We start from the raw sequence: 141,412 nt of genomic DNA on the forward strand, positions 1-141,412 counted from the left end.
CTCAGCTCAGCTTAACACCCCCTGTTCTAGTGGGGTGCTGTCCCCCCGTCCATCTGCCTGGCAGACAGCAGCTCGAGGGTATACTGTAGAGACTGAAATCCTAGCCACCCTTACCTCTCTTGTCCCTGCTCTGCTCTCAAATTCATACTTGCAAACCAATAAACATTCTGCCACCCCCACTCATGCTCCTTGTTGTCACCAAATACACATAATTTCACGTGGGTGGTGTTTGCAAGGACAATGTTGTACCCAGTACTGAGAAAAATGGCCAACATTGCAGGGAACACTTTCTGTGTTAACCCACTGCGTCCTGACACCAGCCCTTTGTGTTACAGATGAGGGAACTGAGCCACTGAGATGAAGTGCTTGCCCAAGACGACACAGCCGGAAGCGGCAGGGTCCATCTAGACCCTAGGCAATCCTACACGTGGGCTCTTAACCACTGTGCCATACTGTCTTTCTACAGAGTCAAGCAGAACCATTGCTTTCCTACAGCAGGATCTCCCGGAATGTTCTAACGCCTTTAGAGATGAAAACACACAGGAGCCAAGTAGTCAATGGAGGACTCAGGTCAGGCAGGGAACAGTAGCAGGATAAGAGGCGAACCCAGCTGTGGGTGGTTTTAGTGTCCACACCCCCGCCCCTAGCCTGCACTGCCTCTGTCCTGGGGCTGTATCTCCTGAGGGAGCCTAGGTACTCTTAAGATCCTTCAGAACGCACAGTGGGGGCTTTCTTCAGGGAAAAATCGGCATCACCATCATCGCGACCTGAAAGATTTAGCCTGGGTGCCGGAGGCTGCCATCTGGGGCCACTTTTCAAATCTCAAAGCGAGCATCCCTGGAAGTACGAGTGACTCATCGCCAGCTTGGCAGCAATAAGCCGAAGGGGCAGGAGGGCCGAGGCCGAGGCAGGGTGTTTCAGGCTCTCGAACTGCCCGGTTCAGGTAAGCTGCTACTCTCTGGCATGTGCTTTCAGATGGAGCCGAAACACCTGATTTCAGATGAGTCAGTGGCAGTGTTCCTAGAGAACCGCGTGGGGGCGTCCTGGCTCAGTGGCCTATGCACATTCCTGGCTCACACACGCGTGTGGCATGTATATACCTGGCATGATCAGGCACACACACGGCTGCGCTCTTCATGGGAAGTCCCTGGAAGCAAGGGGAGCCATCCGGGGAGCAGCAAGTACATGCCGTTGTGGTTGCCAGTGTCAGGTGCGCTGAGGTGGCCACTCCCACCCTGCTGGGGTGAGGCCGAGCCTGCCCTCCCCCTGCTGAGTCCCAGCTGGGCCAGTTTTTTTCCAGAGATCTGACCACGCAGTTCCGACCAGGCCCACCCCACACATCTCCCAGGTCTTGGGTCAGCAGGGTGGGCTGGAAGGAACGCCCACTTCTGAGCTCCTGAGCGGGGTTCTGTGTGTGGGAGATGCACCCCAGGCCAGCGCTCTCGTCCAGCAGCGATGCCAGGGATGCTTTTTAGGTCAAAAGGGAAAGCATTGTTGCTGCCCTGTGGCCAGGCAAACAAGCTGCTGGCTTTGAAGTCACGACAGGGATCTGATCAGGCTGGCGCTGGGAGTCTGAAGGAGAGACCCGCGAGCCTGCCCCGAGCCTGGCTGTGTTTGTTAACTCCGCCCTCCTGCCCAGGCCGCTGTTTGAAGTCTCAGCGAAGCAGGAGGAGGGAGGCTTGCTCCCAGGGACATCTTTCCACTCCTGCTGAGCCTGCAGACCAGGCCCGTCCTGAGGGCAGGGGACAGGTCTGCAATGGCAGGAGCACCCTGGTCTCCTCCTGCCAGCACATGGCTTGCAGGGGGGTGGCCAAGGCCATGGCAGAGTGGGCTTATTGCAGCTGGCCTCAGGTGAGACTGACATCAAGGGGAGACGCAAAGGGAGGGAGAGGTGTCCAGGGCAGCATGGGGCCAGCGCGACCACAGGTCCCCACTCGCAGCCTCCTTCCCTCCTCTCCCTCTCTGCCCCACCCCAATTACCTCTCTGGCTCGGGCACCACATCCCGACTTCTGTCTTCTATCAACACACAAGCATGGGTGGGCAATCGCCCTAGGACAACACTGCTGTGTTCCTGACTGCAAAGCTTTAGGTAATGGCTAGAGATGCTGCCCACCGGCACCCAACCCACAGTGAGAAAAACTGGGGGTCGGGGAGAAGCATCTGGAGAGCAGGGGCCTGGGGAGCACAGCCTCTCACTGGGCTGGCTCTCGGGGCTTGGCCCAGGATTTTACCACGTTCCCAAGTGTGCTCGTGGCCTTGCAGGCCTGGGCTGTGGCAACGGGGCAAGAAGAACAGCACTCTTATTAACCAGTTCAGTGTCCCATGAAAATCAATCCATCAGTCTTTCCCTCTCCCTCTCCCTCTCCCTCTCCCTCTCCCTCTCCCTCCTCTCCCTCTCCCCCTGCCACATCCTAACATGGACATTGCTATGAGATTCTTAGCTCCACACTTAACACCACTCTCCAGTCTGGCCCTGTCTGCCTGCTCCCCTAACCCAACCTGCCGCACCTAAGAGCTTGTTCATGATAAGACCTTGAAATCCAGAGTTATAAACCCTGCCCAGGAAGGCCGCCCTATCTCTGCTAATGCTTGTGGTGCCGAGAGGAGGCTCACCTGATTGTGACCCATCCCCTCTTACTCCCTGGAGTTCCCTGCTCCTCCTTAGCAAACACAGGACAATGGGCAAATGGGAGTTACCTGTCTCAACAGGTGTTAGCCAGGCCTCACTTTCCTACAGGGTGATAGGGAGGTCACCCTCCTGCCAGCTGCCCTGGGCATTCCTGTGATTGTGAAAGCCCACCTTTGCTGTGGCCCCCTCCGCGCCCCAGGACTGAGTCCACCTCTAGAGCTTTAGAAGCCCTCATGTTAGCTGCTGAGTCCAGCGGCCAGTAAGCAGGCAGCACCTGCACTCTCTGCAGGACCCTAGCGCTGTCTCTTGACTTGGGCCATCTTCGGCTGCTTTCCCGGCATGAGCTGGGAGCTGGGTGGGAAGTGGAGCAGCTGAGACTCGAACTGGCACCCATGTGGGATGCCGGTGTCGCAGGCAGCAGCTTAACTCACTGCACCACAACGCATTTTCTGTGCAGCCTTCTCTACATAAAGCCAAGGGGCCCTAGGCAGGGGATAAAGTACTTCTTACTCATCACTGAATCCCTGTGCCCAGCAGAGTGCACACGGTATTTGTTCAACGACGAGGTGAATGCTGACATCGCCAGCCAATGTTTACTGAGGACGTCTTCGGTGCAGCGACTCTGCTGAGCCATAGGGGTACACGGGTTCACAAGACACCAGCCCAGGGAAACCCAACGAAGCTTCACCTGCCTGAAGGACGGGAGCCAGAGCTGGGGACCCAAAGTTTTGACAACCAGAGGCTGCGAGAAGGACAAATTGGTCCTTTGGGGCCCAGGGTCAGCCCTGATGGAGTGAGGGGCTGCAGCAATGCTATGTCTCACTGAGAGGTCCTTTACTTTCTTAAGGGGCCTGGGGCTTTAACTAGAAACTTTCCTTGAAGCTTGATATTTGATCTGGAAAATGCATGTAAATTTTGTCTTTTATACCATAGTCTATCAACTTCCCTTTATATAAAAATGCACGTACCAACATGGTACAGTGAGTTAAGCCACCACCTGTGACACTGGCATCCCATATGAGTGCCTGGTTGAGTCCTAGCTGTTCTGCTCCAACCCCACTGTCCGCTAATACACCGGGAAAGCATTGGAAAGTGATGCAAATCCTTGGGCCCCTGACATACACATGGGAGACATGGGTTGAGTTCTGGACTCCTGGTTTTAGCCTGGGCCAGCCCTGGCCATCAAAGCCATCTGGGAAGTGAACCAGTAGATGGAAGATCTCTTTGCCTCTCCCACTCTGTGTCACTCTGCCATTCAAATAAATAAACAAATACACCTTTAAAAAAATGCAGTTAAAATGACTTATCTATAAAACTGATGCTCCAGGAAGGGTTATTTTTCCCATGGTTTCTTGTACCCCCTGGCTCACTGCTCTATGCCTCAATTTGAGAAATGTGCCTTGTAGGACATCAGGCCCAGACATAGGTTCCAAGTTCAGGTGCTGTGCCTTTGACCCTGATGCATTCCCCTAGATTTGTCCTATGCTGCTCTGGCCACACGCCCTTCGCATCTTGAACCCACAGGGCCATTCTCTCCCTGGGGCTTGTCCTGGTCCTTCTAGCAGAGTTTGGAGATTGGGGGCTGAAACCCTAGTCTCCAAATGTCTGGGGCCGTGGCTCTAACCCTCTTTCTCAGGCTCCTTCACAAAGAGCGAGCAGGGCAGGGGCAGCAGGAAGCGCTGGCTGCTGACAAGGAACAACCACAGTGGATACTTAGTGAGCTCATTCTCTAGGGTCTCCTGGGTTAGGCGCTGCCTTCGAAGTGGTCTTGCTCTAGCACCAACCACGCCCACTTTGTCCCCCCCCCCCCCCCCCCCCGAGACGACTGGGATGCTAGGATCCCAGGAGGCCTGCTTGTCTGGTGATGCAGAAGTTAAGAGGTCCAGCTTCACAGTAGGCTTGTTATGGGGTCACTGTAAAACTATTTTTCCAATTTTAAAAGAAATGCAACTCTTTCATTTGTTCATTCATGCACTCACTCACACACCTGCTTATTCACTAGGGAAGTCTTTCTAGAAAACCTAGTGTGCAGCAGGCATTGTAGGAGGGATAGGAAATCTCGTGGTAAGCAAGAATGGCCTGGTCTGGGTCCCCTTAGAACCTGCAGGTGGGAGACAGAATTCAACAAAAGGTCTCTGGGGAAGTCAATGAAATAGTCAGGTGAGACAAGTCGAGGGCCTTGGGCTTCTGAATATTCCTGTCGCTGCCCAGTAGCCCAGGGACACAAACAAGAGGCCCCAGACTAGGTCAGGGATATTAATGGATTGCCTATGATTCCCCATAAAAAGAATAACATGAAGTTCTCCTCCAAGCCCCTCCACCTGCCCATCTGTCCCAGAGGCAATGCAGCAGACCCCATGTGTACAAACACAATTGGGAATGAGAAAATTCACATTTCATTGCATCCTCACACTCCAGCAGTGAAGTTCAATGCCACGGTTCTCCCCACATCACAGACATGGACCTGAGACCTTAGGTGAAGTGACCTGATGGGGTTCACCTCCCCACGACAGGACTGAGGTGGGGTTTTCGAAGGAGCAATGGAAGAGCGGGGCCCAGGGCTTGCCTTTTACTTCTCCTCAACAGTGCTGGGCTGGAGGCTGCCACTAACTCACCTCATAGACCCCCATGACTCTGGAGATTGCACACCCTGCCCTGTATCTGTCCTCCCCATGGCCTGTGCAGATGGATGGCTACAGACTCAACTCCGTAACTCAGCTGTGGCATCGCAGAGCTGGTGGGACAACGGGAACATGGCTTTGGAACATATGCAAGCAAACTATATCCCTTTTGTCTCCTTCCCAGAGAAGGACCAACGACCCCTAAGCCAGGGACGGGACTGCTCTTCAGAAGCCACGCCTGCTCCTTTCCCATCCTTCCCTCGGCAACATCCTCCTCTGAGCCTTTCCTGCCCTAAAGGAAAATGCACCCAAATTTGGAATACGTTGGGTTGTACGGCAAATCGCACGTAGCGTCACCTCCTTTCACACCGAAGGCCTCCAGGAGAGTCGCTGCAAAGCTTCTGAGGTCTGCTAATTGCATTGCGAGCGAGGAATGTGTTTATTCTTCTAAGGCACAAAGATCCCCGCCCCCCAAAGTGACGCTGCCACATTGTGTAACCTGGAACATGGGTTGCTGCTGATGTAAACAAATGGCCAGGAGCAGAACCTGCCAGGAGCCTGGGTCTCCTTGTCTCAGAGGTGTTTCTTATGAATGGTTGTGCCCAGTGAAGCAATTTCCTGCCTTGCAAACTTCTGCCCACCAAACCACATCTCCGATCTCTCATTGCCTGGCTCTGGGGTCATAAAACAATGCTTCCTAAACCAATCAGGGCCCGGCCAGCAGGACCTGAGTAATAGGAAAATTACTCTCCACCTGCAGACGTAATGACACTTTGCAAGCTAGTGGCTTTGCAATTCTGAACGTAAACATCACATGCCTTACCCCAGGCCCATACGCTCTGCTCATCTCAGGTGCAGGGCCCACAGATTTGATTCTGGGGTCCTGGGTCACTCCACTGAGGCACTGGCTTGCTCGTGACCCATCACCTTGACCTTAGGACCCTGCAGCTTGGCTCAGATCATGACTGACAGAGCCAGGACGAGAGAGGTTCAGGCCCAGCCCCCACACATGTAGAGCTGGGCTGGGGGATCAATAAGGAGAGAAGATTTGGGCTGAAACAGCTTTGGGAGTTCACTGATTTGGACACTCGCTCTGCAGTGTGTGGCTCTTTAGTCCGAAGTGCTTCTTCCACTCACCTGTCCCACCCCCACCCTGTCTTCCCGGTGAATTGTCACTCATTCTTTTTTTTTTTTTTTTTTTTTTGACAGAGTGAACAGTGAGAGAGAGAGAGAGACAGAGAGAAAGGTCTTCCTTTTGCCATTGGTTCACCCTCCAATGGCTGCTGCGGCTGGCGCATCGCGCTGATCCGAAGCCAGGAGCCAGGTGCTTCTCCTGGTCTCCCATGGGGTGCAGGGCCCAAGCACTTGGGCCATCCTCCACTGCACTCCTGGGCCACAGCAGAGAGCTGGCCTGGAAGAGGGGCAACCGGGATAGAATCCGGCGCCCCAACCGGGACTAGAACCCGGTGTGCCGGCGCCGCAGGCAGAGGATTAGCCTATTGAGCCACAGTGCTGGCCACTCATTCTTCATGACCCGGTTCACATATCTACCAAGGAACCTTCTCTGGTTTCCAAGGAGAATCTCCTCCCTTCTCCCACCTCCACTCCTTCTAACACCTGTCGCTGCATTGAAATCATCTGCTACCTTGTCTGAGCCCCTTCAAGATGTCTCACAATCCCCAGGCCCCACCACAGGGCTTGGCTCGAAGGCAGTGTGCGAAAGAGGTTTGCCGATGGGATGAACGAGCATCTATCGTCTCCCCATCACACTTAGAGTCTTTGCACACTGAAAGCGTACAAAGTCTGTATCGTGACAGTGAAATGAAGAGCCGGGTGACAGGGAAGGCGAGCTGTTGCCCCTCGGAGGTCTGCAATCCGCTCATCTCTGACAGTGGGAAAAGCTGCAGATGGGGCATAGAGATTGGACACCCTGGGGAGCGGAAGTGCCTTTTCTTTTTCCCTCTTGGAGTGCCAGCTTAAAAGCTAAGTGGATTTGGGAAGTGCCCTCTTTTCCCTTTTGTTTCTCTCGATTCTTCTAACTTTCACCTTTAAGAAAGTACTAAACCAGACACAGTTCTAATTCACCACAGCACTACACCAGCCATAAAGCACCACCCAGAACAGACATTTTTCTTTCTTTCCTTTCTTGAAAAGTAACATCAATGACCTGCTCCTTCCTTTGAATCTTGGGAGGCTCAGAACGGTGGGGAGGGTGGTGATGGCAGGTTATATGAGGGGACTTCAATAAGTTTGGAAAAAAAAAAACCTGGATTTAAAAGATACATTTATTTTTGTGCAATTTTTAAAAAAATTGCACAGATTTTTTTGTAAGGCACATTTTCTATGAACCTTTGGAAGATCACTCATATCTGGGTCCTACCTCAAACATAACATGTAAACTTCATGACATACATACACAGGTTCATTCATTCAGAATACTGAGGGCCTACTTTGCGCCGGGTAACAGATGCTGGGACAAACCCGCGAAGTTCAATGCCATGGTTCTTCACCGCCCTCGAAGAACTTGCATTCCAGCGCAGAGAAGACATTCTGTTCTGTGGGTTTGGGACCCAGCACGCTGTCACATACAGTCCACGCAGGACTGGATGCTAATAACTAGCACTAATTAAGCACTCTTTTATGTATTAGGCAACAGGCTGGATGCACCCTGTACCTCACTTAATCTGCAGACAACCCCATTTTCAGAGAGGTTAAGTAGGCTTGCAAAAGCCACACAGTAAAGGGCAGAGCAAGGATATGAACCCAGATTTGAAGGGCTCCCTCGCCAGAGCTCTTAACCATGCAACTTTACATGGCAGCAGTAAATATTTATTGGATGAACAAATGGGTAGATGAATGGTTAACCCTGACAACAGTGGCAGCCTGTTGCTTTGTCTCCATAACACAAACATGAGCAACATGCCCAAGTTTTTCATTTACTTGCTGATTCAAGCTGCCTCAAAGTGCTGCTCCTGGAAAGTAGGTTTTACCAAGTTTAAGAAGCAAGCATCTTTCTCGTTACCACCCACGCTCCCAGGAAGATGAGATCATGAAAATCATGGTAGATTACAATGGAAAAAAGTTGTATGAAAGAAATGATCACCTCCAGTTTGCTTTTCTGGGTTTGTAGTGATGTCTGTGTAACAGACTGACACCTGGTCATAACCCCTGGAACCTGGAACCATTCCCCTAGAAGGAAAGAGGGTCTTTGCAAGTGTGACCAAGGAACATTCATGTGGTAGATTCGAGATACCATCACACGTGTCCATGGAGGAGGAAAGGGGAGAGAGACTTGATGCAGAAGAGAAGGCGGCCACGTAGGCAGAGACTGAAGGGATGTGGCCACAAGCCAAGGACTGCTGGAGGCTGGAAGCAGCAAGCAAGGATTCTCCAGCGACCACCCCGATTCTGGACGTGGGCCTCCAGAATTGGGGGAAAACAAATTTTTGTTCTTTTCAGCCACTAAACTTTTGGTAATCTGTTACAGTGGCCGAGGAGAAGAACAGAGTCTCTTAGAGGAGGAATTCCGCAGCAGGGGGAATAAGTCTTTGGTGACCAGTAGAGGTGACTCAGAAATACGTGCCCAGGTATCTCTTTGGTCAGGATGGCCTGCCTAGGTAAGCGAGGGTAAAGAGAGCCCCACACAGAAATGAATCCACCTCTCCCTTTTTCTGCTTTTCCTTTGCAGTACATATCAGCACTTGGCATATTCATTTATTGAATGCATGTGTAGTACGCCAGTTAGTGGTGGTTAAGCTCCCTCCCAGTTGACTATAAATTCCAGGTGGAAGTGACTTACATTGTTTACTTATTTTTTTGAAAGGCAGAGTTACAGAGAGAGGGAGAGACAAGAAAGAGAGAGATCTTTCATCCGCTGGTTCACTCCCCAAATGCCCACGATGGCCAGGGCTGGGCTAAGCTGAAGCCAGAAGCAAGAGCTTCTTCCAGGTCTCCCAGGTGGGTGCAGGGGTCCAAGCACTTGGGCCATGTTCTGCTGCTTTCCCAGGCATTAGCAGGGAGTGGAGCAGCTGAGGCTTGGTACTGCACGCAGCAGCTTTACCCGTTATGTCGGCGGCAGAAATGAGCTTTTTATAAAGCACGCTCTTCTCCCCATGCCTGGGAGATGAGGTGGCACCTAGTAAGCACTCAATAAACATTGGTGAGTGAATGGATGGCAGGTTACTGGAGAACCTGACACCACCTGTGGCTACAGTGACATCAGACATCCAGCGTGATGGACAGCACGAAGCACAGCATGAGACACTTCCACAGCGGCCACCTTGAAGAACACTCAAGATAGGGTCTGTGCTCAGGTGCCACTGCCTTCCTGTCCTATGACACTGATTGCTGCGTCCTGCTTTGTGTAGGTCCCAAACGCTGGGATTGTGTTTGTGCCCCCCTCTCTGACACTCCTCGCCCCAACCATCACAGAATCCTGGTATCCTCCGATCCTCCACCTGTGAAACCCACATGGGGGTCCGCTCCTCATGGCCTTCTGGGCTCCTGCTTGGATTTGGCAACTGCCTCCTCATGGTCTCTTCGCTGTCACTCTTGGAAAACCCCTCGTGCTGCCCCCGCTCGGCATTCAGAGGGATCCTGTGACACCATGAGTCTGATCTGGCCCCTCCCCTGCTCAAAATCCTCTGCAGGCTTGTAGCTTATGCGGAGTGGATGCCAAAGTCCTTCCAGCAGCTTCCAAAGTCCCTGCACCCGGGACTCGACACCCTGTGTCACCACACCCGGTCTCTGTGCACCTCTCTGACACACCACGGTGCTCGGCTGCCCTGCTTTCCTGCTCCTGCCTCAGATCTTTGCATGGGCCCTGCCCTCCGCCTCTAATGCTCTTCTCCCAGACATCCACGGGCTCTCGGATGTCCCTTTCTCACTGACCACTCTCTTCTTCCTTGGCCGTCCTATTTTAAATGGCTACTCCTGTCTCTGGCATTCCTTTGGTCTGCTATATTTTCCATCATCTGTAGTGTGTGTACACACACACACACACATTCACATCTTTACTCAACATCTGCTTCCCTGACTGATGGGAAGGATTTGCATCTGTCATTGATGCATCCCCAGTCGTCAGAACAATGGGCTAGGGACTGGCGATGTGGTACACTGAGCTAAGCCACCACCTGCAACACTGGCATCCCAAATTGGCATTTGAGTCCCAGCTGCTTTGCTTCTGATCCAGCTCCCTCCTAATGCTCCAGAAAGGCCGTGGAAGACGGTCTAAGTACTTGGGCCCCTGTCACGGACATGGGGGATCAGGCTGGCGATCCAGGTTCCTGACTTCAGCTTGGGAACAGCAGGGGCTGTTGAAGCCATCTGAGGAGCAGATGAAAGATCTCTTTCTCTCTCTCTGTCTCTTCTCACTACGTCATTCTGCTTCTCAAATAAATAAAATAAAGCTTAAAAAAAAAAAAAAAGATCCTGGCATGCAGCTGCTTGTTAGCAAGTATCTCTCGAAGAAATGAAGAAGGGACAAGATTGTTTGGACTACATTTTCCAAAAGCAAGAAAAGGTCTTCCTTCCTTCCTTCCTTTCCTTTTTTTTAAAAAAGATTTATTTGAAAGTCAAAGTTAAGGAGAGCGACAGAGACAGAGACAGAGACAGAGAGAGGTCTTCCATCCACTGGGTTACTCCCCAGATGGCCACAACAGCCAGGGCTGGGCCTAGCTGAAGCCAGGAGCCAGGAGCTTCTTCCAGGTCTCCCACTTGGGTGCAGGGGCCCAAGGACTTGGATCATCTTCTACTGCTTTCCCAGGCCATAGCAGAGAGCTGGATTCGAGGTGGAGCATCTGGGACTCGAACCGGCGCACAACAGCCCCCAGGAAAGGTCCCACAGTGGCTCAGGAAACCAGGAATGATGATGTTTTATTTTTGGTCTTGTAGCTTTATCTGTTTCTCTCTCATAATTAGTTTGGAACAATTTAATACATCAGTTTACTAAGGATGTTAAGACAATTGGGTGCAGGAAAGAAATCCTCCTTTTGGGAATATAAGTCTCTCTCTGGTGCAAAGATAAAATAGGTGGAAAAGGAACATTCTGCATTTGTGCCGTGTGACCCGTGGGCATAAACACACGCACGCAGACCGCGTAGAAGCTGCTTTGATGGCTCCTGCTTTGATGTCGTCCCCCTCATGTTTGCTTTGCTCATTCTCCCTTAGAAAGTGTTTCCTCCACATGCATACACCCAAGACAAAGAAATGTGCATCCAGGCGTGTGCAGCGTCCCACACGCCCCCGAGATTCATTTATAAAATAAGCGTGTTATAAATCTCAGCAGACAATCCAGTATTTGCCTAGCCAGAGTGACCTCTGTACCCAGGAGGAGGGGAGGGAAAGGGCGAGAAAAAGGGGGAGGAGTGGGAGGGAGGGGGAGACCCCAGCGGCATCTGGTGCAGCTGATTGCAATTTTTCATAAATATTCGGCCTGTGTGATGTGGTTGGGCCGTGTTTGAAACTGGAAAACATACTCCTAGGCACACTCCGCGATGATAATTGCTTATTTCCCAGAGCATTTGTTTAAATTAGTATGTCTTGATTAATGAAATGAATGTGTCCTGGTTTCCTTTGGGTAGAAGTGAGCCCCTGCCTTCCCCTGTCCTGCACCCTTCCCGCCTCCTCCCCAGATCCCCAGTCCCAGCCTCCCGCCCAGGTGAGATCATCACAGTTTATCTTCTGCCGCTAAGGCTCTGCCCAGCTAGGACCTCCCCTTCGGACTCAGCCTCAGTTTACCCTTCACCGGCCACAGAAAGGAACAGAAACACTTGACTGCTTCCTGGCAGATTCCATCCCCAACCATCCAGGTGGTGGCAAGGTTGTCCGGACACACCAACCAAGCCCAGAAGACTCTGGGATGATTCCGCAGCACACAGGCCTCCCCGTGTGCCAGGCACCTTTCTAGAGGCTTCCCCATCACCAAGTCTTTCACTCCCCAGACCACCTTATAAAACAGGAACTACTGCTATCACCCCACTATATACAGAGGATCAGGGAGCTTTGTGTGTGTGTGTGGGGGGGAGCTGCTGATTCTAATCAAGGCATTCAGTTCCAAAAAGAATATCAAAGACCTGCCCCCAGCTGTGGCCAGCTCAGATTCCCTGGGGATCTGCATTGTGCTCTTATCCACCTGAATTCCAGAGCTAGCAGGGCAGGATCTGGGCTTTGAGGGGAACCTCCCAACTGTTTGGCATGGACAAAAGCAACAAGGGTTCAAGGCAGTTTGCTTTTTTTTTTTTTTTTTTTGACAGGCAGAGTGGATAGTGAGAGAGAGAGAGAGACAGAAAGAAAGGTCTTCCTTTTTGCCGTTGGTTCACCCTCCAATGGCCGCTGCGGCCGGCACATCGTGCCGATCTGAAGCCAGGAGCCAGGTGCTTCTCCAGGTCTCCCATGCAGGTGTAGGGCCCAAGGACCTGGGCATCCTCCACTGCCTTCCCGGGCCATAGCAGAGAGCTGACCTGGAAGAGGGGCAACCGGGATAGAATCCGGCGCCCCAACCGGGACTAGAACCCGGTATGCCGGCGCCACGAGGTGGAGGATTAGCCTGTTAAGCCATGGCGCCAGCCTGCTTTCTTTCTTACCCTTGGCTGTTAGGAGATCTGCCTTCCCTGGTGCTTCCCCCTGGAAAAACACAACAATCTGCCTGCCAAGAGGGGGCTCCCGCTGCAAAGAGAGACCCCGGACAATGTGCGTCTCTAAACTGTTGGGAGGAAGGTATGGGGTTTTCAGCTGCCATGGACAATTCCCACCTGGGCACACCCCAAGGGGTCTCCTTGCCCCTTTTAGAGCTGTGGATAGAGGTCCCTGAGTTAGGAAGAATGGGGTTAACTTTCCAAAGTCACCTTTCTGCATGTCTGGCTTCGAATAGGGTTTGGCTGGAAAAAGTACCCAGGGGCTGCCCCTGTCCCACCTGTTCTCCCTTCCCGGCCCTCCTACTCTGGCTCCAGTGACGATGACGGATCCACAGGACCTCCTGGGTTCTTGGGGTTACTGTAACCGTGCAAGATCTAAAATCTAAAATCCACCAGACATAGATGATCGGCGCTCTGCACACAGTCTGAGTGCTGATGGGCGGCTCTCACGGAGGCTGGCACTTGAGGCTCGTGTTCCTCTCCTGGACTGCATGGGAGCCGTCCAATAGGACAGCCTGACTGGCGAAAGGTCGCCCCATCCCCTGTCCTGCCAAAGTCAACCCTGAGCTACCTCTTGATCGCCTCAGATCCAGCTGTACCATCAGGAGAACCAGTAAGAGCACCCACAGCCATATCCACCTATCCCTGCCCCGCGCAGATGAGGTCTCTGGGAAACCAGCCTGGCTGAGGAGCCAATCTCTCCTTCGCTGGGATTTGGAAAGACCTGTCCCTCAGGGCATGGTTAGCACACTTTCCCTGGGAAAAGCTCCTTGTGGAAGTGGAAGGCCAAGCTATGAAAAGAGGGGATGGCAATGGAGGCAGGTATGTCTGCCTTCCTCCTGGAGTCCCTGCTGCATCATCTGCAGCAGAGTCCCTGCTGGTGGCGCCTCCGGCCTTGACTTTCGCCTTTTGGACTATTTGTGTTCATTAGCATCCGAGCAAGAGGTGGCACCCACAACAACCCATTCTCCCAGTGCCTGCCGGCCTTACAGAAGGAGGGAAGGGGAGGGGAGAGGAGGCGAGAGTCTGGAATCACTGCTTAAAATGAGGTTAAATACGCCAGCCCCAGCATTCTGTTCTGTTTTTCATCTCTTTCCAGGACACAAGTTGCCAGGAATTGGCTCAAAGACATTTCCAGGAAGACAGCGGTACTGACCCCTGCTCTGACCAGGTGCCCTCAGGGGCACCTGGGGGATCAACTCTCCCTTTGAACGGCAGCAAATACCAGACACATGACGGCGAGCAAAGGCCACCTGCCTCTCCACTCCTTGACCCCAACGGCATAGGTAGAACAGCCCATGCAGACCAGGGCCCTCGGGTTCTTGGTGGCACCATGGCAGAGGAAGCGTCAGAGACAGAAACAGAAGACTCCAAGTAGTGATAAAATAAATCGCTTTAATGGGCTGCTTTCTGAGACGCTAATTTTTCCTTTGCTCTCAGCCCGCCAATTTCCCCTCCCTGAGGTTTGTTGGGGGTGCACTGGCTGAACCCCCAGCCCCACAGGAAGCGAGGACAGCACTCTGACCCTACGCTCAGCCCCTCCAGGGACCTGGGCGTGCAAGTCCTCCCATTAGCAGACTGGAGTCAGCCGGCAGTCAGTCCAGAGACGCTGCGCTTCTGTGTGTGCAGGGCTGAGGGAGGGGAGAGGGGCTTTGCTTTCTGCTTCAGGTGTTTCTCTTGGGGAGGGGGCAATCACTTTGGAAATTTCAACTCTGACCTTTACACAGAAAACACGTAGACGCTTTAGTATTATATACAGGGTAGACGGGAGCGATGCAGAGGGAAATTGCACTTAATTACAGTAGTTTACAGTTTATACCCATTGGACAAATTTACTTCTTTAAAAGAAATCTCGAGATCATCTGGGACGGAGCAGGGGAGGGAGTCTATGGATATTTACAGTGTGTCTGGCTCAGTTCAACAGCGGGCGTCCCCCTCTCCTTGCCTCAGTAACAGATTCAAGTTTTCCCATCGGTTTGTTCGATGAAGGATCCCAGGGTGGACGTGACCGCTTTCTCTCTTCCTCTTCCACGGCTCTTGTCTCCCGCCTCCAGGTCACACAGGAGGACTGGACATCCTGGGAGAGGCATCAGGACAATACTGCACAGGAAGGAAGCTGCGCTTCAGCCGGCGCCTCCTGAACGCGCGCAGGACGTCGGGTAGGCGCAGGGACCTCTCGCACGTGCTGGGCAGGTCACTGGGCTTCTCCATGACAGCTGTCCGGAGGGTGACGGTGTGGAAAACAGGGTCCTTGTTGCTGGGCACAAAGTGAGTGATGTGTGGGCATCACCAGGCTTGCAGGGGACACTGCAGAGAGAGAGGGGAGAGAGCTCAGCTGTGCGCATTCGGCAGGGTCATGGGTCATGAGCCTGGCTTCTCCAAGGGAGCTGCCCCCAACTCAGGCAGCGGGGAAGGGGGCTTGGCGCTGGTCCCCGTTCTGCAATGCTGGCCCTGCAACATCTACTTCCATTAGGGAAGTCTTGGCGCTGGCTTTCCTGGACACTTTGGAAGACGGAAGGGAATAGCTGAAGATCTGGAGGGTCTATCACCGGCTGAGCTTAATCCTGAAGCTGGGCTCCACTTTCTCGGACGGTGATTTTTTTTTTTTTTTTTAAAGGCAGAGTGGACAGTGAGAGAGAGAGAGAGAAAGGTCTTCCTTTTTGCCGTTGGTTCACACTCCAATGGCCACTGCGGCCGGCGCATCTCGCTGATCAGAAGCCAGGAGCCAGGTGCTTCTCCTGGTCTCCCATGCGGGTGCAAGGCCCAAGCACTTGGGCCATCCTCCACTGCACTCCCAGGCCACAGCAGAGAGCTGGCCTGGAAGAGGGGCAACCGGGACAGAATCCGGTGCCCCAACCAGGACTAGAACCTGGTGTGCCGGCGCCGCAAGGCGGAGGATTAGCCTGTTAAGCCACGGCGCGGCCATCGGACGGTGATTTTTACAGGGTGCTCGTGTGGTTGCAAAGGCAGCTGGGTAGGAGCACTTGCCTCCTGTGGAAGTGGGGTTTCCGAGTTCCTCAGACCACCACTTCCCAAACTTACATGGAGCCACGACTGTTCCCAGAGAACCGGTTAAAATGCAGCCTTTTGATACGGATTCAACGGCCTGGGAAAGGCACAGGAAGCTGCAGTTCTAATAACCTTGGTCAGCACTGTGCCAAGGCTGCTGAGCTTGGAGCAGCAAGTCCAGGAGCCCGTGAGAAAACTGCCACTCTCTCCAGCTCCCCAGTAGGGAAGCCACTCGGGGAACTGTAAGGTGCATTCCAAGGTTTCTGACCATTGGGGGACCAGGGGAAGGGTCCTGGGGCTGTCCTGCCCAGTGGGCCAGGGGCTGGAGGCCCCGAATGGCTGGGAAGCACGCTGCGAAGAACCACAGCCTCCTCAGGGACCCTCCAGTTCCAGAGCCTGCCCCTTGCTCCTCTGAACGTCGTGAACACGGTAGCTCTCCTCCTGACTTGCCTCGGTCTCTTCCTTCCCTTTCACTTGGGTCGGCCCTGAAGATTCTTTTTTTTTTTTTTTTTTTTTTTTTGACAGGCAGAGTGGACAGTGAGAGAGAGAGACAGAGAGCAAGGTCTTCCTTTGCCGTTGGTTCACCCGCCAATGGCCACTGCAGCTGGTGCACCGCACTGATCCGAAGGCAGGAGCCAGGTGCTTCTCCTGGTCTCCCATGGGGTGCAGGGCCCAAGGACTTGAGCCATCCTCCACTGCACTCCTGGGCCACAGCAGAGAGCTGGCCTGGAAGAGGAGCAACAGGGACAGAATTTGGTGCCCCGACTGGGAATAGAACCTGGGGTGCCAGCACCGCAGGCGGAGGATTAGCCTATTGAGCCGTGGCACCGGCTGAAGATTCTGTTAAGGCTCGGGGGCTTCTCTCAGATTGTTCCCCCACCCAACACATACACGCTCCTACCACTATCATCTCATGAACCAGTGCTGCCAACCACAGCCCGACAGGAAGGGATGAGCGTGCCCATTTTACAGATTAGGTAAACGAGGCTCAGAGAGTTGAACTGTCCCAGAGTTCAGAATCGAGAGGCTGTGAGCCAGAGTCGGACATTTCCCAGTAGCCCCCTGGCTGTGTTCCTGAGGTACTCCGTGGTCAGTGTGCCCCCTACTCAGCGTGGTGCTCTGGGTCAAGCCACTCCCTCAGGCCTCAGTTTCTCCACCTGTAAAACGGAGGCTGCCGTGGATCAGACGAGGCGACAGACAGAAGTCTTCAGACTGGCGGTCGGCACCAGCAGGCCATGCTACTCTCGGGGGGCGGGCCCGAGCCGCGCGCTCACGTGAGGAGCGAGGTTGCTGACCCTTCTACATTCTTGAGGCTGTGGTCAGGGCCCGCTGATGCCCGCCCTTTGCCTCTTCTTCCTCCCTCCGCCCACCCCCATTCTCAAGTCTCTCTGCCTGCCACTCTCGGCCTTTCCCAATTTTCAGATTTCAGGTGGAGGAGAGAGAAAATGGCTTGTGACCTTGCAGGTTTCAATAGAAGAGCAAACAAGAAGAGCAGATAAGGCGACGCCAGCGGGATTCTATGGCCTGTCGTTAGGGATGGGCTTCCCAGCTATCACATGTTTGCTCACATAATAAAATGGTGGCAGGGCCCGAGATGTTGTCAAAGGGACTAGAGTTATTTGCCCCCTTCAGAGTCTAAACACAAACATCTGATAAGGGGTGCACTGGGGGCCCTCGGAGCTAGGGGCCCAGCACCCCCAGCCCCGCTCAGCCTGGCCCCGAGGATCCCTGAGCGCCTTGGTCTGAGACAGCTGCCAGAGGAGGACTCCGCCCCATCGTCTGGGACAGGAGGCCCTACTGTGTGCCAGGGGCTGTGCTGAGGGCTTTGCACACATCCGTGCTTTTAATTCTTCCACGGCTTCCATTTATTCATTTCACATCGCTGGGGCCCGGGGGGCTGCAGCTGCAAACGAGACCTCCACAACCTCACAGAGGCCACTTCCTAGTCAGGGATTTGAGCAGAGCGCAAATAAGCCGGCGTGCGTGTGTGCACAGAGAGGAGCAGGCCACAGGGCGGCGAGCAGCACTAGCGGTTGGGGCAACCTGAGGGAAGAGGGCAGCACCAGGGGAGGGCCATCGGGGCCGGCCTCGAAGGCGGCAGCAGCGTTGGAGCAAGCAGGCAAAGCCAGCAGGAGGGAGTGTCCAGGCCAGAGGCTGCAGGTGCAGGTGCCCTGGGGCCGCTGCGGTGCAGCCAGCCAGGCACGAGAGTGGCGACACTGGCAGCGTGCTGATCACACACCGGTCTCCACTTCACGGAAAACTACCGGGAAGTCTCGTGCACAGAAAGATTGCTTTGGCCGCCGCGGAGCAAGGGCAGGAGCAGGAAAAAAGTTCAGGGCCGCGGAAGGAGAAGAGCGAGACAAGGCGGGCCCTGGGCTTGGCTGAGGACAGTCCGCCGGAAATGGTGGGGAATGGTCAGATGCAAGGCTGTACGTCGAAGCCCTCCCCTCCCCCAGCCAAACCTGCTAATGCCCTGCCAGTGTGGGGTGCAGCAAAAGACCCAGAGCGACGGAGGGGCACTGTCGCTTCCTAAGAAGGGAGCAACTGGGGCAAACCGGAGCTCCTATCTCAGCTACGTGCGATTTGGAAGGCTTATGAGATCTACAAGGGACTTCAACGCTTCCTGGAAGATGGGATTAAAAGAGGACACCCATCTTCCATGAAAATGTTGAAATAACCTCGTGCTCGGCACACATACGGCCCTGCCACAGACGCACCGGGTTCATGAGTGGGCACTCAGTGGGCAGGACTGGCATGGGGACAGGATTATAGGAGCCATCAGGGTGTGCACTTGAACCAGAGCCAGGGGACTGAAGGAGACCCCCCCTCCCCCAAGAGTGAATACAGGTGAGAGGAGGCTGAAGAATGAGCCCTAGGGCTGCGCAGCTCGCACGGGCTGGGAAGTTGAGCTGCCGGCTCAGGGGGACAGGCAGCTGCCAGTCGTGCCGCAGGAGAACTGAGAGTGGCAGTGTCCCATAACCCAAGGGTCAAAAGCGGGAAGTGACTGGCTGTGTCACAGACGGAGGCTGAACAGGGAGCATTGGATGCAGGGAGGCGGGGGAGTGAGACCCTGTGCGGTGCGAGGACAGAGGCCGTCGGCAGGAGGACGTGGCCGATGCCAGTGCAGGTAACTGTCTCCTGATACCATGAACCCAGGGAAGACTGCGGTAGCTCTGCTAGTGAAATGTGATGACTGTGCCTCCCACATCACAGACGAGCCAAGTGGGGCTGAAAGAGGCACTGAGTGACTTAGCAAAGCCTGGGCTGTTAAGTCTCTCCTGGACCACCTGCTTCTGCTTTCCGAGTGGGGCAACGCGGGGACAGAAATGCTCCTTGTCATTTGAAAACCTCCTCCCCAGGCTCTCCACACACTCAGGGGAAGCTGAGTGGAGCCGGTTCCGCTACCTGGGTATTCCCCAAGCAAAGTGGTGACAAGTCCTCTGGCAATGAGTCCTTCCAACGAGCAGGTGCAAAACCGTCCTCCTCCTCTTTGGGCAGGTAAAGATGCTCAGACACTTTGCTGAGGCCGTACAGATAGAAACTGGGGGACTCTTGCGCTCATATCTGCCTGACCCCCAGGTCAGTGCTCCTAATCCTCACCTCACCACCCCTGGGGGAGGAAGGCTGGGGGCGGGAGCTGCCAGGGGTTTATGGTGAGGCTGCTCAACTGTGACAGGTCAGCACCCTGGCCTGGCGAATCCTCTAGGGGTCTTCTCTTGACCTCTCTATAAACTAGGAAGTGAAGCAGTGGGCAGAGAAAGTTGTGGCAATAGCAGTCAGCTCAAAGCCTGCCCACACTTGTTCTTACGGAAGTCAGGGCTCGCTGTGGTCTTGTCTCCAGCGGGAAGGGTGTGGCCATGCAAGAGTTCAGGCACAAACCCACTCTGATGGTAACTCGCTCGCACCCCAGCGCTGAGGACGAGAGGCGGGCACAAGCCCTGCAAAGGCCACACGGCAGTGGCTGCAGGAGGATTCTTGGCAGCAGGCAAGTCCCAGCCTGGGGTTCCTGAGCCGCCATCCCCAAGGCCCCAAAGGCATGTCTGTGTTGACAACACAGGCACAAGTTCAAATCCTGGCTTTGGCCTCCTGCCTGTATAACCTTGGGTCATTGTTATGGGTGCTTAAAAATAGATCCTGGAAGGTGAGTGGTGGTTAACGGATTTGGAGTAAGAAGGAAGACTATAGTCTGGAAGTGCAGCCCTGGAATATATCCTCTCTGTCAACTTGACCACACCTATTCCCCACCCCCCCCATCTCAGATTCTGTTTACCGCTCTGTAAATCAGGCCTAAAAATATCTACCTTGCAGGACAAATGAGAGAGTTGGCCAGGAAAGGTAAGATAGAGAAGCAGTTGGAGTGCTGCCTGGAAAGTGGGAGTCCGTCTGAAAATACTGGTTCTGAATTCATCTATCTGTCTGTCCATCCAGTATTTCTTGAACAGCTACTATAGCCCAGGCATTTAGCTAAACACAAAAGGGCTCACGTGCTTTGAGAGGCCCCTCACTGCTTGCTTGGATCCTGGGAGGTAGGTGACAGGGTACCTGTGTGTCAACAGGAAAATGGAAACAGGAGTCTGGAGTCCCGGCCCAGGAGGTGGGATGTGCTTGAGAGGCGTCCTAGCCCTCAGGAATGTTATCCTCACAACCTCCTCTGCCCACAGGTGGATCTAGCAATGAGCAAAGTAGCGGAGGAGTTGGTGGAAGGAGAGACGACCGTCTCCCACGCAATCCCACGCAGAAGGGACAGGGATGGGGAGCAGCAAATACCCCATTAGGCACTTCAGACATTTTGTGGAGGTGGGATTGCCCCCATTCATAGGTGCAGACACTGAGTTTCGCCATGGAGAAGGAACTGCCCAAGGTCACGTAGCAGGGAGTGACGGAGCTGGGACGGGCCCAGGGCTGTGGGCTTTTCCTGTCACCTTTGCCCACGATGGGGGCTCTCTGACCCCAGCACGGGGCGTGCTAATTCCTGCCTTGGTACAGCCATCAGTGTTCTGAGGAGCCCTGCCCAGCAGTGTTCCACTCTGTATAATACAGCTGTCCCCGCACGCATTTGACCAAAGACTCCTTCTCTCCCCACACCCCAGATGCCCATGGATACCCAGCAGTGGTCTTGAGATCTCTTTTGGAAAATTATACTTTAAAACAAACAAAAGGCAGAACTGCTGGCAGATCTCTTTGGGGTCTCATATCTAAGCCTTAGGAGCAGAGTCTGCACAAACAGTGGGCTACCTTCTGCCGTCAAGAGCGCCCCCCCCCCCTTCACGTCATTCTGCCTTCACTAGTCCTTCTTCAGATCGCAGGAACGAAGTGTCCCGATTGGAATACAGCACCTGGGCCCAATTTCTACTCCTGTCCTTGACCATGGGAGCCAATGAGAGCAGCAGGAGTCAGCAGGGGAATTTCAAAGCTGAGTCCTGGACGGCAGGTGTTGTGCAGGCGGAAGGAGCTCAGGATGTGGAGTCCAAGGCCAAAGTCTGGAGGTCCAGGTCTAGAATTTATCACCCGTGTGACCTTGGGCAGGTCACTCACTATCTCTGAGTCTCAGTTTATTTCTTTGTACTTTGAAGGTGGCAATAAAATGATGTGATCGTGTCCCTGAGAAGCATAAGCTGCCAAGTGCCCCATGAGTGTTTTGGGTTTTAATCCCTCCTAAGCAAGCATAATCCTCCTCATGGCAGAAATGCATCTACTGCCGGATCCCTGCCATGTCCGAGCACTTGGAATGGTTCTAGAAGGCTGCTCGTCAGCTTCAGGATCGGCTGTCGCTCTGTGCCATGGAGGGGAGAAGCCAGCTGGGGGCTGCTGGGCAGCGCCTCTGAGAGCATCTTGAAGCATTTTGATTAAGAGACCATTTCCTGAATCCAGAGGACGTGTTTCAACAAGCAAGCATCAAAGTCAACTTGGGAAAGACAGGAATAATTAATCACGGTGCTGTCTGGGGCTGACCGAGCGGCAGATGGATTGATAAACCTTTCAAAGGGGGCTGTATTCCCAAGCAGGGCCGCTGCGCCTGGCTGCCCCCCGGATTGAGATTTGTGAGCACAGATAAATGTTTTCCCTGCTCACTACAAAGAGTGGGAAATCGCACGGGAGGCGGAGGGGAGGGCGGTGGGGGGTTGTCCTTTCATCTTCCATTGGGTGATTGGGTGAGAGAACAGGGGCCAGGCAGGTCCCACACACCTCGCCCTCTGCCCCCGACTCTGGAGCCTGGCCCGCCAGGCTGTGTGCATGTTCCAGTGCCCAAGTTGTGCCAGGTGCTTAATCCACCTGGCCCGGCTGAATCCTTAGGAGGACACCTTACAAAGCTCATTTTGCAGATGAAGAAACAAAGGTTCAGAGAGGCCAAGGTCACCGAGAGAATGGCAGGACGGAGCCTAGAACCAGCTGCTCCACCATGCGCTACGGCTGGGAGGAGATGGGAGGAAGGGCAGAGCAAGCCCATGAACGAAACGACCCAGAAACACATGGTGGTGGATGGAATGTGATTGGCAGGGCTCAGATGGGAAAAAGACCATCACCGAGACCAAATCCTGCTGAGAGCCTCTGATATGAAGTTCAAGGCTGTTGCCTACTTATCTAGGAATCGATAAAGGCCAAACAGTTCCCACATTGCACAGACCCCAGCTGCTAAAAGGTCTTATTGTGTTGCTCTGGAACCGTGTTCAGACATCTCGTCCTGTTTTCTAACTTCCTGTTTTCTAACTCGGTGTCCCCCTTGCAGCCCGCCTGCCCAGGAGACAGCGATGAGCCTGGCTGCTGGCCATCTGTTTCTATGGCTTTGTCACCTGGACAAGGAGGTGGGAATCAGTCATCTGGCAAAATGATGACTAAGCCGCTAGATTCCCCACTTTCAGCGCACCAGGAAGTGGACTCCAAGCTTCCTGATAAAACACCAAGCGAATGCGGACCCTGGAAAGACCTGGCTGCTTCTTGGAGAGCCCCCATGGAAGCTCCCTCGGAGTGGACAGAGTTCTGGGTCCAGCAGGGGTCCTGGCTGCGGAGGGTCAGCCCTGGGGCTGACTCTCTACTCTTTCACTACCTTGTGGATCTGCAGGGATCCTTCCTGCAAAGCGTGGAACTCAGCAGGGGGTCTGCCCCTCCCCCCCTTCCCTAGTCATCAGTTGATCACAGGGCACTCACTACGCATTCTCAGTGCCTATTGGCCGCACGTCATCCAGGCTCCAGCGACTATCAGACTTCACTGCTCATGTAGCACGCCCGCTAGTCTTTCTGCAAGTAACTCACAGAGCCTTGGGAGGGGGCCCCCAGAGAGACACACTTGCTGCCTCTGTGCCACGTCCACAGCCTTGAGTCATCACCCCCAGCCCCGGCCCCGTCCTGCCCGCATTACCTGTTTGCTGGAAGACATGTTGGTGAGCGTACTGATGCTGCTGGTGTCTGAGACCACCATGGCCGACGGAAACCGGGAGGTGTGGGAATACTGGGGGGGTTCCTGCTTGTGTGTGTACACTGCAGAGACAGAGTGGGGACAAAGTCAAGGTGCACATCTAGGCACACCCCCACACACACACACCTAGTCCCCTCCCCCCGACCCTCCACATAGCTCCTCTTTCCCTGGGTAGATGGAAGTGGGTGACGGTCACCTGTGCAGGGGTGTGCAATGTGGCTAAATCCCTGCTCCTTAATCAAGTGACTCAACCTCAGTCTCCTCATCTATAAAATGGGGATGCTATTTGTTGCCAGCTTACAGGATGCTATGCTTAAAGTACTTTGTACCAGGTTAAAAAATAGCCTTGCCTAGTGTAAATGCTCCCCCTTGGGGTGTCAAGGCTTCAGCAAGTGCCCAGTGGGTGTGTGGTGCCTTTGAGATTTGAAGCCTAAAGGAGTTCTATGTAGCTGGCCAAGACAAGAATGCCAGGTCTCAGGGCAGCAGCTGTAGACTGAGCAACAATTTCAATCAGACACGGGATAATTGGTTGCATCATTCTGAGCTGATGCAGTTTGCGTAAAATGGTACCAAAGCTTTATGACATCACAGCAGCTTTATGACATCACAGAGACGGAAGACAATGGCCCAAAGAAGACTGGATTGAGCCTGAAATTCTGGGAGCACAGAACTTGAGTTTCAGTGGTTTTTAGTGCTTCTCCACGAGTCTGGAGCTTCTGCATGCCTGGGAGCTGCCCCTGAGCCTTGTGCAAATTCCAGTCACATGACCAAGTGACAAATGCACGTGGGTGCTTGGCGTGACGCAGGGCCCAAGGGATCCCAGGACACGGAGCCCACCGAAGAGTCCTCCAGTATCGACCAACTGGGGTGAAGGTCACGGGCCTGCCTCTGCTTGCCCTTCCCATGCAGGGAGGCTGGGCATTGCCTGGTCCACGGCCTCAGCTGTCCCACATAGGCCTGGCCACCGAGGGAGACTGCCCTGGGGCAGCAGGCAAGTGGGAGTCACATTGCCAGGCTATGGCAGATCTCAGAAGCTGCAAAAACGTGACCGGAATGCGAGCTGGGGCTCAGGAAGCAGCTCCCCCACCTGCACGGGGACTGAGCCCCAGGGACGAAGACAGACAGAACCTACTGTGCTCCCTCAGTGTGCTACCTGCTGGAGTCAGGAGTCCAGTCTGGCCCCAGGCTAACTCCACACCGCACACTTCCCTGTTGGTCCCGAAGTAGAGGAGAGCACAGGACATCCGCCTGCTCCAAGGCTCCTCCCCAAGCTCCTAGGCTGGGGTGGGGGCCACAGCTGGAAGACTGGGGGCCTGGGGCTCAGGATGGAAGGCAACAACCAGGTAGACATTGGGGAGGTGCAGAAATGGGGAGCAGCCTCTGTGTCGGGAGCAGACACTCACGATGACACACAGGTGGCGTTTTGCACCTAGGTCCAGGGCTCCTGATTAGAGATGTGTGCGGTGGATAAACTGGAGGGCAGAGTTACTCTAGAAAGTCTTCTATTTTAGGCAGGCAAACAGGATGCAATTAAAGGGCAACCTTGATTATCTGGAAGTAGCTTTTTGCAGATTGAATTTTGGACTCGAAAGGCTAAGCTGAGGCTTGTTGGGAAAGGGTGCTGTGGCCGATTGGTGATGTCTCTTCCCTGGGTGCTGGAATGGCAAACTGGCACGTGCTCCACCTGCCATCTGTCTCCCAGCCCTTTACAGGTGGGCCCGTGCTGCCACGCCAAACCTTGCCCTCGGCACCTGAGGCTAGGCAAGAGGACTAGAACGGGCACAACAACATGGAAGAATTACGGCTGAGAAACTGGCTGGCTTGGTTGTTGGCAGGGAGCAAGCCAGCCCCTTTCTAAGGAAATGCACAACCAGGGAGGGAAGTGGCGGTGGTGGTGGTGGTGGGGGCTCCATCCCCTGGCCCACCCGTGTCCTTACTGTGCGAGTTCTGTAGCTGGGTCACAGCAGCCATGAAAGGTTGCTGGGCCATGTGGCTGCCGGGGCTCTGCTGCATGAGGGGCTGCTGGTGGGGGCTGTGCAGCTGCTGGGAGAACTGCACGGGCTGCAAGGCTGCCAGGCTGCCGGCCACACTGTTGATGACGGGGACGCTCTGGGCTTGGGACGAGTTGAGGCCTGTGGGAGCAAGAAGGAGAGGTCAGCAAGGCTGCGTGGGAGCCTGTGGAGCGGGGAGCGGCTGGCGACACTGACCACCACACACTGGGCTGAGTGCCTGAGCACACCATCACTTGGGAAGGGACTGCAGGGGCAGAGACGTGGAGGATGGGAGAGATCAATCAGCTTGCTACGAAGTCACGGGGAGCTGTGGGACGGACCTGACCACAGCCTGAGAGGCTCCCAGAGGCATCCTGTGGCTGCCAAGACTCAGCCCGGGGAAAGCTGACTCAACTTGCCCACTGCCCCCATGCCACACTGGGCAAAGCTGAAGCTGGGCACCCTAGGGCACAGCGCACTGGCCAGATCTATGTTTCCAGTAGAGGCAGGAAGGTGCAGGCGCCTACAAATTGATTGAGAGCAAAACCACCCCCACAATCCTGGGAGTCTGGAGACCCTCATTGGGAGGCTGTGCCAAGACCCTGGGAAAGGTTTTGAGTCTCTCAGGAGCTGGGAACTCAATCTGGGCCTCCAATGTGGGCGGCAGGGACCGTCCCCCAAGTGTGCACATTGGCAGGAAGCTGGAATCAGGAGCAGAGCTGGGACTGGAACCCAGGCAGTCCCATTCGGGACATGGGAATCCTGAGTGGCATCCTCACTGCAAGACCCTGCCCCTGAAATGGGCCTATCGCATCTGGTAGCACCAAGAGGCCCAGGTCTTGGACGGGGGAGCAGTAGATTACAGGTTTGCCCTTGGCAGTGCAGTCTTGCCATCTCTCTGTTCTGTGACTGGCACTGTGGCTATCCCCCTGAGCCTCCGGACACTGCACACCGCCCCCATGAGGACTGGGTCCCCTGGTACCCAAGCCTTATCTTCTCCCTGGGCAGGACCCTGGGGAAGGCAGCTGAGGCTGGGTTGGAGTGAGGACTACAGGACCAGGAGATGAGAAACCCGGACCGCTGTCTAGGAGCTGCCAATGTTCCTTTGTTCTTGCTTTCGGGAAAGGGGCGAGGGGTGGAGAATGGGATGAAGAAAGAAATCCAGGAGAAGGCCTCTGGGCAGATGCAGAGAGACACCTAGAGAGCCTTCGTGAAAGGGAGCCGGTTGCACCAGCAGCTCCCAGGGAAGTCCACTCGCTTCCCCCAGCCAGCATCTCCTGGCACCCTGCTATCCTGTCTCACTTCCACACCTCTCACTTAGCATCTCCCTGTCCTAGGAAGCTAGAACTTGCTGTTTTTTTTTTTTTTTCTTTCTTTTTCCCAAGAAGCCATGGCTGCTGCTCAGTTTAGAAAATGTCTGTCAAGAAGAGCAAATTAGGGGCCGGCGCTGTGGCACAGCAGGTTAACACCCTTGCCTGAAGCACTGGCATCCCATACGGGTGCTGGTTCGAGACCCGGCTGCTCCACTTCCAGTCCAGTTCTCTGCTATGGCCTGGGAAAGCAGTTGAAGATTTGGGCCTTTGCACCCATGTGGGAGACCCAGAAGAAACTCCTGGCTCCTGGCTTTGGATCCGCACAGCTCTGGCCGTTGCTGCCATCTGGGGAGTGAACCAGCGGATGAAAGACCTCTCTCTCTGCTTCTACTTCCCTCTCTCCGTCACTCTGACTTTCAAATAAATAAATAAATCTTTTAAAAAAAAAAGAAGAGTAAATTATCCTGTGCAGAGCACGTGGCATTTGAAGACCGAGTTTTTGGGATTTTGGTTTATTTGTTTAGATTCATTTTATTTGAAAAGCAGAGTGACAGAGAGAGAGGGGAGAGACAGAGAATTTTCAATCTGCTGGTTCAATCCCCAAATGGCCACTCTAGGGTAGGGCTGGGCCAGGCCAAAGCTAAGAGCCAGGAACTCTATCCGGGTCTCCCACGTGGGTGGCAGGAGACCAAGTACTTAGGCCATCAGCTGCTGCCTTCCCAGGCACATTAATAGGGAGCCAGATTGGAAGCAGAGTGGCCCGGACTCAAATCGGTACTCTGATGTAGGATGCCAGCAACGCAGGCTGCAGTTCAAATCCGCTACACCACAGTGCTGGCCCGGAATCATCTGGGAGAGCTCTGAAAGAGACACACATCCTTGTGTGACTTGATGAGTCAGCACCTTCACTCTGTTCCAGGATCCAGGCTGACGTCATCCTGGCTCCCCAGGGGTGTGGGTTTTGGCCTCTTCCTTTGTTTTTGGGGGCTGGGTGCCTGCTTCCGTAGCCTGCCACCCAGTCCAGCAGGAAAGCAGAGAGTGAGGACTGGGCACCGCCAAGTGATGTGCTGTCACTGTCACTTCCTTTGTGGGTCCTGCAGAGCTGGGGCTGGACCCCTGAACCCCACAACTTCTGAATCAGCGAAATGAGGATGCCACAACCAACTCTCCATCTCAGCACCTCACAGGTGGGGCTACTGTGTCTCCATCAAGCTCCTCACCCTTCATTCTCTGTCCACCCCAAGCATGTATGCAACGCACACCTGCCCCTCTGTGGCTGGGATACACTCCAGTCTGGCCCATCTGCAGCAGGAGATGAAGGTCATTGTGAGAAGGCAGGGAAGCAGGGGTGGGGGAAATCAGGAGGAAAAAACTAAGAACTAAGGACCATCTGCAGGGAAAATGCTAGTCAGATGATGCCTAAAAAAGAAAGAACAGGTAACTGCTTTCACTGTGGGGTCGGCGCTGTGGCATAGCAGGTAAAGCCGCCGCCTGCAGTGCCAACATCCCCTATAGGCGCCGGTTCGAGTCCCGGCTGCTCTACTTCCAATCCCGCTCCCTCCTATGGCCTGGGAAAGCAGTAGAGGATGGCCCAAGTGCTTGGGCCTCTGCACCCAGGTGGGAGATTCAGAAGAAGCTCCTGGCTCCTGGCTTCTGATGGGTGCAGCTCCGGCCATTGTGGCCAATTGGGGAATGAACCAGTGGATGGAAGACCTCTCTCTTTCTCTCTCTGCCTCTCCTTCTCTCTATCTGTAACTCTGACTTTCAAATAAATAAATAAATCTTAAAAAAAAAAAAAAAGCTTGTTGTGGGAAAAAGGAAGGTAAGTAGGGCACTTTTTGGGTTTGTGGATGGTGTTGGTTGTAGAAATACAGAAGTGGGATATCTTATCCATGAGCCTTTTACTCGAATCTTCTAGAAGGCAAGCGAGCTGTTTTCAGGTATCCTGGTACCAAGGTTACCATATTCCATATACCAGGGGCCCCAGAGAAAAGGCAGTAAATTCAAAATCACTTTGTATTTTGTGAGTCCTCTAAAGGCTTCTCCATTCCCATTCTCCTGCAAAACCATATGCAGAGTGCGTCCACTTCCAAGCAGCTAGGGGCAGAGCGAGAGCCACACACACTCACTGAACACACTTGCGTGTCTCCTGTGTTCACCCCATTCCGCCCTAACACACGTAAGTCATCCTTTTCAGCTGCAATCCAGGCGCCGTCTCAGGGACAGCAGAGGGAAGGAAAGGAAAAGGCGGGACAGAAACAGAGACAGCGCCGTGGGCACCAGACACGAGGGAGGCCAAGAGGACAAGGAGGCAACACCAGGCCCAAAGACTCATGTCATGCGCTTGCGGCCGGCCTCCCGCGAGCCATCTCGGGGCAGTTTCCAAGGGTCACGGTGATGCTTTCCAGAAGCCAGGACCTGCCCCAAGCTGTCACAGCGCAGCTGAAAATACACTGAACACTCATGGACACTGCGGCTCTCAGAGAAGGGGCGGGTGTCACGGCACAGCAGGTTGACCACAGCTTGGAATGCCCACATCCCACGTCAGAGTGTGGGTTCAAGTCCCAGCTGTTCTGCTTCTGATCCAAGTCTCGGCAAATGCACCCAGGAGGCGGTGGATGACAGCTCAAGTCCTTGAGTTCCTGCCACCCAGGTAGGAGACCTGGATGGAGTTCCTGGTTCCTGACTTCAGCGTGGCCCTGTCCCAGCTGTTGCAGCCATCTGAGGGGTGAATCAGCAGATGGAAACTTTCTCTCTCCCTCTGCCTTTCAAATAAATAAATAAATATTTTTAAAAAAATCAATAAGCAACCTCTTAGAGAGACAGCAACAGCTGGAGCCTGCTTCAGCCTCCCCACGGCCTGCACCGGCCTGTTTGCGGTGGGGCACAGCCCTGGTGCAGAGAGCAGGGAGGCCCCAGTCTGTTCACCTGTCTACAGGCTTGTGTGTAAGCAGCCTAGTTGTCTTTAAAGCTTTCAAAGCCCAGAGACACTAAGACAGCTTCCCTTGGGTCCTCCTGCAGTGCAACTTCAGCTCTGCTTATGGAGTCTCGAACACCACACAAAACTCCCCATTTAGGAGGAAGCCCGTCACACCTTGCTCCATCTTTATCAGCACAAAGAACCTTCTGGAAAATACACTGCATGCCGAGGGACAGGAATGAACACAAAAGCAGACAATGCTTTACTCATTTATAGATTCCCTGTCATGTGATTACCTCAACAACTCATTCTACAAAATAGGTATTTACAGGGATGGTGCTGTGGGCCGCAGGTAAAGCCGCAGCCTGCGATGCCAGCACCCCTCAGAGGCGCTGGTTCGAGTCCTGGTTGCTCTATTTCCAATCCAGCTCCCTCCTAATGAACCTGGGAAAGCAGCAGAAGATGGCCTAAGTGCAGGGCATCCAGGTAGGAGAAGCTCCTGGCTCCTGGCTTCGGATCAGCCCAGCTCCTGCCAATGCAGCCATCTAGGGAGTGAACCAGCAGATGGAAGATCTCTCTGTCTTTTGCTCTCTCTGTAACTTTGCCTTTCAAATAAATCTTTTTTAAAAACAGTTATTTATTTGAAAGGCACAGAGACACAAAGAGTGACAGAGAGATCTCCTTCTCTCTGCTGGTTCACTCCCCAGATAGCAGCAACCAGGCTGGGCTGGGCCAGGCTGAGGCCAGGAACCAGGAACTTAATCCAGGTCTCCCACGTGGACAGCAAGACCCAGCTACTTGAGCAATCCCAGGGTGCACATCAGCAGAAGCTGGAACTCAGTAGAGCAGAGCTAGGACTTGAACCCAAGCCTCTGATATGGAACTTGGGCATCCCAGATGGCATCTAATCCCCTTTGTCCGCCCCTCAACAACCCATTTTACCGATAAGGAAATTGAGCCACGTGGCGGTTCAGTGATTCGACCCCATGACACACAGCTATTGAACCGTGGCTGAGATTCCAATCTATCCCATAATTTTCTCTTGTTTTAGGCTAAACAATCCAAGTATTGCTGAGGGGAGAGGTGAGAAACTAAAGACGTTAAATCAAGTGCACAAGTCGTGGGTGAGATCCAAGGGGACCACCCGCACTGCTTTCCACCACGCCGGCTGGCTCCCCGTTCTCCCAGCCACCACATGTTCTGACCGACGAGGAACTTACTTTGTGCAATGGCCATGACTCCAGAGAGCGGGGTCATGATGAGGTTCTGAGACTGCTGGGGGTTATGGTGGGAGAGGCTGTGGATGTTTGTCAAGGTGCTGACAGGGGGCAAACCTCCTCCGGAGACTGAGATCTGCTGGAGAGAGGAAACAAGAACGGCGTAAGTGGACCAGAACCACCCAGGACACTTCCCGCATGGCACAGCTAACTCACTGACTCACACGTTCACTCACTGACCATCAGTGAGCACCACGAATGCTCATGCGCTCACGCGGCGTGCAGCCCCTGTTCTGCCTTCTACGTTACGGGTGCTAGAGACGCGTAACTGCTAAAAATAACTGCAGACGTGGGCTGGGGTTCCCCAGTGAGAGCAGAGTAGGGGCCGGCAGGAGCACAGGGATGCTCTTGCTGCTCCAGGACGCATTGCTCATGCATGAACTGAAACCACACCGCAGCCCCACGCAGTGGAGACTTCTGTCAGTCCCATTTCACAGAGGGGTAAACTGAGGCCCAGAGTAGGCATCCGTGCTGCCAAAGATTCCGTAACTAGGCAATGGTACACCTGCTATTCAAACCCAGGTCTGTCTGACCACAGACATAAGTTTTGATCGGTTATGTAGGACTACTAAGGGCTGGGGACACCAGCCATGACTGGGGATCCTTTTCCAGATTTGTAAATGCAAATCCACCCCTCCCCCTTTGTTTGTTCAAGGAACTGATGCTGTAATGACAAAGCTATTACATGAGGCTTGAACACCCTCCACTTAGTTTCACCATTATATTTAAGACACAGTTTAGGAGGGAAAGCTACTGATTTTGTATATTCTCTTTCTGCCCACTTCTTTTTATTTATTCCTACTAGTGTCTTTTCCTCACTGATTTTGTTTTCATGTTCCCAAGCGCCTGACTGCATCACAAGACTCTAATGTTAACAGGGCCCCTCTTCCTTGCCGATAGCAATCTGTCTTCGTGTCTTAGTACATTGGTTAGAACTTTCTAGGTAGTAAAAACAGTAGCAGCTGGGGCTGGTGTTGTGGTATAGCAGGTAAAGCAGCCGCCTGTAGCCCCGGCCTCCCATATGGGCACCACTCTGAGTCCTGGCTGTTCTACTTCTGATCCAGCTCTCTGCTGTGGCCTGGGAAAGCAGTAGAAGATGGCCCAAGTCCTTGGGCCCCTGCACCCACATGGGAGACCTGGAAGAAGCTCCTGGCTCCTGGCTTTGGGTTGGTGCAGCTCCAGCCATTGTGGTCATCTGGGGAGTGAACCAGCGGGTGGAAGACCTCTCTCTCTCTCTCTGCCTTTGCTTCTCTGTAACTCTGCTTTTCAAATAAATATGATAAATCATAAAAAAAACAGTAGCAGCTGTAACAGATGCACTTGTTATGTTTCTGACATCATCAGAAATGTTTCAAATGTGTTCTGGTTAATTATAATTCTAAAGATGTTATTTTATATACACATTATTTTTCATAGTAATTTCTTTTGTATAGTTTTATTTTTTATTTAAAAAGTTATGCATTTTATTTGAGAGACAGAGAGAAAAAAAATCTTCCATCTGCTGGTTCACTCCCCAAATGCCCACAACAGCCAGGAGCCAGGAACTCCATCCTGGTTTTCCACGTGGGTGGCAGGGACCCAAGTACTTGAGCCGTCACCTGCTGCTTCCCCGGGGGCTGTACGTGCAGGAAGCTGGGTGAGAAGCAGGGCAGTCGGATCTCAGACAGGGCTTTCCCACAGGTAAGGTGGGCGTCTCAAGTGGCGGCTTCACCACCACATCGCATGCCTGCCCCATGTACAGTTTTAAACTCACTTTCACAATTATTAGGCCGGCGCCGTGGCTTAACAGGCCAATCCTCCGCCTTGTGGTGCCGGCACACTGGGTTCTAGTCCCGGTTGCCCCTCTTCCAGGCCAGCTCTCTGCTGTGGCCCGGGAAGGCAGTGGAGGATGGCCCAAGTGCTTGGGCCCTGCACCTGCATGGGAGACCAGGAGAAGCACCTGGCTCCTGCCTTTGGATCAGCCCAATACGCCTACCACAGTGGCCATTGGAGGGTGAACCAACAGCAAAAAGGAAGACCTTTCTCTCTGTCTCTCTCTGTCTCACTACCCACTCTGCCTGTCAAAAAAAAAAAAAAAAAAAAAAAAAAAAAAGAAAGAAAGAAAGAAAGAAAAGAAAAGAGACTAACAATTATTATTCAGCAAGCCCCCACCCCCACTCTGACAGTGCGGCAAGCACCAGGACCCTTGAGTAACCCAAGTTCTCTGTTTTTCTGCCACCCAGGGCTCTTTCAGCTTTGACGGCTAACACCAGCACCCAGGGAAGGCGCTATCCCCTACCCTGCCCTCTGGCCAACCCCACAGCCTCCAAGGTTAATTTGAAAAAAGAAAAGAAAGGAAAAGCCAAACAGGTTTGTTTGTGTTTTTCAAATGAGCATCAAGAAATGAGGTAGAGGTCACATGACCAAGAAAGAATTCCAACCGCCTGGAACAGGAGAGAACCGGCCTGTTGGCCAGACTTGTTTATCAGAGATGTCAGAGTCATAAAAACAGCAGGGACCTGCCCTCCAACTGACTCCCTTGGGTAATGGAGTCCCTCGGGGGGTCTCTGGGCTGTTTCAACCTGGAGGCCAACGATCAAGACAGCCTGCACGCGTGGCTTCAGCTTGTCCAGTGTGCTCCCCAAGTGTGCTCCGTAGAGAATGCCGCCCACGGGGCAGGCGCCATCACCGGCAGGCCAAGGAACCGGTCCTCCAGCAAGCAGGGGCCGGGTTTACTGGAGTTCAAGCCCCGCCCACTCTCTGTGTTGGACTCCACAAGGTCCCAAGGGTACTGGGCACAGACTGGACAGCTGGGAGAGCCCGAATGCCATCGGCGTGCAGTCCCCTCCCTGACCCATGGGGTTTCTAATCATTGTCCCTGCTTTGCAGCCCGGGAAATGGAAGTTGAGAAAAGTTAAACAAGGCCTAGGCTTCTTATCATGAGGCCATGCTACTTGGTACTATGAAACTATCCAATACATGCTTTTTCTAAAACAAAACAAACAGAAAAACTGCAAACCTCAGCCTGACTCCCCCCCCCCCCCCCCCTTAAAATCAAGGTTTACCATTTGGGTACAGAGTATGGAGGCTGGGGGAGGGAGCAACAGCACCACAGGGAGTGCTAACAGATTGGCTTTATTTCCACAATTCCCTGCAGGAAGATTCCCACCCCCACCTGACTGAAAGCCAGCCCTGAGACTGTCACTCCAGGAACAGGGCTTACCCCACCACTGGGTGACAGGGCCACCAGCCGTGCTCAGACCTGTCTGTGATGTTCTCACTCCCCATTTCCCAGACGAACAAAGCGATCGCTGTGCCCTCCCACTGAGAAATGACAGAATCAGGACCTGCACACCCGGGTTCTTTTTGAGCCACACTCCTCTCCTGCCTTGCCCGACCAAGCTCACAGGGATGTGTTACACATTAACAGAGAACAGACTCTTGAATCTGGGCATCCAGGGATAGTGTCACATCATAGGAGCCAGGGTGTTAGGGACAGGTGAAAAGCTGCGGCTGCAAACAGGTCCCAGATGTTTGCTAACGTTTGAGGTGTGCTGGCTCGGTCAATCATCAATCCAGTAATATACGGCCCAGGCTGGGCAGTGCTGAGCGGAACAGGAAGCAAAAAGCAGGTCTTCAGGCTCGATCTGGAGCACCCTCAGCCTGGGGGAGGCAGCCTGCCTCCTGGAAGGAAGAGCAGGAGAGCTCAAAGGGGAAGCCCCAGGACCCACAGGCAGCAGACCTGTCCCCCAGCACTCCTTTCCCTGGGAAGCCTACGTATTCCCCAACCCTGACTTGTTTGGGTCTCAATGTGGACTCTGGAGAAATCGCTAAGCGTGGTCTGTAGCGGAGCTGCACTGGTTTTCAGGAAGAACAATCTCTGTTAAGGTTTGGAAGAAGGCAAGGGGACCCCAAGATGCCTCCCCTTCAAAATGCCCTTTCGATTTTTGTATTTAATCGCTGTTTACGTATTGAGAGACAGAGTGCTCCCATCCACTGGTTCCCTCCCCCAAATTCTCACAATAGGAGTGGGGGTGAGGGGAGGTTGGGACTGGAGAAGGAGGGGAGGGAAGGGGCTGGAGGCCAGGCCTGGGAGCCTCTAACTCAATTCAGGCCTCCCAAGTGGGTGACAGAAACCCAAACACTTGAGCCATCGCCGCTCCCTCCCAGGCTCTGCATCGGCAGGAGTCAGGAGCCAGAGCTGGGGTCTGACCCCGGACTCCCGTCTGGGACGCAGGCGTCTTAGCCGCCCTGCCTTTTCATCTCTGTTTGCAGAGACCACTCCAGGGACAGCAGCTCAGGGCCCCTGAAACCAGGGTTGGCTGAGCCAGCGCTCTCCTCAGAAGCCACACTTTGTTTGTCCTGCGGGCAGCCAGGGACCTGATTGCCTGTGACTCACTATTCCTGCGTTGCCTACACAGCGTGCACGCACACACACACACACACACGTCAAGGTCTAGAATGGCAAGTGCTCTCCACCCCCTCCCCCCACCCCGCGCCCTCTCGCCTCTGGCTCAGACACCGTGCGTGCGGGAATGTGTGCAGCTCCACCTCACACTTGGGGATCGGGAACCTGCGGCTCCTCCCTCCCCTGAAACCCAGAGCATGACCCAAAGAATGAAGTTTTCCATTTCCGACCCTGGCAGGGGTCAAAATGCTCCTGTGTTGCCATGGGAGCAGGTCCTTGGGCGTTGGCCCTGTCCCTCCCTCCCCAAGTGGGCCACACGCACATCTGGTGCAGGGCCGTGTGGAGGAACACGGGAGCGTCATTCAGTGACCACAGCACTGCTATTAACATAACAATGCTGCCATTTATTGCGTACTGCCCGGCGGGCTCTGTGCCGAGTGCTAGCACCCTGGGTCCCCCAACAACCCTGCTGCTATTACCTCCACTTTATAGGAGACCTACAGTGGCTCAGCAACCTGCCCAAGGCCGCACAGCTATTAAGTGTCCGAGCTGGGACCCCACAGCACTGTCACTTCAAAGCCCTGTGTCTCTTTCCGGAAGTAGTGTCCCACCCCACCTGCCACCCTGACTCCTGGATGCTGCTGACTGTGCTCACCAGTACCAAGGGGGCTCGGTGGGGAGGGAGCATGGGGGGGGGGGGGCTTGTCGCAAAGTGAGGTGCTCCCTGGGCTTTGGAGGCCTTGGAGAGGGGGATGAATGAACATTTTATCAACACAAATGTCATTGGCAGCCCCAAAACAAATAGTGTCCCACCCGGCTTGCTCCTTTATGAGGCATTCAATCAATAAAATGAGAGCAGAGCTCTGTCAGATTTATTGGCTGGGTTCAAACCGAACAGCTCTTCTACCCGCCAAAGGCTGGCTCGGGGCTCTGCCTTTCCGTCCCACCTCTGGCCGGCCCCCATTTTCCCCTGTGGGGCTACAATGGTTCATTGTTTGAGGCAGGCCTTGTGAGAAGTCCTGTTTGTTTTGCCTCTTATCTTATCAGCCCCAGAGCCACAATGGCCCAGGTGTACTCACCATTTTACCATCAGGTGAGAGGAGATTGTGGCCTGGGTCCAGGCTGGCTGGGGAGACTTGCTGTAAAACCGCCTGGCTGGTCACCATGGCGCTGTTGCCATGGTGACTGATTGTTGAGGAGGAAGTGACCTCATTGTTTCCTTGCTGGCTGTAGCGCACTCCTGCAAAACAATACAGACCCCACAGGGAACATTAGTGTCACCTGGACCCAGGAAAGTGACTCAGCTCCCCTGTGTTTTCCAGGGTGGATGAGGAGAAAATCAAGTTGCTCTCGGCTTCCCTGTCCACCTGTCCATCAGCTGTCCTCCTCCGGGCTGAAGATGCTATGGTCTCTGCTTTCATTCTAGAATGGAAGCGCCGTCCCGTTCACTGCCACGCGCCTGTGCCTCGGCACTTGGTAGCTGCTCACTAAACATCTAATGAATGAACGGGTAAGTTCTGCTTGCCACTGCTTCAGCGCTGTTCTTCCAGGATGTAGGGGCCGAGCTTGGCCTTCTCTTCCCGGCTGCAGTATTTGATTTTTCCCAAAGCCTTCCAGCAATGTTCCCCTGGCAGCCCCAGTCCTGTGGGACTGCAAAGTAGAGTTGACCAACTTTACAAAGAAGAGGTACTTGTCAAAGAGGTACTTGTCTGGGGACTCCAGGAAGAACCATGGCTTCCACATCCGTGACACTGACCCCTATTTTTGGCCAATCCTGAAGCTGAGGGACACAGGCAGCTCAAGAAAGGGACGGGGCTGGGGGCTGTGGCTCTGGAACTCACATCCCTTCAACGGAGTCTCGTTAGGTTGACTTCTTGGACACAGGGAAAGGCGTGCCTGCTGGGCGGTGGGGTAGGCAGCACACACAGGTGGGAGGTAGGTACTCAGTTTGTCCTGCAAGGGAGGGCGGGAACCAAGCAGGTTGACGACCTCGCCCTCCTGTCTCTCTCTTGCTCAGGAACCCAAGCGGAGCTCTGTTCTCAGTGGAGGGAATGTGCTGGACAGAGACAGGCAGGAAGCGGGAGGGTGCAGAACCCAGCTCCGCTTTGCAGAGGTTTCAGCATCCTGCTTGACGTGCCCACGACACAGCCTAGGGAGAGGTTGGGGGTACTCGGTGGCGTCGCACCCTAAACTCAGAGCTTAGGAAGACAGCGTCCTTGCTTCTTGCCATGGCTTGACAAACAGGTGTGGGGGACCCAAGCCTGCAAGGAAGGGAGACCAAATGCGCTTGGCATGGAATCATTTGGAAACCTGGGGCAGCTCTTTGGCTATACTTCTCCTTTTGCCCAGTTTTCCACGAAGAACCATCCTTGAACTCTGTTCCCCACCCTGCCCCACCTCTTTCTAGAGCAGGTTACAGGTGCCCCCGAGGAGCCAGGCCAGCTGCCCTACCCAGCAGCCTCTAACTCACCGAGCTAGAGCTCACCAAGGAGAGATCCAAGCCAGCATCCCCTGGTTTTACCCAAGGGTCACAGATCCTAGGACGCCAGAGGGCCAGGGAGAGAACAAATGAACGCAGAAGCAGGCTTCGAACCTGCAAGAGCACCTGGTTTGACTAGGAAGGGGCTCGCTGCTTGCTCTATAGGCTTTTTTTCTGTTGGTGGGTGACCCGATTTGTTGATGCAAGGGGCTCTGGATAGCATCAGGACCGGAATTCACTGGTTATTGGCCTCAGGCACTACAATGTAGGGGAACAGCAACAACCATGAAGTTAAAGGAGGTATGGCTTCCATATCTCCCAGTCAAAAGCTCTGCCCTGGCCTTCTTCCTCTACACCTGTCTGCAGCTCCTGGGTCTCCTAGTCACCACCCTCTACTCCATCCATTGGATTCAATGAAGTCCTGTTTCTCCACTCACGTTGGCCAGTGGGACGCTTCTGATAGTTCAAAGAGCTGTGATAGAGAAGAGGAAAGAGATCCGAACCCTGTGAACTCCAAAGGCAGAGTGAGGTCCAATGGGAAAGAGAAAGGCAGATTTCTGATGAATAAAAGGAAGAATTTCCCAATGAGGTGGGGGCGGTGGGAAGGCTGGGTGGCGGGGAGGCTCTGGGAGTGGTAGACAGACTTGGGCTCACATCCTGACTTTGTTCTTAAGAGATGTGTGATCATAGGAAGATTACTTTCCCTCGCCTTGGTTTACAGCCATAAAGTGGGGAGAATATGTGCCCCATTGGGCTCTTTGGGGGTACAGGTAACATTGACACAGCTCCTAGCATGATGCCAAATAACTATTGGCACCACAGGCAGGGATGTGGGGAGCAGGAGAGCTGGCACAGGGGTGTATCCCAAGACATATGCTCTAGGATACGCCAATTCTAGACAACTTCGGGCGGGTCTAAGCACTGGGTAGCCTTACCTTTCCATAGCAAGCAGTTTCCACAGGACCCTGCCCTTTGCAGAACCCCTGGTGCCTTGTCCTGCAAGCAACCTGGGGAGAGGCCTGGCCACTGCCCTTCCCCCCCTTTTGGAGGAACTGGATGGCATCCTGTTTGTCTCCTGCTTTTTCTGATTCCCTGACCAGCTGTTTGCCTCCCCAGGATGCTCTGCTCCTGGGAGAGCGGTGATAACACGGGGAGTCAGGGGTGTTGTCACCTCCCAGCCAGGCCCCATCATCGATTCTGCCTCAAGTCAAACAGTCTCTGGATTTAGCCTATTTAATTTGGCTGCAGGAAATGGGCCAGCCCTCTGATGATCAAATATAGGTCACAGGGAAGCTTCTCCCCTACCACAGGCTGCGCAAGTATTTATTTAAAAATAATTAACCCAGGACATCCGCAGGAACAAAAGCCTTCTTCACTGGCAAGAGAGCATCCAGGGCTGCTTGTGAGAAGCCTGGCAGTGGAGCCCAAGGGTGCTGTGGTTTTTACACTGGGGCTTTGGTCCCAACAAAACTTCATTCTATGAAAAATATCACGGGGGCCGATGCTGTGGTGCAGCAGGTTAAAGCCCTGGCCTGAAGCATCGGCATCCCATATGGGCACTAGTTCTAGTTCTGGCTGCTCTTCTTCCGATCCATTTCTCTGCTATGGCCTGGGAAAGCAGTAAAAGATGGCCCAAGTTCTTGGACCCCTGCACCTGCGTGGGAGACCCGGGAGAAGCTCCTGCCTCCTGGTTTTGGATTGGCACAGCTCTGGCCGTTGTGGCCAATTGGGGAGTGAACCATGGGATGGAAGACCTCTCTCTCTCTCTCTCTGCCTCTCTCTGCAACTCTTTCAAATAAATAAAATAATCTTTTTTAAAAAAGAAAAATATCACAGAGGAGCTGCTCTGTTTAAAGACAGGTGGGCCCAGACCTTCAAAATTCCCTTTAAAACCTCTGGCTGGGAGCCAGCATCATGGCGCAGCAGGTGAAGCTGCAGCCTGCATTCCCATCCAGGTGCTGGTTTGTGTCCCAGCTGCTCCACTTCTGATTGAGCTTCCTGCCAATGCACCTGCAAAAGCAGCAGAGGATGGCCCAGGTGCTTGGGCCCCTGCCATTCACATAGGGGACATGGATGTTGTTCCTGACTCCTGGCTTTGGCTTGGCTGAGCCCTGGCATATTGCAGCCCTATGGGGAGCCAGTGGATGGGAGATTTCTCTAACTCCGCCTTTTGAAGAAATCTATCTTAAAAACAAAAACAAAGGAAAAACCCTCTGATTGGAGGCAAGCATTGGGTGCAGTGGTTAAGATGCTGCTTGGGATGCCCACATCGGAGTGCCTGGGTTCAAGTCCCTACTCCACTCCCAATTCTACTTCCTGCTAATGCATACTCTGGGAGGCAGCAGGCAACGGCTCGAGTACATGGGTCCCTGGATTAAGTTCCGGGCTCCTGGCTTGTGTCCGTCTCTGTCTCTTATTTAAAGGATGATTTAACTTCAAAATTAAATTGAAATCTCTGGCTAAGGACTAGAGACCTGGGTGGAAATGAGGAGATTATGTTCATCACGACTTCGCCACCCATTTAATGGGTGGGCTCCAGCTTCCTCCTCTATAAGCCAGAGAACCACCTGCTGCAGGGAGAGAACCACCTGCTGCAGGGAGAGGACCGCCTGTTCTGAAGCCTTCTGGGAGCAAGCCCTGGAGCGCTCATCGAACCAGAGTCTTCCTGCCCCAGGGACTAGGCAATTACGAGATCCCAAACAGCCGCTGGTCTTACAGGGAGGTGGGGGGGGGGGCTGGGAGGTGGTGCAGGGTGTGTCACAGGTGTCTGCAGGTGACACCATAAATAGGTGCTCTTGTTAGAGGAAGCAGAGACCAAGTCCTTTCACATTTCACAAACTCAGAAGAGCACTCGAAATGAGGACAAAAGTGGAGCTCGGAGTGTGGGGACCTGAATTGAAATCACACCTCATCACCTAAGAGCTGTGTGACCTTGGGGAAGTTGTTTAACCCCCCTGAGCTTCCGTTCCTCATCATTAACAATCTCCACCCTTAGGTCATTGGGAAGAAATCTGACCGAGCTAATGGTTTGGAATTCCCAGACCATGCTTTACACATAAAAGTTGCTCAAAACACATCCTCCTACTTTGGGATTGCTTTTGTCTCAAAGACACATCGAGGCAGGCTGAGAGCACAGAACTTACTGAGCACCTGCTAAATGCCCTGCTCCGGACTAAGGAGCCTGCCCTTAGATGTAGAATGAAGCTTCCCTTCTTCCTTCACCGGGGCCTGCAAGCTATGAAAGTGAATGCCCATGGGGCCGGCGCTGTGGCATAGCAGGTAAAGCTGCCGCCTGCAGTGCCGGCATCCCATATGGGCACTGGTTCAAGTCCCGGCTCTCTGCTATGGCCTGGGATAGCAGTAGAGGATGGCCCAAGTCCTTGGGCCCCTACACCCATGTGGGAGACCCAGAAGAAGCTCCTGGTTCCTGACTTCGGATCAGCTCAGCTCTGGCCGTTATAGCCATCTGGGGAGTGAACCAGCAGATGGAAGACCTCTCTCTCTCTCTGCCTCTGCCTCTCTGTAACTCTGTCTTTCAAATAAATAAATAAATCTTTTTAAAAAAGAAAGTGAATGTCCAAGGTTTAACACTGGCCAGAGCTGCCGGGCTAACAGCCACAGGGACCCTGGAAGAAACGACCATGGCAGACGGTAGCAGCATCTTCCATCACTTCCAGGCTCAAACCACTAATTGGCCACATCCTCATCACCAGCCATCAGAACTACAACAAGCAGCAGAAGGCATCCTGGGAGGAGTCTAGAGACCTTGTGAGGTCATCTCCACTCCCCATTCCCAGGCCTCAACATCCTGGGCCCTGCGTTACTGTTAAATTCCCAACACCATCTGGGACAGATGCAGACTGTATGGTTTCTATTCTATGTGACTGATCAGAAGCTTCAAAAGCGTGGAAGAAACCTATGGTTCCAGGAAGGCAGCACCACTTCCCTGCCTTCCTGGTCCAGCAGCATTCTTTGCATTGCTGCAGCCTGCACTTCCCTTCAAAAACAAAATCATACCAGCTCACTGCCCTGTTGGGGAACCTCTGACGGACAGCTCCTCACTATGTTCTGGGAGAGCCCAGCGTCTGGGACAGGCAGCAGCGATCCAAGTCGCCTCCCGTGCATCATCTCTCCCTGCATCCCACGCACAGTGGGCCTGCTGTCTCCTGCCTCTGTGCCTTTGTGCTGGTCCCTCTGCCTGAAGTGCTCTTCCCATCTTCTCCCTGTCACATCCTTTAAGAGGACTGACTGTGGCCTCGTCCCTGAGTGAAGCTGGCAGTCCCCTGGCCCGTCCTTTGTAGTTTCCATGCACTAGAGACTCCCAGGAGGAGTCAGCCCCCTGGGAAACAGATGGAAATTTTACCTCTCTCTCCCTCTTTTTTTTTTGACAGGCAGAGTGGACAGAGAGAGAGACAGAGAGAAAGGTCTTCCTTTGCCGTTGGTTCACCCTCCAATGGCCGCCGCGGTTGGCGTGCTGCGGCCGGCGCACCACGCTGATCCGATGGCAGGAGCCAGGTGCTTCTCCTGGTCTCCCATGGGGTGCAGGGCCCAAGCACTTGGGCCATCCTCCACTGCACTCCCTGGCCACAGCAGAGAGCTGGCCTGGAAGAGGGGCAACCGGGACAGGATCGGTGCCCCGACCGGGACTAGAACCCGGTGTGCCAGCGCCACAAGGCGGAGGATTAGCCTATTGAGCCACAGCGCCGGCACCTCTCTCTCCCTCTTAAAGGAAGGGACGGCTTTTGCACATTTTGGCTGCCTGGCGGAGTGCCGGGCACTGGGAATGGCTGTTGATCGAAGGAATGAGACCTCAGCTGCCTTGGCCACCCATGCCTGAGGACAAGCAAAGTCACTTCTAGCAGGAGAAAATGCAGTCAAGTTCTGCTGTGCTGACTGCATTGAAAGGGCGATTCTAGGGGCTGCTGTTGTGGCACAGTGGGTTAAGCCACCACCTGTGATGCCGGCGTTCAATATGCACAGAGGTTCGAGTCCTGGCTGCTATGCTTCCGATCTAGCTCTAGTACACAGGGAAAGCAGGGAAGTGAACCAGTGGATGGAAGATTTCATTCTCTCTCTCCCTCTCTTTCAAATAAATAAGTAAATATTTTAAAAACTGTGATTCTGGGCCGGCGCCGTGGCTTAACAGGCTAATCCTCCACCTTGTGGCGCCGGCACACCGGGTTCTAGTCCCAGTTTGGGCGCCGGATTCTGTCCTGGTTGCCCCTCTTCCAGGCCAGCTCTCTGCTATGGCCCAGGAAGGCAGTGGAGGATGGCCCAAGTGCTTGGGCCCTGCACCCCATGGGAGACCAGGAGAAGCACCTGGCTCCTGGCTTCGGATCAGCGTGATGAGCCGGCCGCAGCGGCCATTGGAGGGTGAACCAATGGCAAAAGGAAGACCTTTCTCTCTGTCTCTCTCTCACTGTCCACTCTGCCTGTCCAAAACAAACAAACAAACAAACAAACAAACAAACAAAAAACTGTGATTCTGGCCTATTTGCACTGATAGGTTAGGGAATCACTGGAGTGTAACTGAGTTTGTCATTGGAGACACAGTTGGTAAATTCCAAAATCTGCATCGAGTTGAATGGAGTTGCAAAGGCATGCAGTCAGTGGGCCTCTGCACACACACAGCGCCCTCACCTCACTGCAGGTGCTGTGTGCCATGGCAACCTTCGCTCCGCCCACCACTCAAGTGACCTGACAGCCCATAACCTTTCCAACACCCACCTCCTTGGGCAAGCTTCAGGACTTCCCCCAGCTCAAGTGCCAGAGGTGTTGGTACAGAGCATTTATGTGCTTTCCAACCATCTCACAGGCTGGATTCTCTTCTATTGAGGACTGTCACTGATGGAGTTTATGCCCTCAGCCCTGTATCTTCCCCTAAGCCTGGTGGTTTCTTGTTGCATGACTTTACGAAGCGTCGTGACATTTAGGACGTGCTTGTTGAGGTCCACAGAACTGACTGTGCATGTGTGCTCAAAGGCAGACACAACCCCCTTACGGCAAGGGGCCCCGGAGAAAGGCTGCACAGGGGGACTGTTAAGAACAGAGACGTTTTAGAGACCTGCGTGGTGGGGCTTAGAGTGACAACTCAGAGCGCCCTGGATCTAATCCAGCACTCAGAGCGTTTTGAAAAGTAGCTGAGACCTCAGCTCCTTGATTCCAGCGATCCACAGGGGCCCAAGCCTCCAGAAATGGTCCCAAATGCCTCCCCCACCCTCTTTATCTGCCTTAGCTCTCTCAGGAGCCTGGGACCAGTCCCCTTTGGTGGCATTTTGGTCTGCAAAATGGGCAGAAGCTAGAATGATGCACAAATAACTTCAGAGAGGCACTGGGCTCAGCCAGCTGAGCAAAAGAGCTGTCCCAGTGAGGACAAGATGATGAAGATGATGAGGGAATCAGGACTCCCAGGCACCCTGGCGCTCAGCCGGTCCCGCGTGCGTCCCCTGCACCGGGGTCTGAGCACCACACCCAGAATCTGGAGGGATGCTGGTCACCCTTGACATTTCAGAGCCAACCTCTCATCCTTGATAATGCAGGAATGTGCCTTTGGCAGGTGGACCTGTGCCAGCCCCAAGAGTGTGCGTCCCGGCCACCAACAGAGTAAACATTACTCAACCAGCCAGGCCCTGTCACACACATTCTTCCCCTGTGTTCCTAACCTCATGCAGAGCGCAGCCCAACCCTGCGGGGTCTGCGAAACGGGAATTTAAGCTCAGGCGGCAGGGAGCGTGCGAAGGAGAAGGAGCCGCCAAGAGGAAACAGGCACGTCCACAAATTACCAGTAGCAGAGCTGTCTTCCCCGCGAAGCCGGGGCTGTCGGGGAGAGTGTGGTGGGAGTGAGGTCGGCTGGGGAGGGCCCAGGACCGCGTCCTGATCGCCACCCCCTCCCCTGGAACTCAGATGGGGCAGAGAGACAAATACAAATGATCCCGTCTGGGGATCTTCCGAGACCTCACTCCACTCAGGATGGAAGAATGTGAATGCCTTCCCAGCTGCAAACTGGGAGCTGGGAAAATGAAAGCATTCGGATGAGTTAGCACGGCTGCCTCGGTTCCCTCATTTGTAACCCTGTCCTTATTAACCTTTCCTCCTCTCTAAGGATAAAGATTAATGCTTGCAAAGAGCTGGGGAGATTAAAAACCTGAAAGCCAGGAGGACAAGGCTGATGCAGGGGGAAAGCAATTTCAACACTGGGCAGGTTTCCATTCCAGGTCCCTTCCTACCTGCGGTGCCTGCGTTAGGAGCTCGGGTCACAAGAGCAGAAACACAGACAGGCCTGTGGGGACGGCAAACATTCTTGACTCAAGGAGTAAAAGCTGAGTGATACTTAAGGGAAGCCCACAAACTGGTTTTCTTATAAAAATCAAAGCAAGTGTAATCAAGAGAAGAAAAAAAAAATCGAGTCTTCCATTTCCATTCAAAGCACCTTGGCCGAGAACAGAAGCTAATGTGCACGGTGCACCTGGTAAGACTGCCCACGCAGAAGCCCTGGGTGTCCTCCCCACAGCTCGCCAGGAAGCCACCGCTGCAGGCAAACATCACGTGCACTGTGACCAACTCTTCAGCCTGCAGACGGCTGGCGCAGGTCAAAGGAACAGGCCTGGCACTCGAGGGCCTGAGCACCGGCGGCCGCTCCGAGTGTCACCGACTCCCATTTGGGTGGAAAGCTGAGACAGGGGCCACAGTCTAGCCAGGGGTCTCCCAGCTGTCATCCCTCTTTCAAAGCTAAGCATCTCGGGCTTCCCCGTCAGCAATTCGCAGGTTGAGGCTCCCCACCATGGCCCACTTAGAGTGTGTAGGGCTGTTGGGGGGTGGCTTATGTCTTAGCTGCACCTCTCACCAGAACCCAGGTCCCACGAGAGTGGGACTTTGCCTCCTTTGTTGTCTCCCAGGGCCTTGCACAGAGCCTGGGCTTGTGCTAGGCTCTCAATCAATGTTTGTTGAACAGGGAAGTGACGAGTGAATGGCCCACACCTGCACCGTGAGAGCTCCATGCTGGCTCGCCTTTATCCGTTGTGTTGGGTGGTAGGGAACTGACTGTGCGATACACGTGTCCTCTACATCTCCTGGCTTTTCTGGGGCGGTGGGTCGGGGGGAGGCAATTTATTTTAAGGGAGGAAGAAGGAGAGAGAGAGACGAAAGTGGAACCAAGGTTGAAGAAATAGTATTAGCAGGTCTGGGTGATCTCCCGTTGAAGGCACAGGTCTGTGTGTCAAGTGGCCCAAATGACGCACCAGGGCCACCTCCTCAGGCTGCAGACTTGAACAGAGCTTTGCCTGGTGCATAAAGGGCGGATGGGCCACCTGCAGGGTGCCCACCGATTCTCTTCTTCTTAGAGTCTAAGCCTAACAAATAGTACCCAGGGTTCGTTAAGGGGCATGGGAGCAGGCACTTCTGCTAGTACAGGCCAACCCCACTTTTTTTCTTCTTTTATTTACTGGAAAGGCAGAGAGAGAGAGAAAGAAAGAGGGAGAGAGAGAGATGTCTCATCTGTTGGTTCATTCCCCACAGGTGTGCAACAGCTGGGGCTGGGCCAGGCTGAAGCCGGGAGCCAGGAACTCCATCCAGGTCTCCCACATGGGTGGCAGGGACTCAACTACTTGAGCCATCACCTGCTGCCTCCCAGAGTGTGCATGAGCAGGAAGCTAGACTTGGGAGCAGGGCTGAGACTCGAACCCAGGCACTCCGATGTGGATGCAGGGGTCTCAAGCGGCATCTTAACTGCTGCACCCAACACCCACCATGTAAGAAGCCAGTTTGGGGTGCACTGGGTTGGTCCCAGGGTAAAGAGAGGGGTCACTTCATGGGGCTGGGCAGCCTCAGTGCCACTTTCTCCTACAGCACGAGGGTGAGACTGAGAAGGGTTAACAGTGGCCATCGCGAGGCCTAAAGGCTGGGGCCAGACGCCCCTGCGCAGTCTGACTCCTGGGGTCTGGTCTTTTCTGAGAGCCTGCCTTTGCGGGCAGGGGTGATCCATCTGCAACAAAGGCCCCTGGGTTTGGTCGAGGAGAATGGTGATGCTCCTAGCAGGCCTGAGCACTGGGAGAGCTGTAAAGCCATTGACAGACGGAGCCACTGGCTGTCCGTACAAAAGCAGAGTCCTATAAACAGACCTCTGCATTGTGTCTCAAGGGCCAATAAAGTGGCCTTAGAAAAGAGAGGTTTTCTACTGTGGCCTATTCAGAAACAGGGCCCTACTGGGAGATGATAGCCACGGGGAAGTCCCTTTGAGGCTTGGAAAGTGTCCGAGCTGCCTCATTAAGGGGGTCTGCCCAGCCAGACCCCAGCCTCTTCATCACCATTGCTGAGGGCAGCTCCATCAGCACCAGCATCATCATCACCATCACCATCATCATCATCACCATCATCACCATCATCATCATGACAGACAGCCACTGATGACCCGGCAGGCTCAAGGATGCTGGGCCCAGCGAGCACCTTGGAAGGTGGCTGGCTGGCTGCTGGCTGCTGGCTTCCAGACAGGAGCACCAGGGACTGGTGGCTGCCTAGGGCGGGGCAGTTTTGCTCCTGTCTCAACAGGTGACTCCAGTTTGCAGTGAGTCCAAACCCTTGTCTGCACCTCCGCGCACTCCGCAGAAGCCCAGGAAGGCTAGTTGTCACTCTTCTCTTGCCCAAGGAGTTCTGGTAAGTAATGATAAAAAACTAAACTAGCAGAACATCAGGGAGAGAGACTCATAAGAGGTTCTTTGAAAGCTTGCGGGAAGCATTGAATGCTGACCTTTCCAGCCTCCCTTTAGGCAGTGCTAAGAGGGATGGAACTGGATGACACTGTGTCCACAGAAGGAAAACATGCTTTAAATGATGCGTAAATTGAAACTCACACCACGCTCAGTTTTACTCTAAAACTGAACAACAAACTTAGAAAACAGGGGGTTTATGCACCGAGCCTTTGGACAGGAAGCTCTCTACAATAGGTATATTTATTCCAGAAACAGAAGGGGTGCCTGCCGCAGGCTATGTGGAAAAGCCACCTGGGCTCGGATGGTGGAGCAGCCCACAATTCCACTACTCAGGATTCATACCTAGGGAGCGAAGTGGTTAGAGACGTCTCAGGGATTTTCTTCACAGGGAGAATAAGTCTTGCTTGCTTTCTTTCTTTTAAAGTTTATTTATTTAAAAGGGAGGGAGAGGAAAGGAGAGAGACAGACAGACAGAAATCTCCCACTTGCAGGTTCACTCCCCAAACACCTGCAACAGCCAGCACTGCCCCAGGCTGAAGCCAGGAGCCAGCAACTCAGTCCAGGCTTCGCTTGCATACAGGTGCAGGAACCCAACTCCTTGACCTAGTGCCTCCAAGGGTGTGCATTAGTAGGAAGCTGGACTGGAGAGCAGAGTTGGGGCTGGAACCCAGGCACTCTGAGACAAGATGCTGACATCCAAAGGGATTGCTTAAGTGCTGTGCCAAACGCCCTCCTCGCTTCTTTTTCTTTTTTTTATTTTTTTTATTTTTTTTTATTTTTTTATTTTTTTATTTTTGACAGGCAGAGTGGACAGTGAGAGAGAGAGACAGAGAGAAAGGTCTTCCTTTTGCCGTTGGTTCACCCTCCAATGGCCGCCGCGGTAGCGCGCTGCGGCCGGCGCACCGCGCTGTTCCGATGGCAGGAGCCAGGTGCTTATCCTGGTCTCCCATGGGGTGCAGAGCCCAAACACTTGGGCCATCCTCCACTGCACTCCCTGGCCACAGCAGAGAGCTGGCCTGGAAGAGGGGCAACCGGGACAGGATCGGTGCCCCGACCGGGACTAGAACCCGGTGTGCCGGCGCCGCAAGGCGGAGGATTAGCCTGTTGAGCCACGGCGCCGGCCCTCGCTTCTTTTTCTTTGACAGATGGGGCCACAACCCCTGTGCTGCGCCTGGCAGGAGGAGTCTGAGCACCCAGGAGGGCGGGCTGCCCATGGTCGTTTCCATCCACGAAACACCTTGAGACAGATCCAGCGCTTCCTTTGCGCCCACCGTGCAGACCGATGTGACACACAAAAGGAGACTCTGTTTACAGGTTTTTCTAAGAACTCACTTGGCTTCATTGCCAATCCAACGTAACCGGTGCCAGCCAGGAAGAGGCACCTGCAATGGACAGGGCCATGAGGGATGGGCAGGCAAGCTGCCACTCAAAGGCCCCGAAAGTGTTAACCTCCAGCAGTGATGGGTGTCTTGTTTACACCCATTATAAATCTGGTCCCTGTGACTGGCCCCGCCCAATCTGCTGGTGCTGTAAAGCTCTGATGAGCCCCAATAAAGGCGGGGGGCACCTAACAGCATGCAGTTCCTGCAGCGGGGAAGCAGCGAGGCGCTGAGCGAGAGGAGGAGGGAGAAAGACAGATGACGAGCTCCACAATAAAATATCACAATGGCAAACCTCCCTCTGCACTTCAGGCAGCAGAGTCCTGAGCCCCAAAGCTGACACGAATCCCAGTCTCCAAATAATAACCCTGGAGAGCTGGTGGGCGATTTGCCAGAATCCCTGAGAAGCTAAGTGCTTCATCCAACGTCACCCCTGCTTGTCCCTGGCCCTAGCCCCCCGGCCCCTGAAGCCCGGTCCAGGTTTCTCACGGCAGCGGCGTCTCTGCCCCAGTTCAGCAAGGTGCTGTCAGGATCATCTCAGGGCCCAGGGGCATCTGCCCCTGGCTGTGCATCTACATTGCTTAGGGAACTGTTGAAGCCCCCAGGCCTGAACCATCTCCAACGCTGATCCGAAAGGGGTGTGGGTGGGCTGGAGGTTGAGGGCACCACGTCCGTTTTGAGCGAGCACCCCAGATGACTGGCAGGTGGTCGAGGGAGATTTCAGAACCACAGAACCTGCCACTCTATTGGCTTCAGTGTTTTTGACGCCTGATGTCACAACCATGGCATGATCATGGCAGGGGAAATCCCCCCAGGACGAAACTGCAAAGCCACACCCTGGTCAAGAGCCCCGGGAGGTCCACAGCCACCACTCTGACCACACCCTGAGTCAGCCCACTCACGGGGCAGTGGCAGCCACACCTCCCTCCTCACTAGGCCCTGGGCTTGGCACCGGGTATGTTGATCACCTTGAAGCCTCACAACAGCCCTAAGGAGACAGGTATCATGAGCCCTACTTTACAGATGGACAAACTGAGGTCAAGGCTAATAATATCAGATAATATCAGAACCACAGTTCAAGCCAAGCCTGTCTGGGGTGCTGCACCTCGCCACCTGGCCACGCCCACCGGAGGCTGGTGCCAAGAAGCATCCATCTGTAACCAGCACGCCCTGGGTCACATCGACGCTCCCTGGGTAAGTCACTGAACACCAAAGGCCATCTCAACAGTGCTCCTCCAACGTGGGAGGAACGCGCATGGTCCCAGATCTGAGAAAGCTGATCCCTCCAGAGCACGGGAGAGACCAAGTCTTCCCTGGCTGGCTGACTCCTCAGTGGCTAGACTCCACAGGTGCGCTATGGCAAGGGTGCTGGCGTCAGACCAGAGGAGAGGCATGTTAAGCAGATAGGTACACATAAGGCGAGGGAAGTCACTTCCAGAAAATCCGCCCTCGGCAGCAACTGAGGTTTCCCAATGCTCACGTGGGTTGCATCCACCCTCCCTTTCCTTCCACTCCACTGCCTGAAGTTTGGGGGGGCTTCCCTTCTCCAAAGAAAGGCAGGCCAGCTTCTCAGAAGTGACCTCCACTGGAACAGCCCCCCACCCCCTGGAACTGACAAGTTCCCCAGTGCTAGTTACCAACGAGCAATGCTCACAAGCAAGGTTCTCTCCCATAATTAAAGGAGAAAAGATGCCCTGTTAGGTATAGGAAAGTTACAGTCGTCTCGCGAACCTGACTTCCTACGTGGCCATCAGCCTACCCCCCACCCCCACCCCAGCCCCGCTGATCCCTGGGGCTCCCTAGCTCCCTCTCTCTCTGTCCTCTACTTGTGCTAAGGACTCGTGACACCGGATACGGCTGTGATGCCACAGAGCGGAGGAGTGGGAAACCGCCTTGTGCCCCATGCAAGGCAGCCGAGTCTGCTGAAGATCTCAAGATGGACAGCTGGAAATACTCAAATTCTCTAAACAGCAGCATTGACCAAAACCTCCAAGAAAGCAGGAAAATGGAGGGGAGAGGGACCCAAACAAAGCTCCACAGGAATAACAGCTCCTGCTTGTGAGAGCCTTCTGCATCAGGGTGCCTCACATACATCCGTGTGCCCCCATTTTACACACTGAGAAACTGAGGCTCGGAGACTTGTCCGGGATCACACAGCCACAAGTGGCCAAGCTGAGGCTGGAATTCAGGTCTGCCTCCACAGCTCCTGACTGTTGCTATGTGCACTGGCTTTATAAGAGCATTTCCCCCAAGCAACCTTTAGGATCTGCTTGGTGAGGAGGTTGGTGACATTCAGACAGAGAAATAAATGCTCATGGGGTGGCTCCAAAATCCCCCAGGACACAAAGTGTGGTCCCTGGGCCATCTGCTCCAATACCACCTGACAAGTTGTCAAAAATCCAGGCCTCATCCCCAGCCTGAGAGAGTCAGAGTCCATATCCTCACACATCACATGTGCTAAGAAGCTCTACCTCAAAGCCGGTTCTCAGACTTGGCTGCATGCCGGTGTCACCTGCAAAGTTTTAGCAACAACCCTCTCCCCAGGGACTCGGATTCAACAGGCGGGGTGCAGCCTGGGTCCTGGGGCTTCTAGATGTCTCCCCCATGGGTGCTTCTGAATGGCTGTCGCACAGGGGGGTCAGCCAAGGGCAGTGTGTGTGCCACAGCCAGCTGCTGGTGGATGACACATGAGCCAAGACTGGGTTTTATATATTTTGAAACAGTTGGGGGAAAAAATGCAAAGAATATGTTGTGATACCGAGAAACTATATGAAATTCAAATTTCAGTGCGTGGAAATAGTTTGCTGGAAAAGACAGCCACATGCATTCATTGACATATGATCTAGGGCTGCTCTGGTTTACAAGGCCTGGGTTTTGGAGCTGTGACTGGAATAACACAAGGCCTGAAATGTTTATAAACTGACACTACAGAAAGAGCTAGTCGAACTCCTGTTCCAGACTACCCGGGGATAGCCAGGATGAGAACCAGGACCAGGTGCTTCATTCATCTTTATTTGTAGCTATGTTACACATACAAAGAGTACTTTGTAAGGTTCATGGAAAAATGGAATGAGAAGATAAATCCTGCTGCAAAAATTATTTGAAATTCAGGCATTGTTTTTTTCACAATATGTGATGGAACAAAGATACTTTCCATTCACTTTTTTTTTTTTTAAGATTTTGCTTATATTTGTAGTTTCCTTTTCTCTATTGTATTATTTGTTTTTAAAAAATATTTTTATTTTCATTTGAAAGGCAGAATTATGGGGGATACAGGTGAGCAACTGAGCTCCTATCGGCTGAATCACTCCCCAGGTAGCTACAATGGCTAGTGCTGGGCCAGGCTGAAGCCAGGAACCAAGAGCTTCCTCCAGGTCTCCTACCTGGGTGCAGGGGACTAAGCTCTTGGGGCATCTTTTGGTGCTTTCCCAGGTGCATTAGCAGGGAGCTGGATCAGAAGTGGAGCAGCAGGGACTTGAACCAGTGTCCATATGAGATGCTGGCACTGCAGATGATGGCTTTACTCACTATGCCACAATGCCAGCCCCCCATTCACTTTCTTAACAAAATGTATTTGAAAGATAGTGAGTGAGTGAGTGAGAGAGAGAGAGAGAGAGAGAGAGAGAAATATGAATCTTCCTTCTACTAATTCATACGACAGCCAGGCTGGGCCAAGCTGAAGCCAGAAACCAGGAACTCCATCCTGGTCTCCCACATGGGTGGCAGGGGCCCAAGCACTTGAAGCATCCTCCACTGCCTTCCCTGGTACGTTAGTAGAAAGCTGTATTAGAAGCCGAGTAGCTGGGACTCAAGCCAGTGCTCCAATACGGGATGCCAGCATTGCAAGTAGCTTAACCTGCTGCACCACAACACTGGCCTTTCCATTCACCTTTGGAAGATCCCTTGTATGGATTTCAAAATTTGAGGGCACCAAAATAAGCTAATTTTTAAATTCCCCATTTTCCACACATGTGTGGCACACTCTCATGTGCACGCGTGCGTGTGTGTGTGTCTATACTGCCCTTCTCCCTCATTTGTGCTTTTATTTCCTTTGCCAAGCAGGCAGAGAGGTAAGGCCAGACCCTGCGCCTCCACTTACGCAGGTAGCCTCAAGGTCTTGGTAGGGATTTCTGCCTCTTTCTGTACCTCTGGGGCTGAGGCTTCCCATCAAACCTTAGCAAACAGATTCCAAGAGCACTTCTCCCACCAGCTGCAGGCGGCTTCCTTCTCCTGGAGGCAGTAAGGAGTCCTCGAATCCTCTAAGCACCCCTCAAGGGGATTAGCCAGCAGGGCTACCTTGGATGATAGGACCGGCTATCTCCCGGCCCCTTTGTGTGAGGAGCTCTGAGCACCCCCAGCCCCAGCCAGGTTTCTTTGTATGGAGACCAAGGTGGGTCTCCTATCAGTGGAATGCTTTGAGGGCCTGGCCTCTGAATGGCATTAATATCCCGATTGTCTTCCCCAATCTAGTGGGAGCCCATGGGGTGGTGCCCACAGATAAAAAGACCTTCATATCCAAGAGATAGAGGGCAGGTAGATAAAGTCCCTAGGAAGAGGACATCCAGCCGCCTGCCCCAAGGAAGCCACAGCAGCTCCTAGGGGACAATGGGGATCTGAATATTTGTACAACTGCCCTCATAAACCCCTCCCCCTGTCTGCTGCCCAGGGAGGGGCGGAGCTCACAGAGGCAAGCTAAGGTGCCAGCCCCGACTCATTAAGTCGTTAACAGGCATTTAGTGCCCCAGACAGGGCCCAATGCAAGGGCAGTTCAAATCCCCACTCGGATGGGGAAGGGGTCCTGGGGGAGGGGCTTCCATCTCATCCCACAGAATGCACCTTGGCCAGGGGCAACACTGGGGAGGAAGCAGTAAAGCAGCCCCTGGCTGCCCGACTGCTCTCAGCATCTGCATGGAGCAGAGACGCACAGGGCGCGACAGCTCCAAGTTCTGTCTGAACTTGGGCAAAGGACTTCAGCACACACAGAGGTCCCACCCTAGGAGCTGGTTGTGCAGGTTCAGTAAGTGATGCCCCGGGCTCAGGAAGCGCTCCGTCAGCACTCCCTGTCCCAATTCTTCACATTGACACACAGCTTCGCCACTGCCACTGGGGACGGCTGGGCCTTCCTCAGTCCTGCAGATTGCGGTGTCAGGGACAACAGTGGGAGAGACCCAGGCACAGTGTCCTGGAGTCCACTTCGTCCAGGGCCTGGGGTTAGATTCCTGCTGACAGCGTTGGAGGGGCTGGGAGGGGCAGCCGGGGAGGCAGGAGGATCCTCCATTTCTGCAGCTCTGATCTACTGTCAGGGAAGTCAGATCCACTGGGCTTGCAGAGGGAGGAGCAGCAGCCACAGACACAAACGCCTCCTTCTGTGGCACAGGAGGCCTGGGTGTTATCCTGGGCAGGCAGCTTCTCTTCTCTGTGCCCTCCTCTGCCCAGGGGCAGGTGTTCCCACTTCCTTCTCCAAAGGGATTGCCACAGGGAGCATGGGCTGTGCGGCCGTGGCCAAGGGGAGGCTGGGGAAGACCGCGTGCCCCTCCTCTGCCTCCCAAGGCGGTGGCCGGGTGAGTTTGCCAGACTGGAGCTAAGGGTGCAGTGAGCAAGGCCACCACTGATCACGCAGCAGATACCACGGCTGGGGCCAAGAGGTGAGCCCGGCTTCCGTCCCGCGCCAACTTCCTCCTCCTCTCCTCGGGCCAATCAATACGCACACCAGTCTCGGGCCAGTCCCTTGTCTTACTGTAGCCCTGCTCTCTGACCTTCTAGGGGCCTTTCTCTTGATTCAGCTCCAGAATGGAGGTAGAGGCCATCAGTCGGGGCCCACTCAATGGCCTCGGAACAGGCTGTCACTGGGCCTATAACCAGGGACAGCTCCTGCTGGTGCAAGCTGGGATGGGGTGGAGTGCAGATAAAGGCCGTCCAGGCCGAAGATAAATGGCTGCCTGCAGCCTGCTCCAGCGACTCCAGGCCCCCGAGAAGAGCAAACAAAGGGTGCCCCTGTGACACTCCCTGGAAAGATGAAGGCCCATCAGCCACAGCCAGGCTGGTTCAAAGCCCCAACTTAATTGTCAATTAGGCATGCATAAGGGGGACAAAGCCATGACAACGGCGGGCTGCATGCTGGTGTGTGATTGTAGGGCAGCTGATTCTGCTGACAGTGTGCTTGTGGAGCACCTTGTAACCAATCAGCCGCTGACAGCGGCACAGGGCTCCTCCTGCCACCCCTACTGGGCCGGACATTCCAGGACCAGGGTCACATCGTGGTCATCGTGGGCGAGTGGGCCACTCGGCGCTGAGCGTGGCTGGGAGGCGAGGGGAGAGCAGACACTGTGCCCCTACAGGAAGGGGTTCTGGGAAACACTTGTCTCCCAGCTGCTGGTGCCGGGGGAAGGGCAGAAGTGCCCCCTCGCTCCAGCTCAGCCCCAGAGATCGCTGGCTCTGGATGTTGGTTTCTCCTTAGTGACACAAGCTCCTTTTGCATCTTGCATTCAGTTATGTCTGGGCTTTTACAGACTGGACCTTGGCTGTGGGTACTGTGAGGCTCTACGGACCAAAGCCCACCCCGAGCACCAGGCTCCAGCCTATTGTCTGCCCAGCCTTGGGACACGACCTAGGAACACCAACGCAGCTCCAGGCAGCCTGAGCCAGGGACACAAGCCTCCAAGCCCAGGCACGGGTGCACTGGCTGCCTCTGCTTCTATCCCAGGGCCACGACACCTCCTAGGAATAATGCCCTGGCCCAGTGTGTGGCATTAAGCAAGCACATCTCCGCGGCCTGCCCTTCTTCCTGCTGCCAACATCCAGTGCTCCGTGATAACTGAAGTAGGCATGATGAAAATACAGCTTACTGGGCAAGGTCACATCTATCCACTCCCATGTTGAATCCTCACACAGACCCTGGGAGGCAGGTACCGTGTCTGCATTCTACAGGGAGGTTTTGAGAACTCGACACGTTGATAAGCTGGCTGGTTAAAGCCAAAATTCTAAACTATACCTAGAGAATCCAGTGCGTGGGCGAAGACGAGGGCAGCCACTGGAAGTATACAGTGTCCCATAATTGTTGCAGGAATAGCACAGGGCCTCTCCCTCCCCGGAAAGATCCACGCAGTCCTGAACGATAGCCCGGATGCCCCGCTGGTTCTGAGGCCTGCAGGGTGGCAGCCTCAGCTCCCGTTACAGCACGCTGCCCGGGCCTGGGAGGCACGCAGTGGGAATCAGCAGACCCGAGTTTGCGGCTTTGTTTTGCTACCACTGCGCTGAGTAACTCTGGCCAATCACTGCCTCCCTCTGGGACCCAGCTTCTGGGAAGTCCTGGTGAGCGCTGACTTTCGGTGACTTGTTACAAGGCGCACACCTCTGGGGCATCCCAGCGAACCCCCTTCCAGCTGGGACAGACGGTGCTCAGGCTGCCATCACTGGGCTGTGCCTCCCGCCCACCCTGCCCAGTTTCCAGTACCTGCTCGGCCGCCCTGCTGCCCCAGCCCTCAGTGGTCCCCTTAGCTAGTGACCCCGAGGTGACCTCTGCACAACCCCAGCTTGTCAGAAAGCTGCTGGGCCTTTGTTTGGCTTGCAGGCTCCCTGGCTTTGGAGTGGAGATCACAGGTCCCAGCACAATGGCCATTGTCTTCTCAATAATGCCCCTTGCCCCAGCCACGCCCCCCGCTGCTCCCAGATTCAGCTCTGTGGCAGGCACACGGCTGGGCCGCCACACGCCTGCTACTGCCTGCTCTGAGTTTCCAGAAGAGCTAAGTGACTCTGACTGCAGTCAGGTCAGTATTTGCCTGGGGGCTTCTCTGTCACTTTCTCCCTGGGCGTCTGAGCCCTTGCCTTCCCTGGGAGTGGGACCCAGAGCGACTGCTCACCCAGCTCCTTGCTGGACATGATCCTGCTCTCAGATACCCCCCAAGTGACAATGCACGGAACAAACATTGTATACTGCCTGCCGGCTGGGGGCTCTGAGCCTGTCCTGGGGGATGGTCACCCTAACACATGGGTCAGCTGCCAGCTCTCAGGCCCTGTCCATCCAAAGGGGTGAGCGGCTGGTGAGGGGAGGAACAGGTTCAGAATCGCCCCAGAGTTAGAAACCGTTCCTGGTTTCCCTCTTCCAAGCACTTCCGCAGAGTGGGCAGGGTACTGCTCCAGGCTTGACCAGCTGGGTGTGCAGGGGACCTCAGCAAGCACACAAGCTCTGGGCAGCCCCAGGAGGAGACGTGCTCAATCCCAGCCTGTGCCCACCACGACGCTCAGCCAAAGAGCTGGTGTCCCACAGCGAGCACCGACGATTCCATCCTGACCGACCCAAGTCCCCCAGCAGAGGCGTGCTCGCCCAGCCAGCGCCTGGCATGCTGCAGGGATTGGGTCAGTTCTGGTCAGCTCCTCACTGCAAACACTGCAGGTGACAGACCCTACCCAGCGCTAATGGAGCAGAGGTGCCAACCGCAGAGGCTGCCGGGAGACTGGCTCTTTCCGAAAGGCTCCTGGGCCTCCCCTGCTGGAGCCAGATAGAGCAGCTGGGGCTAGGAGACGCCTGTCTGCAGTGTAGACCCAGCCTACCAACAAGGCAGCCTGCTCAGTGGATAATCCCATGGCTGTCTGATCTGCTGAGCCAGCAGCCACCCAGGTAGAAGAATGGGCTCCCTGGAGGTGGCATCATCCCTCACACTGTGAGGGCTGAATAAAGAGTTGCAGGAATCAGCCAGAGCCACACACTGTTTTCAAGAGAATATTCTGGCCTTGGGAGGAGACCAGCCCTCGCACCAGCCCCAAGAGTTTGCTGCTCTGAGAAAGTCTTGAGCCAGATGAGCCGCACGGGAGAGGCAGGGGCCGGAGGCTGTGGGACCCCGCTTACCTGGCAGCTTGTTTGGAGGAGAGGCGCTGGGCTGGTGGTGGGGGGAGCCGTGCGCCAGCAGGGGGTTCAGGCTGTGCGTCTGGTTGGAACTATAGGCGTCCATGGCCAGTTTTTGCCGGAAGGCCTCTTCCTTCCTGCGGTTTGCAAACCAGTTGTAGACACGAACCTCTGTGACCAAGTTGGAGCCCAGGCCGTGGGCCTTGGACGGGGACACGCCTCGCTGCAAGCACTCGGCCCTGGAACGGAGGGAGGGGAGAGGCTGGGTGAGGGCGGCGGCTCTGCTGGCGGGGGCTCGGCCCTACCCTCCACGTCGCCATCCTCAAGCCAACCCAGAGGCCTCAGGAGCACGCGGAGGCCCAGGACTGAGCGGGGAGTGAGGAGGAAGGCCGTCCTGAGCAAATGCCAACCTGTGCCATCGTGGGGTGAAGGTGGCCAGCCAGGGGCCTGAACTCCACACAGAGCAAGCTGGGCTGCCCTGGAAGTCAGCGGCCCGGACCTCGGAGGAGGGAGCAGGCATGGACGGGCAGGCAGCTCAGCGGCAAGGCCCTGCTCGTGCCCCCGACACCTCCCTGTTTTGCCTTTCTCTCCCCTCTCCCCCAAAGGCAGGATCCTTCGGCAGCTCGGCCAAGTTCCTTCAAGGCACTCTGGTCCCAAGGACACCCAGACACCGGAAAAGGCGCTGAGGCAGCCGGAGTTCTTATTCACACCCAGAAGCCCCTGCGAAAGGCAGGCTGGGTAAGATGGCGGCCACACACAGCTGCGCCTCCTTTCATCACGGCTGCCGAACCCCCGACCATAAGCGAGAGATGCTGCCAGACCCCACCTGGGGCTCCGCGTCAGCAGGGGCCAGGGTACAGCCCGAGTGTGCTGCACCTTGTGCGGGCCAATTACTCTGCCTCCCCACTTCCTGGCCACATCTGTCCACAGCCAAAGCCAACCTGGCCCAGAGCTGGAGAAAGGGCCAGAGGCCATGGTCAGCAACCAAGGGCAGAGTTTGTAGAGAGCCAGTGCTGGAGTCAGGGAGGACTGGGCAAGAAGACACTCCCACAGATCTCCAACTGCTTTGTTGCTTTGTAAGTCACACACAGGTGTTAGTGTTAAGCTGCTGCCTGTGATGCTGGTATCCTGTATCAGAGCACTGATTCAAGCTCCAGCTGCTCTGCTTCTGATCCAGCTCCCTGCTAATGCACCTGGGAAAGCAGCAGAGGATGGCCCAAGTGCTTGGGTCTCTGCCACTCAAGTGGGAGACCTGGCTGGAATTCTGGGCTCCCAGCTTTAGCCTGGCCCAGCCCTGGCTGTTGCTGGCATTTGGGGGGACTGAACCAGCAGATGGATGATCTCTCTCCTCTCTCACTTATCACTCTGCCTTTCAAATAGATAGATAGATACTTTAAAGTGCTGTTCTGAGTCACTGTGGCAGAGGGGACGGGACAGATCCCACCAATTCCCAGTCTCCTGCCACGTTTCCTTCTGGGCCTGTGGGTGTATGTATGACAGCGAGCGGAGGCAGAGCCAGAGTCCGTGGCTAGAGGAGTGGTTTTGCTCTGGCCTGTGTGGAGGGCGAACACACGAATTGCACTTCGCTGCGTCATCTTTTACATGCTGGGGCATGAGTCAGCGTTCCACAGGAGGATACGTCCATGGGCGGGCCAGCACGGCGCAGGGGGACTCTGCACTACAGGGCTTTGCCCAAACTGACCATGACCGGTCAGCTCTCGCGGGGACCCCTCCAAGGAAGGAGCCGCATGACGCTGCTCAACTGTGCTTATTCACGTCTTGAAATTGGGGGCTCTGTGGGACACACTTGGGGACACTCTGGCCCACACTTATCTGGAAAACCAGTGCCTCCACGGCCCTGGGCTGAGGGCATGGCCGGCCAAGGGCGTGGCCAGCCGAGGGCGTGGCCGGCCCTCGAAGGCCCTCCCGCCTGCCGCTGGGCTCTCGGTGTTACCTGTTGCACTCCTCCACTAGGGCCTCCCTCTCCTCCTTGCTGGGGTTCTTTTGCCGGTCGTAGGCCTGGTACAAGATTTGCTGGGACGCGGGCCCCCACTTGAAGCGGTTGCGACGCATCTTCTTATTGGTGGGCTCGGAGCAGGCGTCATCGGACTGCCCGGGGCCCTGGCTCTGCTGACTGAACTCTGGAAAGAGAAACAGCAGCTGATCCTGACTGCTTTTGTCTGTGAGATTTCCAGAACTCTGCACTGTCTGGTTGAACTCTGAAAAGAGAAAGGAGTAGATTTGATAGGGCCTGTAGCCTTCCCGCGGCACACAGACAGACAGACAAAGACACCTGTACTCCTCTCCCCTGAGCTTTGCCGCCTGCCTTTGCCCCGCGTGGGGCTACAGAGGGCGCCTCTGTGCCCCCTCGGGTGTTCCAGCAAAGCCACCCTTCTTCTCCCTTCAAGGAGCTCCACCATGGCCAACCAGTGCTTTGGGAAGAATTATTGTCTTTGCTTTTGGCTCATGGCCCTTGGACATGAAGCAACACTCTGGATCCCGTGCCCTTGTATTTTGTTGTCGAAGGGAGGTGCTTAACCAAGTCTCAGCCTAGGGGGAGACTGCTGAGAGGCCCAGTTTACACTTAGACAAAATATTCAGACACTGTAAAGAGCTCACTCCACCCTTCTCTCGTCCTGTATCTGCCATATCCATGTATTATAACATAAGGTTCTCAGAACAACATGGAACACAGAAGTCTTGGAATAAGACTAAAATAAACATAAGCAGAGCTCTGCAGTGGAGACGATGCTCTTTAGATTTAAAGTGATTTAAAGGCGTTGGTGTGTGTGTGTGTGTGTGTCCAGGGGTCAATATCTGAGACAGCCAGCCAGAGAGGGAAACGTCTGACAGATCCACCCACCAATCTGAAAATGGGCAGGTGCAGAAGTCGGCAAACATGGGACATTCCTGGGAAAGGCGTTGCATGAGCAATGCAAATGGAATGATGCTCCCTGTCTGTCTACTTCCCAAAGCCCAGGCCTCTCCGGAGCCTCAACACGTTTTTGTGGGGCCCACGTTGTGATTAAGCCATCCCCTTCAATGCTGGCATCCCACAGAGGAGCACCAATTTGAATCCTGTCTACTCCACTTCTGATCTAGCTTCCTGCTAATGCGCCTGGGCAAAGCAGCAGAGGATGGTCCAAGCGCTTGGGCCCCTACACCCATGTGGGAGACCCAGATGGAGTTCCTGGCTCCTGACTTCGGCCTGGTCTAGACCTCACTGTTGTGGCCATTTGGAGAGTGAACCAGCAGATGGGAGATCTCTCTTTCTCTGTCTCCAACCCTCTGCCCCCATGCTCTACCTATTGAATACATAAATAAATATCTAAATACACATATTTAATTTTTGTTGAGTGAATGGAAGAGAGACTGCAGCTGGGCCCGAGGGTGATACCTTGGCCTACACTGCTTCACCGAGAGTGAGACTGACTTTGCCGAAGACAGAACTGTGTCCTCTTCCTCACATCTGTGAGGAGCAGGGCTCATCGGGGCAATTCATCCATTTTACAGATGAATAAACAGAGGTCAGGCACTCTGCTGAGCAAGGCCACTTAAATCCATTTCCCAACTCCGGGGCCCCAAGTCCTGGACCTTGGTTCTTGGAGTCATCTCGCAGGTCTCCGAGTGTCCAAGAAGCCCTGGAGTGTGAGTCTAGATGTGCCAGTGTTGTCCTTTGGACAGCTGGGTCCCAAATCCTCAAAGTTCAAAAGTCAGGCCAGGTCTTAATGTTAAAGTCCCCTCTACAACACCCACTCCGGGGGCCGTCCAGTCTGTATTTCTCCTGCAGCTGAGAACCTCCTACTAAGGATTCATTTGGTCCACCACAGGGAGCCATGAGCCCCTAATCAGCCCAGACTTAGAGTCCCAGCTGCAGGGGGTGGGGGGCTTCGTTCAGCCAGCTGCTGATTAGAAAGTCTGCGAGCAGTGGCTCACTGAGCTTGTCCCTGGAGCCTTTGATTTGGGCCCCCCTCACTTTGGGTGGTCCTCAGGTCACCTGAGGTACACAACAATGCCTTTGGAGACCTGGGCTGCATCTGTCACAGGCCCCAGGGCATAAGGCGGGGTCACAGCCAGTGCCTTAATCTCCCAGTCCCTCAGCTTCCCCATCTGTGGAATGGGCCTGGCTGAAAGCTCCAGGGCACTAATTAGTCAGAACACCTCTGCCCAACACCCCCCCCCCCCCCATGTTAACTCTCCAGTCTTTACACCTCTGTGATTACTTGGTCAGCTCCACAGCACTCTGGCTGCAGCCACCTGAAGGCCACCAGAGAGCGTCCCTGCCCTGGGCAGCCATATGGCACAGTAGTTAAGACGAGGGCTGGGACGTTCACATGCTGGGTTCAAGTCCTAACTCTGGCTCCCCATGCCCGCTTCTTGCCAACGCATACCCTAGGGGGAAGCGGGTGCTGCCTGGAGTATTTGGGTCCCTGCTACCAAGGCAGAAGACCTGGACTGAGCTCCTGGGCCCTGGCCCTGGCTCCTGGCTTCAGCCTGGCCCAGCCTCAGCTGTTGCAGGCATTTGGAGAAGTGAACCAGCAGACTGGAGCTCTGTCGGTCGGTCTCTCTCTCTCTCTCTCTCTCTCTCTGCCTCTCAACTATGTAAAACCAAAGTGTGTGTGGGGTCTGTTCTTGGTGTCTCCTCCTGGTGGGCCCCGGCGGCACCTGTGAAGTTGGAATGAATAGTCCAAGGGCTGGGGTCAGCGTAAGGTATTCCACTTGATGTGAACAGGCGTGCAGGCAGCTGGCCCGTGCCTCGCCCTTCCACTGGTGAAGCACCGGGCCAAGGCCCCCACGCGCCATTCCCACTCTGCACCTGAGCACTGCGTCTCCACTGTACACATGAGGGGACTCGGGTCAAGTGACTTGGGGCTGGGGCCAGGATGCGAACCCAGCCTGCGGGCTTTGGGCTCCCGCCCACCACTCCTCACTTAGGAACCTGACACCTGCAGTGATGCTGGCCATGGGCCTGGGGGCTGCTCACAGCTGCCCCGGAGGGTGGGAGGCACCTCTGTCTCTTGCTTGCCTTGGAGGAAGGAACAACCTGAACGCTGTTCAGAGCCCAGTGCAGGCCTCCACCTGCCTGCGGGTCCTATCGACCCCAGGGCCTGGCCTCCCGGCTCTTGGAACTGGAGAGCTGGACTCCTCCACGCCCTGAGTCACCTCAACTTCCGCTTTCTCCCGGATTAACGGCAAAGCTCTCCTGCCCGTGCCATCTAACTTGGGGAGCTGGCTTCAGCACCTCTTCACAGACTTGGCGGCCAGCCTGGAGGAGCAGACTCTATGGACGTACATATGGATATGACCGCTCCTTATTTTCAGATTTTCAAGAAAATGCATCATCACCTATAATCTTTTAAAATCTCTCACCCCTTTCTCCTACTACTCACCTCATTCATGTATGTCCCTCGTTTATTGATCTCACTTCCTAATTTTTACCCCATGCTTACAAGTATCACCTCCCCTGGGAAGCCCTCCAGGATGTCTCCAGGCAATTTAATGTCCTCTGCTGCCCCTTGTGTATATATTTATAACAGTGTTTAGAGAGCGGCTGCTGTTATTTACTCAAATTTCAACTCCCTCATTGGACTGGAAGTCCCTGGAGCAAAGGGCCTGTGTAGTCCCAGCCTAGCACGGTATCTGGCACAAACAGGTGCTTGTACAATATTTACAGAAGGGAGGAATGTTCCTTAGGCTTTGTGTCTCTTGTGATTTTGAAACAACAATAACAATAACAATATAACCAAAAAGATCCCTGGAAGAGATTGCCCTAAGTTTTCGTAAAATGTCCTTTCTCAAGCTTCTGGAGCTACTTGCTGGGGTGTTTGTTTTTCTTCTAGAAGGTTCTAGCCTCCCACTCCCCTCCTTGAACGCAGAGCTTGGGTTTGGCCAGTGGCAGGACTTCTCTGGCCGTCAGAGACACGCTCCTGAGAACTTTTCTCGAGCTTTCCAGGAACCAGAGAGTTGCTTCATGTCAGGAACACACATTCTTGAAGAGCCAGTCACCACGATGGGGGTCGGCCCTACCTTAAAATCCTCCTCTGGGAGGGAGCAAACAGCCCTGCGCTGCCCCCTATGCTCTGCCCACTGAGTGCCTCCACCAGAGGACTCCACCACCCCCGCCTTCCCAGCCCAGGACCCCGAGACACTAAGCCCAAAGCGTGTGGCAGGACACAAGAGGGATTTTCAAAAAGCGCCCATCCGCGGGAGTGGAAAAAACAAAACCCAACTTCCGCCCTGGCGACAGCTAAACACAGGGACAGAGGCAGACGGCGGCCCAGCGAGCACAGGCAGGGAGGAGGCAGACACCCCAAGTTTCCCCGGGGAGAGGGCTGGCTCAAAATAGGTCTGGGGCCACGTCAGGGGATTCCTTCCTACAATCACTTCCTCGCGCTTCTGTCATTCCCACACAGTCCAATCCCGCCCTCCCTCCCCAGACTTCGAAAACCAAAACCTCAGTATTATCGGGGGACAAAGGGAAAACTCCAGGATGGGGTTGGGAGTGACAGGAAGTGGTGGGACAGGGCTCAAAACGCAGGCACTCTGTGCTCTGCCTTGGCCAGCAGCAGCCTCTTCACTGGGGCCACCAGTGGCACTCCCCACGCTCTGCCAAGTCTGGTGAACTGACTTCAGCCCCCTGCCCAGCCTGCTGGGTCCTGGACCCCTCTCCCCACACGAACAAATGTCTTCTACTTTTGGCTGCTTTTTGCCGCAGGGAGGGAGGGAAGTGATGGAGTGACCCCCATTAACAGGCTGCTAACGCAGTGTCTTCTGACACCGGACTCTGACCTGTGGCCAGGGATCCAGAGGGGATGGCTTGGTTTCCCCTGGGGCACATGTTCCACTCTGTCACCTGAGTGGTTCCAAAGCAAGGGTGTGGGAAGGAGAGATAGGGACAGCGCAGACTCTCAAAGGCTTGTCACAGCATGGGGGGAGAGAAGGAGGTGACACAGCAGAGCCGCTGCACGCCAAGGGCACCTGCCACCTTCCTTGCATCCGCCCAATGCTCACTAAGGCCTTGGGAACTGAGGCAGCCCAAGGGGGTCGGCACCAGGGCCCAGGGCACTGCAGGTTGAGGCAGAGGCAGGAGGGAAACACTTACGTCGCAGGATCTCCCGCTGCTTTCTGACGTACCAGGTGTACAGGGCCGCGCGCTTCTGGGTCTTCATTGGGGTGCCCTTGTTGAGATGCTGGGAGAGATGGGACTGGTTCAGGCCCGTGACGTCCACCACCTCCCTCTGGGGGATGTTGTGTTGCTGCATGTAGCCCTTGATCATTTTGGCAGCCCTCCAAGGGTCCTCACTGCACAGAGAAGCAGATGGTTAGGGTGCGAGCATGCCTGGCTGGGAGAAATGGTCTTTGTGCCACTTGTTGCTCTACCTGTCCAAGCTACAACCTTGGGGCAGATGTGTGGCCAAAACACAACCTAGACAGAGGAGGCACAGGGCAGGTGGTGGGGTGGCCAGTCCCGTCCACTCTCCATCCTTTTCTCCCGAGATCACCAGGGGAAGAAGATGACTTCCCCCTTTTGGGGAATGAGAGTGCTCACAGCACTCTCTCTCTCCCTCTCTCTCTCTTTCTCCCTCTCTCTCTCTTTCTCCCCCTGCCTCCCTCATTCCCTCCTTCTCTTCTCTCTCTCTCTCTCTTGCTTCCTTTTGCTTTCCTTTTTTCCCTGACTGGGCAAGACATAAAAGGCCAGCAGCCCCCTGGACAGTGCAGAAGACAGGAGCCTCAGGCTGGGCTGACCGATTCTGCAACCACAGGGGCTGGTATCAGTTTTCAAATTCGCTCAATTTCGCCCTCAGCCTCTCCCACGTTATTTTCCTTTTGAGTGGGTGTCTCCGTCCCTCCAAGGAGAGGGGTGAAATGTGCGTGTCCACCTCCTGAGAACCACGGAGGGCTCCCCGTCACAGCGCTCAGAATTTCCCAAGAGTGCTCAGAGTGGTGAGGCGGTTCTTCCCTGGGACTTCGGGATCTCTAGCCGCCACCACCACTACCCGAGCCCCGCCTCCCCAGCACAGCCTGGCGGGGAGGAGTAACTCCAGTGCTGGAGTGAGATATTACCGTCTCCAACGCCTGGCTTTCTTGGACTCTCACATTCCTCCCCCGGCAAGGTAAGAGTGGCTGGAAGGTGATGTGTCTCATAAATCTCAAGCCCAGGCTAAGATCATGCTTAGACTTTTCGTTTCTCATAAACACAGGTATGCACAACAAAATCTTGGACTGAGGCCATTGAATTTTATTTATTTAAAATGTTTTCGAAATTGCCAGTACCTTTTCTTGCCTATTGAAAAGGTGACTTAAATGTGAGAGAGAAGAAATTATGAATGCATAACACAAAAATATATAGCAATATATATATAGCTATTCACATACACTACCTATTATTAACTTATTTATTATCATTAACTTACACAACATCCCTTTACTGAATGTTTATGTGTATATCAGTTTGGCAGGACACGAAAATTAGTTTCCAGTGAAACAATAAAAAAAAAAAATTGGTGTCAAAGCGAGGTCCAGATTCTAGTGTTGTCATGTAATAGTCAACTTATTTCTACATGATTCCTTTCAGGCATCCGATAAAATTATTTTTGTTTCATGAATAAAATAATCAAATAGAGAATTTGTTATCACGTGAGTAGTTGCGATTATTTTAGCAAGTCCCAGACTTTGAAGGAATTGTTCTTGAGAAACGAAAACTTTTGAGTTTTAATTATATTTAAGTCAGTAATCACATCTCTCAAGTATTTAGGAAGGTGCTTCCTAAATATGAAGTATTTAGTATGAGGAAGCAGCAAGGATCAACAAGAAAACACGCTGCGCTTTCAAACGTGAATTCACCTTGAGCCAAAGAAAAAGAACGCCACAAACATTTTCGCCTGTCCGTGTAAACGCCAGAGACGTTTTTAAAAGTTTATTTCTGGCGAATACTCGTGTATTCCCACAGAGAGTTGTAAGGCGGAAAAACACTTTCCCCAGATAACGAACAACCGCGTCAAAAGTCGGAAGGAAGCCCTCGGTTCTTAAAGTTCGCACGACATCGCTAGAGCAGCCTTCTCTTTTGTTCAAACGTCGTTACCTGTGCACCTCCTGTGCGCCCAGAAACAGAACGAACGGCTGCAGTGCTGAATGTGAGAGGTTCTGTGAACACAGCGAACGCGCCCCACAACTGAGAAGGTTTGAAAAAGTAAAGAAAAAGCCCAGAGAAACCTTGTAAACCCGGGCTAAGGCTTGAAGCCCGAACGGAAAGGCCGGAGTTGGGGGTAAGATGGCGCAGGTGCACCTTTCTGGCTTCCCGGCCCCGGGATTCTCTTGCGTTCCCGGAGAAGGGCCCGGACAGCGGGCCACGGCGTTGGACTGGAAAATCCCTCTCACTTTCAGGGGTTCTCAACCCTTGCCAGGGCACGCGTCCCGGGCCGCGCGCCGGGCCACGGAGCCCGAGCGCAGGTGTCGGCGCCGCCCGAGGGCGAACAATGACCTCGCGGCCCCGTGGCACGAACGCCCCGGATCCCGGCGCTGTCGGCGGCGCGCGGGGCCCCGCAGCCCCGGCTTGGGCCCGCGAGGCCGCAGTCGCAGTTCCAGACTCGCTCTCCCACCCCCACCCACAACGCGCGCCCTCCCGCCGGGGCACGACCCGCAGCGCGCAGTCCCCAGCCCGCCTCCCTAGCCCTTCTCTGCCGAACTGCGCATCCGGCCGCTCCGCACCGCGACCTTTCTTCCCGCCTTAGGGGAACAGATTGAGTGCCCGGCGCTCGGGACCTGCTGTGCGGCGACCTGGGACCGCCAGCCGGAGTCCTAGAAAAATTAGTTTCATAAAAGCCGGACGCCCCCGGGGGCGGGGAGGGACGGCGGCTGACCCGGCCACGGGGGAAAGGCCTCGGGGTTTGTCCCGAGCCCCCGCGCTCCGCGAGACGGTCTCCAGCTCCCGCGCCCTAGGGGGACCTAAAGGGGCCAAGGCCGGGGCGCCTGGGCCGGACCCGGGGGCGTCGGCCGCGCCGGAGCTCCGCCGGGGCCGCGGCTCTCGGGCAGCCCGGGTCTGCCCCGCGTCCGCGTCTCGGGTGCCGTCCCCCGCTAAGCCGTGTTTACGACTGCACCAATGAATAACCCGCCTCTCTTTTCAGCCTAATCGCCGTGCTTTGTGTATCTTTCTGTTGATGATTTATAGAAATAAATTAATAACACCCCAACTCCACGTGCTGCGGTTTTGTTAGTTCTCGGCTGCGTCCAGTCGGGCGCCTGGCCGGGTATGTGGGGGGCTTCCCAGACGTCCGCAGGGGCGCCTCCCGGGCGGGGAGAAATTGCCGCCACGCGGGGAAGCCTCTCATCTATGAATTATAGCAAAAAATACCTTTTAAAAAATCCAGAAGTGCCCCCAGTCGTCCTGGCTGGCGGGCAAGGCGCCGGGTCCGTCCCGAAGCGCAAATTCAAATGCAAGGTCACCTCCCACCCGAGCCGCCGCCGCCGGCCAGCGGCCCAGCCCGCCCGGAGTCCCCGGCGCGACTTCAGTCCCGGCCCCCCGCAGCTGAGACCGCCGCGCTTCGGGGTCGCAGGCCCAGCCGGGGGCTCAGTCCCGCAGCAGAGAGGCCTAAGAGCAGCGTGCGGCGCTGGGCACCGCTCGGCTCCCTGGATAATTAGTAACCAGCTGTCAACGCGGGGCCGGCCGCGACGACCGGCAGGCGATCCCGGCCCGGCGTCGATAGCCAGTCCGCCTGAATCCGGCCCCGGGAATAGAGGGGCTCCGGCTCGGAACGCGCTCCTGGGGCTCAGAAGCAGACCGGATCCCGCTGGGAGCCCGAGGCTTACCCGCACCCGCCCCAGGCAACCCCCGCTGGCTTTTGCATTCGCGGCTCCTTTTGCCCCGCGCGGGTCCACCCCGACCGTACACACAAACATTCTCCCTTTGCAAATCTAGACTGGTTTGGGGGACTCCGGGACCCTCCACCGGCCCTGCAGATTCGAGCGCCTACCTGAGACCTCGCCTCCCAGACCCCCTTCCGGCTGCGGCCTGCCCCTCGGCGGAGGACTGAGGGTCGCCGCGCCCCAGGCCGCCCCGCCACTTCCCGAACCCGGGACAGCGCCGGGAGAGATGCGTGGGACTGGAGGCTTGCGAGCACGCGGGCTCACGAGAAACCTCAGCTGTCTCGCCGCACCCACCCGCGCCTTCGGCCGCGTGGGCAAGCCTCCTGGCCAAGGGGCCCCGGGCCGAGCCCCACCGGGAAGGCCCTTGGGCACAGGACGCTGGCGTGGGCCGAGAGGGGGAAGGCTCGGGACCCCCGGGCGGCCTGGCTGCGCGACCGCGAAGGGTCGGGGTGTCGGAGCAGAGGCGGCGCGCACCTCGGGGTCTTCTCTGGCGGGGACCTGGCGTGGAGGGCGCAGGGGCCCGGAGCCCGAGGCTCGGGCGCGCCCTCTCCGCCTCGCTCGGCGCCTACCTGAGCATCCGGTCCACCTCGGCCCGCTGCTCGGCCGCCTCCTCGGTGTTGAGCGCCTGCAGCTCCTTGAGGATGGGAGGGGTGTCATAGTCGTCGCCGTCCTCCGAGCCCTCGTCCCCGGACAGGCGGCCCTTGGCGTGGCCGTTGGTGAGCGTGTGGAAGACCGGCTTGGTGTCGGGCTCTGGCCCGCTCCCGGGGGACAGGGGCAGCGTCTCCAGCTTCACCCCGAAGTTCGGGGACGGCAGCAGCTCCTCCAGGGCCTGCACCAGCACTTCCTTGGTGACCCCAGAGCTCAGTAGGGCGCTCAGGAGTTCTTGCTGTAGCGACGTGAGCTTGGACACCATTTTCCAAGGACGCAGAAAGAAGGGGGTGCGGGGGTGGGCGGGTGCGCCAGAGGAGGGTGGAGGGGAGTTTCACGAGTGACCCCAGAGTCCGGCGGCCCCTCCACCCTTCAGCCTCCAGACACCTGTTACTCCCCGGGGTCCCGGAGTCTCCTCCGAGAGGAGTCAGAAAACTTCTAACTTGCCATGATCGCCACCATTAGGCCATATAAGACATGCAAATGAGTGGGAAGGGCCCGGCTCTCGGCTGGATGCAAATGGTGGTGGGGTGGGGGGAAAACCGAGAGAGAGGTCGAGCCGAGCCGGAGGGGCAGACGTGCGCCACAGGCGCGCGGGGCGGGCGCGGGGCCGCCCAGGCCCGCGGCGCGCACGCCTGGGGGCCCGGGACCCGAGCTCCCCGGCTGTTTCCCGGGCCACGCGCGCTTGAGCTCTACCCTTGGTCTGGGCGCGGGGGGCTTTTCTACCGGCCGCCCTGCGGGCCCGGAGAGAAGAAACTGCGCTCCGTGGGGTCCAGGTGAGAGCCGGAGAAAGCTGGGGTGCGCTTGGAAGAAGCGGGTAGGGAGGTGGCAGAGAGGAGAGCCCCTCCGAGGCGCTGCGGGTAGAGGCGATGTCGACCCCCTGGGGCGGTGCTAGGCCGGGTAAGCGAGTCTAGGAGAGGACCCGTTGCCTGCCACACTGCTCGCCGCCCAGGAGGCACTAGGTGCTCCCCGGCCGGCCCTGGCCTTTCGGTTTGCGGCAGTGCGGCCGGGATCACAGGCACCGGGCGAGGAGGCCGGAGCGAGCAGCTTGGTAAAGCAGAGCCGCCCCAGCAGCCAGGCCCGCCAGGCTCTCCGATTCCGAGAGAATCCAAGCCGGACGGCTTTGGAGGCAAAACCGGGACTGCAGGGCCTCCTCCGGAGCGGCGAAAGCGGAGCTCGGCCAGCGACTGGCTTAGCCCACTCACTTCTGGTTTATTCGCAGTTCCCGGACCCCTGCGGTGCTTGGGCGCTGGGGAAGCCAGGTCACTGCGGCAGTGGCTACGGCAAAGGCGCGGGAGGAAAGAAGGCCTTGTCCACCCAGGCCTTCCAGCCGCTGCTCTCCGGGCAGCCGGGGGAAGGAAGGAGGAAAGAGGCCAGCCTGGGACCTAGCCTGCGCAAGAACACAGGAAGCCCAGCTCTTGGACCCACAGTGCCTGGAACAGAGGCAGGCCCTCCCCGGTCCGATCCCCTGCTTCTCATCTGTGCAGTGGGGACACTGCTGACACCTGTAGTGCAGGGGGTCCGTGTTGGCTGCGTGAGACCACCTGTGCAGCCCCTCGGTCTGACCAGAGTGTTCCCTTGCCTGTCTAGGGAGGCAGGAGGCCCGGTTTCCCAGGTAAAATCTGGCTGGAAGCTTAGGGTTCTCAGAACCAAGAAGAGCCAGGGCTGGGGTTGGAGGGAGTGAGGCATTTAGTTAAAAAATTCAGAATCGAAAATTCGGAATCAGCAAGAAAATTGCCAAGGAGCTCCTGAACCTGTCGTCCTGGCTCTCCCACCTATCAGTGTTATTAGGCGGAGTTTGGGGTGAGGTTAGGGAGAGAGAGGGATGCTGGCTGAGGAGCTAGAACAACTCTTTCAAATACAGGATCTGCTACTCGCGCTGGAGCCACCTATACTGGGGCCAGAAAGAAGGGGGTGCTCCGTGCATTGAGCCCTGGGGGAGGCTTCTGCCTTGTTCAGCCGGTATTTCCCCGAAAAAGGGCCAGTGCATGCACGGGAATCAGGCCTTCCATGTCACCTTGCTGTCTCTGGGCTTGTTGGGACCTCTGGCAGACCCTGCGCCTTGTAGCCCCCCAGCCCTGTGGTAGGCCTTTCCCTGCTTCCCCAGCCTCCCTTCAAGCAGGATAGCAAAGTGCTCATCCTAAACGTGGCAGCTGTTTCTGTCTCTCCCTCACTATCGTGAAAGAAGCCTCAAGGGTAATGAAACTTAGTTTCTGTGTCAAGCTGGGAAAACCCATTATTAAAAAACCAGCCATCACTTCCCTTTTAACCACCAAGCTTTGCTTTGTAGTTCCAACCACTGTGTGCCCTGCTTCTCCCTCTCTGTCTTTCTCTCTGTTTCCCTCTCTCTCAAAATTGACCTGTCTGTAATCCCTTTCTTCTTCCAACCCTAGCCAGCCATGTGAAGGTACAAGGAGCTTCACACAGAGGGGAAACGCTCTGAGCATCCAGGTGTATCTTCCAGGTAATCTGGCCGCTTCTACTCAGCTACTTCCTGTAATCCTCCTGCCCAGACCTACCTGTCTGTGCCGCTCAGTGCAGTGCAGGTGCTCACCAACTAAGCACAGATACCGATCTGTGAGCAGATGCGATCCTTTCACATGGAAATTTTTACGGCATGTAAGCAGTCCAACAGACAGCCCTTCTGGATATGGGCCATCACTGCGAGCTCAGTGAGCTGGCCCATAAAACCCCTCTCGTTTAAGCTTCCCCCCAACAGAGGGAGATGGCATAGGACCGAAATAATCTTTGTCTACGCTTCACATAGGGACAAAGTGGTGACAGACTGATATAGCAATCCCAGTTCGAAGTTGAGAAAATGAGACATGGGATAGGCTTAAGGAGATTGTTGGTAACCGCTTGGTAAGTTAATGGAAGGGCTGTGATCCGGGCTCAGGACTTTTGAGCAAGACTTAGGATAAAAGTGGAAGATCTGCTTTCCTTGTGTCAGGGAAGGAGATGCTGAAAGGGAGATGCTATGGGGGCAAGGTGGAGGACATACGATAGGGAACAGTGGGCAGGCCTTGGAGTCAGAACAGACCCACGTGTGCAAAAGGATAGTGCTAGGCTGCCGTGTTTTTGTGATTACCTGTATTAGCAACTGCAGGTTCTGCAGTGAGGCAGACTCTCACACATTTACGATGAGCAGGCTCATCACGGACGCTTGCTCACAGGCCGGACAACTGATTTCCTGGGGCCCTTGAACTCCCGGCTGGGTTTTAAGAGTTCATGGATGGCTGGCGCCGTGGCTCAATAGGCTAATCCTCCGCCTTGCGGCGCCGGCACACCAGGTACTAGTTCCGGTTGGGGTGCCGGATTCTGTCCCGGTTGCCCCTCTTCCAGGCCAGCTCTCTGCTATGGCACGGGAAGGCAGTGGAGGATGGCCCAAGTCCTTGGGCCCTGCACCCCATGGGAGACCAGGAGAAGCACCTGGCTCCTGGCTTCAGATCAGCGCAATGCGCCGGCCGCAGCGGCCATTGGAGGGTGAACCAACGGCAAAGGAAGACCTTTCTCTCTGTCTCTCTCTCTCACTGTCCACTCTGCCTGTCAAAAAAAAAAAAAAAAGTTCATGGATTTGAAGAGACCACATTGACTGTTTGTTGCACTCAAATGATGATTTTGTAGTTCACATCTCAAGGCTTTGGAGGATGCAGTCCTGGGTGCAAATGAATATAAAATCCATTGGTTCATCACTCCGTGAGGGTCCGCTGAGCACCACACCAGCAATGTCACAGCATGCATGGTGGCTGCTGTGGACCCGGCCACGTGATGTTTCTTTGTTGCTCTGTGCACACAGTCGATCCCTCCCCCTGATCCATGGTTATGTCTACAGAAGGGAGACCCTGCTCGTTTCCGTCCTAAGATGCTCCACTTTCCAAGGCTTTTCTGCTGGTTCAGTAGAGTGTCTGTCAAGTCATCTCTAGAGTAAACGTAAACACCACCTTGTCCCAGTCCGTAACGCGCTGGGGGCTTATGTTACACAGTGGTACCACAGCCTGGAGAACAGCCTAGACTTGAGGATCACGGGCCCGAGTCCCTAGTTCTGGCTACAATACCCCTTTCTGGGCGACTGCTCACCCCCAAAGGCTTTGGGGGGCGGCTTCTCTAGGGCTTTGACACTGCTGCTGACCATTTAAGTTGCTCAATACTCCTATGATTTAAAATTCCTAAAATGTCTTACTTTACTGGGATGTTCATTTCCAAGTCTTTGGGCAGGTGGTCAAAGAACTCAGGGCACACCTGAGCACGTGACATGTTTTACCCATGAAAAAATACAGCAGAGACTGGAAGCTCCACAGAGGGCAGGAGCCTCCTCCCGAGTTCCTCGTCACGGCCTGGCGAGATGCCTGTACGTAGTAGATGCTCAATAAAGCACTTGCTGAATCAATGTACGAGTGTCTGTCTGGTGGTGATGCTGTGAGGGATATTTGCACTTCTCAGACTTTTTAATTTGTCAGGAATGAGATTGTAGTTTACAAATGACCACAGAAGAACTCACACTGTGCAACTCCACTTATATGCAGTTTAAAAGTAGGAGAATGAGCCATGGTGACAGAGGCACCCGAGATCCTAGATGGCTCCTGTATTCTGGGGGGAAAGGTGGAGCCATCACGGGGCTATCCGTGCCGGACTTGTGCGTGCGGCTGTGTGTAGGCAACTCAGGACGAAGCCAATTCAAGAATCCATTCCAAAGTGGGAAATGACCCGCCTCAGCCACTGTGGCTGATGTGTGGCTCGCGGATTCTTTCCTCGTCCCAGTGTGCTCCAGCAAGCCTTTTCTATCAAGGGCCAGGGAGCGGATGTTATGGACGCTGCGGGCCATGTGGTCTCTGCCTCAGCTGTTCAACTTCACTTTCCTAGACAACACATAAAGGAGTATGTGTGACTGTATTCCAGTAAAAACTTATTCACAAAGGCAACACACTGGCCGGGCTCGGCCCCTGGGACACAGTTAGTCAGACGCTAGATAAAGCGCTTACGCAGGTAGCAATAGAAGTCATCTCACTTCCCTTCTTCCTCTTCGGGATAAGGAAGTGGATTCTGTGGGTGGGGGGCGGGGCGGGGTGTGGCTCTCCCAAGAGATCCGGCCCACGACAGCAGGGAGACCCTGGCTGTGGAATCAGGTGGACCAGCTGCTTTCTGGGGTGAGGGGGAGAGGGGGTGTGGGCATGCCTTGGGGCAAGTTACTTAATTCTTTTCAGTCTTTATATTGTCACCATATGTAAATGTTGAGACTAGTGGAATTTATGCCTCATAGGGTTGTTGGAAGAATTAAAAGAGGTGACACAGAAAACACCTCATATCAGGGCTGGCAAAGATTCAGTGCTTGCTTGGTCATAGCTCAGGGGCTCCCTTCCTTCTAAATGCACAGCTTCTGGGTCAAGTTCACTAGCAAACACCACCAGGCATTGACTGTGTGTGCAGCCGTCTGGGGAGCATGGCGAGGGAATAGCCAAGTGGTATAAGGAGACCACAAATCCCCCCTCTCTAGAAACCCCGACCAGTTTAGAGGGTTGGTTGCCCAGACACGCTGATATCAGATGATCTGTGCCAGGGAAAGTCCTAGGGGTCGAGATTTCTCTCATTTTGATTCAACGAGCTGCCTCCTCTCGCTGGGTCATTTTTAGAACTAGGGTGTTCCCAGTCGCTTGTAAAAGATTAAATTAGGAGCCAGCGGCCTAGTACGATATTAAACGAACAAATACTACACCTAGGATGGGCAGCAGCCACGGCAGAGCAGCGCCTGCTTCTACTGCGACAAGAGCGCAGTGGCTCAGCACACGGGAAGGGCTCCATCATGTGAGGAGGCCAGCACGCAGCAGGTGCCCCAGAAATGCTGCTGCACGCGTGATACGGGCTAGGCTACGAGAGTTAAGGCGAAAAAATACCAGTCTTTGCTGAAATGTCCCAGCAGCTGTTTTCAGGTTAATGTTGCAGGGAGTGTCACTGAGGTGCCTGGCTGCTTCCCTTCTCATAAGCCGAGGACAGAGGTGGCATCAACCTGCTTCAGTGCTGAGGGAATGGGAGCCGCGAGAGGGCCAGGGTCGGCCTGTGGACCCACAAACATCTAAGGGGTGGAACCTTGAACTTGGACTGAGGACTCCTCCTCCCATGTTAGGAGCCTCACTTCTGGTGTTTTGTAGCTTTCAAGTTCTCTACCCACCTACCCAGAGGGCCATGCAGGAGCGTCCTGAGCAGCCTGGGGTGGGGGTGGGGTTGGGAGTGGGGGGAGAGAGAGAGAGAGAGAGACTCAAGGTCTGCTCTGCCAAAGAAGACACCTAGCACATGAACGACAACAGCTGTGCAGGATCTTATGGTGTGCAAAGAGTCTTCTCCCTCCGCTTGATTCCCGTAACAGTGCTACAAGACATCAGACACTCCTGTCCACACTGCACAGGTGTGGGAACTGGGGCTGTGAGAGGACCCAAGAGGGGTCCAGACCTCCACCCACGTGATGTCGCCCTGTGGCTGCCCCACTGGTGTCTCCTCTCCTTGCATCCTAGAGTTGCTCATTGTGGACAGGTGTGGGCTGGGCTGGGCGTATCCAGCCAGGAGTACTGTCCACGGGCTCACAGCCCTGGGGGGAAGGGCTGGGCAGGGCTGCTGACTCCACGCAGCACTAAAACCAACCTTGCCCGAGCACCCACCGTGTGCTGGGCCCTGCGGCAGGAAGATCACTTCCTGCTCTCAGGAGTTGGTTCTAGGACTGGGGACATGGATGAGCACACCCTTACCTCTGTGGCTAGGACAGAGCAGACTTCACAATCAGCGCCACGCTGATGGCTTCACATAAAGCATCTCGTTTACTCCTCCTGGTGCCCAGGAGACGGATTCTTCCCGTGGTTAGTTCCCTCAACTGGCGCTCTGAGGGCCTGAGCTGCCACCAGCCCGGTGTTGCTCAGAACCAGCTGAGATGCTAATGCAGTTCTGGCCGGCTTCCAGCGTTTTCTGTACCAGGAGCCTTAGGGGAAGCAGCGGGAGCCTGGAGTCAGGAACCTGTCTCCACGGCACCCCAGGTGCGCCCTCGTGTAAGCTGCCAACCTGAACCTCTCAGCTCCCACACCTGAAGAAAGCAGAGTGGGAACCGGCAGGAGAGCTGGCCCCGCTGAGCACTAGGGACCACGTCAGTGCCAATCCCCAGAGCGCCAGCTGCGTGAGGGCTCGGGCCCTGGAAGGGGAAGCAGGATTTTTACATTGAGGAAAAGTCAGAGTGCTGCAGGTAGGAAGAAGAACTGAGGAGGGCAGGTTAAGCCAAAGCCTGTGATGCTGGCATCTCATTTCAGGGCACAGGTTCGAGTCCCAGCTGCTCCACTTCTGATCCAGTTTCCTGCTGATGCATCTAGGTAAGCAGTGGAAGATGGTCCTAGTGCTTGGGCCTCTACCACCTACATAGAAGACTCAGATGGAGTCCTGTGCTCCTGGCTCTAGCCTGGGCTGTTGTGGCCATCTAGGGAGCGAACCAGCAGATAGAAGCTCTCTTTCTGTCTCTGCATCTCTCTCTGTCACTCTGAAGAGGAAGAGCTGAGCAAAGCCTGAAGGTGTGAGAGCAGGTGCTGATGGTGCAGAGGGCCTGCTGGGCTGTCCCGACTACAGAGGAATCTGCTGAGGTCATCCCTGGCCTTCTCGGGGCTCCCATTCCCTCAGCACTGATGCCACTCAACTTATGAGAAGGGAAGCAGCCAGGCACCTCAGTGACACTCCCTGCAACATTAACCTGAAAACAGCTTCCGGGACATTTCAGCAAAGATTGGTATTTGTTTTCCCTTAACTCTCATGGCCTAGCCCGTATCACGCATGCAACAAACACCAGGCCAGGGCCGATGGGGAACAGAATGCCAGGCCTGGAGGGACAAACCTCACCCCTCAGACCATGAGGAGTCTCTGGAAGCTTTCCAGGGTAGTCATTTATTTAAAATCTTATAACAGCAGCAGCAGCTCTATCGTGTGCCAAGGTGGACACCATTGCCTCGTCTGAGGTGAGCCTTGTTACCCGTGTCCTACAAAACTGAGCGAAGTGGTTACGTCTGGAGTCAAGTTCCAGGATTGAGGTGTTGGGCTCCCGACTCACCATGTATAGGCAATTCACAAAACCTCTCTGTGCCTCAGTGTTCCCATCTTTAAAATGGGGGTAGAGATAGGCCCTACCTCAGAGGGAGGCTGCAATGAACAAATGAGCCAGTACACATAAAGGGAGTGGAAGAGAGGCTGCCAGCAAGCTCTTCATAATTTCCAGCTATGATGCTGGTTATTTAAAACAATTTTTATTTATTTGAAAGGCAGGGAGAGAGAAAGGTCCAGTCCACTGGCTCACTCCCCTAAATGCTCACAACAGCCAGGGCCAGGCCAGGCCAAAACCCAGAGCCTGAAGCTCCATCCTGTTCTCCTGCATGGATGGCAGGAACCCAAGCACTTGGGCATGCATTAGCAAGAAGCTGGACTAGGGAGTGGGGCTGGGCCTGCGCCAAGGCGCTTTGCTACAGGGTGTGGGCATCCAAGCAGAGTCTCCAGCCACCGTGCCAAAGCCATCCACAGTGATGGTGGTCACTGCCTAAGGTGGCACACAGAGGGGGGATGACCCAGTGGGTTCTGTGCTGGGGGCTCTCCAGGGAGACCTCACCCTTCTGCAGGCAGGAGGTGAGGGACAGTCCACAGCAGGGCAGTGCAGAGGGGACAGCAGCCGGGGTCAGAGGGGGTCCCTGTGGAAGGGGCCTCGGCGGCATCCATCCCCAGGGAACTCAGGCAGCTGAGGCTCAGGCCAATGCAAGGGAGGCCCAGAGGCTCAGCAACGCCTCAGAAGCCACAGCAGAGCCGTGGGAAAGTCCAGAAATCATCTGAGTGAGATTACAGGTCCCTCCCACCTTTCCTCTCATCACCCACCCACCTACCCCCCCCCCACACACACACACCCTGCAAACCAGCCTCCCTGGAGACCTCTAGGACCCCGGTTCATTTCCACTTGTGCACCTATCCACCTGCCACTTCCCCTACTCAGAAGGTACTTCCTGCCAAGTCAGACTCTGCAGTTTCCCTGAAAATTTTAACATCCCTGAGCTGCCAGAAGCTTTCCTGATGGGTTCTGCCTCTTCTGATTCCTTTTTCCTCTGTAACTTTCTGGGAGCCCTTTAGGATGCCCCAGCTGACCCCAGGTGGAGTTGTTAACTGGTGCTTCTCTACTTGGTCATGGTTTTGGCCCCCAGGGGGGATTTGCCAATGTCTGGCAGGGCCAGCTTCGTGGGTGGGCCTGGGATTCAAGGCTCGGTAGTTGCCATCTTGAAGTTCTCAGTATTTTTTCTTTGCATTTCTGATTTGTCCGTGAAGTCTGATGGGGGTAGTGGGGCACTGCCAGGGGTTCGCAGTCTCAGGTCAGGCCATCCCACCCCTTTTGCCTCCCTGCCTTTGAGGATGGCTCTTAGGCCTTAACTCTCCCAATCTCTGGTGTCCCCTGTCTGGCCAGGCTTCTCTCTCCAATCCCATTTAGCAATCCTGCTGCCCTCTGCCCTTGGGGGGCTGTGCATGGGCCTGGGGAGGCTGGACAGGGTGCTCTTATCCTGTGGAATCTCCGGATGGGCACGGCAGTGGCCAACCCTGCCCAAGGCTGGCAGTGCCATGGGGCATCAGGCAGTGACCCTTCGAAAGCAAGCCTGTTCATCAAGGAGGGAGGCGCCTTTCTCCAAAGGGAGGAAGGAACCTCCACTGTGATACGGCCTTGACTAAACAAGTTCAGAGTCAGTGAACTCAAGGGGCTTCCATGGCCTAGACAGCTCATGGCAAGAGCCTCAGGTGATTGCTGATGTCATAAATAAGAGTGCCAATTGTTAAATCAACAACGGGAGTCACTGGGTACATGCTCCCCATGTAGGATCTCTGTCCTTAATGTGTTTTACTATGAAACTTAAAAACAACATTACTAGTCGAACAATACCCTATACCTTGTGCAGTTGTGTGAGTGCAGCCTGTTGAAATCCTTGCTTAGTATACACTAAGTTGATCTTCTGTATATGAAAGTAATTGAAAATGAAACTCAATGAAGGGCGGGATGGGAGAGGGAGTGAGAGAGGGGAGGGCAGCGGGAGGGAGGGAGGTTGGGGGGGGGGAAGCCACAACAATACAAAAGTTGCACTTTGTAAATTCACATTAAATAAAAAAAAGAATAAATTAAAAAAAAGAAAAAGAAAAGAAAGCAAGCCTGTTGCCCACTCTTAATCAAAGGGTGTCCCGACGCTCTAGGGGCCGGTCATCTGCCACGAGCCGGAGAAGCACGGAGGGAAGGAGAGACACCCAGCGTGGTCCTGTGCTCGGCTGGGGCGTTGCATGGTCTGGTGGCTGCTCCCCAGGGAGTGGCTGGAGGACCACAGAGTGTGGATGGAGTCACGAGTAGGTCTGCACTATCTATGGGGGCTGCACTTGCCCTGCTAGGGTTCCTCCTGTCCCCTAGGAGCAAAAATGCTTTATCTTTCAGTACCTGTAGTGGCATTTTTTGTTGTTGTTGCTTTTTGAACAAGGGGTCCCTCATTTTATTTTTGCACTGGGTCTCACAATGATGTAATTGATTCTAATGTCTAGAGAGATTTTTAGTTGTCAGGATGGGAGCTTGCTATAGGCCTGTAGTAGGCAGAGGCCAAGGCTGTTGCTACACATCGTGTCGTACACTGGACAGCCCCAGGACAGGGAAGGATCCTGTGAAAATGCCCTTGGGACTAACTTCACCACCTGTCTAGACCCAAATTCTTTAGGAATAAGGTTGCATTTTGGTTCACCTTGGCAGTACTAGGATCTAAGGCAGTAAGCTTGCAAGACTTGTCAACTGGACTTACTCTGTCACACTTTAACTTCTTATTTTGTGTTTATCATATCACACCTGCAGCTGTTCTTAGGGCCTTATATGATTGCTTGTTTTACCTTCCCTGCGCGCACTGCACATTCCTAAAGCACGGAGTAAACTTCCTACATCTCCTCTGTGGCTCACTGCATGCAGTAGGTGTCCTATAGGTGCTTGCCTATTTCCTTTGCTCTGTGCTGATCCCACCTTTCTGCATGTCCAGATTTCATTCATTCATTCAACAAACCTCCGTTACTTGATGTGAAATGCTGGGGATTTACAGATGTTAAAGCTAAGATTTCTGCTCTCATGGAATTGAGACCGGCCAGGGAGGTAAAGAAAGTTTTCACTCAGCGCGGTTAAGCATCCCAGCTGCTATGAAATGAGCCTTCTGAAATGAACGGTCAGGAAGAGAGGCGGGAAGACAGTGGCCTTATTCTAACAGGAAGCCCTCGCACCTTGCTGGGGTCTCTAAACTGCTCTGCGCAACTCTCCACGTCCACGTCCACGTCCACGTCCGTGTCCACACTGCTGCAGGTGTGGGAGATGCAGCGGGCGGCTAAAGCAGAGAAAGGTCCAGCCTCCCAGAGCGTGGCGTCCAGAGCCGGACAGACGGCAGCTAAATACAGAGGCTGCCCGTGAGGCTGTGCCCCGGGGGGGGGGGGGGGAAGGGCAGGGGCAGGGCAGTGCAGTGGCCCTGCTGTAAGGGAGGGGCCTCCCCAGGCAGGCGGCTGGGGCTCTGGCTCAGCGTGGCCTCTTGGGATGCCACGTCCCTGCGTGAGCCCAGAAATTCCCTCTGAGCTGCAGACTGCGAACAGCCAGGAGTTGAAGCCAGGGCTACTCAGTTTCCCGGGGCTTTTCTTTAAAGTAGAGAAGTCTGATTATTTTTTCCCAAGTTACCGCTCTCAGCTAAAACGGAGCCTGAGCACCTCGTTCCCGTGACTTGTGCTAATTAATGGGTGAACGCTGGATACGTGCCTGCCGGGCTAGTGTGCTGTGCTAAGGAAAAGGAACAAACTCTGTGAGGATGGAGTTCACATAAATGGGAAAACGCAACCCAAGAGTCACCATCTCGGCACCCCCAGGAGGCTGGTGCGCCCCAGCTCGGGAGCCCTGGCTCCAACGTAGGAGAGGGCCAGGCTTTGTTTTGGGGTGAACAGAGACCTGGCTTGAGGTCACCAACAGCTGCCCCTCGGGAAATTAACTGAAAGTACAGGAAGAGAGAAAGGAAAAAGGGCTATAGGGAGAACAAGCTAAGGGAAGGAAGCTTAAAAAAAAAAAGGAAGAAAGAAGGGATGGACAGAAGGATGAAGAAAGAAAGAAATGGGGGCGGGTGTTCGGCACAGAGGATATGACGCTGCCTGGCAAGCCTGCATGACTTATTGGAGGGCCTGGGATCCAACCCAGCTTCCTGCCAATGCTCACCCCGGGACGCAGTGGCCATGGCTCAGTTACTCGGGTCTCTGCATTGGAGCTCCTGGCTCCTGGCTTCAGCCTGGCCCAGCCCCAGCTCTTGTGGGCATTTGGGGAATAAATAAATAAAATACATAAAAGATTTTTTTTAGCAAAGGAAGAGATATAGGAGATTCATCAACCCTACTACTGGGTATAGACCCAAAAGACATGAACCCATTGTATCAAAGATATACCTGCACCACCATGTTTATAGCAACACTGTTCACAAGAACCAAACTATGGATTCAACCATGGTGTCCAAGACCAGACGAATGAAGAAAATGTGATGCGTATATACATATTTACAATGGAATATTGTTCAGTTATCATACTAAGAGCTCCTATCATTTGCAGCATTTTTAACTGGTTGGACCTGGAGGGCATCCTGTTCAGTGAGGTTAGTCAGATAATGAGGGACAAATGTCACCTGTTCTCCCTTATATGCGGGAGCTAAAATTAAAGGAAAAAAAAAAAAAAGAAAGCAATGCCCGTGTGTGTCAGCTTTGCCGCAGATCTAACGTGCTGTCAATTCTGCTTTCACTCTTGTCAGACTGATAGGAGTGCTCGCTCACGACAGTGTGAATGGTTTCCGACTGTGGTGGAGTTGACACGCGTGAAGTTGAATGTCTTCTCACTCGGTGACTGTTGCCCTCGCCTACCCTCCTGTAGGAGTACCCACCTTTTACTTTCTGCTTGTTGAACTCCGCATTTAGCAGAGCCGTGAAGCCTTTGATCATCATGTAAGTTAAAAATATGTTATCTAGCTGGTGCCTTGCCTCAATAGGCTAATCCTCCACCTGCGGTGCCGGCACACCGGGTTCTAGTCCCGGTCGGGCGCTGGATTCTGTCCCAGTTGCTCCTCTTCCAGTCCAGCTCTCTGCTGTGGGCCCTGGAGGGCAGTGGAGGATGCCCAAAGTCCTTGGACCCTGCACCCGCATGGGAGACCAGGAGAAGCAACTGGCTCCTGGCTTCGGATCAGTGCAGTGCGCTGGCCACAGCGCGCTGGCCGCAGTGGCCATTGGGGGGTGAACCAACGGAAAAGGAAGACCTTTCTCTCTGTCTCTGTCTCTCTCTCTCTGTCCACTCTGCTTGCCAAAAAAAAAAAAAAAAAAAAAAATGTTGTCTCAAAAAAATATTGTTAAAAAAAGAAAACTTCCAATCAAAAAATTAAAAGTGCAGGTTCTAGAATAAGAAAGTAAAAGGAAAAAATAACAATTATGATTCTTACCATAGAAAATTCAGAATGGAAAGAGAGAAAGTGATTGCATTTCTATAGTGTTTTCTGAAGGCAAGGCAAAGATTTCATAAATTGGGGAATAAAAAGATAACATTATTTCAAACATACGTATTTCATTATAAAAATTAAACAGATGCTGCATAAAAGTCATAAAATAGGAAAAGGAGGAGAGAGAGGCAGAGAGAGAAGGAAGAGTCCCCCTTCCCCCCGCCAGGTGCCGCTGGCCGGAGGCGGCCTTTGCTCTGGCCTCTCGCCCGTGCGGTAGGAGTGGTCTGTCACAGTCTATAGGCTGGACCTTGGCCTCTTTCCACACATCCAGTGCCCCCGGCTGACGATGTGGGCATTGCTTTCTGGTCCGTGTCTCTGACCCTATAGCCAGTTCCCCTGCGTGGCCCTTCATGGCGGTGGCGTTGGCAGTGATGGATAGCCTGGCCTTCTCCCATCACTGTCCACACACCTCATCAACCCCTCCTTGCAGCTGGGCGACCAGGGTGGAGTGGACAGGCTGACAGGTTCCACAGAGAGCAGAGCCGCACACGGTTTCCTAGAGGTCGGGGACCCGGGAGCTCCCTCCTACAGGACACGGGATGCAACTGGATGTCTGAGCTGTGCTCCAAGCCCTTGGAGAACCCCAAGTGCTTGGTTCTGCTTAGATCCCCCTTCATAAAGAAAGGACTGAGATGTGCTTCAACACGAGGCAGATCAGATCAAACAAAACCACATAAAGTAAACACACACGCAGTGCCTCTTCAAGGAGATGCTCCAATTTTGAATCCGATCAAACCCTAAGCCAGGGGCGTGGAGTATTTGTTGAATGAATGAATGTGTGTGTGTATGAGTGAGTGGTGAATCTTCCAAGAATCCTCTGCTAGTGGCGTTTTCACGGAACTAACGAGGCCCAGGCCCAGGAAGTCAAGTGCCCAGGGCCCTGTGGGGGGTGAGCAGGTGGCCCTGTCCCATGTCACCAGGGCCACTGCTTCCAGGCAGGCCTTTTTTTTTAATTTGGGAGAATTTGTCACTTGCCCAGATGTTCTGGTGAAGCCCTTCCTTTACTTCACACACACTGAGCACCCATATAAAGACCGGCTCGGTGCTGGGTACCTGGCGTAGCGGGCCTCGAAGCCCCTAGGCTGGCTACTGCCCCCAGGGAGCTCCCGCACCTCAGGGACCCTGACGCCTCTTGTTTTCCCTCTTGTTCCCTGTCTCCTTATTGAATCCCTTTCTTTTCTGATCTAAGAGAACACTTCTTTTTATTTTTAAAAAAGATTTATTTTATTTGAAAGACAGAGTTACAGAGAGAGAGGTAGAGACAGAGAGAGAGGTCTTCCATCCGCTGGTTCACTCCCCAGATGGCAGCAATGGCCAGAGCTGGGCCTATCTGAAGCCAGGAGTCAGGAGCTTCTTCCAGGTTTTCCACATGAGTGCAGGAGCCCAAGGACTTGGGCCATCTTCTACTGCTTTCCCAGGCCACAGCAGAGAGCTGGATCGGAAGTGGAGCAGCCGGGACTCGAACCAGTGCCCATATGGGATGCCGGCACTGCAGGCAGCAGCTTTAATACACTGCACCACAGCGCCGGCCCCCAAGCACTCCCTTTTAAAAAAAGGCTTTTTATTTGTTAAGTGACAGAACTAATGCATACCAAGAGATACTTGTACAACAGCATGACTCACAACAGACAAAACGTGCACGCGAGCCAGGTGCCCACGGACAAGTGAATGGATGGACAAAATGCCGCGGAGGCAGCCTTTGGAGGAAGGAGCGGGCACTCAGCCTGGGTTAAGGCACCAGGTCCACGTGCGAGGGCCTGCCTGCGATTCCCGGCTCCGGCTCCTGACTCCAGCCCCCCACCAGCAGACCCTGGGACAAAGCAGGTGATGGCTCAAACAGCTGAGTTCCCGCCTCCCACGTGAGAGACCCGGTGGAGTTCCCACTTCAGGCTCCATGCCCGCCTCAGCCATGGCAGGCATCTGGGAAATGAACCAGCCGTTGAGAGCTGTCTGTGTCCTGACTCTGTCTCTCAGATAAATACAACAAAGCTTAAGAATGAACGAAATCCTAACAGGCCCCAGCACACGTGGACTTTGAAAACACGCTCAGTGAAACAAGATGGACACACAGGGCCGGGCGTCGCGGGGCCCCACTCACGCGGGGTCTGCAGGGCAAGTGGCCAGGCCAGGTTCCCTAATTTCTGATCTGGGGCTGCTGCCTGTGACTTCCATGACGTAAGCTTTGCCCACAGTGGCTGGGATTCCGGGCCCTGCGCCTCTCTCCCCTTGGACCCCCCCACCGCTCGTGCCAGCCTGCTAGCACAGGAGGGCACGGAACCTCCTTCCCACTCTGCCAACCACAGGGAACCCAGGCTCCGAACCAGAACTGCCTCACAACGCCACAGCAAAACACCTTTGCCCATTCGATCAAGTCCCAAAGTCTTTCCCATTCCCCTTCCGAAAATTAAAATATTGCTTTTGAAACGCTTGGGACAGATCAAGAGACACTTAGTTTTGTTTTTGAACTTTAAAAGTTATTTTTTAAAACAGCAATTGCTGGGTCCTGGAACAGCTACACACACACACACACACACTCACACTCACCATACATCCACAGAGACCCACACACTCACACACTCATATTCACACATACTACACCTTCCAGCTTTTGGTGAATAATATAAATAACAACTGTGACTTTAACCACAAGAAAAAGGCGTCACTTTTTAGGTTGCATTTGAGATTTCCCTTCTCAAAGCATTTTGGAGGAAGCTGAGTTTTGGTTTTGTGTTCTGCTCCGAGCCCTGCTGCGGGCCCAAGGACTCCAGGCTGTTTACCCGGGGGAGCTTTAGATACGGTTATTTGTATGGCATTGTATCGGGGCCTTCAAATATTTGCCGGGAGGTTTGGTGGAAAGTGTCTAGACCAGCGCAAACACGGCAGGCCCCAGGGCGATCCAAGAAGCCCAGGGAGCCTCCTCCGAGAAGCCGGCTGGATCCTGCTGGCATCAGGGCTGGAGCCCAGCAGAGAGGGTCCGAGTCTGGGAGGGAACCTGATTCGCCCTGCACCTCTGGATCTGCTGGCTGCCGCGGGGTCCCCCCGACCAGTCCCCGGTTTCCTGAATGAAGGCGGTGGAGCAGGACCTGAGGGCCCCTTTCTTTGATCCTGACCAGCTCCTCACAGTAGCCCTGAGCCAGCCTCACCATGTGGGAGCCGATATTTAAACCCCTTTCATTACTACTCAGCCCCCAGCAGTTTCCTGGAAGCCCATAATCTCACCGTGTATGTACAGGGTGGCCGGCAAATACGCAATAAATCCTTTATTGATATCACACTACAGTGCATAGCAGGAGGGAAACAATATCGGCTACGTGCTTTGCGGCCGCCCTGCATTGCCGTGCAGGTGACCACACGGGGAACAGGAGTTTCTTTTATGTGGAATAATGGCGGTAAGATAGGAGCTCCTACTGTGCACCCAGAATGGCTGGATGCTTTACAAGCCTTATCTGGGCAAGCCTCAGTGCTATCTCCCCTCGATACACAACAAAAGCAGAGCCCATGAAACTTGCTGGCCCAGCACTGGGAGGCGGGGAGAGGCTAGCTGCCTTTGGTGAGCCAAGGAGCCTCACTTCCTTCCACCTTGGCCTCTGGATACAGTCCTGGGTGTTTCACAGAGTGCACGTGTGCGTGTGCGCGCGCACACACACACACACATGCACACCGCCAGATCTTGATGATGGATGGGGCAGAGAGATCGCCCCCTCCCTGCCCTCCCCGCCCCGTTAGGGGTTCTAACTCACAACCCCGGGGCTTCTGCTCAGCCGGCCCTGTGGTTTGGGCAGCGCGCTCCGGCCGCCCCAGTCTGGTACGGTGCTGTGTGTCCACTGCTGCCTGCCTCCTCCCTCCTCCCTGCCATCTCTCCCAGCACCACAATGGCAAGCGCACCTTTGGGGCGGCTCAGGCCCTCAGACCGAGGCCTGTCTTTTCACTCGTGGCAGTATCCAACCCCTCTGCGTGAAGCCAGGGGCTGACTGCCTCCCGGGCACCTCGTCAACGCCCTCCCGTGCTGCCAGGCATCTCTTCCGGCCTCCCCTCTGCTGTCCCTGCTTTGCCCTGGCTCCCCGCCGTCCACTCTCCACACAGTGGCTACGGGGATCCTGCGAAATCAGAAGGTGGGGCAGCTTCTGTCTGTTGGCAAATGCTCCAGCGGCTCAGAGCCAAAGCCCCATGTGATACATGTCCTCCAGCCTCGCGGGGCCACACACTGGCCTCAGGGCTCTGTGTGATACGTGTCCTCCAGCCTCGCGGGGCCACACACTGGCCTCAGGGCCCCGTGTGATATGTGTCCTCCAGCCACGCGGGGCCACACACCAGCCTCAGGGCTCTGTGTGATAGGTGTCCTCCAGCCACGCGGGGCCACACACCAGCCTCAGGGCCCTGTGTGATACACGTCCACCAGCTATGCGGGGCCACACACACCGGCCTCAGGGCTCTGGGTGGCTCTGGGGACTTCACTTTAGCACACCTGCACAAATGACTGAGAGCTCCCCGTCCTGTCTTCCTGATCTGCAGGGTGGGTCACTTTCTCCTGGTCGTGTGGCCTCTCGTGTGTCACTGCCACTTCTACAGACCCCAGCTCCTCGCGAGGCAGCTCTCCGAAGTGGCCCGGATGACGTCCTGCAGTTGCAGAGGTTCCTGACCCCACCCCCATCCTGTGAAGGAGCGCGGGACCTGCCCCTCCCTGGAGACCCTGTCTTCACAGACAACACCGCCGGCGCGAGGCGGCACCAGCTGCCAAAGGGCAACTGACTCAGCCAGCAATGCCATGCGGGCGAGCCAGGGCAAGAGAGAAGTGCCCCCACGCGAATGCACCCTCTCCTCTCTAAAAAGGAGTAACTGCCCCTGTGTTTTGGGGGTTGGAAGGAGGGCAGGAGCACAGGGAGAGAGAACTCTCTTCAATTTGGAATTTGAAAAAAAAAAAAAAAAAAGTCATTGACCAATGTTTCTGCTTGAGAGTCAGTAACAGAACCGCCCTCCAGAATGGCTTTAAAGGTGTCGTCGCTGATTCAAAAGCAAGCGTGCTCTCCCGTTTGGCCACGGAGGAAACAGCCTTGAGCAGAGGGGTGCTGACTGCCCCAGGACGACAGAGTCCCCATGAATTTTACCCCTGGATCGAGGCAGTGGCATGCTCGCCTGCACCCACTGAGGTGTCCCGGGGTTTCTGGCGAGACGTCGTGAAAGTTACCTGCCACCGCTCCAACCCCAAACAGTGCTGGGCCAGGTGCAGCGGCGGTGGTCCTCCGAGGTCACCCAGAACTATCTTGGAGGTCATCTGTGCTTGCAGAAGATGAAGTGCAGAGAGAGGAGGTGACTCCCGGGCCATGGCCACAATATGGGGTTAGGGGCTGGAAGGAGTCAAATTCTCCCACCCTGGAACTCCACAAGGAACCATGGTGAGGGTGCTGAATGCCTGGGGTGACCCACCGGCCTCTCAGCCTCTTTTTCCCCAGGAGGGAACAGACCCAGAAAGCAGAGGACACAACGAGGCCAAGGAGCAGCGACAGGCCTGGGGTGGCATCAAAAGTGGATCTTCTCCCCCCTGCCTCCGGCCCTGCCCTGGGGTGTCTCTTGAGTTTATTAGGAAGGACCTGCTGTCCTCTCTCTCTCTTCCTTTCCTTTGGGGTCAGGGTAACTCACCCATCAACGCGCTCTAGTCCCCCTGGCCTTGTGGACACGAACACACAAATGCCTAAGCTCACTGAACCAAGTTGGTCTCTTGTCCTAGCCCTTCTGTTCCATGCCAGTGCTTCTGCACTGGGCAGAGTCAGGGGAATGGTTACGAGGGCCTCACGCAGAGCCCGGGTCCAACAGTGAGAGGCAGGGTCCCCGGGGAATCCTCCCCAAAGGGAACTTCTCAGGTATCCTCAGTGGATAGTAGGTGCCCACTCAGCAGAATGCTCTCTGGATTGCCTTGTTAGGTGCTGTCTGAAATCCTGCAAGACACCAGCTTCACAACACACCAGTGGACGAGTGCACTGACCATGCAACTGCTCCGTTTCCACAGTTACACTTGGAGTTGGGCAAAGATCAAGAGACACTCATGTCTTCTTGAGCCTTACCTTGACATTCCCTTGGGAAGTTGGCACTGAACAAAATGCAAGCCCCTGCCCATATAAGACTAACACCGCAGGAATTTGGGGAAGTGGATTTAAAATCCACCTCTAGCCGGTTCTAGTCCCGGCTGCTCCTCTTCCGATCCGGCTCTCTGCTATGGCCTGGGAAAGCAGTAGAAGATGGCCCAACTGCTTGGACCCCTGCACCCATGTGGGAGACCCGGAAGAAGCTCCTGGTTCACTCCCTCAAAAACCCACATGCGACAGGCAATTTGCTGGGCCTTCAGCCAGGAACTGGAAATAGAATCCAGGCCTCCACGTGGGTACCAGGGATCCAAGGGCTTGAGCCCTCACCATTGCCTCCAGGGCCTGCATTACCAGGAAACTGGAATCCAGAGCAGAACCAGTTATGGGACCTGGGTTCTCCCACCCGAGCCTGGTCATCCCAGCAGTCCGAGCGCCCACCCACATTCCCAGAGCCGACACCTGCAGCCCATCCTCTGCCTTCTGCCCCCTCTAGTCCTCTGCGGGGCCCTGGTTTCTGTAACACCCCCTCCTTCCCAAACTCCAGGACAGCCACTGCATGAACGAGGCCCAGAATGAGGGAGATAGGGGACCGGCTCAGTGACTGGGGCTCATCTGCTCCCGCCCTGGCAAGAAGTGCCAGGGGCACCCTGTCCCTGGCCTGTCACTCAGGGAGACGCAAGAGGAGAACCACTCCCTTCCCACTTTGCACCACGCTTTCTGCTACCTGGTGACGGATCTTGCTCTCCTGACATCCTTCGCAAACTAACAGGGGTAGCCAGCTCTCCTTCAATTACCAAGGGTCGCCGCCTAGTTCCTCCCTAGTCTGAGTGGGTCAGACACTGTGTGTCTCGAATCGTTGCTCCACCTGGTGGCTGGACCTGGGAATTGCGGCTCTCCCGCTCATAAGGACGTCCCCTTCCCCCCCATAAAGGATTGAATTTCTTCCCCCTCCCCAATCCTGTACTCACTCTTACTCCCAGAGTAGAGGACATTATACAGAAAAGCCCACTTGACCTCCTCAAATTACCACCATGACTTCTGGATACGCTGAAGTTAAAATCACCCTGGGAACACTAAGCACTATTAATTACTACTGCTGCTGCTGCTATCAGCATTACCACGATTAACGCCCCCCAACACACACCAGCATGGCTGCCACCAAAGGCTGACGGCACACCTGACTCATGGTATTTTACTCAGATGACCTCACTGAATTCTCACCACAACTTGAAGTAGGGCATACTGCTGCCCCATTTCACAGGTTAGATCATTAAGGCTCTTGGAGGCCCATGAACCATCAGAGATCCCTCTGCCAGGAAGGAGCAGTGAATCGGGGTGTAAATCATGATTGTCTGCAATCTGAGCCCAGGCACTTAACCACCATGCCCCACGGCCCTCCTGTGCGACAAACTGATGGTGCCCTTGGAGCCAGGAAGAAGCCGCACGCAGGCGAGCTTGTCCTACCTCTGAAATGGGGGCTCCCTCCTGCAGGCGTGGGACTCTTGAGCATGAAGTGGGACGATGTTTGGGGAACAGGTGACAGAGGGGCTGCACAAGTCTACCCCGACTGCCAGGCGCCTACAGACCCTCTGTCTTGAGTTTCTGCTCCCACAGCAGAGGGCTTGGGGTCCATTCGGCCGTGCAAACTGCTTGTGCATCATTCAGTCCCTTGTGCACCCAGTTACGGAACACCTTCTGTATCCCAGGCATAGCGCTTGGCCTGGAGAGGAGGAGGCAAGGAGAGCAGGTCCTGGCACTGTCTTTCTGCTGGGTACCCTCTGGAGCCTTCTGTGTGTGGACTGCGGGAGGTGCAAAGAACAGCCCAGGTCCTACAGGGCCACCAGTGAGCATGATGGTGAATGGTTCGTGAGACTGGAGAATGGATGAAAGGAGCCAAAGCCCATCAGAGGAAAGAGAAGTCCCACTGGTGGCAGGGTCAGGCCCAGCTGTGATGGCATCAATGGGGACGAGGAAGGAAGTGGCCACAGGCAGCAGCCTGGAGGTGCAGCCGGCACAGGAAGGGCCCAGGCATGGCCAGGCCGTCAGCTTGCACCGCTACCAACCAGTCCTTTCTTCTCCGCAGCTCTCCTGGGGAAGAGGAGACCCGGCCTCCAGGGCCGCCTCTAGGGTCAGTGAGCAACATGAGCAGCAGGTCAGTGACCCGGTGAACATGCCCCTCCTGCCGCACCCGGGTGCTGTGCGGGACCCCAGGGCCCCTGCGGAGAGTGTGGTCCCCCCACTGCACCCACGAGAACGCCGAGGCGGAGATGGTTAGTCACTGGCCCGGTACTGAGCGCGGATGCAAAGCTGCACTCACTGAGTTCCCAAGGCCACATTCTCCCCACCACAGGACACGCGGCGTCTGTTCTGCCAGGGTGTTCTCACTTGTGTCTCACCATGCGGGTGAGGCGACTTCAGACGCCCTGCACACGAGCAGGTGCTTAGCCCAGCTGTCTCCCACTTCAGAAGACCTGGGTCCGATACCTGCTGCGGCTTCCGACTCCAGCTTCCTGTCAGTGTGTGCCTTGGGAGGCAGCAGTGATAGCTCAAGCCATCGGGCTTCTGCCGCCCATGTGGGAGACCCGGATGGAGTTTCCAGCTCCTGGCTTAGGCCTTGGCCCAGCCCTGGCATTTGGGGAGATGGAAGCTCTCCCTCTCTTTTTTTAATTCTTTTTAAACTTTTTAAAAAGATTTATTTATTTGAAAGAGTTACAGAGAGAGATAGAGCCAGAGAGCCAGAGGGAGCGAGAGAGAGGGAGAGAAAGGGAGAGAGAGAGAGAGAGAGAGAGGGAGATCCTCCATCTGCTGGTTCACTCCCAAAATGACCGCAACAGACAGAGCTGAGGTGACCCAAAGGCAGGAGACAGAAGCTTCTTCCAGGTCTCTCACGTGGGTGCAGGGGCCCAAGGACTTGGGCCATCTTCTACTGCTTTCCCAGGCCATAGCAGAGACCTGGATGGAAAGTGGAGCATCCAGGACTCAAACCGGCACCCATATGGGATGCCAGCACTGCAGGCCAGGGCTTTAACCTGTTGCGCCACAGGACAGGCCCCTCTCCCTCTCTTTCAAAAAAAAAAAAAAAAAAAAGAAGAATTTGTGGGAAAGAATGGAAGTTAAAAGATAAGTTTATGTTTGGTGCAAAAAAATTTGAAACTTGGTAAAAAATATTCAAATGCTTTTTTTCCCCAAGAATATACATTTCCTAGGGAATGTTACAAGAACATTGCATGCAAGAATTTCAAAATCTTTTGGTGTGGAATCACCTTGTAATTCCACTTTCCGCAAACCTATGGAGTCCCCTTGCAGAGGAGGCACTCAGCGCCACCCAGGGCACCCACAGGGATGGGTCAGCAGGCTTGGGCGGAGTGGCCTCACAGGAGGCTGCAGGGGACAGACCGGCGCCCACCACATCTGCTGGGGACAGAGACTGGCACCCACCACATCTGCTGGGGACGGCGACTGGTGCCCACCACATCTGCTGGGATTTTTTTTTTTTTAATTTGCAAGCCTATTTTCTCATTTGTAAACCAATAGTATCAGTCACAGGACTGACGCGTGGACTATGTCAGTGAATACAGGAGGCGCTGCGCAAAGGGCAGGTATATAGTCAGCACTCCACGCACGTCTGTTACCAGGACAGGGCCCCAAGCAGGTGCTCAGGAGGGGGCTGTTCCGCTTCCACGTTGCTAGAACCCGACAGAATCCTGACGGTTCTTCCCTTAGCCATGCGGGCCAGTGGGTGTTTCAGGAGCTTATGAATTTTTATAAGGTTCTATTTTTGCCATTTCATGTCATGCTCCAGTGCCGCTGGCCACGTCAGCTCCTGACCTTTCAGGCGGTGAGACTTCCCATAAACAGAGGCATAAAAGACCACTGGTTTTCTCCTTGGCATGTGAGCTTGTTTGGTGCTGCCCCTCTCCCCCTGGCAATTTGAATAATGACGTCACTGTTCCAACCCCCTCCACCCCGGCTGAGAAAGACCCGCCAGTGATTCCCTCGGGGGCACCGAGCGGTTCCCCCCCGGGGAAGCTGTGGTTTCAACAAGGTGCAGGCATCATGAAACCGAGAGAGAAGAATCAGTGGGGTGGAGAAGTCACTGGGAGGTAGCAGGCAGAGAGCAACACTCGTGCTTTTACGCAGCTCAGCTCCAGCCCATTGTCACGGCTCGCCGTTAAGACGTGGCTACGGCGACACTTCACAAAATAGAAGCCGAGCAAATGGCAGCCCACGTGTTTCCCTCTGTGATCGCTCCCAGTGGCCGTGCAGAATTTTATGAACACTCTAGTCATACTGTAGGTCTCCTCTGGAGCCCTCTGGGGCTGCCGTTATGACGCAGTTGGGCTAACGTTGACATTCCTTACTGGCACCGGTTCTAGTCTCAGCTGCTCTGCTTCTGATCCAGCTCCCAGCTAATGAGCCTGGGAAAGCAGCGGATAACGGCCCAAGTGCTTGGGCCCCTGCCACCCATGTGAGAGACCTGGATGGAGGTCCAGGCTCCTGACTTCAGCCTGGCTGACCCATAGCCGTCGGGGCCACTTGGGAAGTGAAGCTGTGGATGGAAGCTCTCTCTGTCTCTCCCTCTTTCTCTGTAACTCCGCCTTTTAAATAAACAAATAAATCTCAAAAAAATCTTTTGTTTTAATCAGGGGGTCCTTCTCTGTTCCGAGTGATATTCCAGGAAGCCTTTTTCAACTTTGCCGGGCCTTCTTTGTGCCCAGCACGGATGCTGCTGCCTTGCGGCCAGGTCCTGAGAGTCACCGCCCCAGCAGCTTGGTCCCCAGCATCCTCGGTGGGGAGGGAAGAGGTGGAAACGTCTCAGTCCCCAGGCCCGGGGTTCACGCCTTGCTTCTGCCGTTTACTTCTCCCGGGACCTCGGTTCAGTGGCCACCTTGTGCTGCGCAGTTTTCCCACCTGGGGAACAGGGGTGAGGCAGGAGGACAATGTCGCTGGGAGGCTGGGAAGAGGCACAGAAGGCAGCCACGGGCCCTGCCGCTAGAGAGTTCTGCACGCTCACAGCACCATGATGCCGACTTTTACAGCTTTTGCTCTCCTTCTGACATTCCTTTTGGGGAGAAGTCTCAGGAGGGGATTATTTAGCACAAGGGTATAGACATTTCTGCGGATTTAACCATTTTTAGAACTTATTTTCATCTTATTGAAAGGCGGACAGGGAGAAAAAAAAGAGATGGAGAGGGGTATTTTACATCTGCTGGTTCATTCCTTAAATGCTCCCAACAGTCAGAGCTTGGCCAGGCCAAAGGCAGGAGCCTGGAACTCCATCCAGGTCTCCCACGTGAGTGGCAGGGGCCAGAGCATTTGAGCTATCACCTGTTGCCTCCCAGGACGTAACAGCCGGAAGCTGGATTGGAAGCAGAGCAGCCAGGACTCGAACCAGTGCTCTGATACAGTGTGTGGCGATGTCGAGCCGTGGCTTAACCAGCTGCACCACAACAGCCAGCCCCTCCTGTGGTTTTCGATACGCATTGCCAATCTCCCTTCTAGAAAGCTGGTAGAAATTCACAAGTCATGGGCCGTGTCGCTAGTCACTGAGCCAAAGTTAGCAGCAAGAGGTGTGGGCCTGGAAATGTCAGTAGCGCAGCTCATAAGCAGGGGATACTTTAGGAACCAAGGTTAGCAGTTTGTGGCATGTGACGCTGCAAGCCGGGAGTCCGATTGCAGCGTGCAGGGAAAGGATACGGGGCCTGGCACTGCTACAGAGCAGCTGAAGGCCACGATTTCTTCTCCAGTGTTTGTCGAAGCAGATACACCAGCAGGGCTCAGTATTTGTTATGAAAACATGGCTCTCCCAAATTTATTTCTGGTCTAAAGCCTAAAATGGACTTTCACCATGGTCTTGCATTTATGATTAACTCTCTCCTTGCAGCCACTGCATCCCTAGTTCTGTTCTTGGAGAATATACTAAACCATTCAAAACAAGTTCCTAACAGTGGGCATTTAGCCGAGCCACACTCTGGCTCCTGGCTCCAGCTTCCTGACAATGCAGACCCCCGGAGGCAGCAGTGATGGCGCAAGGACTTGGATCCCTGCCCCCAACGTGGGAGACCTAGATGGAGTTCCTGGCTCCCAGCTTCAGCAATGGCCCAGCCCCAGCCACTGCACACATTTGGGGGGAGTGAACCAGCAGATGCAAGTGTTCTCTCTCTCTGCCTCTTAAGTAAATTAATACATACAATAAAGTGCAGAAAATAAGTTCCCCTACTTATTTTCTTGATTTTTATAATATATTAAAGCTAGTAGGTTGATTAAAGTTTTTAAAAATTTACTTCATTTATGTGAAAGACAGGGAGACAGACATAGGGGTCTCCCAATGGCTGATTCACTGTCCAAATGCACACAGCAGCTGGAGCTGGGCCAGGCTGAAGTCAAGAAACTGGAACCCCATCTGGGTCTTCCACATGGGTGGCAGAGGCCCAACTATTTGAGCCATCATCTGCTGCCTCCCGGGTGTGCATTAGCAGGGAGCTGGGATTGGAAGCAGAGCCGGGACCTGAACCCAGGCACAGGCACTCCAGTATGGGACGCGGGCATCCCAAGCAGCTTCTTAACCACTGTACCAAATGTCTGCTTCAGGTTTGCATATTTTTTTTTAAAAAAGATCTACTTTATTTATTTGAAAGTCAGAGTTACAGATAGGGAGGGACACACACACACACACACACACACAGAGAGAGAGAGAGAGAGAGAGAGAGAGAGAGAGAGAATCTTCCATCTGCTGGTTCACTCCCCAGATGACTGGGGCTGGGCCAGGCTGAAGCCAGGAGCTTCTTCCAGGGCTTCCGCTGCTTTCCCAGGAGCATTACAGGGAGCTTGATCGGAAGTGGAGCAGCCAGGACCGGGATGCTGGCATTGCAGGTGGCGGCTTTACCCACTCTGCCACGAAGCTGGTGCCAGGTTTGCTTGCTCTTAAGCATCAGTTGGCCAGTCAGCAAACCCCAGTGCACAAGGTCCTGCTTTCCCATCAGGGCCTGGGGCGTTTCCACTTTCACTTCATGCTTCCTACCACAGCTCCTCAGTGGGCTGAGAACTGCTGGGTCAGGGTTCAGGAACTCCTTCTCTGGTTACCTTGCAGTATCATCTGGGGCAAATCACGACTTTTTCCCTGAATTCTGCACCTACTGCAGCGAAGACTCAACTGCTGTGCTACCGAGATGGGCGCCTTACAGTTTCTGAGCCTCCACAAATCCATTATGGTGCTCTTGTGACACCAAGGGGATTGTAATACAATAACTCACCCCTGGTGCAATTAAATTCCCAACAGTATTTGCAAGAAAGAGACCCTCCCCGGACTCAATGTCGCCATAAACCGCCCAGACCTTTCCCTCTCTGAAAATGGCCCCCCATTCCTATTGAGGGTTGCTGTACTTCTGCTGAGCTGACCACCGCTGTGCCTCTGGTCGTGCACTTGGGTTGGGGCCAGTGGATTTTGTCGCCGTCCACTCAGCTGGGCTGCTTCCCCACCAGCAATCTTGAAGAAAGAAAGGATTCAATGCACGGACTTCGCAACACCCACATTTCTGTCTCCCCTCTGGAGAACCTCTTTCTTCTTCCTTGTTCTTGTTCCTCGCCTACCCCTCAGAGCCAAGGTCAGACTTGGTGTGCGCTCACCCCACCGGGGGATGGTGCAGGCCCAGGGCTCGCACACACGCATGCAGCTCTGGGCTCCCAGGGAACTGTGTCCCAGTTTCTCCTGCAGAAAGTGACCACGGCCCAAGGGCCCAGACACCGTTTATAGGCCACGTTCATTGCCAGCCAAAGGAAAATGCCCAGGGCAATACAATGAAATGTAGATGGGATTACTACTGGAACAGGTCTGGGTTTTTTTTTTCTCCTCTTACACACACACACACACACACACACACCGCAGGGCAGTGTTGTTAGAGCAGTGGAGTGAGTTCTCAGTCTAGGGCACCTGTGCCTGCAGGTCTGAAGGTTCCTGGGCACGGCCAGCCCTCACCATGGTGATTTCTCCCTCTTCCTACCCCCATCTGAGAAATGGGCATTCACGTCCATCCTTAGGACAGCTTCTCAACAGCACGTGGGCTCGGAGGAACCAGAGAGGCTGCAGCTCGGTCAAGGTCGCCGGTCTGGTTAGGCACAGCGATGCGAGAGCGGGCCTGATTGAAGGAGGCTGCAGAGTTCTCAATGGCCGTCACTAGAGAGGGCGGCTGCCGTCCCGGGAGGGCAGACGGTGCAGCTCTTCGTCAGCGGTGCAGCGAGGGAGAGCGTCTGCTCTTCCCTTTTCCGTGCAACTTGAAGCCCAAGCAGAGAGATGCAGGCCTTCGCCACAACCACACCCCGCTTCCTGTCTGTGTTTCCCCGGAGCCTCTGCTCTCTGCGAGGCTGGGTCTTTCCCAGCTGCTGTCTCCAGCTCCTTACCGCCCGTGAACTTTGCCCAGGGTCAGGCGTGCGTTGCTCCCGTGCAGGTCCAGGGGTGGTCCTCGGCCTATCCCATGTCTTGCCTAGGGGCTGTTGGGAATGCAGAACCTCAGGCCCCGCCCAGACCCAACCATCAGGATCTGCCGGGGTGGCTGAGGGGTCTGACAGGCACCCAAGTAGAGAGAAGTTTGTGGAGTGATGGGGAGCGACAGGAGACCCCGGTCTTGCGCTGTGCTACTGTCTGTGTCCAGCCTTGTAGGTCACTCGGCGGCATGGGTCCATGGTTCAGCTATGAGGCCTCTGGACCAAATCAATTCATATGAAAGTAATTTTTTAAAAAAGATTTATTTATTCAAAAGGCAGAGTTACAGAGAGGCAGAGAGAGAGGAGTCTTCCATGTGCTGGTTCACTCCTCAAATGGCCAAAGCTGAACCCATCCAAAGCCAGGAGCCTATAGCTTCTTCCCAGTCTCCCATGTGGCTGCAGGGGCTCAAGCACTTGGGCCATCCTCTGCTGCTTTCCCAGGCCACAGCAGAGAGCTGGATTGGAAGTGGAGCAGCTGGACTCAATCCGGTCCCCATATGGGATGTCAGCACTGCAGGCGTGGCTTTACCAGAGCGCTGGCCCCAAAGTAATTTTTGAGCCAAATTTTTGAGCGTGGAAGATGAACCCTCAGGGAGCATGGAGTCCAGTGATAGAGAGAAGACAGATGCATGGAGAAACACAAAGCATGGCAGGGTGGAGGTGACCCCACGAGATGGGCAGAGACGCTGTCTGGGTCTCTGGGAGGCTCCGTCTGTCTTAATCCAAAATTCTGCCCTTCTAGGCTGCAGAGGAAAACTGAATTTCCTGAGAGGGCCAGACTGAGTCATCCCAGGGCCACGGGCGGCCACGTGGGAAGTTCAGAAGGAAGGAAATTGGTAGAAGGAACGTCAGAGGTTCTGGGCAGGTGAGTAAGTAGAAGGAAATGACAATAGTCAATGTCATCCAGGTGGAGTCTGGAGGGCAGGGGCCTCCCCTCGCTTGTCTCTGAGAGCCGAGGGAGGGGCCCCGGGTCGTAGCTCACGGCCAGTGCCTGAGCCAGGCTGAGATGATTTTCGTGGGCAGGCCCCACATGTCCTGGGGCTGAAGGAACAAGCCTCCGGTTGCGGGGTTTAGGGCAGCATGAACAAAACCCTGCCACGTCGCAGATGCTTATCCTGTCTGCATGGTGTCCGTGCACAAGAGCCGAACAGGGAGTTCCCTGGCATTGGGCTGTTAGCAGCGTTGGGATTCCATTATAGCCTCAGAATTTCATCTGTACAGTTCTGTCGTTTTTCTAACACTCCACAAGCTGGATCAATAGAATGGCTTCCATTTTGAAAAATAACAAGGCAGGCGTGGTCCTCTGGTACAGCGGTTAAGTCACCAACTGTTATCCCCACATCCCGTAAAAGAGTTCCCAGTTGAAGCTCTGGCTGCTCTGTTTCAATCCAATTTCCTTCTTCTTTTTTAAAGGTTTGTTTGTTTGTTTATTTATTTATTTATTTATTTATTTTTTGACAGGCAGAGTGGACATTATTTATTTGAAAGACAGAAATATAGAGAGGCAGAGGCAGAAAAGAGAGAGAGAGATTCACTCCCCAAATGGCCACTTCGGCCAGAGCTGTGCTGATCTGAAGCCAGGAGCTTCTTCTGGGTCTCCCACGCAGGTGTAGGGGGCCCAAGGACTTGGGCCATCTTCCACTGCTTTCCCAGGCCATAGCAGAGAACTAGATTGGAAGTGGAGCAGCCAGGACTTGAACCAGCGCCCATATGGAATGCCAGCATGGCAGGTGAGTTTTACCCGCCACACCACACTGCTGGCCCCCAATCAGTTTCCCTCTAACACACACCCAGGAAGGCACCTGGTCCCTGCCACCCACACAGGAGACCCCGATTGAGTCAGGTGCTTGGCTTTAGCCTGTTCTGGGCATCTGGGGGAACGAACCAGTGGATGGAAGACCTGTCTTTCTCTGCCTCTGTTTCTCTGCCTCTCAAATTTAAAAAAAAAAAAAAGTCTTCTAAAATACTAGGCATATTTTCTATCCACTGTCCGAATATAACTAGCAGAGGACCTTGTTTTGTTACTTTGGGGAACCTTGGTTAATGTGTACCCATTGGAGTCATTACCTTCTGCCCACTTCCCTAGAAAGAGGCCTGGAAAGACAGACAGGGCTCTTGCATTTCTAGAACTTAAAGGAAACTTTCATTCATTCATCGAAAAGAAATTTCTGGAAACTTCTGGTTAATGAGATGACTAACATGGACTTGCTTCTGCTACATATATGTACACAATCTGGATTATAAGACAAAACAAATTCCTCAACATATTGTGCTTATAAGAAAAAAATTAAGAGCAGGGTTCCAAGCAGAGTAGGGAGTGGCTGGGGGGTACAGAGCCCTCTGTGACAGGTGTAAGGGGCTAGAGCTCAGCTTTAGATACTCAGCGAAGGCTCAGGGAAGAAACTCTGAGGACAGGGAGAAGCGGGCATGGGGCTGCATTCTAAGGGCTACCCTGCATGAGGGTGGGGGCTGCAAAACTGCCCACCAGCCCAGGCATTGACAAGGAGCCCTGATAGTCCCCGGGGCCTCTGGGTAGGAAGAGACACATAGGAGGGAGGCTCCATCAGCCCAAGCCTGTCTCATGCAGGTGTGGCGTTTGGGTTTATAACATCCAGCTGGGACAGCAGGGGAACAAGTCCAAACCTGCAGCATCAACAGGGCCCTAGAAGAGGCTCATGTGGCTCTGCTGAAGAGGAGCCCACAGGACGGTGTTACAAAAACAAAGCAGGCTAATCCTCTGCCTTTGGCGCCGGCACACTGGGTTCTAGTTCTGTTGGGGGCGCTGGATTCTGTCCCGGTTGCCCCTCTTCCAGGCCAGCTCTCTGCTATGGCCCCGGAAGGCAGTGGAGGATGGCCCAAGTGCTTGGGCCCTGCACCCGCATGGGAGACCAGGAGAAGCACCTGGCTTTTGGATCAGCAAGATGCGCCGGCCGCAGTGGCCATTGGAGGGTGAACCAATGGCAAAAAGGAAGACCTTTCTCTCTGTCTCTCTCTCTCACTGTCCACTCTGTCAAAAAAAAAAAAAAAAAAAAAAAGAAGCACCAGGAGGGAGAGAGCACAGAGAAAGGGAGGAGCAGGAAATAGAACATTCTGGAAGAGATCAAAATACTTAAAACATGGAAGGAGGTAAAAGAAGTCAGGAATGAGATAGTAAGAAAGATAAATATTGGGGCCGGTGCTGTGGCGTAGCAGGTAAAGCCACCACCTGCAGTGCTGGCATCCCATATGGGCGCCGGTTCGAGTCCCAGCTGCTCCACTCTGATCCAGCTCCCTGCTATGGCCTGGGAAAACAGTACAAGATGGCCCAAATGCTTGGACTCGTGCACTCATGTGGGAGACCCAGAAGAAGCTCCTGGCTCCTGGCTTTGGAATGGCACAACTCCAGCTGTTGAGGCCAACTGGGGAGTGAACCAGCAGATGGAAGATCTTTCTCTTTCTGCCTCTGTGTACCTCTGCCTTTCAAATAAATTAATTAAAAAAATACACCTAAAATGCTGAGATTTTACAAAGTGAAAAACATAGTCATTGAAATGTAACAGATGGGCCAGCGCCACAGCTCAATAGGCTAATCCTCTGCCTGTGGTGCCAGCACACCGGGTTCTAGTCCCGGTCGGGGCGCTGGATTCTGTCCTGGTTGCCCCTCTTCCAGGCCAGCTCTCTGCTGTGGCCAGGGAGTGCAGTGGAGGATGGCCCAAGTGCTTGGGCCCTGCACCCCATGGGAGACCAGGAGAAGCACCTGGCTCCTGCCATCGGATCAGCGCGGTGCGCTGGCCGCAGCGCGCTACCGCGGCGGCCATTGGAGGGTGAACCAACGGCAAAAGGAAGACCTTTCTCTCTGTCTCTCTCTCACTGTCCACTCTGCCTGTCAAAAATTTAAAACAAACAAACAAACAAACAAAAATATTATGAAATTAAAGTACAAGGATGGGGCCAGCGCTGTGGTGTAGTGGGTAAGGCCACTGTCTGCAGTGCCAGCATCCCATATGGGTGCCGGTTGAAGTCCCAGCTGTTCTGCTTCTGATCCAGCTCTCTGCTATGGCCTGGGAAAGCAGAAGAAGATGGCCCAAGCCCTTGGGCCCCTGCACCCATGTAGGAGACCCGGAAGAAACTCCCAGCTCCTGGCTTCGGATTGGCCAGCTCTGGTCACTGAAGCCAACTGGGGAGTGAACCAGCAGATGGAAACCTCTCCCTCCCTCCCACACTCGCTCGCTCCCCCCCACCCCCTGCCTCTCCTTCTCTGTGTAACTCTTTCAAATAAATAAATAAATAAATCTTTTTTTAAAAATAAAGTACACGGATACAAGAGGTGTGAAAAGGACAAGTTCAAGTGTCTCCTAAAGTTTCTGTGCTTTTGGGGGAAGAGGTGGAAGATACTAATGCTTTGTTAATGCAAGTATTTAAGTACTAAAAGAAAATTGAGTATAAAGCTTCCACTCTTAAAGGAAATTTGTGAGAATGCCAAACAACAGAACTACAAAATAAAATGGTAGAAATAAGTTCACAAATGTCGCCCATGGTTTTGATCGGATGAAGGTTAAATCCTCAGCACACAGTTGACACCAGGCACTGTGCTCTGCACGGGAGACACAAAAGCAGGTAGAGACAACTTCTGCCTTCCAGAAGCTCAGTCTTGCAGGGGTCGGGGTGGTGCGGGGATCAGGACAAGGTGGCAATGACATCACAGCAGCTACTGACCCAGGACAGCGGCATTGTGTGGCTAAGTGGGGGGGGAAAGGGTCGGGGTTGGTGCCCCCTCGGCTGCACCTTGAAGGCTGAGTAAGAAGATGCAAGAAATAGGGAGGGTGCAAAGGCCTGGAACACAGCACATTCCCGCCCAACCTGCTTGGTTACAGGTGAAGAACCGGAGTCCGAGAAAAGCTTAGGAGACTGCCCCAAGGTCACTCAGCCAACTAGTGGCAGACCTAGGATCTGTCCCCAGCACCCCACTGCCTTTCCCATCCCCCTTTCTGTACCACACTGCCCAGGGTGGCAGCAGGAGGCTCAGGGCATGCAGGTTGTTGAGACCGCAGCCGACGCTGGAAATGAGCTGCCCGTGGGTGTGGGGGCTGGATCTGCCTCCGGCCTATCCCAGGCTGGAGCTGAGCCAGGAGCTTGGCAGTTTCCAGGGCTGAGCTGCCCAGCTCACCCCAAGGAAGCCTCAGCCTCCAGCCACGGCCTGACGCTTGGCTTAATCATTAACTTCAAGTTCACAGGGCTGGAGCTGGAATGCGCAGGACCCGGGGAGCAGGCTGGGTCTCCAGGGAGCTGAGAGAGATGGCCTTTGATGTGGGGAGGGTCCCGAGTGCACACTGGGGTTTCTCATTCCTGAAGGGGTCTACATGGGGCTCAAGGACCAGGGCTCTTGCCTGACACTCTCAACTTGGCCGAGTTTATACCAGCTTGTTAGCTGGAGTCCAGGATTCCCTGTCAGGGTTCACAGCAGAGCGCACGTCCTCTGGCTCAACCCTCGCCTGTCTGCTTCACTCAACTGTGATCCCGCAGTGGGCAGGACTTGGTCTTTACCTCTGCACCCTCAGGGCCTGGCACAACCTGTGTTCCCTCTCTGTTGATTGGCTGAGTAAAGGAGACCCTAAATCTGCCAGAGCACACACCTTTATTTTTTATTTATTTGACAGGCAGAGTGGACAATGAGAGAGAGAGAGACAGAGAAAGGTCTTCCTTTGCCATTGGTTCACCCTCCAATGGCTGCCGCGGCCGGCGCGCTGTGGCTGGCTCACCGCGCTGATCTGAAGCCAGGAGCCAGGTGCTTCTCCTGGTCTCCCACGCGGGTGCAGGGCCCAAGGACTTGGGCCATCCTCCACTGCACTCCCAGGCCATAGCAAAGAGCTGGCCTGGAAGAGGGGCAACCGGGACAGAATCCGACGCCCCAACCGGAACTAGAACCCCGTGTGCCGGTGCCACTAGGCAGAGGATTAGCCTATTGAGCCATGGTGCCAGCCAGACACACCTTTATTTCTAAAAAAGATTTCTTTGGAAGGTAGAGTCACACATACAGACACAGACACACAGAGACAATCTTCCATCCATTGGATCACAGCCCAAATGGCTACAACAGCTGGGGCTAGGCCAGGCAGAAGCAGGACCTCAGAACTCCATCTGGGTCTCCCACACAGGTGGCAAGGGACCCACATACTTGGGCCATCATACACTAACTTAGCAGGTGCTTTCGCTGGAAGGTGGATTGGAAGTGGAGCAGCCAGGACTCAAACCAGCACTCCTATACAGGATGCTGGCATTGCAAGCAGTGGCTTAGCCTGCTGCACCACAAGGTGGGCCCGGCCTCGTGTTTTTCCATTAAAAGAAACGGAAGTGGATTTTCCTTAAAAAGTTCAACAGAGAGCCACAAGCACCTGTGGAGACACCCGCACTGTTGGACATCACAGAGCTTCGACAAGGCCCCCAGTCTGAGGAGATGGGAAGTTCTCAGGGAGCCTCACTTTTTCTCTCCTCCCCCAGTGTTCAGGTGTATGCAGGTGGCGATAAGGCTGCTCAGGCCTTCCCAGCAGAGGGGTGCCTGGGGTGTCAGCGTGTTGAGGCAACAGAAGCCCCGTGGCGGGCAAAGGCCGCCAGCATGGTACGGGGAGAGCTGCAGCCTGCTGGGAGGACCATGCCAGCGGTCCCTTATAGCCAGTCTGGCTTCCCCGACTGAAACCTTGCCCGGCCAGGCAGGGTGGGAGTGGGAGCAAGGTTTCTTCTTTCTGGTGAACCTGAGTTTCCCGATCTGCAGCACAGTCATCTCTTCATCAGGTGCTCGTCAGGATTAAACCTAACGATGCTACATAAAGCCTCTGGTACCCAGGGCGTGCTTGTGCACAGTGCAAACATCTTTTTCTTGCAAGTGGGAACCCCAAACCTACCAAGAGCCAGGGATGTGGACCTCAATTCTGGTCTCTGAAGCCACATGGCCAGTGCCCAACAATTCTGAGCCCAGTCTGCGGGGGAAAGGGTCCCTGTGCTGAGTCCTGTCTGAAGGCATGAACATGCTCTCACGGGGACACTCGTGCTCGTGCTGGGAGAAGGAGCTCCTCGTGCAGCCACAGTTGTTCTCACAAGGCCAGCTTGTGTGCTTGGAGCTGGACTCGAGGGTTGCCTCTCCCCCTGGCAAATTCTGTCTGGCCCCAAGGTCCCAGATCCAGGGGAAGCCGAGCGCCCCCTTTGCTAGTGACCTTGGGCTCCTTTCTCATTGGCAGGCGGGTGGCAGTGGATGCAGGTGGCATTCTCATTCTATCACCTGTAGTTTTCAGAGTCTGGTCAGTTCTCGGAAGTTTTGGCACCCCGCGATTGTTATGGCAGGAGATAAAGAATCCAAGGAGGACCACAGTCTTGGGTTCCTCTAGCTTCCTGCATGGCTGAGCAAGCTGCCTTTGCAAGGAACCAGGGCTCTAAGCTGCTCGGGCCGCCCCGTTTCTTTCCACTCTGCCTTTTCATTTCTCTCCCTTGTCCTAAAAGCTGAGATGAAATGGGAAGTCAATTGCCAAAGGAGATCCTCTCCTGAGGCAAATTTCCTGTCTTGCTTATGGCCACGGAGACCCTGGGAGGGGAGGGCAGGGCAGGGCACTCTCCCAGAACCAGCCCCGGGGTGACAGGTGCAGCAGGATCCACTTGCTCACAGCAAGGGGGATGGGAAAGGCTAGGAAAAAAAAAAAAAAAAAAGGAAGACTGTAGGAGACCCCAAGGGCTGCCCCCTTCCTCCACTCTGCCCCAACCCGAAACTGTCAGTCTCCACCAAGCCAAAGAGAGGGAGAGAGAGAGAGAGAGAGAAAGTGGGAGTGGGGAGAAAGAGCAGAAGAGGGGGAAATCAAAGAAAATTGCAAAAGTCAATGGGCTGGAACTGGAGGCGGCCTCAGCAACAGCAGTGTGACTTTCATTCCCCTATCATAACCCTGAATTAAAAATTCAGGCAATTATCTGCATGGCTTCCTTCTGATTAGAACGAGCCGGAGCCTCATTAATGCGCCGGCACAGAGGAAAGCCATTAGGGTCTGTGAAATGGAATGTTTCTCTGAGAACAGGTTCCGCTTGATGTAGAATACCCAGCAAAAAGAAATTTCACACATTTTTGAGCTCAGAGTCACAGGACGGCAGCCTGCTCCGGGCCGCGGGCCGCGCCGCACCGTTCAATCTTCGCTGGTCCTGGGTGAAAGCCGCCTTTGTTTCCCAGCCCTTCTCTGGCACCTCTACCCACGGCTGCTAAGTGCAGCGAGGGGAAGGGAGTTGTGGGATGCTCCCCCCTGCTTGGTTTTAAGGCACCAAGACAGCCTGGATCCCCAGCCTCGCCAGTGCCCAAGCCGTGAGGAGCAGCCGGAACCTCTCAGGAATTCGCTGATCCGCCTTGCTAGAAGAAGGAGCTGGCCGAGGACAGTCAAGTTCTAGAAGCCTGAAAAGGTCCAAGTGTCTGCACATCCCCAGTCATCTCGGTGTTTCCCTGACCACGTGCCCTTGAGCATCCCAAGGTGGTCCAAGCAGAATCTGGCGAACCTGAGCCTGTTCTAGGGGCCGGTTGCCTGGTGGAGGGGGAAAGGCCAAGAGTAAGGAAGGCACCCTTTACTCATTCCTTATTTTGGAAGCTCAGACCTTCCAGAAAGGCAAATTTGCTGCCCAGTGCCCGTGCACCAGCTGGTACTCAGTAACTCTCACGCCTCCCGCAATGCCTAGTGGCAACTTTCCCCCTAAATGACTGACACCTGGGGAACCCAAGAGCAGCTTCCCAAACAACTCCCTCTGCAGCCTCAGGAAGTTCCTCTCTTGGGAGACCTGGGCTCCACCCAATTTGTTTAGGTTTGCTGTAAGCCAGAAGGTGGGACTGTAGCTTCCCTGGCTTCAGACAGCTCAACCTTCCCCTAATGTAGGGATTCTGAGGACATCCAACAGGAATCCTTGGACTAACTCACATACATGACCTCGAGAGGAAGGTGAGAATTGAAAAAAGTGGAAACATTTTTACAGGAAAATCGCTGGTTACAGTCAATAGGATTTTTATAGGAAAAGACCAGTTACACTCAATTGAATGCAACCAGGAGAACCACTGTCCTTCAAACTGAGTAAAGTCACTTTCTGCTCTGTGCACTTGTAAACTAAGTGTGCAAGACTGTAGACACAGCCAGACTGTAGGTAGTATAATGGCATCATTGCACAACTGATATAGTTTGTATCAACAGCGCCCCCTACTGCACACAAGCAAAACTGGGCAACCAGTGGTCATGGTTTTCCAAAGTGTTTTCCACCATGTGCCACCCGAGGTCACTGGGGTGACTGGCACTAGGGAGTTTTTATGAAGCATGTTTTTGACACCACAGACAGTTTTATGGGTAGAGGCTTTTGGAGTTTTCCTCACTCTCCGATACAAATAAGACGTGTGGTGATCCACGCACAGTGCAGACGGAGTGTCCTGTCTCTAACACGTGGCTGGACCAGCACGTGACAAAGTCAGAGGCACTCAAGAATCACTTGTGACTTCGGATGATCCCACGTGAAGGAGGGCTGACCTCGAGGCGCCCGGAGCCTCGCGTGGGCGGGGTTAGCCCCAGGCTCACGGGCAGGCAGGAGAGTGAAGGAGCAGGCCGAAGGTCGGGGACGCCTTTGGCAGCTTCTGCACGCTCCGCAGCGAGCCCTCCTTTCTGCCTTTGGGAAAAGGTCAAATCCCAGCTCGTAGCGCCTCGTGCCTCTCACTTTATGTCTCGGTACTTCCAGTACAAGGGGTGGCATCAGGCACAGCAGTGAAGGTGCCGTTTGGGGCTCTCACATTCCGTAACAGAGTATGTGGGTTCAAGTCCAGCTTCCTCCTCACATGCACCCTGGAGGCAGCAGGGGATGCTCAAGTACCTGGGTCCCTGCCACCCATGTGGGAGATCTAGGTTGAGTTCCTGACTCCTGGCTTCAGCACGGCCCAGCCCTGGCTGTTGTCGGCATTTGATGAGTGAATCAGTGGGGTGGGAGATCTCTCTCTGCCTTCCAAATAAATAAAAATAAGTGTATCAAATGTAAGACGCTCTTCCTAGTTCAGGTCATGCCTTTCTTCCCCCAAAGAACTCAATACCTAGCTTTGTAGTGTGGCACTCCTTAGTCACCAAATGTTTTTGCAGCTACTATTATGCGCGAGACATTGCTGTAGGGACAAGAGTCGTAGCACTGGGCACAAGGCAGATGAGGCCCTGCGCTCACGAGGTATACGGCCGGCTGGGAATACGAAGACAGCAAGACGGAGGGACACGTGGCAGGGAGCTGTGAGTGGAGGAGGCTGGGGGAGGGGGGTGGGGACTACTCGGAGCAGGTGGTCAGGAAGGCCTCTCTGACAAGCGCTTTGGCCACATTTCTCACCTGCTCTGGCAAGCCTGCCCGCCTCCCCTCACCACGGGGACTGCCTCTGTAAGCGAACAACCCCAGTCAACGCTCCCCTTCCTCTGAGCCCCTCTTCTGCTCATCTCTGCTCAAGCCTCCTCCGCTGGCAGAGATGGATGGTGCGTCGATTCTCTTCGCGGACAAGGGCCCTGTCTCTTGTTTCTCTGGCTTGTGCCCAGAGTGGAGGGGAAGGGACCAGAAACACGAACGCACTGGTGCAGGTTTAGTGCCCATGAAGCTCCTGCAGACTCTTTTTTTGGTCCCATTTTGTAAACAAGGTACACAAGGGTCAGTTCACCCAAGGGTGCACAACCGCTGAGTGCTGGGGTTCAACCCCTGATCTAGCGCCATAGCCTGTGGTCTCCCCCCAAAGCACAACACAGAGCATGTCCATTCAGTGTCATCAGTGAAATGGGTGTGAGGGAGGGGGCTCTGTCTCTGAGAACAGCTGGGCTGCCCAAGTCCCTGCATCACAGATCCTTCCTCGGCTACCAAGCAGGTGCCCTTGGGCACTGCACTCCCTCCTCCCAGAGCCCAAAGACCCTCTGTGGACGCCAGTCAGACCAGGGATCTCCCAGCTCCTTCCAGGTCTGACATTATTTATGAATTTTATATATAAAATATATATTAAGATTAATTAATTTGAAAGGCAGAGTTACAAAAAGATAGAGATTGATCTTCCACCCACTGGTTCACTCCCTAAATGGCTGCAATGGCCAAGGCTGGGTCAGGTTGAAGCCAGGAGACTGGAACTCCATCTGGGTCTCCCACGTGGGTGCAGGGGCCCAAATACTTAGGTCATCTTCTGCTGCTTTCCTAGGTGTATTAGCGGGGAGCTGGATCAGAGGTAGAGCAGCCAGGACTTGAACTGGTGCCCATATGGGATGCCAGTGTTGCTGGTGGCGACTTTACCTGCTACACCACAACGCGGGCCCCAGATCTGACATCCTGAGAAAGGGGTCAGGGTGGGTGGCCGATGGGAGAAGTCAGTGGACTTCATCGAATCAAGGTCTGAATCCAATTTTCAAATTGCCAGAGGACAAAACACAGCAGTTTGTTCATTCAAGATATTTACATTTAATTAAGATATACTGAACACTGATACATGTTGGACTCTGGTATATGCTGAAGACACAGAAATGAACCTTAAAATATTGTCCTCTCCCTCTAATAGGTATAAAGGGAAAGACAAACAGGATGACTAATGATAATCTTAATACCATGACACTCACTCTTTGCTAGAAACTTCCGAGCACTTTGTACCGTGTAACTCATTTGAATCTTCCCAGACATCCTATGAGGTGGGTACCATTATTTTTCCCACTTTACAGGTCAGTAACCTGAGGCATAAAGAGGTGTTGCTGTGAAAGCGGCGCCGTGAACATCAGTAGCGCATGAAGCTCTATTTTACAGGGCCTGGCCTGTGGGAATGGAAGGGAGGTCCCGGCGAGCAGTGGTCACAGCAGTTTTGTTCCCCTGGTATCTGCTTCTGTTCCTTGCTCGTCCTCCTGACATTTAGGGGCAGCCAAGCACATACTCCATAGAGGGGAGAGGTTTGCTACAGGGGGCAGGGAAGGTTTCAAGGTTTTGAAACTCAAAGCACACGGCTGTGAGCTAACTCAGGGTGTAGAAGAATGTAGTGAGTTAGGACCAGTGCTCCGGCCCCGGGAACGGGGGACCTGGGGGCCTGGGGAGGGCGCTGCATGTCTCACGAGTTTGGGCAGTCAGGTCCCTGAGCGGAAACGGCCGGTGTGTGTGTTCACTGTGCCTGAGACGGCCTGCAAAGCTTGTTTCCTGGGCATGGATGCAACATCAGAGTGGTGCTCCGGGTCTCAGCACAGATGGAACCGAATGGGGGGACAATCCATAGAGGGGCTCATACTGTGGCACAGCAGGTTAAGCTGCTGCCCGAGACACCGGCATCCCACATGGGTGCCAGTTCACATCCCTGCTGCTCCACTTCTGATCCAGCTCCCTGCCGATGTGCCTGGGAAAGCAGTGGAGGATGGCCGAGGTCCCTGGGCCCCTGCACCCACCTGGGAGACCCAAAAGAAGCTCCTGGCTTTGGCCTGGCTCAGCCTTGGTCATTGCAGCCATTTGGGGAATGAACCAGTGGATGGAAGACCTCTCTCTGTCTCTTTTTCTCTCCCCACCCCATCCCTCCATGACTCTGCCTTTCAAATAAATAAATAAATAAATACTTTTTAAAAACAAAGTTCAAGGAGAGGTAAGAGTTTGGTTAAGATGCCCACATTCTCTATGGCAGTAGCTCGGTGCAAGTCCCAGTGCAGCTAATATACACCCTGGGCGAAGGCAGGCAATGGCTCAAGTGCCTGAGCCTCTCTCATCCACATGGGGAGACCTGGATTCGGTTCCTGGCTCCTGGCTGCAGCCTGGACCAGCCCTGGTTATTGCAGGCATTCTGGGGGTAAATCAGCAGGTGGACGATCTCTAGCTCTCTCTGTCTCTTTGCCTTTCAAGTAACTAAAAATAAATAGGTTTTTAAATTCATGGGAGAGCAAGATTAAAAGAAAGGTTTATTTCAGTGCCCAATATTTTTGAAATCCATGCCCAGACTTTTTGGGCTACACATTTCCTGAACCCTGTGAGGAGCCCATGTATGCACTGATGTTAAAACCCCTTACACCGAAAATAAACTTACCTTTTCATTCCCTTTCTCCTTCACGTGGGACGCAGCCTCGGAGCAGCGGTCCCAGGCTTGCACCGCTCCCCTCCATGGCACAGCGCAGATCACAGGAATCATAGGATGAATGTCCGTCTTTCTAGGAGCTGCCGGACCCCAGGCGACCCCTGGAATGGGAAAAAGAAAATTAAAAAAAAAGTGGTCCAGGAGGAAATGAGGCCAGGGTGTCTCATGGCTGCCCCAAGAAAGCAGGGGGAGGCCGAGGCCAGCAGGGAAGCTGGTGCAGGCTGGGTCCAGCCTGCTTTGCTCACTGCTCACGCTGTGGGCTGCCGTCAGGTAATGGGCCATTGACCAGTGCTCGGTAAATAAAGGAAATGAAGTGGTTGTCTCAAGAATCAGGCCTTTGGTTCCAAACCTCAGTTCTACTCTGTCTTTTCCAGATTTATTTATTTATTTGAAAGGCAGAGAGTGACAGAAGGGGGGAGGTGGAGAGAATCTTCCTTCTGCAGGTTCACTCCCCTTGTGGCCATAGTAGCTGGAGCTCCATCTGGATCTCCCATGTGGGTGCAGGGTCCCAGGGACTTGGGCCATCCTCTACCAATTTCCTAGGCACATTAGCAGGGAGCTGGATCCAAAGCAGAGCAGCTGAGACTTAAACCAGCACTCTGATAGCGATTGCCCACATCACGGCTGGTGGCTTAACACCAGTCCCAGCTCTACTTTTTTTTTTTTTTTTTAGATTTATTTATTTATTTGAAAGGCAGAGTTACAGAGGGAGAGGTCTTCCATACGCTGGTTCACTGCCCTAGTGGCCTCAACAGTCAGGGCTGGGCCAGGCCGAAGCCAGGAGCCAGGGTCCTGCCTCCCATGTGGAAAATCTGAAGAGTTCCAGGCTCCTGGTTTCAGCCTGGCCCAGCCCTGACTGTCGGGGCCAATGGGAGAGAAAACCAGCACACACAAGATCTGTCTGTCTCTCTGCCTTTCAAATAAATAAAAAATAAATAAAATGAAATATAGAGGAATCTTTGAATAGCAGCGATCAGGGCTGCTCTGAGTGTTTAACAAAAGGGCAAGCCCACAGGCACCCCGGAAGCGCTTGGTGTTTGCTCTCGGTATCATTAGGTGATGCTGCCCTCAGCCTGGCCCTGAACCTTGGCACAGGGCTCAGCAGCCCCCAGCCCACCCCCACTCCCTCCAAATGTGGACACTAACCTTGGAGAAGAGCTGAGGACTCAGAATCCACTAAGATCAAGTTCCCATCACCATGACACAACAGAGACACCTTGCAGAAATTAAGCCCAGGCCTTTGAAGATCACATTTACTTTTTTTGCACAACTCATCTTGCAGGTGGATATTCCTATTTGAGAACCACGCAAGCCTGTGGAAATTCGCTGTCCCCAGGTTACCCCTGGGAGCATTTTCACGAGCCCACCTCCTTCCTTGTGGGTGCAGTTATATGCTGAGCAGCCTGCCTCTCACCTCCCTTGTCTTTCTAGACAAGCACCTTCCTCCATGGGCTCTCATTCGCAAGCAGTGCAGGAGAGCGCTCAGCTCGAAGGCAGGGAGAGGGTGGCCAACAGCTTGTCTGTCGCCCTCCCGAGAAGACCTCTGGGCTTTCTTAAGGACAGAGAATAAAGAGTTTTATCTCTTGCTAAGAAATATTCTCCTGAAGGTGACCCATAAACGTTAATTTTTTATTAAAAAGAAAAACCAAACAAGAGCTGGGCAGGTGTTGCTGTGTAGTAGGCTATGCTGCCACACGTGATCCCAGCATCTCATCAAGTCCCCACGGCTCTGCTTCCAATCCAGCTTCTTGCTAAAGCACCTGGGAAGATGGCCCAGGTGTTTGGACCCTGCTACCCATTTGGGAGACCTGGATGGAGTTTCCCAATCTTGGTTTTGGCCTGGCCCAGCTGGGGCTGTGGCAGCCATTGGAGGAATGAACAAGCAGATGGGGGATCTCTAGTTTTACCCTTCGATGTGTCACTTTGCCCTTCAAATAAATGAATGAATACCTGGCTCCCATTTATGTAAACACCAGCAGGGTGACCAGGTGTCCTGTTTCCCCAGGACTGGCTCCCCATTAGCATTGAAAGCCCCCCATCCTGGGAACACACGAAGTCCTTGACAAACAAAAATGTCCTGAATGTCCCAGACAGAGCCTAAATACCGATTACAAATCAAGGACAAGCTTTCTCCAGAGCGTGCAGCAAATGGAATTAGAATTACAAAGCAAAGCAAAACTTTGAAATCCATGGCTTTTTCAAAATTCACATTTTTCATGAACATTTTGAAGACCCTTCATAAATACAGACTTCAAACACTTTTTGGGGGCCAACCCTGAGGTGCAGTGGGTTAAAGCCCTGGCCTGTAGTACTGGCATCCCATATGGGCACCGGTTCGAGCCCTGGCTGCTCCACTTCTGATCCAGCTCTCTGCTATGTCCTGGGAAAGCAGAAGATGGCCCAAGTCCTTGGGCCCCTGCACCCGCGTGGGAGATCTGGACGAAGCTCCTGGCTCCGGGCTTCGGATCGGTGCAATTCCAGCTGTTGCATCTGTCTGGGGAATGAACCAGCAGATGGAAGGCCTCTCTCTCTGTCTCTCCTCTAACTCTGCCTTTCAAATAAATAAATCTTAAAAAATTTTTTTTGCACCAAAATAAATTTTTCTTTAATTTCCTTTTTATCCGAGGGAAGGCGAAGGAGGTAAGAGGGGAAGAGAGAGAGAGAGAGAAACAGATTTTCCATCCATTGGTTCATTCCCTGAATGCTTGCAACAGCCGGGGATGGACTAGGATGAAGCCAGGAGCCTGACTCCATCCGGTCTCTCACATGGGTGGTGGAGCTACAAGGACTTGAACCCCGTGACCTCGCTTCCAAGGGCCCTGCGGCTTGGCCCAGTGCAAAGTGGCAGCCCATCCCGCCAGGCTCAGCCCAAGCCGGGGTGTGCCCCTCTCCCCTCAGATCAAGTGTCTCTGGCTGCCTTTGGCACGCAGAATGAGTTTCTGGGCACAGAGAATGCGGCACAGCCTGTCCGGCACGTCGTGGGCTAGTGCGAGCTGCCAGCAGGGCTGTGGGTGTTTGGCCTCTGAGCTTGGATTCCTGGGGCTGCGCAGCTCCTTCCATGGGCGGATCCCGGGGGGCCAGTCTATCGGGCTGGGTGGAGTCTCCCGGCCAGGTCCCCATGCCTGTTCCTGTGCCACAGCCTGGCCACACACAAGTTGCCTTTCCTGAGGGCCTGGCACACCTCCTTCCAGACGCCCCAACTTCTTTAACCCCGAGGGGCTGGTTTTCTCTTTCCAGAGGCACAGTGGCCAGAGGTGGCTCATCGTAAAACGCACATGCAGAGCGCAGGCCTGGGGCTGGGCCATCCACACCCCCTTCTGTGTGCACCTGCCGCCCCAGCCCACAGAGGCCAGGCAGTGCCTCCAGGGCTGAGCTCTGTGCTGGGATGTGCTTGGGGGCTTGGATCTGGGGTGGACCTGAGGCCCCTGCCAGGCTGCAGCCAGCACTCCACAATGCATCCTCCCTAGCATCCAGAACACCCTTAGGGCTATTGTCAAGCCTGGGAAAACCTTCATTATGTCTCTTTTTTCAAAAAACAATTATTTTTATTTGAAAGGTAGAGCGACAGAGACAGGCAGGCAGAGATTTTCCATCAATGGTTCACTCCTCAAATGCCCACGGTAGCCAGGGCTGGGCCAGGCCGAAGCCAGAAACTCTGCCTGGGTCTCCCACGTGGATAACGGGAGCCCAAACACTTGAGTTATTGGCTGCTGCCTCCCAGGTGCACTGGCAGGAAGCCCGATGGGAAGCAGAGGGGAGACTGGATCCCATGCGTTCCCATACAGCATGCAGGCATCGCAAGGGCACCTTCTCTACTCAGGGCGATTCAGGGTTCCAGTGCAGTTAGTTGGTGGCACCCACTAACCAGGGCTGTAGAGGGACCTGAGTAGGGGAGGGGCTCAGAGCCTCAGTTTCCCTGTAAATCCTCCCCTGAGAAGTGATTAAGGATAGCATAGGACCTAGCATGTAGTAGGTGCTCAGAAAATGGGCTACCCTCATCTTCCTCAACCTCATCTTCTTCCTTCCCCTGTAGCCCCTCATGGTCCCCTGAGAAGTCGCTGATAAACATTCTCCCCTTGTTACGATGGGGGTGCAAAGAACCCTGGGCTTAGAATATAAACATCTGGGCCTGAGTCCCGTCTGTCACTTACCAACTTTGCGACTTTGGACAGATTCCCCGCCCTCTCTTGTGGCCCAGTTTCCCCATCTGTGAGATGGCCATGGCTGTGCCAGCCTCAGGGTGGCAGAGACAAGTGGCCGGGTATCAGCATCAGGGCTTTGCACAGTACAGAGCAGCTTCACTACATCAAGTGTTTTTATCTTGCTACTTGGAAGAGTTACCGAGCAACTGGATTGGACACTCGCCAGTGTCTGTGAACTGCTGAAGTATTTTGTTCTCTGTGGACTAAAAGGAGTTGAAAACCTCAACTAGCCTTTAATCTAATTTGGCCTAAAGCTCAGCCAAATTGCCCACGATTTCCACAAACATACTGAGCAGGCTGTCGGCCACAGTCTGTGCCTGGGAATGGTGACTTGAAGGCAGGTGACACAGTCCCGCCCTTCAAGGAGGGCCTCACGGGCAGAGAGGACGCCAGATGGGCACCTGGAGGGGGCATCTGGTCCCCGAGCCTGGGGCAAGGTTACAACCTGGGTCCCTGGCTCCCCTCCTGCAAAGGGGCATGGCCAGCCACATCTTCCACGTGGGTCATAAATACATCACTCGTCAGCCCTGCCCTGCAGGGGAGGAACCACAGCATCAAGAAGGACCCTGGGGGCGAGCAGCCTCCAGACCCCAACCGCAACGCCCAAGGCTCTCTCCCGAGAGCATCAACATTTCCAAGGGTGATCACAGACTCCCTCATGTAAAATCAACAAAACCACACAGGAAAGCATCTCCTGCATGACTGCCCCAGAGACATCCCAGGCAGTGCCCTCTCCCTTCTCAGCTCAGGATGGGCAAGCCAGGCCCCGCCACAGAGGACCCGGGGCCAGGAGGACACCGTCGGGTGGGTGGGCGGCCAGTCCCTTGTGTTTTACTTGCAGAACTTAGAACAGGAAGGAGCTGTGTTTTGTGCTGGGCCTGCACCACCCCTCTAGCAACGTGAGACGAGTCAGTGGGCCTGGGGTCAAGCTGCAGCCCCTCCCACACCCAGCTCAGGGTCTCTGCACAGAGCAGAGTCTCTCCACGCCTGGGGCCCTCTACTCACAGGAGGGCAACGAGGCCACCTCTGCCTGCCCTCTGGGGAGGCCACGAGGTCCCAAGAGATCTGTCGGCACAAGTGTCCTGTGCTCTCGATGGCTTGGGATCACAACGTGCTTGATAAAGAACAGATTTTGGCCGGCGCCGTGGCTTAACAGGCTAATCCTCCACCTTGTGGTGCCGGCACACCGGGTTCTAGTCCTGGTTGGGGCACCAGATTCTATCCTGGTTGCCCCTCTTCCAGGCCAACTCTCTGCTATGGCCCAGGAAGGCAGTGGAGGATGGCCCAAGTGCTTGGGCCCTACACCCGCATGGGAGAGCAGGAGAAGCACCTGGCTCCTGGCTTCAGATCAGCACAGTGCGCCGGCCACAGCAGCCATTGGAGGGTGAACCAACGGCAAAAAAAGGAAGACCTTTCTCTCTGTCTCTCTCTCTCACTATCCACTCTGCCTGTCCAAAAAAAAAAAAACAAAAAAACAAAAAACAAAAAAACAAACCACAGATTTTATGAATTAAAAGGCGCCAGCACCAAGTGTACTAATGCACCTGTTAGAGCCCCTCGGGCTACAAGTGACAGAGAACCCAAGTTTAGACTGGAAACCGAGAAGGGATGAGGTGCAGCTGACTTGGGCGAATGCAGCCCCCGGGGCCTCTGGGCACTCCCTGCTCTGCCTGCCACAGCCTCCTCAGGGCGTGGCTTCACCCCGCCCCCCCCCCCCCCCCCAGCCTCACCAGGTCTTTGGAGTCACAGATGCTCAGTGACCACATGTCTCACATCTTCCCATGACGCCATCCAGGGCGAGAGAGACCCTCTTTCCAGAAGCTTCTGTTGACGAGACGTGAGGAGAGAGGCAGCAACTCACTCCTCTCTCGACATGGTGAGTCCTGTTCCCTAGGCCCTCTTTCCATAGCCAGGGCATAGGATGTGCCGGCTGACTCAAGGGGCTCAAGGCTCTAAGAGCAGACGCTCATCTCAGTGTGGCCGGCCTCCCACCCCAGAGAGCCTGCGTCTCATACCCACCACCAGCTTCTGACTGCAGCTTCCTGCCAATCCAGAGCTGGAGAGGCAGTGGGGACAGCTCAAGTGACTGGGTACCTGCCACCCACCCGACCACCTGAGTCCTTACTTCCCAGCTTTGGCTTGGCCTGGTCCCAACCCATGCAGGCATCTGGGGAGTGAACCAGTGGATGGAAGCTCCAGCCCCTGCCTCTTTGTCTATCTCTGCTTTTCAAATTCAAAAAACAAGAGAGAAGGGGAAGAGAGAGATGTAGACTCCAAGCCCATCCCCAGATCTGTAGACAGCACTGGATGCCAACCGAAGCACACTTGGAGCTGTTTGGTCAGAAGAGTGGGTGGGTGCTGGGTTGCAGAAAAGGTGCATATCCAGTACCACCCACCCGCTCTGCCTGCCTGGGGCCCAGACTCACCCACAGCCCCACAAATATGCCTTCAGAAATACCCACCCTGCATCACACACACACACACACACACACTCTTTCCCCCAGAGCTGAGCCCCCTTTCCATCCAGTTCCAGTTCCATAGGTGATAGGCAGTCCCGTGTGAGCCATGGAGGGTAGCTGGAGGTAGATTGGATCACCCCTGACGCATTCAGTAAACACTAGTGGAGACATAACAGGTAACAACTCGGAGTGACCAGGCCCCTGAAGTTGTGAGACACAGATTCCCCTCCCTGGTACCAGGCACACTGCACCACACCTGCCTGGGCCCACAGCAGTGGCCCCACCTTGCACAACCTGCTCCACCAGCAGCCAGGCTTACCATGCTCAGCTGCTGGCAAGCCTGCCCTGCCTAAGGGAGCCCTGTCCTAACTGGAGGTATAAACCCCAAACCCCTGCAGCCCAGGCCACTGAGGCAGCCACAGGCACTACCCATGTGGATCACACCCAAAGAAGCTCCACAGAAATTGCACTCAAGTGCACACCTGGAACCAGAGCCCATGCAACATATGCAAGCAACACGTGAGGGCGCAAAGCCAGCACAAAGCTTTTTTTTTATTATTTTTATTTATTTTTTTGACAGGCAGAGTGGACAGTGAGAGAGAGAGACAGAGAGAAAGGTCTTCCTTTGCCGTTGGTTCACAATCCAATAGCTGCTGCGGCCAGCGCACCGCGCTGATCTGAAGCCAGGAGCTTCTCCTGGTCTCCCATGGGGTGCAGAGCCCAAGCACTTGGGCCATCCTCCACTGCCCTCCCGGGCCACAGCAGAGAGCTGGCCTGGAAGAGGGGCAACCGGGACAGAATCCGGCGCCCCGACTGGGACTAGAACCCGGTGTGCCAGCGCCGCAAGGTGGAGGATTAGCCTATTGAGCCGCGGCGCCGGCCAGCACAAAGCTTTTTACCACAAAAGCCACTCTACAAAAATTGGTGGAAGCAACTGACCAGATGCCCAGAAACCACAAGGGGCACAAGCAGCATGCAAAACAAGATGCTAGGACATCTCCAAAGGGGCACAACTACTGCTGGCAACAAACCGCGAAGAAACGGAAGTCGAAGAATCGCCTGATGGAGAATTACATACGACGATTCTAAGGAAACTTAATGAGATACGAGAAAACACAGGCGTGTCCGTGGCGTTAGGAATGCACCTCGTGATATGAACGAGAAGTGCATCAGATAGAGGTAATGAAAAAGAACGTCAGATGTCTTTGAGCTACAGAACTCAATACATGAGATTAAAAACACGGAAGAAAATTTCTGAGCTTGGAGACACAGCTTTTGGGACAACAGCATCAGACAAAGAGCAAAAGAAAATTTAAAAGAATGAAACAAGCCTTTGAGGCTTATGGGATTCCATTAAGTGAGCACGCGTTCACATACGGGGATTCCAGATGGAGGAGAGATGGAAAACCTCACAGAAAACCCATTCAGTGAGGCTGCTGAAAACTTCTACATACTGGGAAAGATACAAACATTCACATCAGAAGGGGTTCCTCACCAGCAGACTGGACGGTCCTACAGGAAGTGCTTAAGGCGCTCTATACAGAAGCAGACACTCCAACATGCGAATCTCAACAGTCAGGCACATGTACAACGGAAGAAAATCTGATGATTTATGTTTTATTCTTTTTTCTGGATTTTACTTGTTATATATTAAGTGTTTTTACTGATTAGGACTATAGTATCAGGGTTATAGTTCTGTAACCTCCTCTTTTTTATATTCAGGATGTTTTGATACAGCAGTTATTGTTGATCTTTTAAAACAAACTGCAAAGAGCTTGATCCTTCCCTATCTCCTGAAAGAACATACTGTGGTATTATTTATTCTTTAAATGTATAGAATTCACCAGTGAAACTATTTAGGTCTTTCGTTGTCTCTGGTGAGGATTTTAAAAATGAATTTAAATTCTTAAATACATATGGTGCCATTCAGATTTTTACACGTAAGTTTGTTGAATTTCTGTTTTTGAAGAAATTATGTACATTTTACACAAGTTGATAAACTTACTGGCATAAACCTGTGTAGTATTGTTTCAAAAATTTTAAGTAGCGTTACCCTCTGATCCAGCAATCCCTCTACTGGACGTGTATCCAAAATACATGAAATCAGTGTAGAAGAGACGTCCGTTCTCCCACATTCCATGGAACATTGTTCACAGCGGCCAAGACGTGGAATCAACTTTAGTGTCCATCAGCAGAAGAATGGATAAGAAAAAGGTGGTATGTAAACACTGGAATACCGTTCAGCCACTAAAAAGGCTGTAACGTGGTCATCGGTGACAACACAGGGAAACCTGGAGGACGTCATGCTACATGAAACAAGCCAGGCACAGAAAGCAAACACCACATGACCTCACTGCTATGTGGAATCAAAAAAGTCAGATCTCGGCCGGCGCCGTGGCTCAACAGACTAATCCTCCGCCTTGCGGCACCGGCACACCGGGTTCTAGTCCCGGTCGGGGCACCGATCCTGTCCCGGTTGCCCCTCTTCCAGGCCAGCTCTCTGCTGTGGCCAGGGAGTGCAGTGGAGGATGGCCCGAGTGCTTGGGCTCTGCACCCCATGGGAGACCAGGATAAGCACCTGGCTCCTGCCATCGGAACAGCGTGGTGCGCCGGCCGCAGCGCGCTACCGCAGCGGGCATTGGAGGGTGAACCAACGGCAAAGGAAGACCTTTCTCTCTCTCTCTCACTGTCCACTCTGCCTGTCAAAAAATTAAAAAAAAAAAAAGTCAGATCTCACAGCAGCAGAGCCTAGAGCAGTGATTGTCAGGGGCGGGAAGGGAGGCAGCACAGGGCAGTGGGGGGAGCTTGGTCGTGTGTGCCATGAAACATTAGATAGAAGGGACCAGTTCTGGTAGTCAAGCACACAGTAGGGTGACTATGGTTAATAATATTACATGTTTCTTTTTTAAAAAAGATTATTTATTTGAAAGAGTTGCACAGAGAGAGAAGGAGAGGCAGAGACAGAGAGGTCTTCCATCCACTGGTTCACTCCACAATTGGTTGTAGTGGCCAGAGCTACGCCTATCAGAAGCTAGAAGCCTGGAGCCTCCTCTGGGTCTCCCATGCAGGTGCAGGGGCCCAAGGACTTGGGCTGTCTTCTACTGCTTTCCCAGGCCATAGCAGAGAGCTGGATTGGAAGTGGAGCAGCCGGGACTTGAACTGGTGCCCATATGGGATGCCAGTACTGCAGATGGCGGCTTTACCTGCTACGCCACAGCACCGGCCCCATTACATGTTTCAAAACAGCCAGAAGAGATCAGCAAGAAATGATGAATGTTTGAGACAATGGATATGCCAGCCATTCACTTTTATCATTACACAATGCACTTATGTGTTAAAGCACCACGTTGTACCATGAAACTATGTCAAATTATCTCCCCATTCACAAGAAAACAAACAAAAAAATAGCTTTCCTAACAGGTGTGAATCAGGAATCAGTTTTTGTATTTATTTTTCATGCTGCTAAACAAGTGTCTCATTTTGTCCACCAGTCATTATACCAAGAAATTTAACAATTAACTGTTAATGGACGCTTGTCATACACTAGGTACTGAACTGAGCCCTTCATTGTCTTATTTAACCCTCACAAGTTTTTAAGGGCAAACTTTTCATTGTAAGGTAATATAAACAAGCACACTGCAAAATGTTTGTGCAAAATAGGAAAGGTAAATTGGCTCTGCTGCAAGATAATTTTGAAATCCATGCCTATGAGGGATCTTCACAAACTTCTTGGACAACAAATACTGTGAAGAAACCAAGCACGGCCTTCAAAAATGTTTTGTATCAAAATGATCTTTAATTCAACTTTTCTACAAACTTTCTGAAGTAGCCTCATATATAGAAAGGTGCACAAACCATAAATGTATAGACTGACACATTTTCACAAAGTGAATATGCCCGTGTTACCAGTACCCATTTCACAAGCTAAGTCATGGGGCTGGCGTTGTAGTGCAGCTGGTTTAGCCATAGCCTGTGGTGCTGGCATCCTATATGAGCATCCATTTGAGCCCTGGCTGCTCCATTTCTGATCCAGCTCCCTGCTAGTGCACATGGGAAAACAGCAGAGGCTGGTCTAGTGCTTGGATCCCTGCTCTGGGCCATCTGGGGAGTGAACCAGTGGGTGGAAGATGTCTAACTCTGCCTTTCAAACAAATTTGTTTTTTAAAAAAACAGCTCAATCATCCCAGTGCCCTAGAAATTCCCGTCCCTCTCCCAGGTCCATTCGGTCGCCAACTACCCACTCATCCCAACAAAAGCAAAGTAATATCTTAACCCCATAGATTATTTTTGTCTGGATTTGAATTTTCTATGAATGGGATCATAGAACATAAAATCTTGTGTACTGCTTCTACTAAGCGTATATTTATGAAGTTCATTCATGTTGTTGCATGTTACAAAATCTCATTTATTCTCATTTCTAACTATTATTCCATTTTATGACTATACCACACTTAGCTATTGTACTATTGAGGGATATTTTGTAGTTTCCTATTTTGAGTCATTACCAACAGTTCTTCTATAAGCATTCTTTTTTTGATGAATGTATGCACACAGTTCCATTGGGCATTTACCTGGAAGTGGAATTGCTACGTCCTATGTTTAGCTTTAATGGCTACTTTTAAAGGGATTAAAATATACCCATCACAAAACATGAGAGTCCTAGATACTCCAAACACTTACCGACATTTTGTATTATTTACCTTTTCATTTTAGTCAGTCTGGTGAGAATATAGTGATTTCTTGGGGCCAACATTGTGATGTAGAATGTAAAGCTGGCCATATGGGCACTGCTTTGAGTCCTGGCTGCTCCACTTCCAATCCAGCTCCCTGCTAATGCATCTGAGAAAGCAGTAGAAGATGGCCCAGGTGTTTGGGCCCTTGCACCCACATGGGAGACCCAAAAGGAGCTCCTGGCTCCTGCCTTCAGACTAGCCCAGCTCTGGCCATTGTAGCCATTTGGGGAGTGAACCAGTGGATGGAAGACCACTCTATAAACTCTGCATTTCAAATAAATAAATGTTTAAAATTAAGAACTATTTCTTTTATGAGCAGTGAAATTGAGCATCATTTCTGCTTGTTTATTGGCCACTCGGGTATCTTGTGTAGCATCTGTTCAAGCTTTTGCCCACTGTTCTGCTGGGCTTGGTCGTGTGCCTTTTCCTTATCAATTGTGAACATTTTTTATATATTCTAAAAATGAGTCCATTTTATATTGTGTATCACACATACCTTTTTCTCATTTGCCTTTCTACTCCTTTAATAGTATCTTTTGATGAACAGACTTTTAAATTTTAATCTACTCCAACTTATTTTGTCTTAATGGTTAATGCTTTTTGTGTATGCTTAAATATCTCCTATCCTGTTGTGGCATAGCAAGTCAAACCCCACCCTGTAATGCCAGCATCCCATATGAAGGCTGGTTCCAGTCCCAGCTGTTCCCCTTCCAACCCAGATCCCTGCTAACACACCTGGGAAATCAGCAGAAGATGGCCTAAGGGTGTGGACCCCTGCCTCCTTCTTGGTAGACTTGAATGGTATTCTTGGCTCCTGCCGTCAGCCAGCCCCAGGCCCAGACTCCAGGCCCAGGCCCAGGCCCAGCCATTGTGGCCATCTGGGGAGTGAACAGCAAATTAAAGATCTTCTCTCTCCCTCACTCTTCCTTGTAAATAATAATTTTAAAAACCTCCTGTCCTACAATGTTATAGACATTTTATGTTTTATTCTAGAATGTTTGTTAGTCCTTATTTTTTTTAAGATTTATTTTATTTATTTGAAAGAGAAGTAGAGACAGAGGCCTTCCATCTACTGGTTCACTCCCCAGATAGTCACAACAGCTGGAGCTGAGCCAATCTGAAGCCAGGAGATTCTTCCAGGTCTCCCACGTGGGTGCATGGGTCCAAGGACTTGGACTGTCCTCCACTGCTTTACCACATATTAGCAGGGAGCTGGATCGGAAGTGGAGCAGCCAGGACTTGAACCGGCACACATACCTGATGCTGGCGCTGCAGACTGGGACTTTAACCCCCTGCACCACAGCGCTGACCCCTGTTATTATAGTGTTTATTTTACATTTAGTGGTCTAAGGCACCTAGATTACTTTTTATGTATGGTGTCAGGTAGGGATTTCCTCCAGGCAGTTGAAAAATGAATCCGACTGTGAATTTGGTCCAAATACTAACTCCTTTAAAAAAAAAAAATCCCCACAGAATCCCAGCTGAATTTAACTATTTCTAATTAATTAACAACATGTTTTACACATCTAGTATTTGCTAGGTCAGCAACTTCTGAGCTCAGGCCTGATTAACAAGATGCAGTTGGGCCCTGCAAGGATTTGGGGGAATATTCCAGGAAGAGGGGAGAGGTGAGTGGGCAAAGTTTGATAGATGCAGGGAAACTCAGGAAGGCCAGTGCAGTTGAGGTCTGGTGCCCACGATGGGGGCCGGGTTGTGGTGCAGCATGTTAAGCCACAACCTGTGATGTCAGTATCCTATATGGGCACTGGTTCAAGTCCCAGCGGCTCCACTTCCAATCCAGCTCCCTGCTAATGCTCCAGGGAAAGCAGCAGAAGACCTGGATGAAGCTCCTGGCTTTGGCCTCATCTTGCCCTGGCCATTGCAGCCATTTGGGGAGTAAGTCAGTGGATGAAAGATCTTCCTTCCTCCCCCTCCATCTTCTTCTTCTTTTCTCTCTCTGGCTTTCTGATACATAAATACATCTTTGAAAACATGCTCAAGATGAAATGAGATACAAGAGAATCCTTATGAATATGAGATCAAAGGAAAGAGAACCATTCTGGCATCATCAGAAGGCAGTGGAGCAGTGCCTGCAAAGATCCTAGGGGAAATATTTTCAACCGTGAGCCTTACCCCACCTCAACTCTCCAGAGTGAGGGTTGGGTTATGGTACAGCGTTTCAGCTGTTGTGATGCTGGCATCCCATATCTGAGTACAAATTCAAGTCCCAGCTGCTCCATACTTCGGATCCAGCTCCCTGCTACCACACCTGGGAGGCAGAAGATAGCCCAAGCACCTGGGCACCTGCCCCAGACGTGGAGAAAGCCCGATAGAGCTCCTGGCTCCTGGCCTCAGCCTAGCCCAGCCCTGACTGCTGCAGGCATTTGGGGAGTGAACCAATGGATGGGTGATCTCACTCTTCCCTCTCTGCCTTTCCAGTAGATGAAAACAAATAAAACACTAAAACAAACAGACAAAACTTAGTTTAAAAAAAAAAAAACAGCGGGGAAAGAATAACAGCAAAGACTTACAAGACTTCAGAAATCTTATCTGTAGCTCAACACTGGGACTCCACCCTAAGAAGACTAGGACGGGCGGAGGGAGGGAGAGAGGAGCCTCTGCAGGAAGATGTCAGACGTGGCCCGCGGGGAATCAGCGCAGCCGCTCTGGGGACGGACGGCGGGTTTGGAAGATGCTGGAGCCGTTTCTGTTTCCGCTTGTGCCCCTCTAATCCAGTGCCACAACTCAGGTGGGCCTGGAAACCTTGCAGACTGCCCTGCCCTCTCAGTTTAACATCCTTGAGTGGGTCTCAGGCCAAATTCCGACTTTGCCTATGACTTAGGAGGTCCCGGGCTAGCGCCCCTGCCTCCCGCCTCCTGTCCCCACGCTGGCCGGCCGCTACAGCCTCTGTTCAGGTCACTGATCTTCTGACAGATTTCTCACAGCCACTCACCGCCCGCGAGACTTCGCATCTGCTGTTCCCTCTCGTGAGGACGCACACTTCCACCCCGACCTTCCCGGGGAGGTTCTTCCTGGTCTCTCAAACCTTGGCTGCTCAGGGGCCTCCCCCACCCTGGTTGCACCTGCACCGCTCCTTTACGTTGCTCGCCTCTACAGCCAATCGGTCTGCACGTGATCAGTGAGTGCCTCACCTGCCTCCTCACTTGATTGGCATCCCCTGGGGAACAGGGACCATCTCTTAATCACTGCTGAAGGTTTTACAATGGCTACATCCTCCGGCCTCTTGTGCGGTCAGACTGCCTAGGTTAAAACCTCCGCTGGGTCACTTGCCCTGTTACCTTGGGAACTCTGGGTCTCCGGTTTCTCGCTTGCCAAACGATGGGGTATTTTTATCAGCAGCACCTGGCCCACAAAGGTGCCCGCTCATCTGTGTGGAATGAATGCGTGCAGGAGCCTTGGAGGGGGAGTGAGGATGACTCACTTCCATCAATCTTGGTTCCTGCCCTCCCTTCCCAAATAGGAATGCTCGGCTTCCTCTACGACAGTCATGTTTGAGGGTTGTGAGAAGAATCTGGAAAATGTGGGCTCTTTCGCTCTTCATGTGTTGACCTAAGGAATTCAGGATGTCTCCGGAGCAAAAAAGCCCCAGTCACACGCCATTGCTGGATGTTCTGATAAGGCTGTCCCAGAAGTGTGCTACTTCGGGGCCCACATTTCCCGAGGTGCACTGGGAGGAGGCAGAGGGACCGTGTACCCATTCTGCAGATGGAAAACTTCATGACCTTCTCGGAACTTCTCAGAGCCCCAGAACTTCCAGGACTTGTCAGGAATCTATCAAGGTGGGGAGGGTCCTGGCCCCCAGGAGGCCCCTCTCCCCTGGACAAATGGGTGTCTTCTTTCTGTTCCTGTTGGGGAAGCAGCCTCCCTGTGCACCTGCGTAACTTGAGGAAGAGCATCGATTCTTCTTGGTGTGCCCACAGCACCCGGAGCAGAATCGGGAGCGGACTGTCCCACCTACCTGCTCCCGCAAGCCATCACTTTGCAGGAGAAACCAAGGAGACGCGACCAGGAGGCTTGGGCTGGGATCTCTGACCACGAGCCCTCCCCCCTCTCTCAGTAGACAGCAGTCAGACACCAGCGTGGGCTCTGTCTGTGCAGCCTTAAGGTGGACCTTCCAGGGCAAGCTCCTCCAATTCCCTTCCATGTCTTCTCCCCACCCTACACATAGGCACCTAGTTGTCATCCAGGCAGACCATGGACCACAGCTTAAGAACTGGGGGCCAGCGTTTGTCTGGAAGGTAATGGGAGTGCCACCATGGTCACACTTTAGCTTTTCTCCATTCCAATGCCATAAAGATGGTCCCTTCCCACAGAGAGCTTGTGGCCACGCAGGGACACTGCCAGTGCCAAGAAGCAGCTCAACGGGCAGGTGAGATTTCAGGTCTGCTTTTCCTTCTCCATGGGATATCACACTTGAGACTGAACCTGGGAGATCGGCTCTGGGCAGGAGGCGTGACGCCCATCTCCTACATGTGCATTTTGGTCCACGTGCAGAACTTCCTTGTCTTACAAATGACGATCCTCTGTGTGCTGCTGTCTGTGGACTGAACACTGAGGTTGTGTACCTCCATGTGCTGCAGGCCCAGCCTACCTCAAGAGCTACCAAGCACAGGGTAAGGTACCAGGGAGTCTATGCCAAAGAAAGCAAGGGAGTCTGCTGGAGCATTTGAGAACTTTGCCTTGATTACATAACAAATGGGATCAGGGCAGGAACACAATGACACGGGGCAAACCAGGGGGTGGCGGGGGCTCACCGCGGAGGCGTTGGAGCCCTGAAAAGTCCCACACCACAGTTGTGATGGTGCTGGGGTAACTGACGGCTTGTTTCATGTTGCTTTGCTCCCTTCCAGCACGCTCCCCCAGATTCTAGTATTTGAAAAGGCTGGGACCTACTACATTATCTGCTTCTTCCCCAAAGAACCCTCTGATCAAGGCTGCCAGGTAAAATGCAGGACACCCAGTTCAATTAGACTTTCAAATCAACAATGAGTAAATGTGCTTAGTGTAAGTATGTCCCGTGCAATGTTTTGTTTATCTGAAGTTCAGATTTAACTGAACTTGGAATTTTAGTTTACTCAGTCTGGCAGGTCCTACCTGTGATTTCCTTCTAGTTCTTGTAGCTGCACGCGTGGGTTCCTGTTCTGTGATGTGCACCCTCTAGTGGCCACGCGAGCCTGCAGGGACTTCTCCATGAAAAAGCCCTAAGGCAGCAGGCATGAAGCTGAAAAGAAAAAACTATACTTGAATTTTAAAGATGCCTTCTTTGGATGTGGTGCCTGTGGTCAGATCAATAGCACAGATTGTCCAGTGACTACAAGGGGACTTGGAAACGTTTATGAGAAAAAATGGAGTTAAAAGTTAAGTTTAGGAGCCGGCACTGTGGCACAGTGGGTTAAGCCAGGGCCTGTGGCGCAGGCATCCCATATGGGTGCCAATTTGAGTCCCAGCTGTCCACTTCTGATCCAGCTCCCTGCTAATGTGCCTGGGAAGGCGTGGAAGATGTTTGGGCCTCTGCACCCATGTGGGAGACCTGGAAGAAGCTTGTGGCCCCTGGCTTGGGTCTGGTCCAGCCCTGGCTGTGGGGAGTAAAGCAGTGGATGGAAGATTTCTCTTTGTCTCTCCCTTTCTAACTGAACCTTTCAAGTAAAAATAAATATTTAAAGAAAAAGGTGAGCTTATTTTGGTGCAAAAAAAACCCTTTTAATTATATATACAAGGAGTCTTCAAAAGTTTGGAAAGTACATACTAGGAAAAAACTGCATAGACTTAAAAAAAAAAAAAAAGCCTCTTCCATGACCTCTTTCAAGTGTCTGAAATCAGCTGTGAGCTGCCCACCTGCCGCGAGGTCTTGGGCTCGTCTCCCCTGAGTGCCGGGACGCAGCCTTGGGGTGCTCCTCATGAGTACTCTACCATGGACACGTGCTACCCAGCAGGCTCTATCAAGTGCAATAAATGTCAGGCTGGCGCAATTTTATTAAGCCCGACTGGAGGGAGCCCCGAGAAGCAGGTATTTCCTGTTTATCACCTTACTGAGAATAAAAGGAACAGGTTCCATTCACTGGGTCCCCACCCGGGCCGACCCATCGCCACCGGAATCGCCTGGGTGTTTGTTAAACGATACCTGGACCTTACCTCTAGATTTAATTGCTTTGCAACTCAGGCTAGATTAATATCCCTCCCTCCCTCCCTTCCACCTCCCTCACCCCCCCCCCTTTTTTTTTTTTCAGTAAACAGTTTCCAGAAGACCCTAAAATGAAGCCAGGGTTAAAAACTTCTGTAAGTTGAAATGCATGGGTTAGAGGTGTGACCTCTGAGTAAGTTACTTCTGAGCCTCCGCTTCCCCATCTGGACAGCAGGGATGATGTAAGCACCTTCAAGCCCCCTCACGGAGATGATGTGAGCACGCACACGGAGCATCAGCCTGTGCCCAGCACGGGGCAGGCACTTGTGCTGTTTCTCCAGACAGGAGGCTAAGGGGGCTGGTTCCTGCCACTCCAGAGGACAGAATCCAGGCACAGCATGAGTTCCACAATCTGGACACAGGGGCCACGTCTTACAGGAAAGGGGAGGACCCTGGATGTCCTGCCAGCTGCCCAGGCGCGGGTGTGACCGGGGGCTCGGGGAACGACAACCCTCCACAGACTAAAAAAGAGCATTCTGTCCATCCAATGGGAAATGGGGGTGATAGGGAGCAGCACAAAATAAACCAAAACCAACTTCATCCCTTAGAGAGCCACTCGCACCACCTCTCAGCAGTTGTCCCCAGAACTTTCCAGAGTGTCGGCTGCCCGACAAAACACTGGCATTGCTTTGTATATAACCACACAGACTCCCCCACGCCCTGGCACCCATCCTCGTATCATGTGCCATGCAGGGTCTCTAGCCGTGGCTGCGAAACAGGACCTGTGAGTCGTCAGACGTCAGGTGCCGCCGAATCACCCAGAGAGCTGGTACAGCCCTGGCTGCTGGGCCCATATCCAGCACTTCTGACTCAGCAGGTCTGGGGGTGGGGCCCGGAACTTTGCATCAGGTTCACAGGTGATGCTGCGGCTGCTGGTCCTTCTTAGGAATTAAGTATCTACTCCCGAATCTGCCACGCCCTCTGGGTGGGACAGGGACCACCAGTGAGACACCCCCCCCACACGCCCAGCAGGGTGGGTAAAATCAGAAGGCAGAGGAGAGAATACAATGGCCTTGTTGGGAACGGGGTCCTGGGGAAGCATGTGCTAATTGATAGGTCAGCCTAACTTGGCAAAGCCGGCTCCCACCTAGAACTTCTAAGCGGCATGCCTCACCCTGGATTTTCCGGAGAGATTCCATAAGGAGTGGAGACTCTTCTTGAGGGGCTCCGGTCATCAGCAAAGGTTCATGAGCTGGCCAGGGCCAGCCTAGTGGATGCAGGGTGGTTTTCATGGCTGCTTCTCCTCCTCCTCCGCCCTTTCCACCATGTAAGTTTCTGCCTCTACAGGCAGCGCGTTAGGCAAGGCTGAGAACGTAACAGGTGTTGAGCACTGAAGTCACATGTCACTTGGAAGCCTGAGGCCATCCTCACACGTCCGCAGTGGCCAGGAGGTGCCCGGCTTTATTTTATTTTGCTTCGCAAAGAAAGCTGAAAGACCAGGAGCTGTGGTACCTGGCTCTGGATTTTATCACACTTCGCTCACTACAAAACGGCATAGAAACCCCATCTGCAATTTAGTCCAGAACCAAAAAAGATGAAATCCCAGAGCTCCAGTTGCCCTTTGAATAGACTTCAGAATATCCTACAGGGCACACAGGAGTTTTGTAATGAAGATTTATTTTCAAATACCCTCCGAATGTATAAGGTGTCTTTAATCATAATGACGATGAGGATGAAAAATGATACCTGCCACTTACTGAGTGTCTCTTATTAGCCAGATACTGATCAGGATGGTGCTTGGTCTACATTCTCTTGTTTGCACTCTCAAAGTGACCCACTGGGGTGGGGTGGGTGCCATATCCCAGGTCCCACATAGAGAGACTGAGGCCCACAGTTTGAGCGGCTGGGCTCTTTGACACCAGCCTTGTCTGACCCCCAGTCTGCTCTCCCAGTGCTGCCACCCGGCCATGCCTGCGGCACCTGCTTCTTTGCCTTCATGTTTGGGGTGGAAACCTCTCTGCCAAGTCCCTTGCATGTTAACAATGCTCAGTTTCCAGCCATAGCTAGCTGTAGTGTTGAGGTCCTGGAAGCTAGATTTTAAAATAGCCACATCCTTCCGGCTGGCTCAAGAGGCAAAAAAGCAATTTGGATTAAAAACAGAGACAGAAAAAGATCGTCCATCCACTGGTTTACTTCCCAAATGCCAGCAACAGGCAGGACTAGGGCAGGCCAAAGCCAGGAGACTGGAGCTCAAGGCAGGTCTCCCCTGTGGGTGTCAGGGACTTGAGCCATCCTCTGCTGCTTCCCAGGGTGCGCATTAGGAAGGAGCTGGAATCAGAAGCAGAGCCTGGACTTAACCCCGAGTGCTCCAATGTGGGATGTGGGCATCCCAACCAGCGTCTTAACCGCTGCACCAAATGCCAGATTTGATTTTTTTTTTTTTTTTAATGAGTGACTGAGTCACCTTGCAGGTCCTTTGGGATCCTTGATGATGACATTGAAGCCTATCTCTAAGGATATATGGATCCTCTCCTGGGAAGAGAAGCAAGAAAACCAACATCTGTAGAAGGGATGTTGGAACCAATACCATCCCAGGACCTGCATCTCAGCAGCAACCCAACCCTCCTGCTTCGAAGCTGCTCAGGCTGAAATGGCATCCACTCTTTCAGGAAGCCCTCCGTGACCTACCTGGGGCCCAAGCCCATGAGCTGCTTGCTCCGGGCTCCCACCCCCCTTGACCCACACCTCTTGGCTCTTCTCAGCACGCTGCATCAGCAGAGGCAGGGTATGGGCTGCAGACACATCACTTTCTCCACATCATGAGCTCTGTGGAAGTGGCCACAGAGCACGGGGAGCAGTCAGGGGCTGGAAGGGGCCACCTTGGCAAGTTTTTGCCTGGGCACCGGGACTACAAGGTTATGCATTAGGGGGAGCTGTGAAAGGCTTTGTAGTGTCTTGGTGTAGCATCTAGTCCATGTCACAGCCTGGGATTTTCATACATGCCTTAGAAAGTTAGCCTTGCCTGAGAGCCCATAGCACCTGGGTATGCACCTGCCGCAGGACTTCTCACACTCGCTCCTTCATGGAGTGTGTGTTTACTAAGAGCCCCCTGGGGACCTGGCCCTGTGCTGGGTGCTGGGGACGCAATGGTGAGCAGCACAGCCAAGGCTCCTGCCCCCATGGAGCTTATGGACAAGGGGAGGGGCCTGCAGGCACCTGACCTGGATGGGTCTCTCCCCACACAAGGCCACACGACCATGTGACAGCCATCACAGAAGATCTGGTTCTAAGATATTTACATCCCTGTGGCCATGGGTAGTCACTCCCCACTCCCCGTGCCCCAGACCCTGCTCATCTCTAAGCTTTCTGTCCTGTGGATTTACCTTTGGACACGTCATGTAAAGGGAATGCCGTGAGGGCCGGTGCTGTGGCACAGCGGGTTAAAGCCCAGGCTTGCAGCACCAGCATCCCATATGGGCACTGGTTCAAGTCCTGGCTGCTCCACTTCTAATCCAGCTCTCTGCTATGGCCTGGGAAAGCAGTGGAAGATGGCTCAAATCTTTGGGTCCCCCTGCACCTGCTTGGGAGACCCGGAAGAAGCTCCAGGCTCCTGGCTTTGGATCGGCGCAGCTCTGGCTGTTGCAGCCATCTGAACCAGTGGATGGAAGACCTCTCTCTCTCTCCCTATCTGCCTCTCTGAACTCTGCCTTTCAAATAAATAAATCTTTAAAAAAAATGCTGTGATATGTGATCCTTTGCATCTGACTTCTTCCATGAATATGTGTCCAAGTTCTTCCATGTCACAGCTGGAATCGGCACTTAATTCCTTGTTATGGTCCAATCAAGCGCCATCGTGTGGACATCCCACAGCGCATTCCTTCCTTAGCGATGGACGGTTACAGTTCCTCTGTGTCTTGTACCTCCTTCTTACTCTTCCTTCACTTCTCCCCTCCCTTCCTTGCTGCTTTTTTCTGTCTCAAATATTTATTATCCTACACCTTCCGTGTCTCGGACGCTGTAATGAAACATCCAATAAAGCTTCCAGATTGAGAGAAACTGAAAGGCGCTATTACCTAAACTTTTTAATAAGTGCTTTCAATTTACAGAAGGGTTGCAAAGGTAGCACAGAGTTCCTGTGTCTCATTTCACAACGTCTCCAGTGCTATCCTACAAGGTCCCAACTGCTCCACTTTATATTACTATAGCACATTTGCTGCAAATAAGGAACCAGCATTGTTGCACCCCCACTTACTAAACTCTACCCTTTATGTAGAGTTCACTGGTTTTTCCCTATGTCCGTGTCTTGTTCCCCGATCCATCCAGGATGCCACAATCGCAGTTGGTTTTTTTTTTCTTTTCCAAAAATTACTTATTGAAAGACATGGGGAGTGGAGGGGGGGATCTTCTATCTGTTGGGTCATTCTCCAAGTGGCTGCAACAGCCAGGGCTGAGCCAGGCTGAAGAAGCCAGGAGCCAGGAGCTCCAGCTGGGTCTCTCACGTGGCTGACAGGGACCCAGGTATTTTAGCCACCCCCTGCAGCCTCCAAGGGTGTGCGTTTGCAGTGGAGTGGGATTTGACCCCAGGCATTATGATCTAGGATGTGGGCTTAACCTACTGTACCACACCACCTGCCCTGCCTCCTTGCTTGCTTACTTGATTTATTTATTGTAAAGATTATTTATTTGAAAGGCAGAGTTACAGAGGGGGGGGGGGGAGGCAGAGAGAGGTCTTCCATCCTCTGGATTGCTCCCCAAATGGCCATAATGGCCGGGACTGGGCCAGGCAGAAGCCAACCTCTGTGCATTTAATCACCATGTCTCCCTGGCCTCCCCTGGTCTGTGACGGTTCCTCGGGCTGTGCTGGCTTTTGGTGATCTGGAAGGAGCCCTTGTCTCTTTTCTCCAGAGAGAGTTCGGCTGGGAAGAAATGCGCCTCTGTCCGACATGGAAGCATCCATGACATTTGTTCCCTTTCTCCCTGTGGGCCCTACCATGGGACCCAGGTGGGCCGAGCCCTCTCTCCAGGCCTCTGTAGGATTAGGAAGTTGGAACTGAGGCCCCTTGAGGCCTCTTCCCACCGTGGGGCTCTGAGGGAGGGTCTGTAACTCCCCTCCGTGGCCAGGGAGGTCTACAGACGGCCCCTTTCACCCCCACTGCTGTCCTCGGGCGATGTCTGCTGGTGGAGAACACGCCCCCCCACTCCCCACCCGCCACGGCATGCAATTCCATCTTCAAAACCTTCCTCGCAGACACAGAAGAAAACAAACTCTCAACTCTGGCAGCATGGACTCACAGCTGGAGGGACGCGGGGCGTGTGCCAGGGCCGCTGGGCCCAGAGCGGGACCCTTGTCCTGGCCGTGCTGACACAGCAGGGAGCCAGAGTGGCGAGGGTCACAGGCAGATCCACGCACCGCGCGGCGCTCCCGCCTCCCTCGCCCCCAAGGGGCTGCTTCGGTTCAGCAGCTCCTGTGGCTTGAGCAAGTTAATCACTGATAAGCAGAGATTAATTTGTAACTGGACAGCAGACAAGATAGCTCAGGCTTCGACAGGGTGGCACTGAAGTGTGGCGCGGGGCTCTGCGCGGGAGACACCTGGGCCTGCAGCTCGCTGCAGAGGCTGGGAACCCAAGAGCCATACAGTTTCCCTAGCGAACACCTGGCCCAAAGGCGGGCACTTCTGTCCTCTCCACAGTGCACCTGCTTGCCTTAGGAAAACTCCAGCTGAGAAGGAGCAAGGCCATGCGAACCCAGCCAGGGCCTGTTGGCCAACTGGGTGGGGTCAGAGATGTGGAAGGGTGCATGGGCGCCAGGGTGCACGTTGCCCCTCCAGCCTGGGTCAGCCTGCTTGTGTGTGGCTCTGCCTCCCACCCCGTCCCGTCCCCTCTGCCATTCCCTCCCTGAGCCCCCACTCTGAGCCCACCCAAGGCAGAAGTGAGACATGTCGTACAGGCCCCTCTGGGCATTGCTCTCCCTGGGGTAGCACAGCCCTCTCCCGCCATGTTGGATATGCTTGGCCGTGGGCACTGTGGCGTTGCCAGTGAGTATGATGTGGGATTCCTAAGTGAGGCCGCTTATCCAGACTGTGCCTCTCACACCGCCCTGGGGGGCTCTGGATGCAGGAGGCTCGGTCCTGCCCCGGGCCATGGTCTGAGGGGGAGGTAAGAAGGAAGACAATGGGGAGGAGGCCTGCAGAAAAACAGGGGTGCAGGGGACCCTGCTGCGGGCTGCTAAGATGGGGGCTGGGAGTGCTCCCTAGCCGAGCGGGGAGTGCTCCCTAGCCGAGCGGGGAGTGCGGCAGTGACTCACACTTGATTTTCCACCCAGAGCTGGGCCCTGTCCCACCAGTGCACCTGTGCAGCACCCTGGCTCTCCATCCTTGTTCTTGTCATTCCTAACCGGGACACCCCTCTCTCCTCTCTCCAAGCCCCTCGCTGTGTCTGCCATCCAGACCTGCCCAAGGCTCAGGGTCCACCGAGGACCACGGGGCTGTATGCGGGTCCCACAGCAGCCCTTGCTCCCTCCTGTCTAGTGTGGTAGCGGCCGTGGGGTTCCCGGCTCTGATGGGCAGACTGGGGCCCCCTGGGGGGACCCAGCCCTGAGTCACACTCTCCTGGGTTCAGATTCCAGGTCCGGATTGCTCATGTCTTTGCAGGCCCACATCCTGCGGGCTAGGGGACAGAGGTTAGGTCACGGTGACTTCAGACACAGAGTGCAAGGCTCACCTCTTTCTGTTCGTTCACGGTGCCTTGTCCGGGCTGGGTCCTGGGGGTGTGAGAGCAGAAGCAGACCCGGTGTGGCTGGCATAGCTTGACACCTAGCAGGGGAGAGGGCGGTGAAGCAAAACCCCGCACTCCTGCGTCTCCCTTACCCTACCCCGCCATGCAAACTGCGACCTGCGTGAGATAAAGGAAACTGAGGGAGCTGGCAGCGGCTGTGATGGGGGCGCTGGCGCAGGCTGGGCGGGGGTCTGCAGTGAGCGTGCAGACGGGCAGCAGGGCAGCCTCCTGGCCGGGAGGCACGGGCTAGGCGTCAGCCCCTCCATGTGGTTTCCACGAGGAGCTTCTCTTCACCCCTGCCCCACCTCGCAGTCTCCACCTCTGTGTCCTGCAGTCGGCTCTTGCTGCGAGCCTTTGGAAGCAGCCGAGTCTCAAGTCCCTGTGCAGGGGCTGCCTGCTAGCTTCCAGCACAGGGCCTCCGCTGAATTCCAAAGAGCTGTACCGCCAGTAGAACCAGCCTCTCCTGCACTGGACACACGACGTGGCCAGTGGAGTGCGGGCCCCTACTCACGCCCCCTACCCTTGTGCAGCGAGCAACTTGGACAACCCTCTGTGGTGGCCCTGCTGCAGTCCCCTCTTGGGCAGAATATTCTGGCTTCTTGGTGCTCCCTCCCGGCTGGAAGATCCCCTTATCCTGGAAGGAAGTAATTACGTTTTCTCTGGGCAAACCTCTGTAAGGACGTTACAGAGGAATTCCTATGTATTTCTGAAGGACTGGGTGTTTTTCTTATCTAAATTGAAATGAATTTAAAAAAAAAAAACACACATGATCCAAGTGAGTTCTTTCATATGGTAATTCACACGTGCTCTGGCTGATAAGCCCCAGACTTGGCGTAAGGTTCAAAGCAGAAATTGGATTTAGATGAGGCCCAGGGATGCTTTTCGGTCTGATTTGCTTTTAGCCACAGACACTGGGATAATTGTGCTGTCTGAGTGGCAGTGGGACTTAAAGATCCCGTCCAACAAGACCTTAAAGAATAACCCGCAATCCCTAGAAAGGGGAGAGGGGGCCCTTGCCGCAGGTGGGCGCTGGGGAGAGCCCATCAGCTGGGTCACAGGCACTGAGCAGGAGCTGCCCCGGGAGCCCCCACATGGAGACCCCCCCTCTTACCACTGGGGGAACCGAGGCTCACTTAGGGCTGGCTTAGGTCATGCGGAGAGTGACAGAGACAGGTCCACACCTGACAGAGGTCTTCGACACCCAAACCTTGCTGATGGCTGACCCTGCACAGAGGTTGGGCGGCTGCGTTAGCATGAGCCTGAGGGCTGTCTGTGTGCCTGGGGATGGTGACAGTGGGACATCGCAGGCTACAGGACTCGGGGTCTCACGGGGCCCAGGGCAGCTGGAAGTTGCTTCTTCCAGTGAAGAGGGGTCAGGTGAAGCCTCCCCTTCAGCAGACGGTACTGGGAGGATGGGGGGGCCACATCACACATCAGTGTTTCCCAAGTGGGTTGAGTCAACGGCTTGGGGGAGGGGGAGGGAAGGCTGAGTGTCAAAGCAAGCCCTCCCTTTGGGGACTGCGTGGCACAAGCACACTGAGGCATGAGGGGGACATGAGCTCGTGGGTGCTCAGCACGCGGCAGCACCTCTCTGTGGAGAGAGGGAGGGAAACACAGGCAGGGCTCCGCTACACCTGCACTCCTGCCCCCGCAGGGCTCTCGGGATGGGGGATCCACCTGCCCAGCCCATGGCTCACACGCAGGGCAGCTGGCTTCTCGGTTCCAGGCTACTCCGGCCGCTCCTTGCCCAGCTCTCCTTTCTGACTTGGGCCACCCTGGCTCTGCTGGTCCTCCCTCTCCAGGGGGCCAAGGCAGACAGGATCCCGAATTCCTGGGCGTCTGGGTGCACTCACAGTTCTCCGGCTTCAGGTTCTGAGGCAGGGAGGTGCATGGCTGCAGGGCCACGGGCATTCTGGGACTGCCCCCAGGTTAGCCTGTTGCCCCCTCCAAGACCACCCGGCTCTGCAGAGGCCTGAGCCTGTCAGGGAGCCAGGACCTGAACATCAAAGCTCAGACATCCCGGCCTCAGGCTGCTCTTCGCGGGGCGAGTCCCACAGTCCCCAGGGAGTCCTTCCAGCACTTTCCGGTCACCTTGCTTCCCACCAGGGCCACTGTCATCTCCTTTGTATAAAAGCGTCCTGTGGAAGAGGCAGCTATGGGTGTTTCGCCGCTATGGCCGTGTCTCTGGGGAACGCATTGAGACCTCACTCTGGAGCACAAATGCCAACACCTGCACGCTGTGTCAAGGGCACAGGCGACATGCAAGGTCAGGTGACAACGAGCTTCTGCACGCAGGGGCGCCGACCAGGCTGGGAGCGAGGAGACCTACATTTTCGCCCTCCTTCCTTCCCTGCTGCCTGTGTGGTCTTCGCCGAGCTGCTTCATCTCGGAGCTAACCTGTTGGCTAAGGACCCTTTCAGCACAGACATTGTACAAGTCTAAGCGCAGGAAGAGTTCTCTCTGTGATGCAGCTCTTTGTAAACACTAAATCTCACACGTTGCCTCAGCCATGACACTTGATGAGCTTATAGTTTAAAAAAAAAAATCATTTACTGATTTTAAGAGAGAGAGAGAGAGAGAGAGAGAGAGAGAGAGAGAGAGACACTCCCATCCACTGGTTCTCCACTGGTTCACTCCCCCAAATCCTGCAGTGGCTGGGCCAGGCCAGGCCAAAGCCAGGAGCCAGGAACTCAATCCAGGTGTCCCACATGGGTGGCAGGGACCCACGGACTTGAAGCCAGGGTTGGTAGCCAAGCAGGGACGACAACAGTCACAGGTGTTTGAGGCAATGACTTGAGCGCCTCCCCAGCATGGCCCTGAGTCCGTGAGCATAGTAGTGAGTCAGGCCATAGACTTGACGTTGTTGAGATGGTTCGCGTTTGCTTAACAGAAAACCCTGACAGTGTGGGTATTCCACACTGCCCTGAGTGGGAGCCTCAGAACCCAAGCACGAGACCACAGAGCCAGTCCAAGCCCCTGAGTTGATAGGGGTGGAGGAGCCGACGGCAGGCACCGCAGCAGCCCAGGGGTCCTGGGGAGCTGGGGACAGGACTGGTGCTCACCGCACCACGCTTCCTCTCTGCCTGAGTGAGAGCTGATTTGAAGGGGAAGGGTCACAAACGGCAACCGTTGTCTTCTGGGCAGCTGTCACACGTGGACGCAGAGGCCCCAGAACCTTGCCTGGCTTCAGTGGCCGAGGTGGACAATCGATTTGCATTTCCTGCAGCCACCCCGGGGAGCAACTCTGAACTCAATTCAAAGAGTGGTCAAGGCCGAATGCACACGGAGGTCTCCATGTGCTCCACTCAGCAGATTCAGGTCTGACCCCTGCAGAGCCTGGACTCTGCCCTGGCACGGACATTCTCGACGCTCAGCGACCATTTCACACGGTGAATTCATCTGTGCAGTGGTGCCGAGCTGGCCCGAGATTAACTCCATGTTTGCATGGAGATCAAAATGCTTACTTTTGTAAGTTTGGTTTTCTTCCATTTCTGTCTTATCTGGGGAGGCGCTCATGCCTGGAATTTCCTGGGATTGAGACTGGGAGGGCTGGGGTAGGGGGTAGGGGACCGTCCCTTGTACTGCTCTTTTTGGAAACAATTGGCAATTATTCCTTACCGCTTTGGCAAGGGCAGTCCCAACTCCCTGGCTCCTGCTTGATCCTACCCCCAACTCACACACAACCAGAACATGGCCGAGAATTGCATTATCTCCAGTTACTTCCATTCCGCGTATGCCTCTGGTTTTTGGAGTGGGATATTTGTTCTGGGGCTTTCCAAGGACAGTCACATCCAAGCGGGAAGGGGGCCAACCCCTGGGAGCGCTGGATTCGAATCCAAAGGCTCTGCTTTCTGCTGTTTCACCTCACTTGCACTCTGGAGCAGGAGCGGGAGAGGTGCTGGACGGCGCCCTGCTCCTACGCGCACGGCGGGGACCGGCGGGGAAGGAGACGTCTGAATGGGGTGGAGTGTTTCCACTTAATCATTACCACTGCTGACATCAATGAAAAACAAGCGCTGCGTGCCATCCGCGGTGACGATCAGCGGAGAGGAGGCCAGAGTTTCAGTCCGTGTTATGACGAGGCAGGGCATGGACAGGAGCACAAAACCGAGAGGGGGCACCGTGGCTGGCATCCCGGCTGTCGCACACCACGATTTTCATGGCTGGAGCGCCAAACAGTGTCAGGAGAGGGGAGGGGATGTGTTCGAGACTCCCAGGTGGGGGCCCCGGGGCACAAGGCAGCCCGGAGGACAAATACAGCCTCTCTCAAAATAGGAAGCCAACTATTTACTTTCGTGCTGTAAAAAGGCTTTGTGAGTTGAGACCCAGCTCCTGAGCTTTGGACCAACCCCTAGACTTGTTCCAGGAGGCCCCTTCCGGAGCGAGGCAGAACCTGAGGCTCCCAGTGCAGGCTGGGGCTAGGACCCCACGGGAAATCGGGGAAGAGTGCCCTCCACAGCCCAGGCAAACACCATCAGCACAGCGGCCCAGCACAGCAGCCTCTGCGGGTATCCCCGCCCGGCTCCATCATCTGCCCTGTGGCACGCTCCAAGCTGGACACACAGAACAACTGCTTCCAGGGGGCCCTAAGTAAGATTCACTCACTCAAGCAGGGCTGAGTGCGTTGTGCCAAGGTTACCTGACTAGGAAGGGGCCTCGTCGGGCAAGCACTGGAATCCAAGGCCGTGAGTTTGCAGTAAGAGCAGCCCGTGTGGCTGCGCTGCTTCCACCAGACCTGGTCGGCTCCATGGTGCCAGGTGGCCAGGAAGCAGCGTGAGCTTCCAGCAAGGCTGCGCTTTGGCCAAAGCAGTGACAAAGTGCAGGGGAGGGAGGGTTGAAGTTCTACAAAGAGGTGATTCAGCTATAGAATCATGGGGTTTTAACAAGAATTTTACTTTATAAACTTTTTTTCTTTAAAGAAGTAAGCATAAGCCTTGGACCCTGAAGACTTTGGCCTGCCAGTCCGACCCAGCTGTGCACTAGCTGGACAGCCAGGGCCATGTGTCCTTGGCAGGGCCCAGTCCCTGCCATACAAGGCAGCTGGACCAGCAACACCAGGAGATGGGAGTTTCTGGAAACTTGGCTGCAGGCCGGCACTGCGGCACAGAAGGGTAAGCCATGGCCTGCAGTGCCAGCATCCCATATGGGCACTGGTTCGAGTCTGGCTGTTCTACTTCCCATCCAGCTCCCTGCTAATGCACCTGGGAAAGCAGTGGAGGATGGCCCAAGTGCTTGGGCCCCTGCACCCACATGGGAGACCCAGATGAAGCCCCTGGCTTTTGGCTTTGGCCTGGCCCAAACTGGGTGGCTGCAGCCATCTGGGGAATGACCTGGTAGATGGAATCTCTCTCTCTCTCTCTGTCTCTCCGCTCACTCTGTAACCCTGCCTTTCAAATAAATAAATCTTTAAAATAGAAACTTGGCTGAAGGAGTGAAACGGGCCCTTCCTCAGCTGGCACAGGCCCAGGACCCCCATGGCTGGGTATCAGGAGCGGGGGAGGGGAGGACCCAAAGAGACACCCCTGCAGGAAGATGCTCCCCCCCCCCCCCATCGGTCACTGATTCAGTTTCTGATCCTGCTGCTGTAGGTTAGGGTTGCAGAGTCACAAACCTCACACAAAGCATCCACTTTGGCTCTGAGCAGACTGCAGAGGGAGCATAACGGAAGTGGGACATGGGCCTGGCGGTGTGGGACTTGGATTCTAACCCAGCTCTGTCCCTGTTCCTCACTCCCTCCCTCCTTTCACGCCTCGGCTTCCTCCTCCGGGTAATGCGTGAATTGGAGTTCACCGAGGTCCCTCTGGCCTCCACCATCTCCTGGCACCGGCAGCATCTTTCTGCCTCTTTACCCTGCCTGTCCCGTTTCAGACATGGAACTGGCTCAGCACCAGCGAGTTTATGGTTTTACAAACCCCGGCGCATGTTCTGCAAATAAGCAATGACGACATTACAAATACTGCGCGCAAACACCCACGTCTTGAATAAGAACAGGACTTGGGAGTCGTGAGAGGCATGGAAAGGAGTTGATGCTGGAAACACCTGTCCTTGACTTTAACACCAGCTGGGCGAGGACCACAGACCGGAGCCCGCTGGCGCTGGGAGCATCAGACCCCACGGGGTGCCAGCTGAAGGACCCAGGCAGCTTCGCCGGTGCATCTAACCCACCGGCGAGAAGTCAGGTTCCTGAGACCCCTCCCTGGGTTTGATGAACTTGCTGGAGTGGCTCCCAGGACCCAGGGAAGCCCAGCGCTGGCTGATTACAAAGGCCATCTCCAAGGATACGGGTGAAGAGAGGCATGGGGTGAGGCAGGTGGGAAGGCGCACAGAACCTCTAGGGCTCAGCTATCAGGAAACTCTGCAAACCCTGCCCGTTGGGGGCTTAGGGAGACCTCACTTCACACACGGCTGAGGCATGGACACCCGCGCTCACCCAGTGCTAACAAGCAGAGTGGGGAACCCAGCAAGGATGTGGCCTGTGTGTGCAGCGTTCCTTCCCCAGGCAGGGGGCAGGACTCCTTCTCAAAAGCCGTCTGATCAGCTACTGTCAGACAAGACAGGTCAGGGGGCCTCCTTAGGGCTGGCTCGGGACAGAGAGGTGGGGAGAGAGCAGTGCCTGAGCCCTGCCTTGGAGAGGAGAAGGTCTAGTTTCTATGGCCAGCTGTACAGAGGGAGCTCCGAGCTAGGAACCCCATGGGTGAGAGCCAGAAAGCATGCATCACAGTATCGCAGGTTTGAATCGACATCCCTGGCTTTGGAGAAGAAGCACAAAGGCCGTTGCACCTGCTGCCGTGCACCGTGGCTG

At 54.2% G+C, this 141,412-nt stretch overlaps 1 protein-coding gene across 3 annotated transcripts; it reads right to left on the reverse strand.

Annotated features, from left to right (window-relative positions):
• Positions 1–14,326: 14,326 nt before the first annotated feature.
• On the reverse strand, positions 14,327–69,376 carry HNF1B (HNF1 homeobox B). 3 transcript variants are annotated; one of them, XM_062216224.1, is made up of 9 exons: positions 69,033–69,376; positions 64,703–64,902; positions 59,555–59,741; positions 57,604–57,839; positions 36,276–36,436; positions 30,753–30,885; positions 25,246–25,440; positions 23,252–23,370; positions 15,087–15,192 (listed from the first exon to the last, which is right to left on the reverse strand). In XM_062216224.1, exons 1-9 carry the CDS (start codon positions 69,374–69,376, stop codon positions 15,172–15,174), a joined length of 1,596 nt encoding a protein of 531 aa, XP_062072208.1. In that variant the 3' UTR covers positions 15,087–15,171. The 3 variants fall into 3 exon arrangements, with proteins under 3 accessions (XP_062072207.1, XP_062072210.1, XP_062072208.1); XM_062216223.1 differs by lacking the exon at positions 23,252–23,370 and having other exon boundaries at positions 14,327–15,192; positions 59,555–59,819; XM_062216226.1 differs by lacking the exons at positions 23,252–23,370; positions 25,246–25,440 and having other exon boundaries at positions 14,327–15,192.
• Positions 69,377–141,412: the final 72,036 nt, after the last annotated feature.

Source organism: Lepus europaeus, chromosome 18 (genome assembly GCF_033115175.1).
Source record: "Lepus europaeus isolate LE1 chromosome 18, mLepTim1.pri, whole genome shotgun sequence".
In the NCBI taxonomy this organism is placed as follows: Eukaryota; Metazoa; Chordata; class Mammalia; order Lagomorpha; family Leporidae; genus Lepus; species Lepus europaeus.

Bases quoted from the DNA above. Each gene is read 5' to 3' on its own strand.
- HNF1B (XM_062216223.1), bottom strand. From the start codon at position 69,376: ATGGTGTCCAAGCTCACGTCGCTACAGCAAGAACTCCTGAGCGCCCTA. The intron at 36,437-57,603 runs GTAAGCGGGGTC...ATTGTTTTGCAG, and splicing joins TCCTCCAAACAAGCTGCCAG to GAGTGCGCTACAGCCAGCAA. The intron at 25,441-30,752 runs GTAAGTTCCTCG...TTGCTCCCACAG, and splicing joins AGTCATGGCCATTGCACAAA to GCCTCAACTCGTCCCAAGCC.